The 142,846-nt window shown below is 38.4% G+C and overlaps 18 protein-coding genes across 18 annotated transcripts; 9 read left to right on the top strand and 9 right to left on the bottom strand.

The window, feature by feature from the left end:
- Positions 1-31,943: 31,943 nt before the first annotated feature.
- K441DRAFT_654169 (uncharacterized protein) lies at positions 31,944-33,113 on the top strand. Its single transcript, XM_067647647.1, has one exon. The coding sequence runs from the start codon at positions 32,255-32,257 to the stop codon at positions 32,759-32,761; it is 507 nt and encodes a 168-aa protein (XP_067508293.1). The 5' UTR covers positions 31,944-32,254; the 3' UTR covers positions 32,762-33,113.
- A 15,735-nt stretch (positions 33,114-48,848) lies between these two features.
- Positions 48,849-50,165, top strand: K441DRAFT_684793 (FAD/NAD(P)-binding domain-containing protein; the record flags this gene model as incomplete). Its single annotated transcript, XM_067651819.1, has 3 exons — positions 48,849-49,170; positions 49,295-49,459; positions 49,606-50,165. The coding sequence occupies 3 exons, from the start codon at positions 48,849-48,851 to the stop codon at positions 50,163-50,165; spliced, it is 1,047 nt and encodes a 348-aa protein (XP_067508294.1).
- Positions 50,077-52,273, bottom strand: K441DRAFT_703324 (flavin-containing monooxygenase). Its single transcript, XM_067653465.1, has 2 exons — positions 52,090-52,273; positions 50,077-51,966 (listed from the first exon to the last, which is right to left on the bottom strand). Exons 1-2 carry the CDS (start codon positions 52,097-52,099, stop codon positions 50,195-50,197), a joined length of 1,782 nt encoding a protein of 593 aa, XP_067508295.1. The 5' UTR covers positions 52,100-52,273; the 3' UTR covers positions 50,077-50,194.
- A 3,149-nt stretch (positions 52,274-55,422) lies between these two features.
- K441DRAFT_542429 (cytochrome P450) lies at positions 55,423-57,310 on the top strand (the record flags this gene model as incomplete). The annotated part of the gene is made up of 5 exons (XM_067642691.1): positions 55,423-55,696; positions 55,751-55,786; positions 55,876-56,109; positions 56,159-56,386; positions 56,541-57,310. The coding sequence occupies 5 exons, from the start codon at positions 55,423-55,425 to the stop codon at positions 57,308-57,310; spliced, it is 1,542 nt and encodes a 513-aa protein (XP_067508296.1).
- Positions 57,311-57,978: 668 nt separating this feature from the next.
- K441DRAFT_654172 (S-adenosyl-L-methionine-dependent methyltransferase) lies at positions 57,979-59,335 on the top strand. Its single transcript, XM_067647648.1, has one exon. The coding sequence runs from the start codon at positions 58,101-58,103 to the stop codon at positions 58,839-58,841; it is 741 nt and encodes a 246-aa protein (XP_067508297.1). The 5' UTR covers positions 57,979-58,100; the 3' UTR covers positions 58,842-59,335.
- K441DRAFT_654173 (amidohydrolase 3) lies at positions 58,879-60,781 on the bottom strand. The gene is made up of 3 exons (XM_067647649.1): positions 60,551-60,781; positions 60,026-60,494; positions 58,879-59,977 (listed from the first exon to the last, which is right to left on the bottom strand). Exons 2-3 carry the CDS (start codon positions 60,450-60,452, stop codon positions 59,202-59,204), a joined length of 1,203 nt encoding a protein of 400 aa, XP_067508298.1. The 5' UTR covers positions 60,453-60,494; positions 60,551-60,781; the 3' UTR covers positions 58,879-59,201.
- A 736-nt stretch (positions 60,782-61,517) lies between these two features.
- Positions 61,518-62,187, top strand: K441DRAFT_654176 (uncharacterized protein). Its single transcript, XM_067647650.1, has one exon. The coding sequence runs from the start codon at positions 61,642-61,644 to the stop codon at positions 61,990-61,992; it is 351 nt and encodes a 116-aa protein (XP_067508299.1). The 5' UTR covers positions 61,518-61,641; the 3' UTR covers positions 61,993-62,187.
- Positions 62,188-62,417: 230 nt separating this feature from the next.
- K441DRAFT_603987 (DNA excision repair protein) lies at positions 62,418-65,998 on the bottom strand. The gene is made up of 2 exons (XM_067645328.1): positions 65,735-65,998; positions 62,418-65,570 (listed from the first exon to the last, which is right to left on the bottom strand). Exons 1-2 carry the CDS (start codon positions 65,910-65,912, stop codon positions 62,518-62,520), a joined length of 3,231 nt encoding a protein of 1,076 aa, XP_067508300.1. The 5' UTR covers positions 65,913-65,998; the 3' UTR covers positions 62,418-62,517.
- Positions 65,999-66,328: 330 nt separating this feature from the next.
- K441DRAFT_654179 (ribosomal protein S5 domain 2-like protein) lies at positions 66,329-67,239 on the top strand. The gene is made up of 2 exons (XM_067647651.1): positions 66,329-66,564; positions 66,666-67,239. Exons 1-2 carry the CDS (start codon positions 66,404-66,406, stop codon positions 67,129-67,131), a joined length of 627 nt encoding a protein of 208 aa, XP_067508301.1. The 5' UTR covers positions 66,329-66,403; the 3' UTR covers positions 67,132-67,239.
- A 489-nt stretch (positions 67,240-67,728) lies between these two features.
- On the bottom strand, positions 67,729-70,759 carry K441DRAFT_542523 (cyclic nucleotide-binding domain-containing protein; the record flags this gene model as incomplete). The annotated part of the gene is made up of 2 exons (XM_067642699.1): positions 67,729-68,085; positions 68,207-70,759. 2 exons carry the CDS (start codon positions 70,757-70,759, stop codon positions 67,729-67,731), a joined length of 2,910 nt encoding a protein of 969 aa, XP_067508302.1.
- A 1,184-nt stretch (positions 70,760-71,943) lies between these two features.
- Positions 71,944-73,099, top strand: K441DRAFT_693536 (uncharacterized protein). The gene is made up of 2 exons (XM_067652658.1): positions 71,944-72,713; positions 72,770-73,099. The coding sequence occupies exons 1-2, from the start codon at positions 72,144-72,146 to the stop codon at positions 72,872-72,874; spliced, it is 675 nt and encodes a 224-aa protein (XP_067508303.1). The 5' UTR covers positions 71,944-72,143; the 3' UTR covers positions 72,875-73,099.
- Positions 73,100-74,040: 941 nt separating this feature from the next.
- K441DRAFT_693537 (uncharacterized protein) lies at positions 74,041-75,442 on the bottom strand (the record flags this gene model as incomplete). The annotated part of the gene is made up of 3 exons (XM_067652659.1): positions 75,116-75,442; positions 74,597-75,058; positions 74,041-74,481 (listed from the first exon to the last, which is right to left on the bottom strand). The coding sequence occupies exons 1-3, from the start codon at positions 75,131-75,133 to the stop codon at positions 74,041-74,043; spliced, it is 921 nt and encodes a 306-aa protein (XP_067508304.1). The 5' UTR covers positions 75,134-75,442.
- Positions 75,443-75,508: 66 nt separating this feature from the next.
- Positions 75,509-76,491, bottom strand: K441DRAFT_654183 (uncharacterized protein). The gene is made up of 2 exons (XM_067647652.1): positions 76,097-76,491; positions 75,509-76,039 (listed from the first exon to the last, which is right to left on the bottom strand). The coding sequence occupies exons 1-2, from the start codon at positions 76,283-76,285 to the stop codon at positions 75,806-75,808; spliced, it is 423 nt and encodes a 140-aa protein (XP_067508305.1). The 5' UTR covers positions 76,286-76,491; the 3' UTR covers positions 75,509-75,805.
- A 2,978-nt stretch (positions 76,492-79,469) lies between these two features.
- K441DRAFT_654184 (uncharacterized protein) lies at positions 79,470-80,120 on the top strand. Its single transcript, XM_067647653.1, has 2 exons — positions 79,470-79,566; positions 79,623-80,120. The coding sequence occupies exon 2, from the start codon at positions 79,848-79,850 to the stop codon at positions 80,028-80,030; it is 183 nt and encodes a 60-aa protein (XP_067508306.1). The 5' UTR covers positions 79,470-79,566; positions 79,623-79,847; the 3' UTR covers positions 80,031-80,120.
- Positions 80,121-81,440: 1,320 nt separating this feature from the next.
- Positions 81,441-83,416, top strand: K441DRAFT_674343 (FAD/NAD(P)-binding domain-containing protein; the record flags this gene model as incomplete). The annotated part of the gene is made up of 4 exons (XM_067650745.1): positions 81,441-81,655; positions 81,746-82,144; positions 82,193-82,857; positions 82,926-83,416. The coding sequence occupies 4 exons, from the start codon at positions 81,441-81,443 to the stop codon at positions 83,414-83,416; spliced, it is 1,770 nt and encodes a 589-aa protein (XP_067508307.1).
- On the bottom strand, positions 83,308-85,127 carry K441DRAFT_654187 (oxidoreductase ucpA). Its single transcript, XM_067647654.1, has one exon. The coding sequence runs from the start codon at positions 84,692-84,694 to the stop codon at positions 83,789-83,791; it is 906 nt and encodes a 301-aa protein (XP_067508308.1). The 5' UTR covers positions 84,695-85,127; the 3' UTR covers positions 83,308-83,788.
- A 574-nt stretch (positions 85,128-85,701) lies between these two features.
- Positions 85,702-86,990, bottom strand: K441DRAFT_654189 (uncharacterized protein). The gene is made up of 3 exons (XM_067647655.1): positions 86,852-86,990; positions 86,700-86,793; positions 85,702-86,455 (listed from the first exon to the last, which is right to left on the bottom strand). Exons 1-3 carry the CDS (start codon positions 86,898-86,900, stop codon positions 85,729-85,731), a joined length of 870 nt encoding a protein of 289 aa, XP_067508309.1. The 5' UTR covers positions 86,901-86,990; the 3' UTR covers positions 85,702-85,728.
- Positions 86,991-105,533: 18,543 nt separating this feature from the next.
- Positions 105,534-106,811, bottom strand: K441DRAFT_541948 (salicylate hydroxylase; the record flags this gene model as incomplete). Its single annotated transcript, XM_067642672.1, has 1 exon — positions 105,534-106,811. The coding sequence occupies one exon, from the start codon at positions 106,809-106,811 to the stop codon at positions 105,534-105,536; it is 1,278 nt and encodes a 425-aa protein (XP_067508310.1).
- Positions 106,812-142,846: the final 36,035 nt, after the last annotated feature.

A 142,846-nucleotide genomic window follows, 5' to 3' on the forward strand; every position in this document is an offset into this window, starting at 1 on the left:
AAGGTAAGCTTAAGGACCTATAACGGATAATAACCGATAAAGTAGAGCAGTAGCTTAGTTTAAGAATATACAAATAAGCTTGGGATAGAGATTCCTACAGGTATAAGATTCTTAAGACGAGATAAGTAAGATTTAAGACTCTTAAGATAAGATAAGAACACTAAGTAAGCCTAGTTGGACTAAGGCTGGAGCTAAGCTTAAGTTAGAAGTAAGCTCAGGATTAAAGAATCTAAGGGATTAAGAATTTGGAGTATAAATTAAAACACCTATAAGTAAGAGGTAAGGAGCTTCTTTATAGATTAGAGAATCTGCAGCGTAAATAGTAATTAGACTAGGAGACAAATATATAAACCTAGAGGATTTACTAGTAGAACACGTTATTTAGACTAAAGATTAAAAAGTTAATACCAGAATTAAGAAGCAAGAGAACTTTAAGGATTAGAGCGTAAGGCGTAAACTAAAAGAAACTATAGAAGAATTTAGAGCAAGGATTATTATATGGCAAGAGCAGAAACTAGATAAGAGATCTAGTATATTAGGACGTATAAAGGATAAAGCACTAGTATAAAGAATTACTAATAGGCCTAGGGCAGGCATACTAAGAGCTAAGTAGCTTACTAAACTAGAAGATAAAAAGGATCTAGGGATTCTAACTAGGTTCGAAGAACGACACATAAAGGGCTATTATAACGCAGTAATAAGAAGATACTTCCTTACGGATAGACCGTATATACTTTAGCAGCTATACCAAAAGTAGTATAGGCAAAGGCATAATAATAAGTAGGAAGATTTCTATATATAGTTGGATAAGAAAGTTATTTAGGACCACCTAATTATAGAAAAGGCTATAAATTATATTAAAGGAGCCTTAATTATAACGTTAAAGGATCTAGAGGAGCGTTTAGAGGACTAGAGAAGTAAAAGACGTATCTTAGTACCTATAAATAAAGTTATAACGTTTAGATTAGTATAATAGAGGTTTAAACTTAGGGATAAAGATAAGCTAAGAGTTAACCTAAAGCACCTAGTACACTATATGTTATTATAGATTGCGTATATAGACGATATATGCGAAATGCATAAGAATCCAAAGGAAAAGAATTGGAAATACCCTATAAGGATATACTGGATAATAGATAAGTAATAGTATAGGAATGCTAAATATATGTATAGATAGCATCTAGCAGAGGTCTAAGAGGAAGGAAGTTTAGTACTTTAACTAGGAAGATTCCTTACGGAAGAATACTTAGATGGATAACAGTAGTAGGAATACCTAGAAAATATGTATTTATAGTATATTGAAGATAAAAAGTAAACTAGGCATTAGCTAAAGAGTAAGCTAAGTATAATAAGATTAAGTAGCTAATAGTTAGGAAAAGTAGAGGCCTACGGGACTAGAGGGAGCCAGTAGTAGAGCCTTAGACCCTTAAAGGAATTTAAGGACGGCACCTAAATTTATAAGTTAAATGGTAAGATTAATAGTTTAAAGCGCTAATAGATAGTAGAGCAATAAGAAACTATATCTTACTAGTAGCAGTTAAGAGGATAGAATTACCTTATAAACAAAAGGAGCAACCTTACCTATTAGTTATAATTTTAGGAGATCTAATAACCTATAGAGGAGGGATTATTAATCTTAAAATAGGACCTATTTAGATAACTATTAAAAGAAGATAAATTAAGATATCTTTTAATATCCTACTATTAGGACAGGACAAGGTAGTATTAGGTATGCCTTGGTTATAGGAATATAATCTAAGGATTAATTGGATTATAAGTTAGGTTAATATTAGAGATACTTAATGCTGTAAAATGCGATAATAAGCCAAGTTAGTATAGTACTAAGTAGGAGCAACCTATAAAGAAATAGAAAAAGGATTAAGTTATGTATTAAAGAGATACTACAAGTATGGTAAGAAACTATAGTTACTAGAAAGTAAAAAGCTGTTAGAGTATATAGTATAGGACTATAAAATAGAGTTAGAACTAGGAATAAGTCTAAAGTTCTTTCTAATCTATAAGCTTACTAAANAAGAAGGTAAAGCACTAAAAGAGTTTATCTAAGAAAACCTATAAAAGGGATATATTAGACTATTGCAGTTATTAGCGGGATATCTAGTACTATTTATACTAAAGATAAATAGTAAACTAAGGCTGTGTATTAACTATAGATAGTTAAACAGTATTACTAGGAAGGATAGGTATCCTTTACCCTTAATTAGTAAAATCTAAGATAGGATAGGTAATACGTAAATCTTTATGAAGATAGATCTAAGATAGGCGTACTATTAGATTAGGATTAAGGAAGGTAATAAATAAAAGGCAGCCTTTAGGTTAAAGGAAGGACTATATAAACCATTAGTTATATAATTTAGGCTTATAAACGCACTAGTAACGTTCTAAAAGTGTATTAACAATATATTAGGAGAATACTTAGATAAATTTGTTATAGTATATCTTAATAATATTATTATCTACTTAATAACTAAGGAAGAATACGGGGAACACGTTAAATGGGTTTTAAAGAGACTATAAGAAGAACAGATGCCAGTAGTAATTAAAAATGCAAGTTTTTTACTAGGAAGACTAATTTTATTAGATTTATTATTAAACTAAGCTAACTTAGTATAGATCTAAAGAAGATTAAGGCTATAGTAAATTAGTAAGAACTAGAGAATATTATACAGTTAAGATTATTTCTAGGGTTTTATAATTACTGTAGGAGGTTTATAGTATAGTGGTTAAAGGATATTAAGCTATTTACGTAATTAATAAAGAAAGAAGAACTATGGGTATAGGGAGAGGAATAGAAGGAACTCTTTAAAAAAGTTAAAGAGTTATTTACCTAGGAGCTAGTTCTTAAGATCTATTAACTAGGTCTAGAGACGGTTATAAAAATAGATATATTAGACTATATATTAGGGGTATACTTTATATAAAGATATTAAGATAGATAGTACCTAGTAGTATACTATAGTTGAAAAATAATACTACTAGAGTTAAACTATAACATCTATAATAAAGAGTTATTAGGTATAGTTATAGTATTAAAGGAATAGAGAGCATTCTTATAAGGTATAGAGAAACTATTTATAGTTAAGACGGATTATAAAAACCTAATAAGATTCCTAATAACGAAGGAACTTAACTAAAGATAGGTTAGATGGGTAGAGATGCTTATAGAATACTATTTTAAGATTTAGTATACTAAGGGTATAGATAATATGCGGGTAGACGCTCTAAGCTATAAAGCTAAACTTTAGAATGATGAAAAGCTATTAGAGGCTTTACTGCGAAAAGACATAGACAAACTAATTAGGTACAATTATCCAAAAATTGTAGTAACTTAAAAGAGTAATAAACTAGAGAAAGTCTATAAGATACTAGAGAGCTTTTAGGTATAAAGGATTTTAGAAGTATAACTAGAAGATCTATAAATGGATATATACGAAAATTAAGAAGTGAAGTATATCCTAAGAAGCATAGCAGAGCAGTTTATGGAAGACTTTTATAAGGGATTAACTTAAGGATATAATAGAGCTATGGGCTTAGTGTTAAGACTCTAAGAGGAGTATATTATTAACGGAATCTAAAGAATAGCTAAAAAGGTCACTAAAGAGTATTTAGATTGCTAAAGGAATAAACTAATAAGGTATAAGCTATATAGAGGGCTATAACCTATTAAAACACCAGAGAGACTATGGGAGGTTATATCGTAGGACTTTATTATTAAGTTGCTAAAGTTAAGAGATTTTATTACCAGATAAGATTATAACGCGATTTTAGTAATAGTAGATAAGCTTATAAAGTAGGGATACTTTATAGCATGTATAAAAGAAATCTTAGCGGAAGATATCGCTAGAATCTATGTTAAAGAAGTATTCGTAAAATATAGAGTACTAAGTAAAATTATATTAGATAGAGATTTAAGATTCGTAGCAGTATTCTAGGAGGTATTCTTAGCGGAGTAAGGAGTTTAAGTAGTAACTTCTACTGTATATTATCTGCAGATAGACGGTTAAACGGAAAAATTAAATTAGATACTAAAGCAGTATCTAAGGCATTATGTTAATTATGTATAGAATAATTAGGTATCGCTATTACTAGTTATATAGTTTATATATAATACAACACCTTAAAAAGGAATAGGTATATTACTATTTAAGGAGAATTATGGATATAAGCTAAGGACATTATTATTACTACGGTAAGTAAAGAAAACGAGTAGTACAGCTAAAGAGAGAATAAAGACGTTAATAAATCTTTATGCAGACCTTATAGAATCAGTAAAGAAAGTATAAGAGAGAATAAAAAAGTACTATAATGCTAAGAGATCTAAGGGACTAGATCTTAAGGAGGGAGATAAAGTATAGCTACTATATAAAAATTTCAAGAGTTAACAACTAAGCAAGAAGTTGGACCACGTTAGAATTACGCAGAGGATTTTACCGGTTATATTTAAGTTAAACCTACTGGCCAAAATAAAGATCTACCCTATATAGTATATTGCAATACTAGAGTTAGCATATAGGAATATTAAGCCACCAGTCTACGAAGTAGACACGTACAGAGAATAAGAGGAAGACAAATAGTAAGTTTTGAAGATCGTTAGTTATAAGGACATTAACGATAAAATATAGTATAAGGTTAAGTAGATAGGCTATAACAAGACTACCTAGGAGCTACTAGAAAATTTAAAGAATGCTATCCCTTAACCCGCCGGAATTCGTCCACTCGTTATCGATAAGGATCGGCCAATCAAATCAATGCATCTAAATCATCGTGATCAGAAATACGCTCCGAGCCAGTGGTGTCCAAAGAACCCCAGTAATCCTCAATGGATGATTCCTGTGTAAGGCCCATATAAATAAGCACACCAAAATACGCCCAGAGTTCTTCTTTGCATGTTGGCTTCTATAGACGGGCCCGTAGCTTTTCACCTACATCATTTAACGGGTGTAGCTCTGCGTACTTATTCGTCCACTCTACCAGCTTATCCATAATCTCACTAGTAAAGAATTGACTGAATATAGCGAACGGATCGTTTCGATCAAGCGTAGGAGGTAGATTTGGGGTGCTATGGTCGTTGAGATCGTTAATATGCAAAGGCTCGAAATCGGGCAGCTCTTATGGCTTGGGGGGNGGTTTTTTAGCAACCCGGTTTGGTAGAACTTTATATTAAGTCNGTTGAANAAGATCTATATCATTGGAAGTACGATTAGAAGGCATGGTTGATGGTAATTAATTGATCAAATCTATAGAGGTATACGCGTAGTTTTGATTCTGGTGTTCCGCACGGACCACCTGCTAAGTGGACGTCGGCGGGTTAAGGGATAGGAAAGGTATAGGAGCATTAGAAGAGATTAGGTTAGGCAGTATTAATAAAGAAGAATTACTAAAGAATGAGTTACCTAAGGGGGACCTAAGAAGAGCAGTTGCCGAGCTATTCGGATCTGTTTCCTTCTCTGTTAAAAGAGAATCCGTTTTTTTATTACTAAGTTCCTATAAACCTTATTTTATAAGTTTCTACTCCTTAAAATAAACCTTCTTACAAACCTTCTTAAGATAAAGTAGACGAGTAGACGCCGCGATCTAAGTATCTAGGGCCTTCTATTCCGCATTACGAGAACATTCCAACTTAATAAGGGCTTAAGATAGTTTACCATTTAGCCGCGCAGCAGTAGATTAAACATAAAACTCTAAGATAAATTAATTAGGGAACTAGACGACTATTAAGAGTTATAGGTTGCGTATATTTAGCATTAAAGGTAAAGCAAACGTCGCAGGACGAATAAATATTCGCTTTAGTGTACTCTAAATAAGAGGACGGTTATCACGAAGATAGACTCGCTAACGCAATATAGACTAACCCCTTTTTCGAACAGCGAGAATATAAAGACGGTATAATCTTACTAAGAGATAATATTGCAGCTATAGTGCGAGCACGACGTTAGGCGTATAAAGAAGAAATTACTTTAGGTATAATAAGCAAAAATATTAACCAAATTAATTAAACGGACATTATACCTCTAGTAAATAACTTAGAGATATTTTAAATCTTTAAGGACGAAGATAAAGAGGAGGGAGATAGTGTTACGGACGCTTTAAGTACAATATTATAACTACTTGGAGAAGAGACGGAAGAAGCTAGTTAGTTAATTTAGGCACGGTCTAAGATAGAGCCGGTAGAACCATGTAATGAGGAATAGTAGCTAAGGTTATATAATATGCTANNTATTAAANNNGAGGAANNAGAGNAACTTACGTACCTTATATATAAGACGTATATTACGTATAAGAAGGATTTTATAGGAGTACGGTTGTGTATTTAAGGACCCTTAGTCCCTACCTAGATAGTTCCTTCCTTATAGTAATTCTTAGAATACAATTAGAGTTAATCTATTAGGCAACCACTCCACCAGTTATTATTACGTTGTTAACTTTTATACTTGCATTTCCTACACACTTAGCCCAATAACGAGCCCACCGTAGTTCCTGCTACAAGGTTCCGTTATATAAAGTTTAGGTTTAAATCTAGCTCTAAGGTTAGGCCCGTATAGGGAGGTAGGTATAGTTTTAATTTAAGGTGGTTTTATAATTAGCGGCGCTAATATTTAGTGCTCTTCTCCTTTTCTCTATTAGAGGTGGAGATAGAGCTAATAATTAAATGGCCGTAATACTGCTAGGTCTGTATTACTTTATTAGTCTAAAAGGTAGGTAAGTAGCTAGCATTAAAATAGAATAGGAAAGAGTAGGTAAAAAGCTAGGCTTAAAAGATAAATGTTAAGAAGTAAGTAGGGTTAGGATTAGAGAAGTAGCTAGTTTATAGGAGGATAGGAGTAAAGTAAGAGGCGGCTATTGCTTTAAGTAGACTTTAGTTTTTAGGCAGTGTTATAGGCTATACTATAGTTAGATTAATATTAAGCGCTAGTAAGCATTAAACAATATAGACCGCTCCCCTATAAGGCGATTAAGGGGGGGGCTTATAGGCTAAGTAAGCAAAGCCTCTTTAAAGCGGCAATAAGTTAGGGCCTAAGTGAGGTAGAAACGCCGCCAAAAGTAGCGGCTAAACACCCCTAAAAACGGATGCATTTTTACCACTATATATATTTATAAAGTTATTTATATATATAATCTATGCTAATATATAATATAAAAATGTCTATTTAAAGCGAAGTCACGCCTTCCCTCCGAATAGCAACATCAATATCTATTACAATTAGCTTTTTGGCTTTTTGCTTTAAAATAAGGCTTATTTAATAGAGATTTTGTTATTTATTCGTCTTATAGCCTTAATAATACTATGCCGTACGGCGTTGTGTTGTCGTCGCGATAAAACGTCTTACCCCTAGAGGATCGCGAAGTTTTGCGTCGCGTCTTTCTATAGCAGCTGTTAATAAGTAGTCTTTCCTGACAATTTTTCCCATAGGGTTTTTCAATAGGTTTTAAATTGACGCTTTCTAGCTTTCTCCCTTCCTCCTTCCTATATTGGTTATTGGGCGTAGGCCTTGTACCGCTAGGTTCGTTGTTAACAGCCTTCGATATTACCTAGGTTCTAGGTTACCTAAACGGTCTTTTAACGATACCCTATGGGCGCAAAAAAGACGAGATATATTCCTACTTCTATATTAGTTATAGGGCAGGCCTTATACCGCTAGCTTCTAACGGTACGTATTGTTTGGGGCAATGAGTATATAATTATCTACTACTGCTTAAGATAGTAGGGAACCTACTATGCAATATAGTAGGCTAAGATGATTACCCTCTCCTCAGGCCTACACCCCCAATTAATATATTATTTAGAATATATCTCTATCTCTGCAAGTAAGTAAATAGATAAAAATGTCTATTTAAAGCGAAGTTACGCCTTCCCTCCGAATAGCAATATTAATATCTATTACAATTAGCCTTTCGGCTTTTCGCTTTCCCACCCTCTACCCTATAGATAGATTTTGTAGCCTCTTAGGCTTGCGGTAGGCCCAAGGGGGGCAATGAGTGTGTAATCATCTACTACTGCTTAAGACAGTAGGGAACCTACTATGCAATACAGCAGGCTGAGATAATTACCCTCTCCTCGGGCCTACACCCCCAATTAATACATTATTTAGAATATATCTCTATCTCTGCGAGCAAGTGAATAGATATTAGGTATTTTAAGTTAACTCTTAGCTTATTTTTATCCTTAAGTTTAAACCTTTATTTAACTAATCTAGCTACTAGCTTATTATTAATAAGTACTAAAATTTATTATTCTCGTCTCTAGTTATCTAATTATTCTTTTAGGTCTCTTAATATTATAATTAAGGTCCCTTAAATATAACTTATTTATTATTCTAATATTACTTAGTCTATAATAACTTACTTATTTAGCTATATATAGAAATCTTATAACGAAGCCTTGTAGTAGCAACTATGGTAGACTTGTTAATAGGCTAGGTATATAGGTAAATAAGAAGTTAATAACGTAATAATAACTAGTAGAGTGGTTGCCTAATAGATTAACTCTAATTGTATTCTGAGATTTACTATAAAGGAGAGAACTATCTAGGTAAGGACTGTAGTCCTTTAAATACACAACCGTACTTCTAAGAAATCCCCTTTATATATAAGGTATATATTATATATATTATATATACGTTCCCTTTATACACTACGTATACTACATATAACGTTATATAAACTTAGCTACTATTCCTTATTATATAGCTCTACCGGTTCTATTCTAGACTATACCTAAATTAACTAACTAGCTTCTTCTAACTTCTCTCTAAGTAGTTATAATATTATACTTAAAGCGTCCATAATACTATCTCCCTTCTCTTTATTTTCGTTCTTAAAGATTTAAAATATCTTTAAGTCGTTTACTAGAGGTATAATATCTATCTAATTAATTTAGTTAATATTGTTACTTATTATGCCTAAGGCTCCTTCCTTCTTATAGGCGCAACGTTGTGCTCGTACTATTGCTGCGATATTATCCTTTAGTAAGATTATACCGTCTTTATATTCTTGCTGTTTAAAAGAGGGGTTAGTTTATATTGCGTTAGCGAATCTATCTTTATAATAACTGTCCTCTTACTTAAAGTATACTAAAGCGAATGTTTATTCGTTCTATAACGTTTACTTTATCTTTAATACTAAATATACGCAACCTATTACTTTTAATAGTTGTTTAGTTCCTTAACTAATTTGTTTTAGGGTCTTATATTTAATCTACTGCTACGCGGCTAGATAGTAAACTGTTTTAAGCCCTTGCTAAGTTAAAACGTTTTTATAATGTGGAGCAGAAGGCTCTTAAGGCCCGTATTACGGCGTCCGCTTAGTTACTTTGTCTTAAGAAGGTTCGTAAAAAGGTTTATTTTAAGGAGTGGAAACTTATAGAATAAGGTTTATAGGAACTTAGTAATAAAAGAACGGATTCTCTTCTATTTAAGAAGGAAATAAACTTAAGTAGTTCGGCAACTACTCTTCTTAGGTCCCCCTTAGGTGGTTTGTTTTTTTATAATCCTTTTTTATTAATACTACCTAACCTAATTTCTTCTAATACTCCTATACCTTTTCTATAGCGTTTTTTAGATTCCCTAGTAGTTCCTAGGTAGTCTTATTATAGCCTATCTACTTTACCTTATACTATATTTTATTGTTAATGTCTTTATAACTAATAATCTTTAAAACTTACTATTTGTCTTCCTCTTATCCTCTATATATGTCTGCTTTATAGACTAGTAGCTTAATATTTTTATATACTAGCTCTAGTATTGCGATGTGCTATATAGGGTAAATTTTTATCTTAGTTAGTAGGTTTAACTTAAACGTAACTGGTAAAATCCTTTATATAATTTTAAAAGGCCCTAATCTAATATAGTCCAACTTTTTACTTAGTTATTAACTTTTGAAATTTTTGTATAGTAGCTATACTTTATCTCCCTCCTTAAGATCTGGTTCCTTAGATCTCTTAGTATTATAGTACCTTTTTATCCTTTTTTATACTTTCTTTACTAATTCCATAAGGTCTATATAAANATTNATTAGNGTCTTTATTCTTTCTTTNGCTATNCTACTTATTTTCTTNNCTTANNNTAGTAATAACNATNTTCTNNGCTTATATCNATAATTTGCCTTAAATAGTAATATGCCTATTCCTTTTTGTAGTGTTCTATTGTATATAAACTATATAATTAGTAATAGCGATACCTAATTATTCTGTGCGTAATTAATATAATATTTTAGATACTGTTTTAGCGTCTAATTTAATCTTTTAATTAACCGTCTGTTTACGGGTAATATGCGGTAGAAGTTACTGCTTAAACTCCTTACTCCGCTAAGAATACCTCCTAAAATGCTGTTATAAATCTTAGATCTTTATCTAATATAATTTTACTTAGTACTCTATATCTTGCGAATACTTCTTTAACGTAGATTCTAGCAATATCCTTTACTAAGATTTCTTCTATATATGCTATAAAGTAGCCCTACTTAGTTAACTTATCTATTATTACTAAGATCGCGTTATAATCTTGTCCGGTAATAGGGTCTTTTAACTTTAGTAACTTTATAATAAAGTCTTATAATATAACCTCCTATAGTCTCTCTGGTATTTTAATAGGTTATAGCCCTCTATATAGCTTATACCTTATTAGTTTATTTCTTTAGTAATCTAGATATTCCTTTATACCTTTTTACGCTAAACCCTAGATTTTATTAATAATATACTCTTTTTAGAGTCTCGATACTAAGCCCGTAGCTCTATTATATTCTTAAGTTAATCCCTTATAGAAATCTTCTATAAAATACTCTACTATACTTCTTGGGATATACTTCGCTTCTCTATACTTATATAGTATTTCTTCTTTTAGATGCTTTAGCTATTTCTTTAGCTATGCTTTAAAGATTCTTTGTACCTAAAAGCTTTCTAGTATCTTATAGACTCTTCCTAGTTTATTATCCTCTTAAGTTGCTACTAGTTTAGGGTAATTATATCTAATTAATCTATCCTTATCTCTGTGTAGTATTGCTCCTAATAGTTTCTTATTATTTTATAGTTTAGCTTTTTTACTAAGTACGTCTACTCTTATATTCTTAGTTCCTTTAGTATACTAAATCTCAAAATAGTATTTTGTAAGCATCTCTACCTATCTAACTTATTTTTAATTAAGTTCTTTTATTGTTAGGAACCCCGTTAAGTTTTTATAATCTATTTTAACTATAAATAGTTTCTCTACGCCTTATAAAAATGCTCTCTATTTCTTAAGTGCTATAACTATACCTAATAACTCCTTATTATAGATATTATAGTTTAACTCTAGTAGTGTTATCTTTCTACTATAGTATGCTACTAGGTGCTATGCGTCCTTATATTTCTATAGTAAATATACTCCTAGTATATAGTCTAATACGTCCGTTTTTATAACCGTGTCTAGTCCTAGTTAATAGATTTTAAGAATTGGCTCCTAGGTAAATAACTCCTTAAGTTCCTTAAACAACTTTCTTTATTTATCTTCCTATACTTATAGTTTCTCTTTCTTTATAAGTCTGGTAAATAGTTTAATATTCTTTAACTACTATGCTATAAACCTCTGGTAGTAGTTACAAAACCCTAAGAATAACCTTAACTATGTTATATTCTCTAGTTCTTACTAACTTACTATAGCTTTAATTTTCTTTAGGTCTATACTAATATAATATAATTTAATAATAAATCTAATAAAATCGGTCTTCCTAGTAAAGAACTTGTATTTCTTAATTGCTACTAGTATCTATTCTTCTTATAGTCTCTTTAAAACCTATTTAATATATTCCCTATATTCTTCCTTAGTTATTAAGTAGATAATAATATTATTGAGGTATACTATAATAAACTTATTAAGGTGTTCTCCTAATATACTATTAATTCTTTTCTAAAATGTTATAGGTGTATTTATTAATCTAAATTGCATAACTAATAGCTTATATAGTCCTTCTCTTAACCTAAAGGCTGCTTTTTATTTATCGCCTTCCTTAATCCTAATCTAATAGTATACCTATCTTAGATCTATCTTTGTAAAGATTTACGCATTACCTATCTAATCTTAAATTTCGCTAATTAAGGGTAAAGAATACCTATCTTTCTAAGTAATGCTGTTTAACTACTTATATTAATGCATAACCTAAGCTTTCTATTTTTCTTTAGTATAAACAGTACTAGATAACCTGCTAATAACTGCAATAGTCTAATATATCCCTTTTATAGGTTTTCTTAGATAAACTCTTTAGTGCGCTTGCCTTCTCTTAAGCTTATAAGTTAAGAAGAACCTTAGACTTATTCCTAGTTCTAACTCTATTTTATAGTCCTATACTATATATTTTACCAGCTTTTTACTTTCCGGTAACCATAGCTTCTTACTATACTTATGGTATCTCTTTAGTATATAACTTAAGCCTCGCTTAGTCTCTTTGTATATCACTCTAACTTAATACTATACTAACTTAGTTTACTATTATATTTTACGGCGTTAAATATCTCTAATATTAACCTAACCTATAATTTAATTAATCCTTAGGTTGTATTTCTATAACTAAGGTGTTTCTAATACTACCTTATCCCATCCTAATAGTAGGATATTAAAAGATATTTTAATTTATTTTCCTTTAATAGTTATCTAAATAAGTCCTATTTTAAGATTAATAATCCCTCCTTTATAGGCTATTGGATCTCCTAAAATTATAACTAAAGGGTAAAAAAAAATTTCTGTCTATAAGATAATCCTATTCTCTTAACTATTACTAGTAAGATATAGTTCCGTATTACTCCACTATCTATTAGTACTTTAAACTTTAATCTTACTAATTAATATATAAATTTAGGTATTATCCTTAAATTCCTTTAAGGGTCTAAGGCTTTACTATTAGCTCCCTTTAGTTCTATAGGCCTCTACTTTTCCTAACTATTAGCTACTTAATTTTATTATACTTAGCTTACTCTTTAGCTAATACCTAGTTTGTTTTTTATCTTTAATATACTATAAACACGTATTCTCTAGGTATTTCTACTACTATTATCCGTCTAAGCATTCTTCTGTAAGGAATCTTTTTAGTTAAAGTATTAAGTCTCCTAACTCTTAAACTTCCATTAAATACCAGCCGTATATATACTTAGTATTTTTATACTATTACTCCTCTAGCGCCCAATATATCCTTATAGAGTATTTTTAATTCTTTTCCTTTGGGTTCTTATGCATTTTATATATATTATCTATATATATAATCTATAATAGTGTATAGTATACTAGGTGCTTCGGGTTAACTCTTAACTTATTTTTGTCTTTAAGTTTAAACTTTTACTATGTTAATCTAAACGTTATAACTTTATTCGCGGGTACTAAGATACGCCTTTTACTTCTTTAGTCCTTTAAATATTTTTTTAGATCCTTTAACATTATAATTAAGGCTCCTTTAATATAAGTTATAGCCTTCTCTATAATTAGGTAGTCCTAAATAACTTATTTATCTAACTATATATAGAAATCTTCCTACTTATTATTGTGTTGCTATCTATACCACTTTTAGTATAGCTATTAGAGTATATACGGCTTGTCTATAAGGAAGTATCTTCTTATTACTATGTTATAATAGCCCTTTATATATTATTCTTTAAATTTAGTAGGGATCCTTAGATCCTCTTTATTTTCCAGTTTAGTAAGCTACTTAACTCTTAGTGTGCCTGCCCTAGGCCTATTAGTAATTCTTTATACTAGTATTTTGTCCTTTATACAATTTAGTGCACTAAATCTCTTATCTAGTTTCTATTCTTGCTATACGATAATTCTTTATCTAAATTCCTCTATGGTTTCTTTTAGTTTACGTCTTATACTTAAATCCTTAAAGTTTTCTTACTTCTTAATCTTAGTATTAATACTTCGATCCTATTACTAAGCCTTACTTACAATTTCTTTAATAGTCCTTATTCTATTGCTAAAATCTTAGTCCTATAAGATTTTTAATCCTAAGCTCGCTTCTATTTTAAGCTTTACTCCAGCCTTAGTCTAACTAGGCTTACTTAGTATTCTTATTTCGTCTTAAGAGTTTTAAATCTTACTTATCTTATCTTAAGAGTCTTATATCTTTAGGAAACTTCGTCCTAAGCTTATTTATATATTACTAAACTAAGCCATTACTCTGCTCTATTAGTTATTATCTATTATAGGTCCTTAAGCTTGCCTTATCTTGTCTTAAGAATCTTAATCGTCTTATATCTCGTCTTAAAAGTCTTAAGCCTTTAGCCTTTTGCCTTTATTAAGTGCTAAAGTAGTTTACTATCCTACTTCTTTTACGTCTTATAAAGCAATAGATATTATATTTAGTGGGGTTTTAATCCCTACTAATATTCCCTATTTTATAGTGGAATTATTCTCTACCTCTTATATAATATCTTTAAGGTCTATATACTTCTAGTAAGCTACTTTTATTACTTTATTATTATTAAATGTTTTATCTATATTAAACTTATTATCTTTAATATCCGATCTACGAACTAGTTTATTAATTCCCCTATATTTTATAGGTTTTGGCTCTTATAGTTAATAGCTTACGCTATACTTAGATTCTTTATAAATTTGGTATATATTGTTATAATAAAACGTAAAACTTTTAATTAAATATTCTTTTTATTTGTACCAACTTAATAGTATAAGTGAGTTATATCCCAGGGCACGAAATACGTATAGTATCGTATGCTCTTTGGGATGGTGGTAACTGTCAATTCTATTAAGGTAGATTACGTAGTCTATATACTAACGCGCCTCCCCCCTAATTAGTTAGTATGTAGGTAGTTAGTGCACCAAACGCGTAAATACGCGTTTGTATACTAGGTGCTATAATTATATACTAGCGGTACTTGGAAAATAAAACCACTTATATACAGCCTCCGTAATTGCCTTAATAGAACTATAAAATACCTAAGGAAATATATAGGAAATCCCTCCCAAGGTGCCTTCTGGGCTACCTTCTAAACGGTGCTCTAGGCTAGCCGTAAGTCCTACTTATAGTCCGTAAAATGAACTATACGGCCCTTTAGCGGGCCGTAAATAAACTATACGGCCTTCCGGCGGGCCGTAACTAACCCGTAAATACTCTATTAGTCTCGCTCTACCCATTCTATAACCTTTAGGTTAAGCTTATTTATATTAATTAGGGTTTTAAGGGCTTAATACGGCTTTGCCTTAGTTATAGCGTCTACTAGGTTATCTCCGCTGCTAATCTATTTAACCTCCGTAATTTTACGTCGTTTATAGGCCTAACGTAAGCATATTAGGTTAACTATAAGCCTCTTCTCTTATATTGTACCTAGTTTAACTAGGCAGTTATAGAGGGACTTTAAATTAGTATATAGAACTAGGGGTAACTACTCTAGCTATAGGATCTTTTGGATTATTAATTTGATTGCGGCTACTATATTAAAGCTATAAGCTAATGCGTATAGTTTAGAAGCTAGTATACTACGGGTTACTTATTTATACTTAATTAAAGACTAGTATAGTATATTTGCGTCCTAATTACGGTCCGTAAGTATAATTATAAAGCCGATTTATAATAATAGGTCTTTGTTATTAGTAAAGGATGCGTCCGTAAATACTAGTAGGCTAAGGGAATTTAGGTCTAGTGGTATAAAAGTAAGTCCCCTTACTATATTGTCGATTTGCCACTAAATGCGCTTATTAAGCTGCTTAATATTTTCTTCTTACGGATCTACTGCCTGGGCCGTAAAGGACAAATCGTAGGTAGATTTGGGTTGGCGGACTATAGCAATATAGGCGCCTCTTGTACGCTATATAGTGTATTAGTCCTTTATATTTACGGTCTTATGGGTCTCTTTATAGGAGCTAGTAAGGTCCGCAGGCCTTACTATAATAAGCCTTAGGTTTTAAGCTTAGCGTTCCTAAGTTAGCTTAATTAGGTTACTCTTTTATATAATTAGGCCTCTATTAAACTTAATTAGAGTCTACTTAGTTAACTGCTCTCGCGGCTTTACTAAGAACTTTACCTCCTATAATTTAGTCCCTTTAGCGTCCGCAAAGGTCTAGTCTGCTAGGAAGAGGGTATTATCTATTTAGAGTCTAATAATACTAAGGCCGTTTAATGGGGTGTATAGGAGGCAGGGGTTATAGGTCGACTGTTTTATTTTAAGTTTACTAACGTAATGCTAGTGGTACGTCTTAAACCAATGGTTTTCGGCTTCTGGTACTCCGTATAGGGGTTTTATAACCTATAAAATTATTCCTAGTTATAGGTTAAGCTTATAGGGTAGTCGTATAAAGATGTCTCTACTTAGGTAGGTATTAGACTGTATATAGGCTTACAAGATATCCCGTAAGTAGAGAGCTATGGATTTAGTTTGCTGTAGTCCTGGCGTAAGTATAAGTATAATCCGTTAACTAACTCGTTAAATTATAAGCGATTATATAAGGACTAGGTCCTTTCCCTAGTCATTATAAGCTTATATAATAAGCCTTAATTTCTTAAAGGNTTTATTAGTACTAGGGTGCTTAATCTTATTAATAAAGCGTAAGTTAAATATACGGACGCCTTACAGAACATCTTTTTCTATTATAACCACAAAGACGCCCTTTTTAAGTAGTCCGTTAACCTCTTTACGTTATAAGTCCGTAAAAGGGGTTTCCTATACTAGAACTAATATATCCGTAGGCGGAGATTGCCTTACGGATATACCTGCGGAGGTTAGGTAATTCTCTATTATAGAGTTCTTAGTTATAGGGTGCTTTTAAGGGCGTCCTTAACCACGTTTTATAGCAGGTTTAGTGGGTTTAGTAGGTTTATAGGGGACTTCTATAGTAGGTATAGGTGCTTTTAGTTCGTCTAAAGGCAGAGGTGTTTCTAATTCGTCTAGTTTAACATTATAGGTGTTTTTGGACCGAAAGTAGGGTTTTATAGACGTGCTTCTAAAGCTAGTCGGTCCGCTAGGGAGTTATATATAGCACGTTTTATTTTCTACGGCTAGTAAATAGTAAGGTCCGGTCTAATTGCCGCTTTTACGCTATATAAAGACTTCTGAATTAAGTGGGAGGTTATAAACTAAGGTTATATCTAGTCCGTTACAGTAGTATAGGGCGCTATTAATAGCTTATTTAGCCCGTAGTTTGACTATTTCGGCCATTGCCTTCCATATTATAGCTGTTTGTTCCGTAATAGATAGGGTAGGGAGGCCTAGGTTACTTATCCTTAGGTAAGCTCTGTAAACCAAGAGGGTAGGTACTAGTCCGTTAGGGCTAGCGGTGTTATTAATAGCTTTTATAGCTATCTATAAAGCTAGTTCCTTTTAAATATCCTTATACTTATCCGTAATAATCTAGTAAGCTCTCTATAAAGCTAGGTAAGCTTACTTAATAAGCCTAATAGACTAGTACGCCTTAACTAGAACGGCTTTTATTAAAATAGCTATAACTATAGCGTACTGTTAGAATTCCTTACTAATAAAGTTCCTACTAGTATTATAGGTAATATACTTAGGGGGTCTAACATATATATTAATTTAGCAGGTCCGTAAAATGTCCTAAGTATATTTTGCGGATATATTTTATAACTAACGGGCGGCTTAATAGCGGGTTGCCTCGTTAATTATATATAATACTAGGCTGCCGTTAATATACATAATGTCTACGTATATTAAGTGGTTAAAATTAAGTTCTTTATATAGAGTAAACTTAAATCGGCCTAGGGAACGTCCGTATTTCTAGTAGAAGGAGCAGTATTTAGTTAGGTGGTTAATTGCCTTCCTATTAACATTGTTATGTCTAGAGCGTTTAAGGACTCTATATAGCTTTTCGGCTAATAGGTAGCCAAAACGGCGGTATAGGCGGTGGATTTCCGTACTAGTGAGGTAGCACGGGTTATAGTCGAAAGATTCCTATATGTAGGTCCGTAAAGTCTCTCCCTATATAAGGAACGGGTGTCCGAATTATTATATAATTAGTAGGGTAACGTACTTACTTCCTAGGGCAGTTATAGGGCCAATTACGGTGTCCGTAATATTATTATAGTAAACCTATAACCTATCTATATCCGCAAGGCAAAGTAGGAAAGGGGTATCCGCTTTTACTATATAGAAGTTAACTAGGCTAATTAGGGTCTTAACTGTAACTAATCTAATTAATACAGTTAAGCCAATGCCGAATTAGACGTTTACGGCCCCAGTTTATATAGTATTAATGTCCGTATTGTTATTTACGGTGGTCTTATATATAAGGTATTGTCTGTAACCTATAGTAGACTTCTTAAAGGCACCTATATTAATTATAACGCCATAGAATTCTTTAGGGGTATAGCGTTCCGTAATAATATATGTAAATAGGTCCTATTTGCGGTCCGTAATGTCCGTAACAGGTTTAATAAGTGTGCTTATAGGCTAGTTTTTGGGTATAATTAAGTGTATAAAGGAGCGGCCGGCTAATACGGTTATAGTATTAAAGGCTTAGCTGTCTATAAAAGGTCTAAAAGTAGTTAAGAATATCTCTGCGGTCTCCTATTCCTAGGTATTTAAGTTAAAGTTAATTATAAGGGCTTCTATTAACTTATTAAGAGACTCTTCTACTTCCTTTCCTTTGTGGTCTAAGATAAACTAGTTAATCCGTCTATTAAATCTCTTCTTAGACTTATTATATTCTTTTTAAGTATGCCTTATAAACTACTATCCTTCCTTATTACATATAAAGCACTTTTAGCTAGTTTGTTTATAGGGGTATATTTTTATATAGGAGTTGTTATAGGGGTTGCGGGTAGGACCTAGTCGATGCGGGTACTGCTAGCGGTAGCGGCGGTCCGTAAAGTAGGCATCTAAGTTAGTTTATAGATTTTATAAGTCTGTAATAAAGGCTTAAGTACTACCTAGTGGGTTTAAGGCTTTATACGTTGTAATAGAGGACCGTAAATCGTTAATAAGGCTAGCTATGGTGTCTATAGGCTTATAATAGGCGTATTTATAGGGTTCTATTTCCTAGTAAGCCGTAATAAGTTTATTATATAGGAAGTCGTCCGTTTAAAGCTTAATATTAAGACCGTACTATAGGTGGCGGAGGTCTTTAATAAGGATTTATAGGCACTCTATAGTCGATTTTTTAGCATTCTTATCTATTACGATCTATAACTTAGTTATATTCTATTAGGTAAGGATATTACACTTATATTCCGGTCCTTTAAAGTAGTTATATATAGCTTTATATAGCTTATTAAAGGGAACACTAAGGGGGTTATTCTTAAGGTTAGTATAGTAGTAGTTAAGTACTAGGCCGCGCAGTATGGTAGAGTAGGCTTGGCTAAACTCCTATTTAGGAATATTAGCCTTCTAATAGAGGTCTGTAAAGATAGTTAGTTTAAAGTTAAAGTTGTTATTTTCACCACTATACTTAGATTTGTCGGTATAGAGCTTAGCTAGGTTGGCTAGCTCCTTACTATAGGTCTTTACTTAGGTAGTTTACAGATCTATAACTTAGGTAGGTTGTAGATCTATAGCTTAGGCAACAGGAGGGTTTTGGTCTATATTTTGGTTTATAGGGGTATTACGGTCCGTAACTTAAGTACTAGGTATACTTTAGTCTATAAGATTAATTCTAAAATTGCTTAGGTTTATAGGACAAATTTAGTTAAGTAGGTTAGGTATAAGGTTAGTAATACTATTAAGTTTAGGAGAAGTAAAGAGTTTATTAGTGGCTTTAACCTAGTTTAGGATTTCCTCTTTAGTCTATTCCGTTTGGTTCTCCTCCTATATTATATTATATAAGGACTATATAACAGTAACTCGTTTATCCTTTTTAACCTATATACCTTAGTGACGTAAAAGGGTTTATAGGTTATAGATGGCAATAGGGTTATAAGCCTTAAGAATAGCTTCTATAAAGTCCGCAAAGTCTTCCTTATATTGCTCCTATAGGTTATTATTTAGAAGCTTATAGTGTCCGTATTTAAGGATTTTGAAATTAATATAGTTATTAACGCCGTCCGTAGACGTAAGGTTGACTCCCTAGCTCTACTTCTTTTAACCTTTACTAATTTGCTTAGTTATATCTGCTATATTATATAGAGTAGTATATTTATATAAGCTGTAGTGGGTAGTAGTAGCTTATAGCGGGTGAAGGAGGTCTTATAATAGTCTGTAAAATTAATTAGCAGGTCCGTAACAGTTTAAGAGGTCTTATAGTAGTCCGTAAAGGCGATTAACGGGTCCGTAACGGTTTATAGAAGGGTAAGAGGTTCTGTAAAGGTCTATATTCGCATTTATAAACTTCTAGTAAACTATACTAAGACTTAAATAAGTATATAGAGTTAGTGATAGGTCCGTAATCCCCGACTTCTAACCTTCTAGTAGGTTATACTAGGAGTCTAAATAGGTGGTCGCTGTTGTGTATCGCTTAGTAAGAGGTATTAAATAATTACTAATCTGTGCGCGCTTACTAATTAGTGTTTATACTAACTTAATAGTATAAGTAAGTTATATCCTAGGGCACGAAATACGTATAGTATCGTATGCTCTTTAGGATGGTAGTAACTGTTAATTCTATTAAGGTAAACTACGTAGTCTATATACTAACGCGCCTCCCCCCTAATTAGTTAGTATATAGGTAGTTAGTACACCAAACGCGTAAATACGCGTTTATATACTAGGTGCTATAATTATACACTTTTATTTCTTATAGTATATTATTATTTCTTTATATATATATATTATCTACTAGTCTTATTCCTTTTACTATATAGTAACTCTAACTACTTCTATAGTCTTTAATATAATAACCTGTATAATTACAGCACCTGCTGTACTAACCGCGTGCTTACGCGGTTCAATACACCAAGTACACGTTTACGCGTTCGGTTCGCTTACGCGTCTAGTGCACTCCTAAAACACTAGCTTAGGGGGGAGGTGCGTTAGTATATAGACTACGTAGCCCACCTCAATAGAATCAACAGTCACTACCGTCTAAATAAGCATATAATACTATACGTATTTCGTGCCCCTAGACACGACTCACTTATACCATTAAATTGGTACCGACACTAATTAGTAAGCGCGCACAGATCAGGAGATACGCACTTGCTTAGAAGACGTCTAACACTCCACCTTATAAGCCCCTATTTCAGTTAAAGAGAATCAAAGTACTCTAGATTTGGAAGACGTCTAACGCTCCACCTTATCTAGAACTACCCTAAATCTACCCTAGTTTTAGAAGACGTTTACGCTCCACCTTAATCAGAGATATTAACCACTATACCAGTAGTTAACGCAACCATATCAAGAACGCGATCACACCAAAAACGCGACCACCCCAACTACCTCAATACCCCGACCTCCTCTAAGACCCCTTACGGAGACCTCTTACCCTCCTGCGAACCACTACGGACCTATTAAGACCCTACGGAGACCCCCTTACCCTTCTACGAACCGTTACGGGCCCGTCAACCGATTTTACAGACCCTCACAAGACCTCTTCCACCCGCTACGCACTATACTACACTGCACAGTATAGCAGACATTAGCAAGCAGGTTAATAAAGGTCAAAAGAAGTAGAGACAAGGAGTCGACGTTACGTCTATAGATAACGTCAACAACTATATTAAATTTAAAATCCTTAAGTACGAATACTTTAAGCTTATAAACGTCGACCTATAGGAGCAATACTAGGAAGACTTTGCAGACTTTATAGAAGCCATCTTTAAGGAATACAACCCCACTACTATCCATAACCTACAGACCCTTTTACATAACCAAGGCGTATAGGTTAAAAGGAATAAATGGGTCACTATCGCATAGTCCTTATATAATACAATATATAAGGAGGACCGAACGGAATAGACTAAAGAAGAAATTCTAGACGAGTATAACACTACTAAGGAACTCTTTGCTTCTTCCAAACTTAATATAATCGCTAGCCTTATACCTAACCCTCTTAACTAAATTCGTCCTATAAACCTAAGCAGTTTCGGAATTAATCTTACTAGCCAAAGTATACCTAGTACTTATGTTACAGACCATAATACCCCTATAACCTAAATTATGGACCATAATACCCCCGCGAACCAAAATACGGACTAAACCCCTCCCGTTATTCAAACTACAGATCCGCAACCTATATATCCGCAACCCACAAATCCGCAAGCTATAGACCTGCAAACTACCTAAGTAAAGACCTATAGTAAGGAGCTAGCTAACCTAGCTAAGCTTTACACCAACGAATCCAAGTATAGCAGTAAAAACAATAACTTTAACTTTAAACTAACTATCTTTACAGACCTCTATTAGAAGGCCGATATTCCTAAATAGGAGTTCAGCTAAGCCTACTCTACTATGCTACGCGGCCTAGCACTTAACCACTACTACACCAACCTTAAGAGTAACCCCCTTAGTGTTCCCTTTAATAAGCTATACAAAGCCATACGCAACTACTTTAAAGGACTAAAATATAGGCGTAATATCCTTACCCAATAAAATGCGACCAAGTTACGGACTGTAATGGACAAGAATACTAAAAAATCAACCATAGAGTGCTTACAAATCCTTATTAAAGACCTCCGCCACCTATAGCACGGTCTTAATATTAAGCTTTAAACGGACAACTTCTTGTATAACAAACTAATTACAGCCTGCTAGGAAATGGAACCCTATAAATACGCCTATTATAAGCCCGCAGACACCATAGCTAGCCTTATTAACGATTTATAGTCCTCTATTACAACATATAAAGCCTTAAACCCGCCAGGCAGTACTTAAGCTTTTATTACGGACCTGCAAAATCCGCAACCTAATTCAGATGCCTACTTTACGGACCGCCGATACCACTAGCAGTATCCACATTAACCAGGTTCTACCCGTAACCTCCGCAGCAACTCCTATACGAAAGCATACCCCTATAAACAAACCAGTTAGAAGTGCTTTATATGCGGCAAGGAAGAATATTAGTCTATAAGGCATACCTAGGAAGAACGTAATAAGTCTAGAAAGAGACTTAATAACCAGATTAACTAATTTATTTTAGAATATAAAGGAAAGAAAGTAGAGGAGCCCCCTAACAAGTCAATAGAAGCCCTTATAATTAACTTTAACTCAGACGCTTAGGAACAGGAGACCTTAGAGACATTCCTAACTACTTTTAGACCTTTTACGGACAGTTAAGCCTTCAATACTATAACCATATTAGCCGACCGCTCCTTTATATACTCAATTACACCCAAAAACTAGCCCGTAAGTATACCCGTTAGACCCATTACGGACATTACGGACCGCAAATAGGACCCATTTGCATATATTACTACAGAACACTATACCCCTAAAGAATTCTATAGCGTTATAATCGATACAGGTGCCTCTAAGAAGTCTACTATAGGTTACGGACAATACCTTATATATAAGACTACCGTAAATAATAATACGGACATTAACACTATATAAGCTAGGGCCATAAACGTCTAATTTGGCATTAGTTCAACCGCATTAATTAAATTAGTCACAGTTAAGACCCTAATTAGCCTAGTTAACTTCCACATAGTAAAAGCGGACACCCCTTTTCTACTCTGTCTTATAGATATAGACAGGTTATAGGTCTACTATAACAATATTACGGACACCTTAACTAGCCCTATAACTGCCCCAGGAAGCAAGCATATTACCCTACCAATTACACGACAATTTGGACACCCGTTCCTTATATAGGGAGAGACTTTATAGACCTACATTTAGGAATCTTTTAACTACAACCCGTGCTACCTTACCAGTACTAAAATCCACCGTTTACACCGCCGTTTCGGCCACCTATTAGCCGAAAAGCTATATAGAGTTCTTAAACGCTCTGGATATAACGACGTTAACAGGAAGGCAATTAACCACCTAACTAAATACTGCTCTTTTTGCCAGAAATACAGACGTTCCCCAGGCAGATTCAAGTTCACCCTTCATAAAAACCTTAACTTCAACCACTTAGTATACGTAGATATTATATACATTAACGGCAGTCTAGTATTACATATAGTTAACAAGACAACCCGCTATTAAGCCGCCCATTAGTTACAAAATATATCCACAAAACATACTTAGGACATTTTACAGACCTACTAGATTAACACATACCTTAAACCCCCTAAGTATATCACCCACAACGCTAGTAGGAACTTCATTAGTAAGGAATTCCAACAGTACGCTACGGCTATGGCTATTTCAACAAAAGCCGTTCTAGTTAAGGCGCACTAGTCCGTTAGACTTATTAAGTAAGCTTACCTAGCTTTATAGAGAGCTTATTAGATTATTACGGACAAGTATAAGGACATCTAAAAGGAACTAGCTTTATAGATGGCCGTAAAAGCCGTCAACAACACTACTGGCCCTAACGGACTAGTACCTACCCTCTTAGTTTATGGAGCCTACCCAAGGATAAGTAACCTAGGCCCCCCTGCCCCGTCTATTACAGAACAAGCAGCTACAATACGGAAGGCAATAGCCAAAATAGTTAAATTACGGGCTAAACAAACTATCAATAACGCCCTACACTACCGCAACGGACCTAATACGACCCTAGTACACAACCTCCCGCTTAACTCTAAAGTCCTTATATAGCATAAAAGCGGCAATTAGACTAGACCTTACCGTCTACTAGCTATAGAAGACGAGACCTACTATATACAGCTCCCTAGCGGACCGACAAGCTTTAGAAGCACATCCGTAAAACCCTATTTTCGGTCCAAAAACATCTATAACGTTAAGCTAGACAAACCAGAAGCACCCGCCAAATTAGATAAACTAAAAGCACCCTTACCTACCCTAGAGGTCCCCCAGAAACCTAATAAACCTATAAAACCTGCTATAAAGCGTAGCCAAGGACGCCCCCGTAAGAACCCTATAACAAAGAATCACCTAACCTCCGCAGGCACATCCGCAAAGCAATCTCCGCCTGCGGATATATCAGTTCTAGTACAAGAAACCCCTTTTACGGACTCATAACGTAAAGAGATCAACGGACTACTTAAGAAGGGCGTCTTTGCGGTTATAACGGAGAGAGACGTTCCGTAAGGCGTCCGTATATTTAACTCGCGCTTCGTTAATAAAATTAAGCACCCTAATACTAACAAAGCCTTTAAAAAGTCAAGGCTTGTTGTACAAGCTTATAATAACTAGGGAAAGGACCTCGTCCTTACGCAATCACCTATAATTCAACAGGTCAGTTAATAGATCATACTTACACTTACGCCGGGACTACAGCAAACCAAACCCATAGCCCTCTACTTATAGGATATCTCGCAAGCCTATATACAGTCCAATACCTACCTAAGTAGGGATATCTTTATACGGCTACCGCTTAAGCTTAATCTATAACCAGGAATAATTTTATAGGTTATAAAACCACTTTACGGAGTGCCAGAAGCTGGAAACCACTAGTTTAAAACATACCACCAGCACTACATTAGTAAACTTAAGATAGAGCAGTTAACCTATAACCCTTACCTCCTACATACCCTATTAAACGGCCTTAGCATTGTTGGACTCCAAACAGACAATACCCTCTTTTTAGCGGACTAAACTTTTACGGACGCGGAAGAGACCAAACTATAAGAGGCTAAGTTCCTAGCAAAGCTATAGAAGTAGTTAACTAAGTAAACTCCAATTAAGTTTAACGGAGGCTTAATTATACAAAAGGGCAACTTAATCCAGCTAACTTAGGAACGCTAAGCTTAAAACCTAAAGCCTATTACGGTAAAGCCTATAGACCTTACTAGTTCCCACAAAGAGACCTATAAAACCGTAAATACGAAGGACTAATACGCTGCACAGCGTGTAAAAGGTGCCTATATTGCCACAGTCTGTCAACCTAAATCTACCTACAACTTATCCTTTACGGCCCAGGTAGTAAATCCGCAAGAAAAAAATATTAAGCAGCTTAATAAGCGCATTTAATAGCAGATTAATAACGCGATAAAAGGACTTACTTTTATACCGCTAGACCTAAATTCTATTAGCATAATGGTATTTACGGACACCTCCTTCGCCAATAATAGGGACCTATTATCGCAAATCGGCTTTATAATTATACTTACGGACTATAATTAAGACGCAAATATACTATATTAGTCTTCAATTAAATACAAGTAAGTAACCCGCAGTATACTAGCTTCTAAACTATATATACTAGCCTATAGCTTTAATATAGCAGCCGTAATCAAATTAACAATCCAGAAGATCCTATAACTAAAGCAGCTACCCCTGGTTTTATACACCAATTTAAAGTCCCTCTACAACTGCCTAGTCAAACTAGGTACAACATAAGAGAAGAGGCTCATAGTCGACCTAATGTGCCTACGTCAGGCCTATAAATAACGCGAGATTACGGAGGTCAAATAGATTAGCAGCGGAGATAACCCAGCAGACGCTATAACAAAGGCAAAGCCGTGTTAAGCTCTTAAAACCCTAATTAATATAAATAAGCTTAACCTAAAGGTTATAGAATAGGTAGAGCGAGACTAATAGAGCATTTATGGTTTAGTTACGGCCCGTTCGGAAGGCCGTATAGTGCATTTACGGCCCGTTAAAGGGCGTATAGTTTATTTTACGGACCGTAAGCAGGACTTACGGCCAGCTTAGAGCACCGTTCGGAAGGCAACCCAAAAGGCACCTCGGGAGGGATTTCCTATATATTTTCTTACGTCTTTTATAGTTCTATTAAGGCAATTACAAAGGCTATACGCAAGTGGTTCCATTTTCCAAGTACCGCTAGTATATAATTACAGCACCTACTATACTAACCGCGTGCTTACGCGGTTCGATACACCAAGTACGCGTTTACGCGTTCAGTTCGCTTACGCGTCTAGTACACTCCTAAAACACTAGCTTAGGGGGGAAGTGCGTTAGTATATAGACCACGTAGCCCACCTCAATAGAATCGACAGTCACCACCGTCTAAATAAGCATACGATACTATACGTATTTCGTGCCCCTAGACACGACTCACTTATACCATTAAATTGGTACCAACATAACCCTATTTTCCGCAATTTATATAAGCTCCTTCTTTAAACCATTTTTCTTACTATAAAGTCCGCCTAAACGTCTTCTATTATTAAAATCCTTAGTTTAGACTCTACTCCTTAAACCTTTAATTACTTAATCCTTATCCTCTAGGTTTCTATAATTTCTTATTTTATTTCTTAAATTCTTTAGTACTACTTAGGTCTATTAGCTCTGCGCTATACTATAGTTTTTAACTTTAACTTTATTATTGCGTGCTTTGCGCCTTATATAACTATAGAACTCTATTTTAACCCTTCTTAGTCTACTCTCTTTAGTAGATCCTATTATTAATCTTAATTACTTAATTAATTAAATTCCTAAGAGTATCCATATCTTCTATTAGAATAATTATATCCTAGACTTTTACCTTAAGTCCCTATTTATACTATACTATAAGCGCTTTATTATTCTATTTAATCTATATTACTAACGTTTAAAACTACGTTATATACTTAATTACTAAAGTTCTCTATACTAGGTTTTAAAGCTTTCTTTTTACTATTATAGTTACCTCTAGGTCTTTAAATATTTGCGTTAACTATTCCGTAAACCTATTTTAACTTAAGAATATATACTGGACCTCTTAGTTAATAGTTATTATATTATATTCTTATATTTCCATAAAGTAAGGTTTAAACTACTTAAGTGCTCTTTCTATTAAGAATAATCCTACGTAAGCGACTTAATCTATAGGCGTTCCTAGTTTAACTCCTTCTTATATAACCTTAAAGTATATTTACGTAAGGAATCCTTTAAGTTTTAACTTTTTTCCTAAGAATTGCTTAATTAAGGGTAACTTAACCTTAGCTGCTCCAATTCTATTAATCCTTTCTTTAAGTAATAACTAGCTAAGAGTTAGTATCTTCTGCTATACTAGTATCGTTACCTAATCTTAATATAGTTGCTGCCGTTAACGGCGTCGTGGCTAGTGCTTTTAGTGGTATATTGTTTAACTTTGTTAATACTATAACCTTAGTAGTAAATATATAATAAAGCCTTGTAGCAGAAACTATGGTGGACTTATTAATAGGCTAGGTATAACGTGTTTTACTACCCAGCTGCGCACACTATAACCCTGCGCACCCCACCAAATTCGATGCGTGTCTCCAGCTTCGACGCGCTATGCCTCTATAACCATCTTCTTAATTGCTTTAAAAAGAAGGCAGACTTTCTCTTGCATATGCAGCCTATCAAAATAATCCTTTATAGAGCGTACGCGCCTTAGCTAAGTCCTACGACGTTCCTGAATCGACCTTACGATTACGCATCCGCGGCACCCGTTCTATACACGAGATTTATAGACTAGATCGAAAGCTACAGCTATCTAAGGAGCAGACTCTTGTAAAATGGATCCTAGACCTTAACTGACGTGGATTTCCACCACAGGTTATTAACGTACGACGAATGGCAGACGCTTTGCTTGCCGCGCGCGGTCAAATCCTACCCCCATAGCCCATTGGCCAGAACTGGGCAACTTAATTCATCAACAATCAGCTAGAGCTTTAAATGAAGTAGAATTACAAGTTCTATTCGCAGCGCGCGAGATACGAAGATTTAGTCGTAATTAATGCGTAGTTTAAGCGCGTTAATAAGACGCGTTAGTTATACGGCATACTTAATAAAGACATATATAACTTTAACAAGACTGGGTTTATAATAGGTGTCGCTGTAATATTAAAGGTTGTTATAAGCTTAGATATAGTTAGTTAAGCAATTGCTATATAGCCAGGCAATTAAGAATAGGTTACTGTTATTAAGGCAATTAACGCGTTAGGATAGTTACTTCTACCATTTATTATTCTTGCAGGCAAGGTATATTAGTTAAACTAGTATTAAGGCCTACCTTCTAACTGGATAGTTGCTCTTAGTAATAATAGCTAGATAAATAATAGACTTGGGTATAAATGGATTAAGTACTTTGATAAATATACAAAGACTTATATAAAAGGAGTCTATTATCTATTAATTCTTAATAGTTACGATAGCCACGCTACGCTAGAGTTTAATAAGTATAGTACGGAGAATTATATTATTACGCTCTATATGCCAGCTTATATGTTATATCTACTTCAGCCGCTTAATGTTAGCTACTACGCTCCTCTTAAGCGCGTGTATAGACGTGAGGTCTAAGAGTTTGCTCGATAAAGCGTCTATTATGTTAATAAAGAAGACTTCCTATTAATCTATATTAGGGTACGGGCATTAGTTTTCCACAAAGAGTTAATTAAAAGCGGTTTTTAAGCTGCAGGTTTTGTGCTATATAACCCCTAGCGCGTTTTATTATTACTTATAGTTATTAATAAGACGCCGTCTCCGCTAAGTACGTTAAGTAGAGAGCAATGGACGTTAAGAACGCCGTATATAACTACTTAATTAGAGCAGCAGGCTCGCCTTATAAAGGACCTCCTGTAGCGCCAGTTACAGAGCCCAACTAGCCAGGCAGTTAATTAACTTATTAAGAGTTATTAAATGGCGATGTATTTAGCTATTATACTTACTAGAGAGAATACGGATCTCCGAGTTGTAAATTAGCGCCGGAAATAAAAGTAGTAGCACCGCCGATAATATATTGCTTATGGAGGGACTTTACAAGTCTAGGAGGCGCAGGAGTTAGTTAAGAGGCTAGAAAATGAGGAGCAGGAGACGTCTTAAAGCTGGGCTACTCCTGCGCGCTAGCGCGCACCACCAACGTGTTCTCTCTGCTATATTTAAGGTCATAAGAGGACCCAATATACTAGGGTCCAAAGCAGCTCTACATAGAATTTTAATACAATTTATTTTGTCATTGTGGCGCAATCGTCCAAAAAGGCGCATCAAATTTGGTGGGGTGCGCAGGGTTGTGGTGTGCGCAGCTAGGTGGTAAAACACGTTATAGGTAAATAAGAAGTTAATAACGTAATAATAACTAGTAGAGTGGTTGCCTAATAGATTAACTCTAATTGTATTCTAAGATTTACTATAAAGAAGAGAACTATTTAGGTAGGAACTGTGGTCCTTTAAATACATAACCGTACTCCTAAGAAATCCCCTTTATATATAAGGTACGTGTTATATATATTATACGTACGTTCCCTTTATACACTGCGTATACTACGTATAACGTTATATAACCTTAGCTACTATTCCTCATTATATAGCTCTACCGGTTTTATCCTAGACCGTGCCTAAATTAACTAACTAGCTTCTTCTAACTCCTCTCTAAGTAGTTGTAATATTGTACTTGTCGCAGTACGTGCGGACTGTCAAGGTACGATGTATGAGGTGACTGTATATGATTGACAAACGATGTCGTGTGAGGATCTATATAGGAGGTGAGGTGGTATATATACACGTCGCTCAGGGGTCAGGTCCGTGCTCGTGTTATGACAACACTAAATCATAACAACGTGTCAGGTCAGTGCCGTGACAGTACTTAAAGCGTCCGTAATAAATCTTCCTACTTATTATTATATTGCTATTTATACTACTTTTAATATAGTTCTATAAGTATATATAATCTATCTATAGGAAAGTATCTTTTTATTACTATATTATTATAACCTTTTATATATTGTTCCTTAAACCTAATAAAGATTATAAAATCTTCTTCCTATTTAATTTCTTATAACTACTTCGCCCTTAATATACCTATCTTTAGCCTATAAATAATTCTTCTAATAAGTACTCTATCCCTTAATTAGCTTAGTATTCTTAGCTTATAGTTCTAATTCTATTTTTACTATATATAAATTCTTTTTCTAACCTCCTTTTAGCCTTTTTCTAATCTACATTTAGCTAATAAATTCTTAAAATCCTCCCACTTCTTAATTATAGTATTAACTATTTAACTTTTAGGTTAAATACTTTATTTACCTATTACTCTATAATATTCTATATATAGAGCCTAATCTCTATCCTATTAATCTAACTTAGATTTTTAGGTTTCTAGAAACCTTCGTCTTATACCTATTTATTTATCTTTAAACTAAGCTACTACTCTTTTCTATTAGTTTTTGTCCGTTATAGGTCCTTAAGCTCCTTAGAACGGAACGAGCATTCTGAAACAGCCTACGGTGTCAAGCTTCTGCCAAGGCCAATCAAGCTTTACTCAGATCCTGCAAAGTTTTAGCGAAACCCACAGTGGCTAAAGACCAGGCGAGACGTTTAAGCGCTGTCTCATAAAGCCGTACGAATGCAAGGGGCGAGCATTGAAAGAATCAGAATGCACGCGCCATCTAAAAGTAACCGTTAGGACGGTCGTTTTTTGGTCCCCGAGTCTATGGGAACATCACTCCATCAAGGGTGGGGATGCTGGCTGCCTTGCGGAAACCTTCTCCGTGGCCGAAAGAGGTTGAGAAGCATAAAATTTTATGCATTATCTCATTAAGACGTTTTTCTGATTAGTTAACTACAGACCAATGCACATCGGCGGACCAGAGAACGACAGCGTCGTCCGCGGCCGCCGCCTCGACCGCAATTTCCACTCCCGCTGCAGCTGCAGCTGCACCCGCATGCGCATGTGCGGTTGCCTAGGAGGCCCATTTGGATGATGGCCCCTAGTGTACTACTAATCATTAGGATTCTGAAATTTGGTCCCGGCTTACTAGCCAGGGATACACTTAAATCTATCCTTCACCGGTCAAATATTATCTCTATTGTCCTAGAAACACAGCCCAAACAAGTAAATAAACCGAATATCCAAATCAAATATTCGTCCAGTTGTTTACTTAGCAAAACCAAAATTTTCGTGAGTCAGTCTACATTGATATAGTACCGCAAAAGCTTGACGGCTTCTTTATCATATAACAGTCTTTTAAAAGCCTTTCCATAGAATTACTCAAAATATTCCACACTCGTATGGACACACCGCTTCCCCCCACAAACCCCCCATCGAAGATCATCATGACTAGGTTTCACCGTTTGGTTTGATTAGACCGAGATGTAATGACTCATATCACAGACATGTACGAATGCCGGGGATATTAAACCTTCCATAAAGCTAAGAAATGCAGGTCACCATTTCACCTCGTGGATTCTACTCGTCGAGCCCTTGTTCAGGCGTTCCCGAAAGCGGAGCTATGAATGATCGATTACAAATCTGAGACCGTGCGCCGATCTTGGTGGAATGATCAATGCACCCCAAGCACATTATGAACCGACATTTAAATACTACAGCATTTCCTCTTCTCCTCTTTAACTAAAAGCACCTCACTCCAAGTTACTCTACCTTCTCTATCATCTACAATGCCTGTCTCACTTTACGATCTTAGCATCCCAGTGTTTATTCGTGGCCTCAGCAATCTCGCAGCATTCCTGAAGAAGGCCGAAGACTATGCAAACGAAAAACAGATCCCACATTCCGAGCTCCTTAATGCCAGGCTCGTTGATGATATGGCCGCTCTCCCCTTCCAAATTCAACGCGTCAGCGACACTGCCAAAGGGGTAACAGTTCGCGTCGGCGGAGCTGAAAATGTCGTGATGGAAGACACCGAAACAACTTTTGAGGACCTGCAGACGAGAATCTCGAGGACGATTGATCTTCTGAACAGGGTGGATAAAGGGGCGTTTGAGGGAAAGGAGACGGCGGAGGTGGTGATGAAGTTGAGGGGTGAGGACAGGAAGTTCACCAGCGAAACCTATTTGCTGAAATTTGCGTTGCCAAATTTCTATTTTCACGTTACCACTGCATATGCTATTCTAAGGCATAAAGGCGTGCCTGTTGGGAAAATGGATTTCTTGGGGCCGGCGTAGGACGAGGCGGAATGTTCTGGGTATCATGGCTGAACGACTGTAGTTGAGCTCTTTTAGCACAGTGACGTGGGCTAAAAATCTTACAATTAAATAAACGAGCCATCTTTCGGGCAGAGTTTTAGGGCCAACCGTCTATGAGCGCTTGTCATTTATGTTTTATTATTTCTCAAAGATTGGAGCTGCAGATCGATGGAAGCCAGCCTTTATCATCTCGGACTCGGGATAGCCGAGCTTTGAACCAATCAAGTCTACGCTGACACGGTCCTTGTAGTTTAGGTAAATAGCCAGTAACATTTTAGATATCTTAGGCAGACTTGCACATCTTTATCATTGCCTTATCCGCCCCACGGACTATTCGCTTACGCTCATAGTCCTACGCAGCTCAACGGAACACCGAGCTCAACGGAACACGAGCCCCACCACATGATTTTAAAGCCGTAGATTTCTACGTAGGCTACATATATACAGAAATCCTTGGTGGAGCACCTTAAGCAATAGCCTAGCTACAATCCTGCCAAATATTACGAGTCTAAGGCCTCTGCACGTTGTGTAGCGTCCTCCTTTGCCTACTTCTTTACCGCACGTGTAGCCGCCCTACCTGCCTTCTCTGCTTCCTTTTGAACTCGTTATAATACTTTAAGCCGTCCATCTACTATAGATATTAAGCCTCCCTTTTAAACAACCCGTTGGTTAGTCTTTTAGCGCTTTACGCGGGCGCGTACTACTACCTACATTAAATATAGGTCCTCCTCTACTAATAAGTAAAGTATAGCATTCTTCCTAGCACTTTTATAAAGCATTAATAAAGGATTTCTTACCCTATTAGGCTGCTAAATAATAAAGCTATAAACCTAATTTATTGTTATCTGTAAGCTACGCAGTATATTAGGTATTTATAGCACTATAAGTTATAGCCGCAGTAGCTATAGTATTATAGGTAGTGGCGTAGATAGACGTACTATAGCTGTTTAATATTGTAATTTAGTTAATATAACCTTAGGATTATATGGAATAAGGCTAGTTTTTACCTATCCTAATAGGATAGATAAGGATTTATGTAACGGAACCTTGTAGCAAGAACTACGGTGGGCTCGTTATTGGGCTAGGTGTATAGGAAATGCAAGTATAAAAGTTAACAACGAATAATAACTAGTGGAGTAGTTGCCTAACAGATTAACTCTAATTATATTCTAAGAATTACTATAAGGAAGGAACTATCTAGGTAGGGACTAAGGGTCCTTAAATACACAACCGTACTCCTATAAAATCCTTCTTATACGTAATATACGTCTTATATATAAGGTACGTAAGTTCCTCTTATTCCTCTTATTTAATACGTAGCATATTATATAACCTTGGTTACTATTCCTTGTTATATAGTTCTACCGGTTCTATTTTAAACCATACCTAAATTAACTAACTAGCTTCTTCCGTCTTTTCTTTAAGTAGTTATAATATTGTACTTAAAGCGTCTATAACACCATCTCCCTCCTTTCTATCTTTATCCTTAAAGATTTAAAATATCTCTAAGTTATTTACTAGAGGTGTAATATCCGTCTAATTAATTTGGTTAATATTATTACTTATTATACCTAAAGCAATTTCTTCTTCACACGCCTAACGTTGTGCTCGCACTATTACTGCAATATTATCTCTTAGTAAAATTATACCGTCTCTATATTCTCGCTGTTTAAAAGAGGGGTTAGTTTATATTACGTTAGTAAACCCATCTTTATAATAACCGTTCTCTTACTTAAAGTATACTAAAGCAAATATTCATTTGTCCTGTGACGTTTACTTTACCTTTAATGCTAAATATACGCGACCTATTACTCTTAATAGTTGTCTAGTTCCCTAATTAATTTGCCTTAGGGTCTTATATTTAATCTACTACTACGTGGCTAGATAGTAAACTATTTTAAGCCCTTACTAAGTTAGAATGTTCTTATAATACGGAATAGAAGGCCCTAGATACTTAAATCGCGGCGTCTACTTATCTGCTTCGTCTTAAGAAGGTTTATAAAAAGGTTTATTCTAAGGAGTGGAAACTTATAGAATAAGGTCTATAGGAACTTAGCAATAAAAGAACGGATTCTCTCTTAATAGAGAAGGAAATAGATCTAAGTAGTTCGGCAACTGCTCTTCCTAGGTCCCCCTTAGGTAACTTATTCTTTAGTAATACTTCTTTTTTAATACTTTCTAACCTAATCTCTTCCGATACTCCTATACCTTTCCTATAGCATTCTTTAGATTCTCTAATAGCTCCTAGGTAGTCTTAGTATAGCCTATTTACTTAACCTTGTACTATATTTTATTATTAACGTCCTTATAACTAATGATCTTTAAAACTTATTATTTGTCTTCTTCTTATCCTCTATATATGTCTACTTTGTAAACTAGTAGCTTAATATTCCCGTATGCTAGCTCTAGCATTGCAATATACTATATAAAGTAGATCTTTATTTTAGCTAGTAGGTTTAACTTAAACGTAACTAGTGAAATCCTCTACATAATTTTAAAAGGTCCTAGTCTAACATAGTCTAACTTCTTACTTAGTCGTTAACTCTTAAAATTTTTATATAGTAGCCATACTTTATCTCCCTCCTTAAGATCTAATCCCTTAGATCTCTTTATATTATAGTACTTTTTTATTCTCTTTTATACTTTCTATGCTGATTCTATAAGGTCTATATAAAGATTTATTAATATCTTTATCCTTTCTTTAGCTGTGCTACTCGTTTTCTTTACTTACTATAGTAATAATAATATTCTTAGCTTATATCTGTAATTTACCTTAAATAGTAATATGCCTATTCCTTCTTAAGGTGTTATATTATATATAAACTATATAACTAGTAATAGCGATACCTAATTATTCTATACATAATTAACATAATGCCTTAGATACTGCTTTAGTGTCTAATTTAATTTTTCCGTTTAACCGTCTATCTGCGGATAATATACGGTGGAAGTTACTACTTAAACTCCTTACTCCGCTAAGAATACCTCCTAGAATACTGCTACGAATCTTAAATCTCTATCCAATATAATTTTACTTAGTACTCTATATTTTACGAATACTTCTTTAACATAAATTCTAGCGATATCTTCCGCTAAGATTTCCTTTATGCATACTATAAAGTATCCTTACTTTATAAGCTTATTTACTATTACTAAAATCGCGTTATAATCTTATCCGGTAATAGGATCTTTTAATTTTAGTAACTTAACGATAAAGTCCTATAATATAACCTCCTATAGTCTCTCTAGTATTTTAATAGGTTGTAGCCCTCCGTATAGCTTATGCCTTATTAGTTTATTCCTTTAGCAATCTAGATACTCTCTAGTAACCCTTCTAGCTATCCTTTAAATTTTATTAATAATATACTCCTTTTAGAGTCTTAACACTAAGCCTATAGCTCTATTATGTCCTTAAGTTAGTCCTTTATAGAAGTCCTCTATAAACTACTCTGCTATACTTTTTAGGATGTACTTTACTTCTTAGTTTTTATATATATCTATCTATAGATCTTCTAGCTGTGCTTCTAGAATTCTTTATGCCTAAAAGCTTTCTAGTATCTTGTAAACTTTCTCTAGTTTGTTACTCTCTTAAGTTGCTACAATTTTTGGATAATTATACCTAATTAATCTATCTGTGTCTTTTTGTAATAAAGCCCCTAATGGCTTCTTATTATTCTATAGTTTAGCCTTATAACTTAAAGTATCTGCTCTTATATTATCTATACCCTTAGTATACTAAATCTTAAAATAGTATTCTATAAGCATCTCTGCCTATCTAACCTATCTTTAATTAAGTTCCTTTATTATTAGGAATCTTATTAGGTTCTTATAATCCGTTTTAACTATAAATAGTTTTTTATACCTTATAAGAATGCTCTTTATTCCTTAAATGCTGTAACTATACCTAATAACTCCTTATTGTAGATGTCATAGTTTAACTCTAGTGGTGTTATTTTCCGACTATAGTATACTACTGGGTGCTATCTATTTTAATGCCTTTATATAAAGTATACCCCTAGTATATAGTCTAATATATCTATCTTTATAACTATCTCTAGACCTAGTTAATAGATCTTAAGAACTAGCTCCTAGGTAAACAACTCTTTAACTTTTTTAAAGAGTTCCCTTTATTCCTCTCCCTATGCCTATAGTTCTTCTTTCTTTATTAATCGCGTAAATGGCTTAATATCCTTTAACTATTATGCTATAAACCTTCTGCAGTAATTATAAAACCCTAGAAATAATCTTAACTATATAACGTTCTCTAGTTTTTACCAATTTACTATAGCCTTAATCTTCTTTAAATCTATACTAAGTTAGCCTAGTTTAATAATAAATCTAATAAAATTAATCTTCCTAGTAAAGAACTCGCATTTCTTAATTACTATGGGCATTTGTTTTTCTTATAATCTCCTTAAGACCTATTTAACGTATTCTCCGTATTCTTCCTTAGTTATTAAGTAGATAATAATATTATTAAGATATACCATAATAAATTTATCTAAGTATTCTCCTAATATATTGTTAATACGCTTCTAGAACGTTACTAGTGCGTTTATAAGCCTAAATTGCATAACTAATAGTTTATATAGTCCTTCCTTTAACCTAAAGGCTGCCTTTTATTTATCGCCTTCCTTAATCCTAATCTAATAGTACGCCCATCTTAGATTTATCCTCGTAAAGATTTACGCGTTACCTATCCTGTCTTAGATTTCGCTAATTAAGGGTAAAGGATATTTATCCTTTCTAGTAATGCTGTTTAACTATCTATAGTCGATACATAGCCTTAGTTTGCTATTTTTCTTTAGTACAAATAGTACTAGATAACCTACTAATAACTGCAATGGTTTAATATATCCCTTTTGTAGATTTTCCTAGATAAACTCTTTTAATACTCTACCTTCTTCTTTAGTAAGCTTATAGATTGGAAAGAACCTTAGACTTATTTCTAGTTCTAATTCTATCTTATAGTCCTATGCTATATACTCTAACAGCTTTTTACTTTCTAATAACTATAGTTTTTTACTATACTTATAGTATCTCTTTGGTATATAACTTAGTCCTTTTTCTATTTCTTTATAGGTTGCTCCTACTTAGTACTATACTAACTTGGCTTATTATTACTTCTTATAGCGTTAAGTATCCTTAATATTAACCTAACCTATAATCTAATTAATCCTTAAATTGTATTCCTATAACTAAGGTATACCTAATACTGCCTCGTCCTGTCCTAATAGTAGGATATTAAAAGACACCTTAATTTATCTCCCTTTAATAGTTATTTAAATAGGTCCTATTTTAAGATTAATAATGCCTCCTCTATAGGCTATCGGATCTCCTAAAATTATTACTAATAGGTAAAGTTGCTCCTTTTATCTATAAGGTAGTCCTATTCTCTTAACTACTGCTAGTAAGATATAGTTTCTTATTACTCTACTATCTATTAGCGCTTTAAACTGTTAATCTTACTATTTAACTTATAAATTTAGGTATTGTCCTTAAATTCCTTTAAGGGTCTAAGGCTCTACCACTGGCTCCCTCTGGTTCTGTAGGCCTCTACTTTTCCTAACTATTAGCTGCTTAATTTTTATGTACTTAGCTTACTCTTTAGCTAATACCTAGTTTGCTTTTTATCTTTAATATACCATAAATATATATTCTCTAGGTATTCCCACCACTATTATCCGTCTAAGCATTTTTCTATAAGGAATCTTTCTAGTTAAAGTACTAAACTCTCTTCCTCTTAAACCTCTGCTAGATGCCATCTGTGTATATATTTAGTATTCCTATACTATTACTTATCTATTATCTAGTATATCCTTATAGGGTATTTCTAATTCTTTTCCTTTAAATTCTTATATATCTCGCACATATTATCTATACACGCGATCTATAATAATGTGTAGTATGCCAGGTGCTTTAGGTTAACTCTTAACTTATTTTTATCTTTAAGTTTAAACCTCTATTATGCTAATCTAAATATTATAACTTTGTTTATAGGTACTAAGATATGTCTTTTACTTTTCTAGTCCTCTAATCGTTCTTCTAGATCCTTTAACGTTATAATTAAGGCTCCTTTAATATGTGTTATAGCCTTCTCTATAATTGGGTGGTCTTAGATAACTTTTTTATCTAACTATATATAAAAATCTTCCTACTTGTTATTATGCCTTTGCCTATACTACTTTTAGTACAGCTACTAGAGTATATACGGCTTGTCCGTAAGGAAGTATCTTCTTATTACTGCGTTATAACAGCCCTTAGTATGTCATTCTTTAAACCTAGTAGAAATCCCTAAATCCTCTTTATCTTCCAGTTTAGTAAGCCACTTAGCTCTTAGTATGCCTGCCCTAGGCCTATTAGTAATTCTTTATACTAGCGCTCTATCCTTTATATGTCCTAATATACTAGATCTCTTATCTAGTTTCTATTCTTACTATGCGATAATTCTTTACCTAAACTCTTCTATAGTTTCTTTTAGTTTGCGTCTTGCGCTCTAATCCTTAAAGTCTTTGTACTTCTTAATCTTAGTATTAACTTTTTAATCTTTAGTCCAAATAATGTGTTCTATTAATAAGTCTTCTAGGTCTATATATTCGTCTCCTAGTCTAATTACTATTTATACTATAGATTCCCTAATTTATAAGAAAGCTTCTTGCCTCTTATTTATAGGTGTCTTTATTTATACTCTAAATTCTTAACCCCTTTAGATCCTTAATCCTAAGCTCGCTTCTAACTTAAGCTTAGCTTTAGCCTTAGTCCAACTAGGCTTACTTAGTATTCTTATCTCGTCTTAAAAGTCTTAAATCTCACTTATCTCGTCTTAAGAGTCTTATGCCTATAGGAAACTTTATCCTAAGCTTATTTATATATTACTAAACTAAGCTATTACTCTACTTTATTGGTTATTGTCCGTTATAGGTCCTTAAGCTTACCTTATCTCATCTTAAGAATCTTAGTCATCTTTTATCTCGCTATAAGAATCTTAAGCCTATGGCCTTTTGCCTTTATTAAGTGCCGAAGTAGTTCGCTATCTTACTTCTCTTATATCTCGCGAAGCGATAGATATTATATCTAGTAGTGTCTTAATCCCCACTAATATTCCTTATTCTATAGTAGAATTATCCTCTACCTCTATTATAACATCTCCAATAGCTATATATTCCCAGTAAACCGCTCTTATTACCTTATCGTTATAAAATGCTTCGCCTATATTAAAATTATTGTCCTTAATATCCGATCTGCGAGCTAGTTTATTAGTTCCTTTATATCCTATAGGTGCTGGCTCTTATAGTTAATAGCTTGCGCCATACTTAGTGTCCTTATAAATTTAGTATATATTATTATAACAAAACGTAAAACTTCTAATTAAACATTCCTTTGTTCCTTGCAGCATATTATTATCCCTCTATACATATATATTATCTGCTAGTCTTATACCTTTTACTATATAGTAACTCTGCCCACTTCTATAGTCTCTAATATAATAACCCTGTTTTCCGCAATTTATATAAGCTCCTTCTTTAAACCATTTTTCCTATTATAGAGTCCGCCTAAATATCTTCTACTATTAAGATCCCTAATTCGGCCTCTGCTCCTTAGACCTTTAATTACTTAATCTTTATCCTCTAGGTTTCTATAGTTTACTTTATCTTTTATAGGCTTCTTTAGTACTACTTAGGTCTATTAGCTCTGCGCCATACTATGGTTTCTAACTTAGCTTTTGTTATTGCGTACTCTGCGCCTTATATAACTATAGAACTCTATCCTAGCCTCTTTTAGCCTATTCCCTTTAGTAGATCCAATTATTAATCTTAATCGCCTAATCTATTAGTTCCCTTAGGGTGTCCGCATCTTCTATTAGGATAATTACGTCCTAAACTTTAGCCTTAAGTCCTTGTTTATACTATGCCATAAGCGCCCTATTATTCCACTCTACTTATATTACTAACGTCTAGAACTGCGTTATATACTTAATTGCTAAAGTTTATTGCGTAATATCTTAGAATTTTCTTTCCACCGTGGTTATTGCCTCTGGGTCTCTAAACATTTATATAAGTTATTCTATAAATCTATTCCAGCTTAAGAACATAAACCGTACCTCTTAGTTAGTAGTTATTATGCCGTTCGCTTATATCTCTATAAGGTAAGGCTTAAACCATTTAAGTGCTCTTCCTATTAAGAATAGTCCTATATAGGCTATTTGATCTATAGGTATTACCAGCTTTACTCCTTCCTATACTACCTTAAAGTGCATTTATATTAGGAATCCTTTAAGCTTTAATCTCTCTCCTAAGTACCTTTTAATTAATAATAACTTAACCTTTGCTGCGCCTATCCCGTTAATCCTATTTTCTAATATTATATTATTTTCTATTAACTAGTTAACTATCTCTTATAGTTATCCGACCGTTATAGGTTGCTGTAAGTTAGTATCTACTATACTAGTGTTGTTACCTAACCTTAAAGTAGTTACTGCCGTTGATAGCGTTATAGTGGCTGCTTTTAGTGGCATGTTATTTAACTTCTTATATTAATACTATAACTAGGTAGTGATTGTATAATAGAACCTTATAGCAAGAACTACGGTGGGCTTATTATTAGGCTAGATATATAGGAAATATAAGTATAAAAGTCAACAACAAATAATAACTGGTGGAGTGGTTGCCCAATAGATTAACTCTAATTATATTCTAAGAATTACTATAAGGAAGGAACTATCTAGGTAGGGACTAAGGGTCCTTAAATACACAACCGTACTCCTATAAAATCCTTCTTATACGTAATATACGTCTTATACATAAGGTACGTAAGTTCCTTTTATTCCTTTTGTTTAATACGTAGCATATTATATAACCTTAGTTACTATTCCTCGTCACATAGTTCTACCGGTTCTATCCTAAACTATACCTAAATTAACTAACTAGCTTCTTCCGTCTCTTCTCTAAGTAGTTATAACATCGTACTTAAAGCGTTTATAACAATTTAAATATAGTTATATACTAGCGTCTATATATTGCTTAGCAGTATCTACCTCAGTAACGCATAATGCTAAGACCTCCTATAATATTCGCGAATATTAAACGCAGTCACTACGTAGCTAATTCGCTTTCAATATCGCTAAACCTATTATTATTTATTATATATTTATTATCTATTCGTTTATGAATTATTTTATAACGCTATTACCGCTTATAACTAACTAGGAGATTTATACGCGTGCACAATCCTAATAAGAAAACCTACCTAGACGACCTACCTTAACTACACTATCGTCTATAACCGCTATACCCTCCTTTACTAGTCCTATAATGCCGTCCGAGGCTAATATACGCGCTGCTGCCATAGAAAAGCGCAAAATTGCTAAAGAGTAAAGGGAATAAGCCTGAGATAAAAGGGAGATTTAGAAGTATAAGGAAGAGCGTAAAGCCCGTCTAGCGAAGGAGGCTTACTAGTATAAATACCACCTAGCTTAAATGGCTTAATTATAGTTAGGCTTAGCCGTTTTAGCCTTATAGGCCACTATAATAGCTACTATAGCTAATATTCTTAGTAAGCCTCTCCCTCCTAGTATAAAGTTGCTTAAACTCTGCCTTCCTAGCGTTATAAAAAGGGATTACCTAGATATTTTTAAGGGTACCTTTAATCCAGTAAACCTCGCCTATCTTTAAGTCTATACCGCTTAAATTAAGATTACTAATAAATATAGATTAAAAATGGTACTCTAGTTATAAGGAAGGCAAAAGTAGATAAAAAGCTATTTATAAATAAAGGCGTCTAGTTTAAAGGTTTTACTAACTATATAGTTATTACTAGCACCCTCTATATATGCCCGCTAGACCTTATTACTAATATACTTCTCTAAATAAATATAATTTATACCTTATTAACCTAGTATATTTAAGTAGATTATATACTTGATTTAATACTCGACTATTATACCTTTATAATAACCAATAGATAACTAAAGCCCGCTAATTAGTAAATACTAGCCTAGTATATAGCGCCATACCTTATAATATCTAGTGCTATTAGCTTTACCGCCTTAAAGAGACCTAGGTTAGATACCTCTTATACCTCTAATACCTACCGCAGGTTTAATAGCAGAGGCTATAATAATATAGCTTATAAATACCCGTATAAGTACTTAAAGTATAGTAAAGATTATACTATATTATCTAAAGCTTGCGCCTAGGAATAGTAAGGCGAACCTTATAAAGTAGGGTCTAGCCTAATAATAACACTAACTTTAATTATACGCCTAGGACCTAGGCCTAATATATTACTATTATTCCCTACCTTTATAAAGGTAAAGGCTCTCTACTACTCTCTATCGCCCCTAAGGATCTTAGCGTGGTACTCCTTTTTATTTAACTACTTAGGGAATCTACTAGCTATCTTAGTAGGCATCTTAACCTATAACTATAAGATAGGAGTTAAGTTTATTCCTACCCTAAGATCTTATAGGAACTATAACTCCTTTTAGGATAATGCCGACCTTATCTTTAAGAAGATAATATTAGACCTTAAAAAAGGATATATTAGAATTGCGATAGGGCCTATTATAGTCTTACCTCTTAGCCTAGTACTAAAATCGGATAAAGGATACCGCCGAATTTACAATCTCTCTTTTCCACTAGTATCTTTAGTTAATAACGCAATTCTAGAAGAATATAGAGCACTAGTATATACTATAGTTACCGCTATTTAAGCCTATGTTATTTCTATAGGTTGTAGATATCTATTGCTTAAAAGAGATATTAAAGACGCGTTCTATATAGTCCCCCTATCTTATAGGGCAAGAACATTAATAGGCTTCTCCTAGGAAGGTATTACCTACTAAGAATACTGCCTATCCTTTAGTCTTTAAACTACGCCGCTTATATTTAACCTCTTCGCGAAAGGCCTATACTAGATACTCTATTTATAACTACCTTATAAGGTAGAATACTACCTAGATAACTTTATCTTTATTCTTACCAACCTAAATAACTTAGCAGCTGTTACCTAGACTTATGTCTCTATTACTAACTCCTTAGGTATTCCTTAAAATGGCTCTAAAGATATAGCAGAAACTATTATTAAAGTTCTAGGACATACTATTAACACCATATAAATATAAACGCGATTATTACTATAGAAACAATTATATATTATTAAGAAAGTCATTACCGCACTCTAATACGGCTTATTATTATTTCTTTAAGCTTAATAGCTTACGGGCTACCTTATATAGTACGCCTATATAATTAAACTCGGTTAATCTTACTTTAAATCCCTCTAAATCTTTATTATTACTTAGCTGGAGACTTTAGTAAATAAGTATAAACCTAGGCGATTTAGTACTAAGTTGCGAAGTAACTTATATATTTAGCTTAACCTACTTACTATAAGTAATAGAGTATTATTCTTTAATGACGTTAAGTATACCTATATTTATCTCTTTACTAACGCCTTTACCCGGTTTAGGTTTGGCGGCTTTTACTTTTTTAAAAAATTTAAATATAAGGATAACTGGTAGTAATATATAGCTAACCTCCCTTAATCTTAGGCATTTAGTATATTACCTAAGCCTAGTTAATAAGTAAACTATATTAATCTAAAAGAGATATATACTATTACTTATATATTTAATCTATAGTCTACTAACTAGTAGTATAGCGCGCTATCTATTTATATTAATAGTATAGTAGTTTACTAGGGTATTAAGAAGACTGTTATTTATAGTGTAGTAAATAAATCGCTCCGTAAGATTATGCTAGCTATTATAGCTTATAATATTATAATATCTATAAAGTAAATCCTAGGTGATTTAAATAGCTTAGCTAATATACTATCTTAATTTTAGGCCGTAGCTATTTATTAGTTCTACCTACACTAGGCCCTTAATTTATTACTACTAAAGCTAACGAGTTTTTAATAGGTGCTGTAAACCTAACGGACTACTTATAACCGCCTATAAACTTTAAAGATAATATTAACGCGCTATCTAACCTCTATACGCTCCTTCTTTAGAACAGCCTTATGCTAGTAACCTATAGGAACTATTCCTTAGCAGTTAATAGCTAGGAGTTATACTACGCACTTAAAAAAGTCTCCCCCTACCTAGCTAAGCCGCGTAAACTAGGCGAATAGATTACCTACTGCGCGTTTAGTACCTCCTAGCTATAAATAGGTAGGCTTAAGGCCGAAACCTTATAAGCCTATATCTCCGCAATTTGCTCGCGCTATATAAACTACGGTATCTTAATTGCAGTATTTAAGGATCTTATAGTATACTAATTACTTACTAGAGTAGCCGCTATCTCTCCCTTAGTAAAAAAGGATAAGTAACCTATTACTAGGGATATTCTAGCCTAGGTAGTAATACACGGCCTATTACTACTAGACATTAACACTAATGCCGTATTTACCCTCGCATTTGCTAGATTTCTATAGATAGGTAAGATTATATATATTATAGCGGAGCTTAAGAACCAAACAACCTTCCTAGTAAAAAAGGCTACTTAATATAATATTACCTTTACGCCTAGTAGGATAATATTCCGCCTTAAATAGAGTAAAGCTAATAAGCAATACTAGGGCGTTAACGTCGCTATTGCGGTGGTAGGCGGCCTATTATACCTAGTCGCTACTATAATAAAGCTGTTTAATAGGGACCTTTAACCCCTTAACTCTCCCTTATTTAGTCTTAATAGTAAACCCTTTACCCCTTTAGGGGTTCGTAAGATCCTTTCCTCCTATTTAGTAGCTACTGGGATTAACCTAAGTAGTTACTTAAACTACTTTTTCCGCTAGGGCGCTGCCTAGTTCGCTAAAGATTTAGGGTATTTATATTAGCAAATTTAGCAGCTAAGTTAGTAGTTATTAGAAGCCTTTCGCCTATATATTAGGATTAAGACCACTAACCTCCGTCGCCTTAACTCTTACTTCTAGCGTAATATACCGCTCTTAGCGTAAGGATTACTAGGTAGTAGGTTAGGATATTAAGAGGGCTACTAAGGCGTTAGTAGTAAGTAAGTTAATAGCGATTTTCTATACCGGGCATAGAAAATCCTAATTAGTTAGCTTATAACTTAGGGTTAGCAGAATATAGCAGAATATAATAATATAGCAGAACTTGGCAGAACGCGATAATATAGCAGAATTTGGCAGAATATAATAAGGTGGCAGAATTTAGCAGAATGTGATAAGGTGGCAGAATTTAGCAGAATATAGTAGAATGCGGTAATGTCTTATTGGGCGTAGGACCTTCGCTTAGGGACATCTGGCCGCTTTAGGGCAAATCCTTAGTAGATTTAAGTGCTAGGAACTAGTAAAACTGCTAAGAACTAGCCCTAGAGCGACCTTATAGCCCTATACCTCCCAATTATATAAAAATTAAATATCCCCTTACGTAACTGCGATAGATAGATACTAGCGTCTATATATTGCTTAGTAGTATCTACCTTAACAACGCATAATGCTAAGACCTCCTGTAATATTCGTGAATATTAAACGCAGTTACTACGTAGCTAATTCGCTTTCCCTACCCGCTATCCCTTATACTTAGTATACATTATATATAGATAGCGCTTTAAGGCAATTCTTTAGTAGGTGCTAGGAACTAGCAAAACCACTAAAAGCTAGCCTTAATGCGACCACTATAGTTAGATAGTCTTGTAGCTATAGGCTTGCGGTTAGGGATATCTGGCCGCTTTAGGGCAAATCTTTAGCAGATTTAAGTGCTAGGAACTAGCAAAACTGCTAAGAACTAGCCCTAGAGCGACCTTATAGCCCTACACCTCCCAATTATACAAAAATTAAATATCCCCTTACGTGACTGCGATAGATAGATAAATTTAGTGTAGAGCGTAAAGGAATTTAATAGTATTAAAGTTTATACAGCCTATTTATATAGCTATCTTAACAGCCTATCTATGGTAGTGCTTAAACGGCTAAAAGAGAACAATATCGAGCGGTTATAGAAAGTGGCTTATATAGGGCGGAATAGCTAATAAATAGATATTCTTCTCCTTATAATATTTTATAATTTCCTTTATAAGGTATAAACTATAGCCATCTAGTAATAGCAGCCAATGCGCACCTATCTATTAAGCAGCGCTTTGCCTATTAAAGTACTAAATCTAATTAAACGTAAGGTCGTTATTTAAATAACCTTTAGTTTAAGCGCCTAGCATATAGTTGCTAGGTATACTTATATCATTAAGGTATTAATACATAATTTATTAGCCCTTAATAATAACTGCTAGAGTAAGTATAACTTTATTACTAGATATAGCCTCTAATACTAATGCAAAATCGCGATTTGTTTTACTGGCTAAGTATATCCTCTTAGTGTTTAATACACGCGTAATTATTTACTAGCTGCTACTAATTCTAATATAAAATCCAGACTTGTTAAAGTTTTATTTATTATATAGTAGAATACCCTATTACTCCTTTATATTCCTATATAAAGTATATCATTCCTATATCGCGGTAAGATTGTTTATAATAGCTTAATTAATCTCTATAGGCTTCTACTTAACCTTATATACTATTAGGTTTTATTTAAGAAATCTCTTAGTCTAATCACGTCTAAAAGTAGGTAGTTTGGTATTGTTAGGCGTATAGAGCTTAAGGATACGCTACGCGCAATTATAGACTTAGTAGAACAGCACGCCAACTCTAAAGCGGTCCATTTAATTAATATAGGATAGGAGCATAGCCTTTTAGTATTAATTAAGCATCTTATTACTACCAGGCCTCTGTATCTTGCTTTTAATGCCGTTAACGCGGTTATAGATATGTTTAAACGGCGCGTTATATAGGCGGGCTGCCAATCGAATATTAGGTATTTCTATGCGTAATAACTCACGAAGTGCATCTTACACGCGTATCTCAATAATTTCGGATTCTGTAGGCATGGTTGTGGTGATTCAATTGTATAAGGAAGTAGGTGAGGCTTGATCTTGGATAAACGTTCCGTTGAGCTCGGTGTTCCGTTGATATAAGCGTAAGCGAATAGTCCGTGGGGCGGATAACCTTACTTTCTATCCCTTGCCGTTGAACGCGTCCAATAACTTGTGGTCCGAGCTTGACCAATCAATTAACTGCATTAGCTGGCGGTCAGTGCTCGGGGGTAGTTTTTAGCAACCCCATGCGGTAGTTTAGGATATTGGGCAGGTTGAACAAAGTCTTCGTCATTGGTTTCACGATTTCGAACCATTGTGATAGTTAATTCAATAATTGAAGCTTGGTATTGCTGCTGGTGTTCACGAAATCGATGTTCCTAAGTGTTGCGCACGGGCTACAAACGCTTGGACGCTAACGGTGCAAGGGATAATACAAGGGGGTGACATGAGCGGGCCAACCGCCCTCCCTGCAAGTTTTGGTGGCATTATAGTAGCGTCCCGCTAAAATGCTGCCGATATGGTTATAATGCCACCAAAACTTGCAGGGAGGTCGGTTGGCCCGCTCATGTCACCCCCTTGTAGCGTAAGGTTCCAGCTGTACAGCCTTTTCAATAGCCTAAAACGCATGAACTGTTACTTAAGTTATTGTTAAGATGGTGTTCGATTAATCTAGACTGCTACCACGCTCAGTTATGTTGGTTAATTTTCTACCTGACGACAAGCTCCATTGACATATGAAGATACTCAAAACCACCCATATGATTGAATGGTTCTCGCTGCTTTATCCCTTCGCACTGGATTTGCGTCCATCTGTTATCGATAAGAACTGGCCAATTTAATCAACCAAATCAAATCGTTCGTGCTTAGGAATTGTGGTGTTCCCGCACGGATCAACTTAGAGATGGACGTCACCGTTTGAAGGGATAGGCCAGGATCTAAACAATGTTTCCGCGGTGACCCAATCAAATTCAAATGTATGTATAAGCTGGGTAAAATGACGTTCTTCGTTCGCGTCAGACCGGACGGAACCCTTTCGGCCCCATCGAAATGATAACGGTCAGCAGGGTGGGCCTTATTTGACCAGAATCTACAACCGTAAATTCGGGAGAACGCATAAACACCCTAGCCTCTTCAAAGCAGATATCTTTATATCAAGTTGAACAAGCGTAATGAACGAGATCGAGGACTCCCACTCCCGCAAGCCGTTCCGCATCGCCATTGTAGGCGGAGGACTCGGTGGCTTAGCTCTCGCTATAGGTCTTATCAGGCATGGTATTGGCGTCCATATATACGAAGCTGCAGCTACATTCTCCGAGATTGGCGCGGGTGTTGCTTTTGGTCCTAATTCCGTTCGGGCCCTGGGTCCGACCGACGAGTCCACTCTCCGAGGCTACAAGAAACATGCAACTTTTAACGAGGGTCCAAAACGCCAGCATACTTTCCTCTCCTTGCGATATGGGATGGGCTCTTGCAACGGAAACGGGAAGAGTTGTGGAGATTAATGCACAGGGAGGATGGCCAGGATATGGATAAATGGACCTGGACACGCACGCGGAGCTGTATACATAGGGCCAAGTTTTTGGATGAGCTTATCCAACTGGTCCCGGGGGAATAGTTTCGTTCAGTAAAGCTCTTGTCAGCGTTGGTGAATTTCCGGGCGAGGAATCGGGCGTTAACGACGTTCGGCTCCATTTCATCGACAGATCCACTGCCACAGCTAGTGCCATAGTTGGATGTGATAGCATTAAGAGCAAGACTAGAGAAGCAATCTTGGGGAACAGTATCAATCCAAAATTCACAGGAGAATAGGCCTACGGAGCCTTGATTCCTAGAGATGCAGCACTCAAGCCTCAAGGCGCTTGGAGAGGAATTGGCGTGCAACGACCAGCTCTGCGGATATGGAGGTTACATCATTTACATATCCAGTTGAGCATGGGGAATTCATCAACATTGTAGCCGTTCGGCGCAAGAACGGGGCTACATGGGAAGATGGTCAATGGGTAGTCCCCTCCACGAAGGATGAGATGCTTCGAGACTTCGGGAGCTGGCATCCTGCCGTTACAAATCTTCTTTCACATTCTTTGGCTCAAGAGGAATGGGCTTTATTCGATCTCCAGCATTCGGCAAAATACTATAAAGGCACCGTGTACTTGCTAGGAGATAGCGCTCACGCTAGTACGCCTCACATCGGCGCTAGCGCAGGCATGGCCATGGAAGATGCGTTTTTGTTAAGCAGCTTAGCGGGCGCTATCAGAGATCAAACGGAACTCGAAAAAGCGTTTCGAGCTTTTAATGCTGTCCGAAGGCCAAGAACCCAGACAGTCGTTGAATATAGTATGCTGTCCGGTTTTGCGTACGAATTTATGAAAGACGACGTTGGAGATGACTTTTCAAGATTGCAGGCTGACATTAGTGCTCGATTTGAGTGGCTCTGGCATGAGGACTTAGAAGCACAATTATTGAAAGCGAGGAAGTTAATGGGGTGATTGTTTTAGAAAAAAAAAGAATAACGTTTTCAATAGGACTTGAATGGCTGCCCCTTTAAGCACGCCTTGACCTGCAGAGCGACAAACCTGGAGTAGAATCTTGCCATTGAACAGTCTCCGCCCATGAACCAGAGCCCCGGGTAGCCTAGAGGTTTATACGCGCCTCGTACCTCCCCCTCCATATCAAGCCCCCAAAAATCTTCCAGGTGGTCGGTGGCCTCCCCACCAATCATTTCTGCCGCGATCTCTCGCATATTACCCACGAACCCCGTGCAGAACACAACCACATCCGCATCAATAGCCTCCCCGTCGGAGAAAAGCAGACCGGTTGAGGTAAATGACACTGGTTGAGCATCTGACTTCATTCGCACCTTCCCAGCTGCAATTTCGCGTGACACCCCCTTATCGAGATGGTGACCACCAAGACGAGCATAGAGAACCTCGATTATATCACCATTTCGGTCGAGCTTGAATCCAGCTCGTTCGAGGTCATCATAGCGGTGTGACTCGCGAGCAGCCGCAGCAGCGAGACCGAGATTTGCAAGGGCGGAGGTAATACGCATGGGCATAGTCATACTAAGGCGGTCTCCAAGTTCTATTGGGATCGTGTCGTTGTGAAGCTGTTCGAGTAGGGGCACCAGATGGTCTTGTGGAATAACAATGGTTGGATTCCGCTGCACCATTGTGATGGAAGCGAGACTGGCTGATAACATATCTTCGACTACATCGTGTGCTGTATTGCCAGTACCCAAAACAATAGCATGCTTCCCCTTCCATTTTTCGCTGGATCTATAAGTCACAGAGTGCAAGATTTCCCCTGAGTAAGCTGAACGATCAGGTATTGAAGGTATGCGAGGTACTTGAGATCCGGCTCCGAGAGCGAGGACCAAATGTTGAGTTGTAACGGTCTTCTCTTCTAGGATGTTGTCCACATTATACCAAACTGTAAGAATCCAGGCCTGTAGATGGCTGTCCCAACGCGCTTTCTTCAAGGTGGTAGAAGTTAGCACTCTAATTCCGTACTTCTTAGCCCAATTCTCGTATCCATCTGCCAATTCATCCTTGCTCAACCATTGCGAGTGAGTTCCCGCAGCGAAGGTTCGCTCGAAGGGTAGCTGTGCCATATTTCGGGGCGTGTGCAATCTTGCGGAGTCAAAGCGGTTCCTCCAGTTATCTCCGATGTTGGCGTTACTCTCGAGCAGAATGTAATTTACACCAAGGGCTTCAAGTCTTCCAGCGGTTGAAAGGCCTGCCTGGCCACCTCCCACAACAACGCATTCGAAATAGCCAGCTTTGAGATCAGGCTTCCGGCGCTCCGCCAAAGAGACCCCTGGATGCAACGCATCAACGTTCGTGCAAGCTTGCAAGTTTTCCACCCACGTTCTTAGCATCCAGATCTTCCAGGTGTCTTCATCAGTTGGCACTAATGAGATAATGCCGGTGCAAGATCTAGCAGGCTCGGAGGACACTTCAAACTCGAAAGCGGCTTCTACCCATGCAATTGAGGGTCCAAATCGGGCCACTCGGGCTGTTTCAGGATGGATAATGAAAGTAGATACCCCTTTGCAATGTTGTCTCCAGGCCGATATAATTCGATCGCTGCCATAGAATGTTCGAAAATTGCCTGTGAACGCGAGTATGTCGCGCCATATGGCATCTACTGTGAAGTGGCTTGGTCCCGGTTCTGAAAGGTAGGCCAAACAGTGCTGAGCCACTGCAGCGCAGTTCACAGTATCGGGGATTTTTGCTGAGGGCAGGGAGCCAGGCAAGTCAGCAACCTTTACACTCGGCGACCGGCTAGCTTGAAATAAGTTAGTAAGAGTCAAGTCATCAAACTAGACCAAGAGTTCGCTCGAAGCAGTCCACAATTCCCGCCTCTAATTTTAAAAGCATGGAATGAATTATTTAAGAGTAAGCTGCTTACCTTGATTCATCTTCGTTATTCTCTGTCGGGCTATTTTCTTTGGTAACACTAGAACTGAGTCGTAAAGCCTAGAGTAGTCAGTCCGAGGTTGTATTTATGCAGAGACATGAATCTATTTTAATAGCTTATATATCAAGAAATAGGTCAGCTTCTCCAATTCACAAAGCAACAGTGCAGAGCTGACGATATGTGGCTGAAATAGCTTCGGTAGGCGATTGACCGTTCCGGGATCTGCGGAGCTCATTCGTCCGTAGTGTTCCGACTAATGCCGGTACACGCGATATTCCGGTAAGCGACTATCTCTAAAAGGACACCGCAACCACAATTCAAAAGTTAAAGAACATTTCTGCCTCATTCCAGAACGAATGGCCATTTTTCCAGAATGAGTCGTATATCGCTTTAATCGGCTTCATTTCGGATTAATTAACTCAATCTGGAATAAGGTAGTGCTCTAAAAGTAATATATAGGTTATCGCGGTTGTGTTAGTAATGGGCTTAGATTTGAGTGACGGTCAGCTCAGACCTTTGCGCTCACCTTCCACCTACCGAACATCACCCTCGATACCCCGTACCAGAGATGCATAACTATTCTATTGGTTATATAAGTTATGATTACTATATAATCCAACTAATCATAATCATAATCAATTGTTTAATCACCCATGGTAAAACAAGGTAATGGAATGTAGTGAAAGCTCTGGTGTTGAGAAAGTTCTTTATTGATTTTCCTACTATATGGTCGGCGTTAACCAAAAAGCGCCGAACGGGCTATTTTACATATAAAAAACGTCCGTGCGGGCTTTTAGAAAAAGTTATTGTAAACCTCATCTAATCTCTTTCCTTATCCCTTAACCCGCCGACGTCCACTAGGTATATGGTCCGTGCGAAACACCAGAATCAGAAGTACGCGTATAGCCTAAGTAGATTTAATCAATACAATACTATCAAATATGCCTTCCAATCGTACTTTCCAATGATATAAACTTTGTTCAGCCGACTCGGTACAATGTTCAACCAAATCCAGTCGCTAAAAGCTCACCGCCAGAGCCGTGGCCGCTGCCCGATTTACAACGGCTTCATATTTCTAATCACGATGATTTGATTGCATTGATCTTATTGGTTGGTTCTTATCGATACCGAGTGGACGAATTTCGGCGGGTTAAGGGGTAGCTAATGAGGAAGCATACAAAATACCGGCAACTAGCGCAACATTTACCTCAGTGGACTCATACTAAGAAATCGATTGCGCTGGCGCGCTAAACTCCTTCGGATATTTGATCGATTTCTTGGTCTGAGGGACTTTGGCGAGATTTGTATGGAAGCATAAGCTTTTTTTGTAAGGAAAACTTATAAACCCCAACAAAATTAATTAATCTCCCCACAACGTATTCTAAGGTAAAAATTATATTAAATTACTTAGGAGATCTAGCTCTATAAATTATGAGATTTTAGGCTTTTTATACCTTACGTGGGCCCGTATATAAGGGTACGTAAAGGTGCTTATGCTTTTAATAACGGGAATTTTAACTTTAACGAAATTAATCTCAGATTTAGGAGGGAATATTATAATTCTAAAGCTGTTAGTATATAAAGTAGCCACCTAAGATATATCTATGAACTTTTGAAGACTTTATTTTATTACGTTGTAGAGGAAATCCCCGTACAAAATTGCTAAAACTAAGATTTTTGCTTATGCTTTTAACAAAACTCGCCAAAGCCTCTCAGACGTGATTTTGCAATTCGGAAGACGGCGTAGGTTATTCCGACGCTAGCTAAAAAATCACGTCTGAGCTCGCTGAGGTAAGCGCAACATTGCAGCAAGTCCTGAGGTGACAAAGATCTAGTTCGTCGATCCTATTCGTATTATTGCTAATGCTTGGGTTCCTCCAATACCACACACTGCCAGCATCCCTCTGGTAGTGGAATGACTTCCCAATCCTAGGTGAAGTGCTACTCTGATCTAGTGCGAGCTATGCCTTCTGCCTCTGGAGATATCACTAAATACAGGTTCTGTAGCCTGGTGGGCTGACGTTGGGATTCGCGTCTTGAAGTCATTGTCGTCGCGGCTCGTAGAGGAGAAGAGGAGCATGTGATTGGAAATCGAAACGCTCGAAAAAGAACTGAGTCACCGGTCGTGGAGGTTATACAATGTCAAGATCAGAGGTGTAGTGGTCATGGCAGGCGTGGTCGTGGTAAGCTTGAGGTCTCGAGGTTGCGGGCTGAACACTTCTTAGGGATGTGAGGAATTCTCGCTACGTTTTCAAACAGACGGTCGCTAATTCAACAACATTACATGGGTGATACCTATTTTCTTCAAATCACGGGGCCGAGGGGCAAGAGGGCTCACGACTAAAATTTACGCGACACGGTCGGCTCGCTGAATCACATCATGCTCCGGACTTCATCGCAACTCAAGGTACCAACTCCGCCGTACCAAGGAATTTTCCAAGACGAATTGGGTGCGGCTGCAGTAAAACGGAAGCTGCCCTTCGTCAACATGCCACCCTAGGCTACCCGCCAAGACTGCAACCCCGAAAGTCCGAAAGGTATTTGAGCTGTAGAATAGAAGAAATCCGGTCGCAAAGTCAAAGGTACCTGCCGCATCGGGTGCAGCGAAATCACAACTTTCAGATGGCCTATACTAACCATCTTTTATTTCAGGTAGAGTCTTTGACAGCTCCCTGGGAAGAAATCGGGTAGAAGGCTGTGAAAACGGCTTTCATTGAATAATACGAGATTCCGCATGGCTTTTAATTGGACTGATAATAGAATGGTGCATGGACCGCTTGCAAATCCGCCCCTACCCCCACCTACTCCAAGTCAACCACAAATTCACTTGCTATCTTGCTTTGAGATATGTCTACAGCTGGAGGCAGGTTTGCTTCACACCTTTTATACGTCGGTTGTGGATTCCATCTGCCTAAAGAATGAACATCCAAACCTTACATTGACCAAAGCTGTATACCATAATTGTGAACGGACTATAACTCGTTTTCGTGGCGCACGTCCTGCATGTTGTTTGTATAGGGACAGGTCCGATCGAGCTCTCGTCAGCCGCTAAACAATCGACTCCGTGATGCGACATGATCCGCCTGTTGCACGGAAATCCATCATGGATGGCCTCGACGGTCTGCTTCAGATATCCGATTTTGTCTAAGCCTCTTTTCCGCGCCAAGTTGTCTCCAACGGTGTTCTTCCAGATTTCTCTTAAATTAATAGTTCTCCATTCCTTCCAAATTCCTGGAACACACAATTGTGCGAGAACGAAATCGAGAGCCATTCGTTAGAAATACCTCTTTATCCTTGCCTTGTCCTTATTGAAGCCGCATCAAAATGCTTAGTATAACTTTCTTTTGCACTTCGGTGCCTCTTTCCATTTCCCTCTATTTCCTAGCAATTGTGGTATATCGATATTTCTTCCATCCCTTGTCAAAGGTTCCTGGTCCACGACTTGCTGCTGTTACCCACCTATGGCTTGCCCTAACGCACCGGGACGGTCAAACACACCGCGTCGCTCAATCACTGCACGCCAAGTACGGTCCAGTGGTCCGCGTATCCCCGGAAGAGGTCATTGTTTGTTCAGAAGAAGGCCTGCGGACCATATACAGTATGTTTAGTTCCCACAAGACTTCTTAGACTCACGGTAGTAACACTGATATAGGCGCGGGAAGTCACTACGATAAAGCGCCTTGGCATCGTAAGCAAGCCCCTAGACTTTAGAATGTACAAGGCTCTTATGCGCTCCGGCAAGACAGCCCGCTAATCGTGTTTCCCGCGTTTCAGAAGTAGCCAAGCCTCCGGTGGTCGCCAATGGTGCTGGAGATCTAGACTTTTTCACGGAGACGAATAGAGATAAATATAAAATGCAGCGTCGACTAATTGGTCCCATCTACTCCACTGGATCACTTGAGAAACACGAAGATCGGCTGGATTCCACTGTGTCCCGTTTGGTAGCGAGTTTGAAACGACTCGATGGCAAAGTAATCGATGTTGGAGAGTGGCTACACATGTTCATACTCGGTATACCCTTCCACCACTACTATTTGGCAGTTTTTAACATATTATCAAGATGCCTTATCCGACCTCACAATCTCCAAGAATCAAGGTTTCCTTGAAGCTGGCAATGATGCTGGTAATAAAGATCAAGCCGCAAACATGTGGCGTTACTTCGTCGTTATCGGAGCTCTGCCCTCAGTTTTCAATCTCCAGAAGTACATTCCCAAGGAATATGTAACAAAGGCTGTCTGCCGCATCTTCAGCCTGCGGAATCCCCAAGGCATGTCCATGTTCAGGGTAGGTACAGATTTATAATTATTCGAATCAAGCAACCCGAATTGGTCCATGGTTTCTCTTAATCCATCATTTCCAATCTGGCTAATCTACGTTTCCTATTAACTTGTTTTCATAGTGGGCCTATATGCACATGCAAAAACGTCTCGCCGCTTCAAAAGTCCTGGCTGGAACTGCTCCTAGCTCTCAAAAAATTCCCAACTTTCCAATTGCGAAAGCAGCTGGCATGATGGGAGAGAAAGACCAGGGCAGTAAATTCAGCGATCCCAACAACGATATCCTCGGCGACCTCATGGCGCTCCCCGCCCAACGTCCTGATTTCCTGCAACCGTGGGTTATGAGGATGGCGCTTACAACTTTCGGCGCCGCGCACGATACGATCAACGTCGCCCTGACCGCTAGCGTCTTCTGCATCGCTCGAAATCCTGCAACGCTCGCTCGCGTCCGTGCTGAGCTCGCGACTCTGGGTCCAAATCCACGCTACAGCGAAGCTACCAAGCTACCATACCTGCAAGCCTGTATCAAAGAATCCATACGTCTCTTCCCCGCAATAGCCAATTCCATGAGCCGTGTGGTGCCAGCGGGTGGCGTGAAACTCTCCGGCTTCTATCTACCTGCCGGCACTATTGTGGGCGTGGTTCCAACCGCGTTGCACACCGACACCAGTATTTTTGGGCCAGATGCTGGCGAATTCAACCCTGATCGTTGGTTCGGCCAGACTCAGGGCTTGGATAAAAAGCTACTTATCTTCGGTGGCGCATCAAGGAGCTGTCCAGGCCAGTATCTTGCAATGTTTATTATGGTGAAAACACTAGTGGCAATATTTTCTGGCTTTGACGTGCAGTTGAAAAATGAGGAGGAGGTAAAGCACGTTAGCTATTTCTCTGCTCATCTGGAAGATTGCCAAGCAAGTTTTGCGATTCGTGGGTAAACCGGGAGTCTACAATGGTAGCGCCGTCACGTTCGCACGTTAATGAAGAAGTTTTCTGGTGCAAAATTAGAGGTGCAGACTTAGATAAATCTTCAAGCAAAAATTAAGCCAAATCATCTAAAATAGTGATCACCAGTTTTGGCTCTATTCAGAACGTGGATGTTTCCCCCAAAAGGACGTTTGATGACTCAGGTTGCAGGTCTATTCGAGTTGTATATTTTGAATGTTCCGGGTGTGATCTATCATTCCTAGAATAGTATTGGCTTCTTCTTTGAGTAGCCTTTGTTCCTTATAACATGGATTACTGTTCTTTTTTACGGTGATTTGGGCGGTACTGTTACACAGGAATTACATGCGTACTAAAATTTCACTGAATACGTTTACCTCGTACATATATTAGAGCAAACGAAAACCCTAGGCGCAAGTCTCTCAAGTAAGGAAGCAGCAGCAACAGCTTTACTGATCTATTTTGCTTTGTACGTATTACGAGTGTTAAGCCGCCTTGCTCAGCTCAATGCCCTGCCCCGCGGCGGAAACGAGTACGCTCGGTGCCGAGTTAACGGCCCCGCTGCACACTGACGTCGTGGCATCCGTCCGAACCCTCGGTGGGAATTCGTTGGTTAATAAGGAGCAGTATGCCCGCGCCGTGCGCGTAGTGCACGTACCAACGGTCCACCGAGGGTCTGATTTTAAGGATTTATGAGCCGGGCCTGAATCAGACAACCATAACGAATCACGGTTATACCGAGTGTGTGACCCCATCCCTTCCATACGTCACAAATAAATAGCCATGTCGACCCAATACGATGCCATTGGCACCCGCTACAACAACATGCACAACCTGCCTGCGCTTCATCCGCAGCGTCCATCAGCCATTGCTGCTCTCGGTGACATCTCCGGGAAACGCGCATTTGACCTTGCTTGCGGCACTGGACGCTACTCCCGCCTTTTCATCGAGCTCGGCGCCGTGAGTGTCGTCGGCGTCGACATTTCGCCCGTCATGATAGAGGGTGCGCGGGAAGCTTCAAAGGGAGACAGCCGATTCGAATTCCGAGTCGCCGACTGCAGCAAACCACTTCAAGCGTGGGACGAGAAAGATGGGCCGTTCGACGTAATATTTGCTGGCTACTTCCTGAACTACGCTTCTGGAGAGGAAGAGATGCTCGCTATGTGGCGCAACATCCACGCCAACCTGAAGCCCGGTGGACGTTTTGTAGCTATCACGACAAACGTAATGATGAGCATGGAGAATGATATAATAGATTTTTACGGATTTGAAATGAGGAACATTGGGAAGGTGAAGGAGGGCTGGAAGTGTAGATTGACTGCCGACACGGATCCTCCAGTTGAGTTTGAGTTCTATCATTTGAACAAGGAAATTTATGAGAAGTGCGCGACCTCTGCGGGAATGACAGATGTGACTTGGCTGCGCCATATCGTTCCGGATGACGAGAGAAAGGGCACGGGTTTCTGGGATAGATTCGATAGGACGCCAACTTTCATCATTTGTACCGCTATCCGCGGGGAGTAGGTAATGGGATTAGTTACAGAATTTTCTGATATATTGCGAGCTAGTTCCTAAGTCAGTAGTTCAAGACGTTCATGCTCTCATTTTTTCCGCTGCAAAATCGATACAACATGAATTTCTTCGGAAGGGTTCAGACAGGCACGTGCCCTTCGAGAGGTCATTGGTCTTTTTGGTAATGCAACACCATTGTCAGACAGACAATCAAAAACTTCCTTTAAACATGTGGTTCCTGGCGTTCAGAAGAAGGATACCCTTAGGTTTGCCATGGCTTACTACGATGACCCTAGGAGGCAGAGAAGTTTCACCCGTTGCTGTGCTGTAGAGGAATAGCAAAATAGCACCCTTAACCCCTACCTGTACCCACTACTGTCCATAGACCATTCTACCCGCCACCCACGTCTCCTTGACATGCAATGCTCGCAAGTCATCCACTTCCATGTCCTCCAGCGGCTTATCCAGCACCACCCAGTCAGCATATGCTCCCACTTCAATCATGCCCGCCTTGCCATCAAGGAAAGCTCCATGAGCTGGACCAGCTGTAAAACCGCGTAAAGCTTCCTCCAAGGTTAGAGCTTCATGCATATACCATCCATGGTGTCCACCATCAGCGTCCAGACCAGTCTGCGGACTTCTCCTTGTAATAGCGGCAAAAATGCCTTGGAATGGGTCTGGAGGTTCCACAGGGAAGTCACTACCCAGAACAGGATTTACTGGAAGTAACGAGCGCATACGATAGGCCTCTTCACTTGTTCGCTTCTTCCCAAGACGAACCTCGGCGTAACCCATGTCTGAGGTAGCATGGGTAGGTTGGATTGACGGGATAATGCCCATTTCATGGATCCGTTTCTGGTCATCCTGATGGATTATCTGGGCATGTTCAATGCGGAAACGATGGAGAGTTTGACAGTCGTGCTGACTTAAATTCGGGCAAAGGATATCTAGCGCGGAAGAGATGGAGTCGATGGCAAGGCGATTAGCGAGGTCCCCGATTGCATGTATGTTGACCTGAAATCCTTCTAAGGCCCATGCGAGGGTCAAACCAGACAGAGTTGATGCATTTATGAGCAAAGAGCCGGAAGTCCAGGGGTGGTCGGTGTATGGATCAATAAGAGCACTGCCCCAGCTCCCTAAAGCACCATCTGTCAAGTGAGTAAAGTGTGGCTGAAAGGACAACGCTCAACATATACCTGCGAATAACTTGACACTGCGGACACTCAAGAGACCATCTTCCCTGGATATTTTGACAGCCTGATCAGGGCAGAATGTGTTCCTCTTCTCGCATTCCAGCATGGCGTATACCCTAACGCTCCAGTCCGCACCAGTAGCCAATTCCTCAAATATCTTCAGATCCATTGGCGTGACACCAGCAGCATGCGTGCCGACTAGACCAAATCTGTTCAAGTCTTTCATCGCGCTCTTGACATATTGCGTTTTCTTGTCCTTCCCTGGCTTCGGCCAATGCTCCATTACGAGATCCATTGCATTATCACAGAACACGCCCATCCCGGGGACCGTGACCACTTCTCCACCAGGGGTGTCCGGCAAAGGATCGGGGAGTAATTGAAGAACAGCCTCTGAGACCCATATACAATGCACATCAACTCGATCGAGCATGATATACTTGCCTCTCAACTTCTCCTCGGCTTCAAGGTTTGACTTTTTTACGTTAGCATTTGTCATTCCTCGAGCTAACGGTCTGCTTTGGCGACTACTTTCTTGTATCGCCCGGTCACGCTACAACAATGACCATAGTAGGGATAGGGTTAAGTCTCTCTAGTATGGTTTTAGGATTTTTAAAATGGAATTCGGCCGCATATCCATTAAGTTCCGGTAGAACTAGTAAGCAGTGTGCAAGTGATTGAATTTGACATACAGCTGTTGGCATATTCCCACCAAATGCAGCCTGATCCCACCCAACTCCGCGAACCCACTCTGATCTGGTTCCTAAGGACGGATTACGAGCCAAATGTTCATCCAGTCGATGCAGTACTTCGTTCATTGAATTGCTTCCAAATAAGTTAGCGGAATGCATCAGCTCGCCATACTGAAGCAAATGCCCATGACCATCCCAAAGGCCGGGAATGACGAAGCCCTTACGGGCATTTTTGATAAGAGATGAAGTTGAATCAGCCGTGAAGACACGAGAGAAGGTTCCGGATGAAGAAATGGTAAAGCAATTGGCGTATGGATTTGAAGGTGATAACGTCTTAATAGATGTGTAGCAATATGTTGTTGACCGCCACTCTGGAAGAGCTGAGAGGAAAATTGCCACAATGATAGCTGCTGAAGACGAAGTCAGAAGAGTGTAATTTGAAAAGAAAGTCATTTCACGTAGACCAAGTGCGAGCCTCAGTTGCTAGTCATGAGTTGGCTCTCGTAGCTCTCCGGGCATGAGTTCAAGTGCTTTCAAAGTGCTTTCAAAGTGCTTTCAAAGTGCGGGTATTTTACTCACTTGCACGTGATCACGGCATTTGGCCCCGAACAAGCAATGACCTCACATTCCTATTTTGTCACTAGCAGTTACAAAGCGCCATCCCGACACGCTGTATATATGTATACATACCGTGTTACTACTTTGCTCCGACTATTTGGTGTGCTACTAATTATCCCTGCTTTTCGTAACTAGTCTCGTATTCCTGACGCTGTTTGTCATGAGGACAATGCTCAATCTCACCACCACTACCCTTCCGCTTCCACTAACACCTCATATTCCCACTGCTGCGCTACCATAAAACCAGCTGCATCTAACTTGCCCAATTCTCTTTAGGCAACCGAACATCGCATTGCACTCCCAGAAACAACAATGTCAAAGCGCGAGATTGTATGGAGATCTGCTCCTAACCACCGCAACGCTGTACTACCACTAGGCCCGCAATTCATCTTCTCCTTCCGAAGGGCTACCTTCAGCTCTAGTACAGACAGCAAGACTCAGAAAGTGTCACCTCACAAGCCAGCTTCGAGCACGCAAGCGTCGGGAAACCCGTCCTATCCTACCGTCAGCTTCAAAGATTTAGGCGCAAGTCGCACAGTCAAAATCGCTGTGATCGCAAGCCTGTCGGTAATTGGTACAATCGAATCGATATTCTGGGCCAAGGTCATATGGGCTAAGATATCACCATCACCACAAGAGGAACCGAAATCTGATGGAACCTGAGCAGGCTGTCGGTTAGATAGCTATACCTATGAGAATAGGAGTCACGTTACAGCATATCAGGGGTTGAGGTGGTGTAGCGAGGCTCTAGAGGAGCGGACTTTGAGAGTCCCCGGGAAACAAGATTAAACACTCCACTCACACTAAGCGCACGTTGTCTTTTTTCAAGATGCTAAATTTACAAGATTCCCGACTTCAAATACCCGATTACCTCATGAAACTCTGCTGCAAGCTTCGTGAACCTAGCAGGACTTTGGCTCCGATAGGTTCATATCTCCAGTGCTGAGCCCTGATAAACACCTTACTCTGCTAGGCCGAAACCATTGTTGATACAATTTATAAGTGAGTTTCAGGGCTGCCTCAAAGCTGGAATCTCAGCCAATGGAGAAGTACATAAGTTCATTACTAGCTGTGGAGGATGGCCCATGAACTTTAGGTCTATTCACTTCTCAATTTTGTGTATTCTCTATCGACAGGTGCAAAGCCTGGGGCTTTTAAGCTCGCCGCGAAAAGAACGAAAATTTGCTTTTATCCCTTTTCAGATTCTCCGAAAAGCTTTTCTCTTCGCATCTCATAGAACTTCTCCAAGCAGTTTCGACGTTGCTTTTGAGTCCATCCCTCCACTACGAGTGCGAACTCGGTTACATCCTGGAAACCAAACATCTCCGCCATTGTGCAAAATTGCCTCTTTCTGATCGCTCCGGGAGGTTGGTACCGATACTTAATCTTTCTTTCATCACCTGAACCATCCGATTCGCTTCCTTCTATTTCAGCCCCATCTGCCACCTGACTCTGTGTTGGAGCAAAGACCTTCTTCCTTGCCAGCTCGATATCATTGTGGCGTTCATGGGCCGCTCGCGTTAATTTAGCTTCGATCTTGCTCGACCCGATAACCTCAGAGTTCTCATGAGTATACTGAACACCTGCGCCGGCTAAGATGGCGCTAATGGCATCTGATCTCCTTGGTTTCCTCCGACTCCCTCGTCCATCGTTCCCGTCACTGGGATCCGTAATCATTCTCGTCATCTCCTTGATCTGGCTCATAGCAGCATTTCCATCATCATTGTCTCCCCTGAAATCGTCATCGTCTTCTTCAGCAGCGGCCTCATCAACCTCAATGCCGACAACCTTGACGCCAGCCTTGACCTCTGCCACGTTCGTCTTGTTGACAATATCCCTCAAAACGACTCCTTCGCCTTCAAATCCAAAAAGATTTTTCAGCCCGAAAATCTCGCCCTTCTTTCCTTTCTCGTCCATGACGCCGCGGAAGTACCTTCGCTCCAAGCTCGCAGTATACCCAATATTAGCTTGCTGCTGCTTATATATCTGCCTCGCATACACAATTTCTTCAATTGTACCAGCAGAGATGAGCCGGAAGACTTCTACATCACGTGTCTGGCCAATGCGATAGGCACGATCTTGCGCTTGAAGATCGTATGCGGGATTCCAGTTCGGATCGACCACGACGACTTTGTTCGCGGAAGTAATATTTAAGCCCACCCCTCCTGCTCTTGTACTGATCAAAAAGACAAATTGATTGGGATCGGTATTGAAAGCGGTAACCGTCTGAGCACGATCGCTGTAGGACATGTTGCCGTCAAGATACGATACGTTGTATGATTCTTTTGTGTCGAAAAGTGCCTTTAGCATCTTCAACAGGCGTACAGAATGAGAAAATACGAGAACTTTGTCGCCGTTGGAGTACCAGAACTGAAGAAGACGGCGAAGGATCTTCCATTTACCGCAGAAGGAAGTGTTAGCGTAGTTCATAATGTTATCTTTATTGCGATAGAGATCTTTCCATTCGTTGGGTACCGCAATTTGCAGATTTTCAAGGTCTTTGCCCTGCCTTTCCTGGGACTGATTGCTATCAGGGATCAAAAGCGCCAGATGGTTGGATAGTTTCTGGAGTGTGACAATACATGGAAATACGTAGTTTTGCCATTTATCGTAGCCAGGGATATCGGTATTACAGCACCAGCCACGCTTCTTCCCGGAGTCGCACGGGCAAGGATCGGAGGAGCACCGGATGTAATCAATCTTGTCACTATCAATAAAGTTTTGATAGGCATCCGCCTGAGCTGTAGTGAGCGGACAGAAAACAACCCGGTCACTTTTCTTTGGAAGTTGGTCCGCAATAAGCGTTTTCATACGACGAAGAAAAAATTGAGGAAGAAGGTGTTTAACGAGTGACTCTGCGGTTTTTCTTGCATTGGAAAGTTGTTCATTGGTAGCGTCGTGCGCTTGGCCAACTTTCAGTGGATTGCTGATGCAGTTTTTCCACGTTGACAGAGAACCGAATCGGCCAGGGTTCGTCCAGTTTAAGAGGGTCCATAACTCTTCGTACTTATTCTGAATAGCAGTCCCAGTAAGGCCAATTCGGCAAAGAGCATTGATTTCATTCATTGCTTGCGTGACCTCTGAACTCCGGCTCTTAATCACGTGGCATTCGTCTGCAATAACGCAGTCCCAGTCGACCGTGTTGATAGCACTTTGATTTATCCGATATGTTGTATAAGTCGAGATCATGATTTCGAGCCGACCGCTTCTTGCAGCTTGTAAGGCGGCATCCTTTTCAGCAGGAGATCCGTGGTAAACGTATACTTGCCACCAGCCCCATTTATCCAATTCCTCCTTCCAATTCACCATTAAGCCCCCTGGACAAATGACTAAGACTTTAGGATACCAACTGCCCTCATGCGTCCTTCGTACCTTTCGCATTCTTTTGGCGTCACGTTCATCACCTGTCTTCCCGAACGCCGCAGTGAGAAAGCCGATTACTTGAATTGTCTTTCCAAGACCCATATCATCGCCAAGGATACCACCTCTTTGCCAAACGAATAGCTCATGAAGAAACTCAACGCCCTTAACCTGATAGTCTCGAAGCCATTGTGCAAGTGGAGCTGGTATGATACCAGCCGAACAAGGCATAATAATATCCTTATACGGTCTCTGTGGCTTTATTTCTCTCATCACGGGCTTTTCTTTGAGGTGTTCCAGTTGTTCGTCGTCTGAGAAGTAGATATCATTATAGCACGGTGCCAATTTTAGCCCTGCTTCCCCCAGCTTCTCTCGTGCCCGCTCAAACTTTGTTTTGCGATCCTTGATATAGTCCGGTAAATTCTCATCCATCAGCTCATCCTCGTCAGAAGAGCCGTTTTGTCTCTTTAAAGATGGTTTCCTGCTCTCCTTTGGCACAATTTGTTGCCGCTTTGGCTCCCTTCCCACGATACTCGACTTCGCCGATGCGCGGCTCGTCGCAACTGCTCTTGCTTTTCGACTTTCAGCAGCTATGCGTTTCCTCTTGAGCGACTTGCGATTCTTGAACTGGTTATAGGCGGCCTCACGGTCTTCGTCATCGGACCAGTCCACCTTTTCGCCTTCGTTGTGTACATTGCGAATTTGAGGGCGATTATGTCGTGGCTTTTTCTCTCTATCTTCATTGTTTAACCCTAGCTTCCATCTCTCGTGGTGCGTATCGCTCATCTGAACTTCAGTAGACCGTGATTTGTCTCGCGTGTGGTGATCTTCGTGCTGATCAACAGTGTCTGATTCGATTTCGGAAACATTATGAGTGACCTCTAGAACATATAGACAGCTAAATTAGCTCCAAAAACTAGATATTGGTGAAACTTCTGCCCAATAGGATTCGAGGATATATGAAAATTGCCATGGAAAGTTTTTTAAATGTCAAGATGGAAACCATTAAATGAAGATTAGGTGCTTCACAAGCTCCGCCACTCACCATCTATGTACTGAGAGAGATCCAGTTCTTTCCTAACCACCTTCGTGATATCCAAATCGCTACTGCTCTCCTCCTCCCCCTCCATCCTATTGACCCTCTCCTCTAGTGATAATTTTCTTGCTTTCCTCTTCGGCACCTCGTTAGTTAATTGGGACAGTCGGACAGTGAGAGTAGACATTAGGTCCGGCTCTGCAATGGAAGAATGAAGGTCGAACGAAAGTCAGAGAGTTTAAGAGAGCTGGCGTTTTCGATTTCCCAATGACGACATAGCTTTCGCGACGCGTTCAGCCTGGAGGCGCGAAGTCACAAGGCGGGGTGAACAACGCCAAGCCGCCAGAATGACGATCTCCCGTCAACCAACGTTTTCCTTCCAGCCCTATGAACACTGCCTTCTTGCACTGCTTCGTCCGCAACGATCTATCCCCTCGTTACCGCCCGAAGATCTGCGTCTTTTACTCAGGTGTACTTTCCCTCTTACTCTCTTCTAGTTTTACTAAGCGCTCCAATCGCAATTGCTAGGCCTAAGAAGCTCTCACCGACATGCCGCTTGATACCAGCACCTACGCCTTAGCTCTCTTACGTCTCGATGGCCGGCGGTGGAACGAATTGCGCCGCGTGCATGCGCAAATATCTACTCAAGCTGCCGCAGATGGGTCGAGCTATCTAGAAATGGGCAATACCAAAGTGATCTGCACAGTCGCCGGTCCCTCAGAAGGACGAGGGCCTAACAGGGGAGGCGCGGGCGCGGGTAACGAGGCGAAGGTTGATGTTGAGATTGGATTTGCAGGGTTCAGCGGCGTGGAGAGGAAGAGGAGGGGTAGAGCGGACAAGTACGTTTTAAAGCGCATTTGCAGTATCCATTATTAGCATCACTGAATGACGTTCCGATTAAATCGCAAAGAGGACTGTGCTAATTCAATTGACTATGCAGAAGAACGGCCGAAATGGCGCACACCCTGACTACGTCTTTCTCCTCCCTCCTATTAACTCATATCTACCCCCATTCGACCATCTCCATCTCCTTACACATCCTCTCGCAAGACGGTTCACTCTTGGCCGCATGCATAAATGCCGCCACTCTGGCCCTCATAGATGCTGGCGTACCAATGACCGACTACTTAGTCGCATGTACTGCTGCGTCGTCTCCAGCCACTTCGAGTGATGAAGGGTCCGCTGACCCACTGTTAGACTTAAATGGGCTAGAAGAGCAAGAGTTGCCATTCTTAACAGTTGGTACGGTTGGAGCAAGTGAAAAGGTCAGCGTGCTAATTATGGAAACGAGAATAAAAGTGGACCGGTTAGAAGGAATGCTGGCGGTAGGAGTAGAAGGATGTAAACAGATGAGAGAGTTATTGGATGGTGTTGTCAGAGAGTATGGCAAGAAGAAGGTGATTTAAAGAGAAAGTTGGGTAGAGATAGCACAAATGGCTCAAGCATCCGGTTTCGCGGTGCTTGGTGAAGATGAATGTGGCAAGAATTGAGGGCTGCAACAGGAATACAGGAAGTTGTGATCGAGTGTTTTGAACCGGCGTCAGAGCGCTGGAAAACGATCATACCGTAAGCACGGCTATTCCCCGGCGGTAAAGCCTACTATTGAGCACGGCTATAAATTAGCCAGACGGCCCAATCCCATCAAAAAGTTGCTTAACAGCGGCCCATCTCAGCCTCAGCAAGCCTTAACATACAGGAGAATGTCGCTAATGCACCTCAAATCTTTCAAATAACACTAGCTTCCGCTGCTCTATATGGAGTAACTGAGCTACAAACGGTTGTAAATGTTCTAGATATCATAACAAATCCCATCATAATTGTAAAAGTTCCACACATGGTATCATCAGACAAATCAACATTGAAATCATCCTCGTCACGTCCAGATATTCCCAGATCCCACAACTCCAAAACCAATGCAACCTCTGTCAAGATTCCTAAAACGCCATCCCTGGTCATCTCCACCTCTTACACAATGATCTTCTCGATCAAAGCCATCTATCCCTTTACTTCCCTGTTCTCCACCTCCCATCCGCAACCGTCTCAAAAACTACCCCTCTGCCCCTCCCTCTTACTCCTGCGACCCCACCTCCGTCTAACCACCGTCCTAAATTCTTACACTGACTCACGTCAAACAGTTCAAGATCCCTACAACCCTCAACGACCGCCTCGACCCCAGTGCCAGTAACACGTACACAGCCGCGGACGGAGAGCTGTTTGAGTTCAAGGAGGTGCAGGGAAATACAGCGGAGAGATGAGTCTGACACCGCAGAGCCGCAGAACGCCAGGTTAAGTGCGGTGAGACAGGGGAGGCCGAGGGCGAGGACTTCGGTCGCGGTGTCCGAAAGAGCACAGCAAAAGGACTGATGTCGCATTAGCATCAATACTATCGTAAATCGTTAAGGTTTATGGCATGACCTCCTTTGTAGCTCAAACTGAAGTAAACAAATGCATTAAGGAAGTAAAGGGAAACGTCAAGCTTACCAAATCCAGCTCTTTAAGCCCCTTCGCCGCATTCGTTAGACACACTATAGCATGATCAGTCAGGTAAGTGCAATCAGCCAAGCACAACTTTGTGAGGCGTGGGAAGGCATAAACGCTCCAGTGCCGAAACCCGTCGTCTGAAATTGTGGTGCAACGCGTGAGGTCAATCTGCTCGAGGCGTGAAGCAGCGTGGACAGCGATATGTGCCATTGACCTATCAGTGATGTGTTTACAGTAAGACAATGTCAGACGTTTTAACTTAGGACAGCCGACCACTGTTCCTGGAGGAATCTGAGGAGGTGGATTCTGATTCTGCGCGGGGTACTTTTGCCCAAAGCGATGCCGACCATTTGCTTGCTGCTGTGCTTGCTGCGCTTGCTGTGCGGCTACGGCGGGTGGTACATCTGGCACGACCCACCCAACTACTCGAGCTAGCAAATTATCGCCGACTTTGCGGCAGTTGCTGAGATCTACTTCTTCTAGTCCTTTTGCTCTGTTTACCATTTCCAGGACGGCTTGGCCGGTAATATCCCACACGCTTTTCATACGCCAGATCTTAACATTGGTGCCACAGGTGGAGGCGAGGGCAATGAAGCCTTCGTCTGTTACATGGAAACAGTTGCTAATGTCGATGATTCGTGGACGGTTGCCTACAAAGGGGCAGAGTATTTCAGATAAGATGGTATCGGTGACTTTGCGGTTGTATTTCGTAAGATCAAGGGTATGAAGGATATCTGTAGAAGTTGTGATGACTTTTAACCAGTGCATTGACACAAGCCGTGTCTGCATGAGTTCGAGAACGTCAAGGTATTGGAAAATTGATGTGAGAATCGTGTCTGGTAAGACGCCTTTGCCAAATCGACTTGGCCTACGTATGATTCTGGGGCGTTTGTATGACACCTGAGATTCAGGTGGTGTTGATGAATGTTTGGGCTGTAATGGAGATGGTGATATGACTTGCCCATTCTGTTGAGAGTCGCTTGCATTATTTTGAGATGCGTCTGGTGGAGGTGGTGCGAGAGACCCTCTGCGAGATCTAGATCGCATGTTGTCTAAGTCGACATTGAGAAATGGATCGGGGTCATATGGCTCAATTACCGGCTTTTCTTCTCTTCTACTTGAGAGTGGACTTTCCATTGTACTCTCGGAGAAGGTTACGGTAGGGACGCTTTTCTTTCGCGTTATACGTGGACTGATGTCTGCTATAGCAAGCTCATCGATGGCGGGTGTGTTGTCTCCTACATCAAACATTGATATATCGTCGTCGCGCGCGGCTTCCAATCTCTGTTTTGCAACGTCTTCAACTTGGCGGCGAAGGTTTGGAGAGCATTTCTGCCACAACTCATTGAGCACGTCGCCACTAATCATCAAACACTCTACTGAGGAAATGGATCGAACAGTAGCTGTACGTCGGGGAGCAAGGGATAAGCTCGTCACCTCGCCGAAATATTGCCCTGGCCTCAACCTGGCCTTTACTTGGTGAATGATCTCATCTGGATATTTCCCAGAGTGATCTCCAGTTGACCTCTTTCGACGAGAGTGTGTTCCAAAATCAACATTCTCCTCTGCGGGTCTCTCGTTCACGACTTCGACCTCCCCTCTAACAATGAAATAGACATCTTGTCCCTGAGAGCCTTGCTGAATGATATCGGTGAATGGAGGAAAGGTTCGCGGCTGAGCATTTAACCCAATGAAATGCAATATATCTTGTGGCAGACTTGAGAAAAGCGGTAATTCCTTCAACAAAAGTCTCACGTTTAGGCTTCCACTACCGAGCGCACTCAAAGCTGCTGCTTCGGCAAGACCTGGGCTGGGAGACTTCCTTTTCTTATTCGCACTGATGACCTCTCCGTCTCTCAGAATGCCGGAGTCACCCATCTCAACGTCGCCGTCCATTCGGTCACGAGGGCGTTTACCATTGCGATAGAAGGATTTGGCTAAGTCTTTCGACGTAGCGCTTCCGATCTCCTTCTTTTTCCGTTCTAATATGGAAAGACGCTCCTTTGCCTCTTCCATTATAGCTCTCTCAACTTCCGGGAAGCTTGGCAGCTCCTTCTTCAAGTCCTCCTTATTCAACCGTACTACCAAAGATCTCATATTGGCGATGATTGTAGCTGTCCGTGGTATGTCCATCAGGATGCCAATCTCGCCAAAGAATGCTCCCGGCTTCAGCTCGGCATACGTGCTCTCACCATCTCTCGATGTAACCCGCACAGCCCCACGCACCAGCCAGTACATGGCCTTCGCATCGTCGCCTTCGGTGAGGATATAATCATGTGGGGAGTATAGCTGCGGTCGAAGATGGGCGCCTATCGCGGCTAGGAAGGAGTCTGGGGCGGAGAGAAAGAGCGGGAACGAGCGTAGGCGGTCGAGTAGGTCTAATGGTAGTCCTTGAATAGTTGATGCAGTTAATGGCGACGGACGTATTGGTCGCGTAGGGTTCGTTTCGGAATCGAATGCTCGGATCAAAGACAATGGGTCTGGTATCGGCCCGCCATTCGTCTTATAAACATGAGCGGTCGGACTGCCACTAGTCCGGCTGAAGCGGCGCATTCTGAGCAGTGCCCTTGGAGAGATTGGAACGATGTAGATTACGAGGCGGAGTCCGGAGTAGATAGGCGCAGAGTATTACCAGACTCGTTGAAGGGCAAGAGCGGATAGGAAAAACTTGGTGATCCTCCGCTAAGAATAGAGTAATCCGAATGCCACGATGAGACTTTCAGCTAGATAACATGGTGTCGCCGCGCTCCAGAAGGAATGGGAGATGATTTGGCTAGAGGGAACGTGATATGCTGCAGGAGTCTACTGTAAGCGGCAGTGATCATTGCCAGAACGGATGTTTCGAGCTGATGAGCTGAAGTAGGCGGGATTGCGATGACGGCTGAAGCGCGCACTACGGAGGGCAAGAACTCGAGGGTGGTTAGGGCCGGGCCGTGGGATGATTTCATGCAGAGGCGCGGAAACGGTGACGATGACGGGAGAAGCGCAGGGCAGGGCAAGGCAAGGCAACGTTCGGTGCGATGCAATGCAGTGCACTGCAGTGCGGTGCAGGTGGTTTGATCGAGCGTCGGTCGTCTGTGGACTAGTAGGTAGGACGTAGCATCTAGACAGTGTCGGGCTGTTAGCCTTTGGTGTCTTCTCCCTGATGCGGCAGCGGCGTGGGGCTGCTTGGGCTGCTGAGCGACGGGACTTTCAAACGGGCGAGGGGCCTTAAGGCTCGGCAAAAGCTTCGAGAAGGCAGGAACCCTCCGTGCACAAGCCCACAATAAGCCCGCAACAAGCCCGCAACAAGCCCGTAACAAGCCCGCAACAAAGCCCCTTCCGCGTGCCATTCAGGGGTTCTCTCTGCCTCAAGTCCGCGTCGCCTGCCATTGGACCGGTGTAATGCAGCCAATGTGCCCGCTACTTTTATATCCCTGCAGGTGCAAAAAGTGTCAAGCCACGACGTCAGCCTCTGCGTGACTCAGCCACACTACGGAGAGGTTTCAGTACTCTCATCTCCGACTCTGATCTCAGGAGTTCCTCCAGGCACAATGCCCAATTGGCCTATCTCATGTGCTTCACTTTATACACTGTAGAAGCGACTCGCCAAAAATTCGGCATGTTGTGTATATGCAGTAGCGCAGGCAAGCAACTAGCCTCGCTCCTTAGACCTACACAACTCAAAGAGATGACCTCTGAAGACTCGTCCAAAATATGACCAAGCGCGGAGTCACATCGGCTGTGGCTTATTGCTTCCCAGACAATAAGTGACTCAATCCTTCCTGGAATGGAACTGCCTAGGCTACAAAACTATGTTCTCCCTGCGTTAATGTATATAATAGCATCCAGCACCACGTCAAGCATTTCAACTTTTCCATCATCAACAAAATTTTACATATCTTTCCTTCCGTTCTTTATCTCATCTCATCATCAAAAAGCACAGACTTAATCAGCCATGGCGGAATCTGTCTCACCGCAAGACGTTGCTTCGCAAGAAGGAAGCACGTCAGATATACAGCTCAACTCAATCCCACCTATACCCAAGAAATCCTATCAACAGACCACGGTTGAATTAGATCAGAATGGTTCGCCAAATCCCTCGCTAACGCCGCCCGAACCTAGATATGATGCTCAATCGAACGTCGCGTCCAATCGTAACTCCGATGCTACCAACCCGGGACAGACTCACTCCGATCAGTGCGAATCAAATCCACAGCCCTCCGAGAGCGCATCCCCCATTCCTAGTGACGAAAGCCGTCTTCAGGAGACGTCTGAGGATCCCAATCAGGAGGCTTCGAGCAGTGAGGATATCGATATTGAGGATTTGACAGTGAGTCCGGCTCTGGAGCCTCCTGAGCCTGCAAAGCCTGGAAGAAAACTTCGTACAGCCAAAGATGTCCTGAATCGTCTAAGATGGGATTCGACGTACGATGTCAATGATTTCATTATCGTCTACAAAGACCGGTTCGAAGGGAACAAGGAGATATCAGTTGAGGAGTGGAAAGATGAGATCATAGACGAAGAGGTAATTTAAACTTTTCCCGCTTATTATGCTGTAAAGCTAACGACCCATACTTTCAGTTCATTCCCCAACATCGAATCGTGCAAATTAAGGATTCGGATAATGGGGTCATTTGGGATCGCGAGCGAAGACTGGATCAAGTGTTCTTCAGTGGCAATAGCTGATTCTGTAGCTTTATATCCCAGGACTTGTTCTTAATCCCGTACCGATGTGCCACGAGACCTTCGTGACCTGCCTAAGAACTGCAGTGGATGGGCATTCAGCGTTCTACGTATTCAAATTTGTGCGTATGACTTGTAGGCGTCAGATTGATGTACAAATACACAACCCCGGTGATCCACTCAACAACCCACCCTATTGGAGATCACTGTAGTCCTTAATCAGCCACGATCGTTCTACCCGGTTCCGTTGCGCCGACAGCAGAGTATGGCATCTGGTAATCCTGCTCACACTGCTTGGAATGTTCAGGTCCAGGAAGGTGAGGCAGATTTTATATCACCCCTATATTTCAAAGAATTCTGGCTTCGTGATGGGACTTAGCAAATTTGGCCAACACAGCCACCACTCCTGTTAATAGATGAGATGTTTTTCGGTGACTGCTACCTTAGCACATCTGCCCAAGCATTAGGTTTCCCATACCATAAGAGGAAAACCCATTTGTTCGAAATCAGCGATTTCTATGTCACTTTCGGCTTTTCTCGGAACGGTGCACTGGGAACCCAAATCGGACTGGGATTTTCTCGCGGGGGTGGCGTTGGCCACATGAGCTTTGATGGGCTGGGTGGAGAAAAGTCCCCCCGCCGTTCGGAAATTAGATCCATTTGCTTAATTCCAGTGGCTTAATCGATTTACTTTCGAACTTTCGGCAACGCTCGTTTCTCAACTCACTTGGCGGACTTCATCGGCATGAATACGTCTCCGGGGGGATTTTGAGTCTTTCTCCTAATTGCTATACCAAGGGCTCTCAGGATGCTTTGATGAGTACATTACCCACACTTAAGCTCACCTACTATTTCTCTATGGGTCGTGGCTTGGAGACACTTTAGTCAACTTGACTCTCAACGCCCGACAGTCTTCATGCTCTTTGTTACACCGCATAATATTAAAAGCGATTATAGCACTCTCTTGTTCTGATTTTGAAGTGCATATTCGTGAAATTCAATCTGTTTGGGTATCGTCGTAAAATCATAGTCGTTACCTGGGCCCTGAAATCATCCTGCCGATCACCATTCCCCATATCCCATCGAAATACCAAATGATAGCCCCAGAAAATAATAATATAACGCCCGTGTGTCCCTTTCATCCAGTAGACTCGCATCCCCTCCCCTTTCTATCTTCCCTCCCTCTCCCACCTCCTTTCCCACCTTTCGTTGTCCTCCTTCTCCCTCTCTTTCCGCTTATCCCACTGCTTCTCCGCCTCTCTCACCCCCACAGCTCCTATCACCGCCGCCGCAACAGTCGTCAGCGTATCCCCCTTGTTCAATTCATTCCCGACCAGACCACCTGCCAGCGCGCCCACAACCGAACTAGCGAACCCCTTGCCCGGCGGGGACTTTGATCTGCGACGTCGTCTCGGCGACGCGGCGCGCGGCGCATACAAGCTGCGGGAGTTGCGCGAAGGAGAGTGCGACGGGGAGCGCGGAACTGTACGGAGAGACTGGCGACGGCGCGCCGTTACGAGAGAGTCTTCAAGCGATGGCGGCATTTGCGGGTAAGGGTTTGGACACTGGAGCTGCGCTGGGACCTGTGGGGCAAAAGGCGGCGGCGGGAGCTACCGTTCGCGTCAGTCTGATACCTATGCAAGCTGATCTCTGCGGGATGGAGAGGCTGTGGTGATGACTGCGGTGCTGCAGTAGGGAAAGGGAAGGTCGTGCGAGAGGACTCACCGATGCCTGGTAGGCTGGGGCACCATACCCGTAAGGTGCGTTGTTCTCGCGCCCACGACATTCTGAGCGCATGCTGGGTGTATATATTGTCCGTGGCCGGCCATAGTAGTCGCTTGCTCCACCTGCCGGTCGGGCGTATTCCCGATCTCTGTCCCTGTCGCTGTCTCTCGGTCTGTCATCGCGAAAACTCATGTCACGATCTCTGGGCCCGTCGTCGTGGTACTCGCTCTGACGACGCCCACGAGGCGCATAGTCATAATCCCGGTCGCTGCCATCATCGGAGAAGTCCCCCTCGCGGTCCAGACCAGGCTCAGATTGGGTGCGGGGAGGGGGGAGGTCGGCGGACTGGCTTTGGGTGTTATCTTTCGTTCCCTTGCTCTTGTGAATACGGCGATATATGGTGTCGTGGAATTTGTCGTGGTATTTGTCGGCGAAGCGATCAAGAACTTCGAGCCCGAGTTCCTGTACGGACCATCAGTTCAGCTGAATGTTGGAAAGCGATGGTGGGGCTTTATTAACAACGAAGTCGTCAGCCATGGTTAAGTGCTCTGTCTAGGTGCTATGTGAGCACCCCTTCGTGCTTCAGCAACTAGCACCACATAAGAGGAGCAACGGTGGTATGAACATGGTGAGATGAGAGGAGTGGCAGTCATAAGACTCGCAAAGCTTCAAGCTGATATCTGGGACATGCCAGATGACGAAAAGTCGCGTCTTGGCTGCGTGACGCGTCTTGGCAGGTAAAGATGTCTCCGCATTTCTTTTATCGCCATCGTTCAATCAGCGAAGGCCTTCCAGAAAGGAGAGAAAATGAATTCTACTTTACTCATCCGTATTTTGAAAAAAAAGTTTGGTTCCTCAACGCGTATTACCCCACCATGCAGGCACCTCGTTAAAAATTCAGTTACAAGCAAGTGTGCCCCTGTCGTACCTGTCTGCAGGGGAAGTAGCACAACCGTTAGTACTGTACTACCATTGGTTATAATTAAGTCATTTATTATTATTTACAGCCTGAGGACAGGCGTGGATGGGCCTTTCTATACTCTGATCCTAATCTTGATCCTGTTGCTGGGCTTGATTCCGCTCATGACACTGATCTACCTTTTCTGTGCAGGGAGCCAATAGTGCAATCCGCCTGCTAATCATTACCCCCAATTACTCCGAAGCATAAGTCATTAGCCTTTACCGACTGCAAATTTTCCAGATTTGAGTTCAAGCTTTTGCCTGCTGAAGTAGCATCGAGTGCTGCGCTGGGTGTGTTTTCTCGACATTTCCTTTGGCCATCTTCTTCATCATGAAGTTGCCATCAATCTCAATGTCCTCCCGTAGCGTACCATCCACGACGCGCCACCTTCCGGCGATGGTAAGAACACCAACTGGAGGTCTTGCGTTGACGAGGCTGTTGACCCCATCATACGTGTTTGTGAGAGTAAGCTTATATGTAGTCTATTGGTTTGATTAGACACTGTTGTATGCATTACCGTTTTGGACACAGCTACTTACTTGGCCCCTAGGTTTCCTATCTGTGACCGAGTACACTGCGGACGTAGCTGGATTTCCGGCCTCGAACTCATAGGCAATGAGAGCTGGGCAGAGCGTCTTGATCATCAAGTCATGGTTGTGGAGGGCTGCAAGGACGTTTGTGACAGAAAGACCTGCAGGAATTGGGGTTGCGACGCTTGTGGTAGCCATATTAAATTATTATTGATTATGAATTAAGCAAAGGAAGTGAAATAAAACGATAGTGGCCTGATGAAAAGAGGATGATTGATGTCGAAGTTGAATGCCTTTAGTAGACTTCAAAGGGAGCAACTTCTCTACTGATATATGTGTTTTATGCCCGGTCCAGGCTGTAACCCCAAAATGCTTGACATCTATTTTCAGTTTCCGAGTTGCCGAATCAAACATGTAAATGTGACGTTCGTAAACGGATTAGAGGTCTTCAGCTTCGCCTGGAAGAGACTAAGGGGCTTAGATCTGCTGCCCTTACAGAGCACGACATGACAGTTGCCAAAGGTCGTTAGCGGGCGACTTCACAGCCCTTCCCGTCCGACGGCCGACGGGTCCCCAATACGACTTTACTGTCGTTGGTAAGGAACTGATCGGACGTTGATTCGTGATGCAGGAGATCTTACGGCTCCGCCATCTCCGTTAAGCCAAGTCGACTTCCTCCTTGATCCAAGCTTCTCAATTCGTGCTCTGATCTGTTGCACTTCGGCAGTACATAGTACATACTACCAGTTGTCAACTGCGAAATGCCCCCTCTCTGTCCACAATTTTAATCTAACATTCTTACAGCATTCCATGTTGAACCTCTTCCAAATCCCGGTGCCAATATTTCAGTGCTATCGTCAAATGCAGCTGATCAGAATTATCCCGCCTCCGACAATAGCTGACTCGACTACCAAGAGGCACAGCCGCGATCCAACAAGGCCACCGGCTTCTTACGATCCACCGACAATCAGGCCCAGGGTGCTTCTTTGCTTTCGCTCAAGTCAGGTTTTTAACATGACCGACTATCAAATCATTCAGTGAAAGCCCCACAAATATTCATCGCCTTCCCCGAACCTTTTCACAAAGGCGAGAGTGTCACAATTACGCTAAATTTACCAAATTAGGACAGTAGAATGCCGTATTCGTTGTGTTTTCAGCCAGGGGCTGAAATCGTCAAGCTAGAAACAAACGCTCACGCCTAACACGTTTCAAAATTTGTGAGATGCCTAGCCGACCAGCTGCTGCGGTCAAGTAAGAGCACGAAACAGACGACAGAAGCCTGCGAAAACACACCAAAGGTACAAGAGAAACATAAGCACTAACGAATATCGAACAAAAATAGGAGCCGTTTCAGAGCAGCGGTCAAGCCTAGACTAAGAAAAGTCGCATAGAACATAGTATCGCAGGGTTCATCATATCCAATCTTCTGAGGTAGAAGAATGTTCCTTGGGAATCTGGATTTTTTTTAAGTATGGTTCTACCCACCGATGTCCAATATGATAGATTCATATAGTAGTACCGATTCTAATTCGCACTTCCGGTCCAGCCTTAGAAGCGGATATATTTTCTGACAGTCGGCAGTAGTATGACAAGATCTCAACAAGCGTATTCAACAGTCCACTCACAGAGTCCTACTCAACGCGTAGTGAACTGCATTTGTGGCTAAGATGACTGAACGCCTTGTTTAGTGTTTCAAGGAACCAAACCCAGGAAGAAGGCTCTGGCAGGAATTTCGATAGCCACGCGCGAGTGCATGTCATGATTCATCGTAGAGCTCAAGATAGGTATACTTGCGTGCACTCCACTACTTCTACTACGCTTCAAGCGTACTTTTCAACCTCTTGTCCAAGATATTTTTAATTTAGTCGAATTCACGCCATAGCGTCGCCCACACCGACTTCTACCTACCCAGCCTATACTCTGGTACGGTTTTATACATGAACATTACAGTCGTCTCAGCTGACGTTTTGGTTTATCGAAGGCCCCTTCGTATCGTTATCTTTAGAGTTGTCGCACCGCCCAACGATGCCGCTTGAGGCGGTGTTGCCTTCGATGAGAAACCGCGCCTGGTAGCCTTACATCTCACCATCTCCTGCCCCTAGTCAAGCAAAGCACAAAGCATCAGAGGTTCCGATCCGAAAATAGACAAAACAATCGCCGTCAACTGTTGAAGGGGTGGCTTGCTTTTTCCATTAGTAGCCGAGCACTCTGAGCTAGAGGGATCCAGGCAAAGGAAAGAAACAGCAAGATAGAAATCTATTTAGACTGTTAGACTCTCCTCTAGATTGACCGATAATTTCACCAGAGAATCAATTGTGCCAGACAAAGTGTACATCAAAACTCACCACAAGTAACCTTACGTTAACCTTCCTGCCACAAGCATTCGAAAGAGTTGCCATCACAATCCGGCTACTTCGAATTTCTGGACAGGCATCAGAATGACGGAAAGAGAAACTGTTCAAGTTAAACCATCACATCAAATTACATTGGCCAAGCTGGGAAGCACGATCCCGCCAGTTCTACACCGTGCATGGTCAAACATCTCGAAGGAGAGTGTTCCTTGCGGACTAAACATCAGATGCTAGATTCCCGGGGAGTTTCCAGCGCCCACAAAATCAGAGCCTCTTTTCTAGCTTAATTAGACCTATTTCTAGTTTGTCATACGTTTATAAGTTCCTCTCCTATCGACCGAGCGCTGATCATGATCATTGTTCACCTAGGGTATCTCGGATCGTGTATATAAACCTATCTTCTACCTGGGTCAATCCACACACGAGTCCGTTCAACATCTCCACACTCTAACGGTGCTTTTATGATAAGGAAATTCTCCGTTCCATTTTCTTATTCTCCAATCCTAACCGCTAGACAATTATCAAAGCCAGAAGCTCTCCATGTAGTGACCCAGCTACATTTTCCATAACTCGTATAGTTTCTAACGAATTTTCCAAGCATCATATTGCACCATATCAACTGCACATCCGCAATTTGGATCACTTACTCAAATACCAGAAGACTTCAGGCTTGCCAATCAATCAATTCAATTCAATTGACGCCTCGAATTGATTGAATCGAAAGCTTTGTAAGCAGAGGGCTCAGTTGATTGAATTGATTGAATCAATATTGCAACGGTTGCAATTAAATTCAACTAGTGCAGTAGTAAGTAATTATCACAAGTCTTGACGGGAGGGCCTACCTACCGATACCTAGATAGTTTTCTACCATCGTTCTTTTCGCCCCTGCCCTTAATACAGGCTTGTCGCGAGTCTCGGCATGGTGGTTTCCGTGGCATGTGCATGGCACATGCATGTCCGATATAAACCTTTCCGTCGGGTTTATTTTTGTCTAGGTCCGCATCGAGACATCCAAAATGTCCACAGGATACCAAATACAGCTTGTGGGTAAAGGTGAAGCATTTTTGGAATAAGAAATCGAGTTTCCTGGATATTTCCAGTGCTTTTATCAATATTCAATACCTATCGGTAAGGATCCAGTATTCTTTAACACCATAATAACATATTATTGAATAATAATATAGATGTACCGCGCGGTATTCCGCTCTCCTCTATACCTTAGGGAATAGGGGACCTAGGTTGGGGACCTAGGATAAGGCACCTAGATCTTTTTCTTCATGTCCCGCTGTTCCTTTGGGGTGGAAATCATGCTGCAAGCGGGAGGATCTCAGGCGTATACACACACAAATAGGGCAGTCAAATGGGAGCAAGGGCAGGATAACATCAATTTCACGGTATTCTCAATTTAAATGGAAGCATGGTACGAGCGGCAGACAGGGCAAGATAAGCAATCAGGACACTCCCATACAGGAGTCTCAGAGCAGCGACCTAACGGTATTTTTCCTCCCGTTGATGTAGTACGGGCGTGCTACCTAGAGGGGTACATGCTGTATTACCTCTCACGTTCGCCCTTGGAGGTTTTTTGTACCTAACTCAGCGGAATTCATCTGCATGGACCTTAATTGGGACCGCATCAGACATTAATCAAGATCAAATAATAATAATATAGATATTTAAACGCCCTTTAATTTATATTTAATTCAATAATATGTTATTGTGTTGAAAAATACGGAATCTTTATCGATAAGCATTGAATATTCATAAAAGCACTGGATATTTCAGTTACCGCTAGTTAAATTACAGATTATTAACGTGAGATTTGGATTCGCTAAGATACGCATTGATTTCATAAAGTTTTAAAGACATCCTGCGATATGTTATGGTAACGTATGCAATCTTAGCCCTTGGATAGCTTTAGGAAAGGGGGTGGTCTTAGAGAGTGATCCTTGAGAATCTGAGTGAATGATCCACGGACGGGTTTTGATGGAGAAGCGTGTTTTGATGCCTTAATGAAGAGAAACCGAGATTGGCTTTCCGACTAATTACCATGACAGGAACGGTGTATCCCTTTCAACGTCAAAATGCGTCCTACGGTTATCAATAAGAGCTAGCCAATAGAATCAATGGAATCAAGGCTCCGTGACCATACGCTCGGTGTTCGCGCACGGGCCACCTCTCGTAGGACGCTGACGTTGGAAGGGATAACCACCTATGTTTAGATTCAAGAGCCAGTCTTACGAACGCCTTATACCGTTTACTGATTCGGTTGTCCATGCTACTAGTGGGAATATCACGTATTTGGTTTCGATCATTGACGCAGCAGTCGAACTAAGCTGTGGATCGTATTTAGCATAGCGTCGACTCCGTCGGCATGCGGAAGCAAATAAAATGTTCCGATATCTTGCTCGGCTGAAGGTATGCCGGCAATGTTTTCCGCGTCGAACTGCGAAATAATGAGTGCCGGCAAATGCTAAGGGGTTTGGTTTGAGACCGAGAGCGCGGCCTGGGTTTGAGGGAAGTGAGTAGCCTGAGATTTAAATATTCCCACATCCTTCTTGGATACGAGTATCTTCTGTCCGTAGTTTGTACGGGCAGGTCCGGACAAGTGCGGCTGCAATGCTCGGAGGATAGGGCGGGAGACAGGCTATTAAGAGTTAAAGCCATCATTAAGTGGCAAGTCACCAGTTTGGACGAGCGTACGCGGATACCGGCCATATTGAATGTAGTATTGCCTCGAATATAGGCGGAAATATTTAACCTCGGTCCCTTAGCATGAATAATCTGGACTCCATAATTCGGGAATCTTGAATCATGTATTTCCCGGAAAACATGACGCTAAACAGTCCGCGGCATGACTCGTTGGCTCTACGATGAATGGCCAAGCTCTTCACTTAGATATATAGGCAGGCCTAGATAACGGAACGTCAGTCTTCTACCCTGCTGATACTTCTGCTCTTTGATACACCTTGTTAAGCATACACATATTCCTTTTTGTTTTCATCATGGCCGACTTCATTGTTCCATCGACGGACGCGGGGTGTCGCCTGCAAGGACCGATCCACTCCAAGCGGCATGTTCGAGTTATCTGTATCGGCGCAGGTGCATCAGGGCTGCTGCTCGCATATAAACTGCAGCGATACTTTTCGAATTTCAGCTTGACGGTTTATGAGAAGAATCCAGAGGTGTCTGGGACGTGGTGGGAAAATCGGTATCCGGGGTAAGGTGGTTGGCATTTTGATCCTGTGGTCACGGTTGGCTTGGAGAAGCAGCAAGCTAACTTTGAAAAATATGTCTCTGCGCGGAATAGCTGCGCCTGCGATGTTCCTTCACACAACTACACCTGGTCCTTTGAGCCGAAGCTCGACTGGTCCGCTGTCTATGCTAGCAGCAGGGAGATTTTCCAGTACTTCAATGACTTCGCCCGGAAATACGCCCTCCACAAATATGTCAAGGTCCAGCGCCAAGTCATCGGCGCCTACTGGAACCACCAGAAAGGTGGATACAATGTCACCATCAAAGACTTGCAGAGCAGCCAGGAAATCTCCGATCACTGCGATGTCTTGATCAATGCCTCTGGAGTTCTGAACAATTGGCGGTGGCCAGCCATACCTGACCTGGACAAGTACAAGGGTACTCTTCTCCACACCGCGAATTGGGACGACAATGTCAACCTCGCTGGCAGACATGTTGGCCTCATTGGGAATGGGTAAGCCTTTACTTCTCTCGCTGCGATAAACCTCTCTCACACTAGCAGATCCTCCGGTATCCAAGTCCTCCCCACCATCCAGCCCAAGGTTGACAAAGTAACCACTTTCATCCGCGAGCCCACATGGGTGTCGCCCGTACAAGGTCTCGAGCAGCACGTCTTCTCCGACCAAGAGCGTTTTGAATTCGCAACGAAACCCGGCGTGCTTCTTGAATACCGAAGGAACGTCGAGCGCAGTTTGAACGGCCTATTCGGTATTTTCCTCAAGGGAACCACCACCAACAATGAGACCGAAGCCTACATGAAGTCGCAGATGCAAGAGAAGCTGCATAACCCATACCTCGAGGAGCACCTGATCCCGAGCTGGCACGTCGGCTGTCGACGATTGACACCAGGCGTGGGTTACCTCGAGGCGCTCGGCAAGGAAAATGTCGAGGTCGTCTACGGCGAAATCACCCGCATTACCGAGAGAGGCTGTGTTTGTGACAATGGCAACGAGTACCCCGTCGATATCTTGATCTGCGCCACAGGCTTTGATACCTCGTTCAAGCCCCGCTTCCCTATCGTTGCTCCGAACGGCAAGAACCTTCAGGATGTATGGAAGGAGGAAGCGCAATCCTATCTTGGTGTTGCTGCCGCCGAATTCCCTAACTACCTCATCTTCCTTGGTCCCAACTGTCCCATCGGTAACGGCCCAGTGCTGTCTGCTATCGGTAAGTCGTTCTCTTCCCAGTCCTCATATCTTCCTACTATGCATGCATACTAACATATATCTCCGTAGAATGCCAGGCTGACTATATGCTGAAGTTAATCGACCGCTTCCAAACCCACAATATCTCCCAATTCTCCCCCAAGAAAGAAGCCATCGCCGACTTCATCGCGCATAAAGACCAATTTATGCAAAACACGGTGTGGAACGACCCCTGCCGCTCCTGGTACAAGGGACGTCCTGATGGGCCTGTCACGGCGCTATGGCCCGGGTCAACGCTGCACTACATCGAAGCGATGATGGAGGTGCGCATGGATGACTGGGAGGTCAAGTACAACGGCAACAGGTTCGCCTGGCTGGGTAACGGGCGCAGTCAGACCGAACTGGATCCCACGGCGGACTGGGCCTTCTATATTCGAGAAAAGGACGACGATGAGCCGTTGAGCAGGGGCAGGAAGCTGCAGATCATCAACAGGAGTGGCACTATGTCGCGGAATGTGGGCACCAACTTTATCGGGAAGAGTGACGCGGAAGAGGATCAGTCGATTGGTCCTAGAATATAAGCACTGGATGGCAGTACGGGTCGATTGGAGAGCATGNAAGTGTGATGATAGCTGGAGCTTTTCTTCTTGTTCATACAACTTCATTGGACGGCGCTTTTAAGAAGTCTTTTCCATAGGTTAATTTCCTGTACATTTTCGGAGGCATGGTGGATATGAGCTTAGCAATGTACATGCTAGTGCGCTTTGCCCGAGATGAAAATGGTTCCTGGATTGCTTTAGTGCTACGCGGTGATTGTGATTAGCAAGTTCACTGCTGTTATTCCTCCGAGTAACTTAATTCTATAGTAATAGATCCGTGCTTATCGCGTTGCGCTGCCAAGCGAAGATTCTGGGGTGCTATGGCGGTTCGCAACCCCCCAACCGGGTTCCTAGCTACTGCGACGTAAACCCACCATCCACAACCAAACCGGCGCCCACCATAAAACTGCTCGCCTCCGAGCTCAAGAACGCAATGCAGTCGCCAATCTCCTCCACCAAGGCCAACCGACCCAGCGGCACCTTAGCCAATTCACCCTTCATAATCTCCATCGCGGCCGTTGAGTCCCCAAGCAACGGCGTCGCGACGTAGCCCGGGCAGATAGCATTGATGCGGATACCCTGCGGGGCATAGACGACCGCATCGGCCTTCGTCAAGCCCATGACCGCATGCTTCGACGCCGTGTACGCGGTGGCGGGCGTGGCGGACGACGGCGCCACGACGCCGTACATCGACGCGGTATTGACGATCGTGCCGCGGAACGCGCGCGGCGAGTCGGACGGCGGGCGCTGCGTCAGCATCTGGCGGATCTGCGCGCGCTGGCACAGCCACACGCCTTTGGTGTTGACGGCGAGGACGCGCTCGAAGTTGGCGAGGTCGATGTCCGCTGTGGGCTTGATGGCGCCGCCGATGCCGGCGTTGTTGACGGCGTGGTCGATGCGGCCGAATTCCCTGACGGTCTGCGCGATGCTGTCGTTCACGGCGGGCTCGGAAGTCACGTCGGTTTCGATCGTCTTGATGGCGACGTCCGGGTAGTCTTTTTTCAGCTGCGCGACGGTGGTTGTGAGCGGGTTACGGTCGAGGAGCGCGAAGGAGCGGATGCCTTGGCGGGCGAAAGCGTAGGCGGTGTATTGGCCAATTCCTAGAGCGGTTGTGTTGGTGAGGAGTGCGGGAGGGAAGAGAGAGGTTGGGAAGGGAAGAGGGAAAACTCGAGCTTCCCTCTGAGCTTCATTGTTGCTGTGGGCGAGCTTACCTGACCCGGCCCCGGTGATGTACGCAACTCCTCGCATGAGAGACGCCATTTTCAATTACAGCTCCTGTGCTCCGGCTCCAGATGTTTGAGGGATTGGTTTGAATAAGAAAGAAGCAAGAACTCTTCGATAGGAAATGGCTGGGCCGGAGGAAGCTCCAAGGTCATGCCGCCTTACTCGCATACATTGACGACTAACTACCTGGGCACCTGGGCACAAGGCCTACGATGGACTCCGGAATTATGTTAGCCCCGAGAGCTCCGGACATGGCACGCCTAAAGGAAGACGACGGTGAAATCTCTCTCGGCTGGAGGAGGCCAGTGGATTTCACACCGAGCAAAGCGATGTAGAAGCGAACGTCTAGATGTTCCCAACAAAGCGCGTCTTTTTCCACAAGTGCAGGAGCACGTGGTCTGGTAATCCTCATTATTTTCGCTTCCCCGATCCAATTAGAACTACATGGTCATGATAGGCCTTTAATGCGGGCTTAGTAATAAAGAAATCACTTTGGAGAACTCAGCCAGTTTCATATCTGAAGTTACAGGTTATTGCTCCTGCTAGATTTGCAGAGGTGCTGAATGGAAGGAAATTGAATTAGGGCCATACCCCTCCTTGGCCAGGTCAATGAGAACCATGCCGAGATAGAATTTAAGTTACCTTTTGAAGGCATGAGTAACTAGGAAGCTGATTAGGTATCAAGCTGGAAACAAGAATTAATGTGGAGAAATTCTTGTAAGAGTGAACACAGGGTGACACATAGCAGCAGTAAAAGAGGGCTAGGGCCTGGAATCTGTACGCTTGGACGTCGGGGAAGATGACACACTGAGGATCCAGAAATGAACGAAGACTGTTAGGCACAATATCATATACCCAAAACTGATGAGATTGCTAGACCCAGATCTCACTGGGGGAGGTTTCGGCAAGAGGAATCCAGCTATATGAGCAGGAAGACGTTGCCTCCAAAATATTGATAAACACACTGCTAAACACCATTTCCCAAAATGACCGCTTTCATTGCTTTTGCAATATCCAAACTGGCCTAATCCCTGATAATATCCTGACACTCCCAGAACACCCTTAACAAGCTAGAAGGTATCACTGTCCACATCTGAATGCGGCGTATCAACCGCGGTCCATCTCGGCGACTCATCCCCGGTACTCTTCCAGGGAAACTTTTTCGTCTTGTAACAAGGACCCTGTAGCTTGCCTCCATGCTCATGATACGCACACGTTGATTGATGATGATACGGAGCTATTATACCCACCGGCTTTTCCTTGGACTTCATGAATTGGACCGAGAGGGCATATAAGAAGTCCTCGTGGAGAAACTCCCTCTTCTCCTTACTCAGCCAGGAAGACTTGCCGGCGAAGATGTAGAGGTCGACCAGCAAGCGCCGCGCATGGGATTGCGGTGGCGTGTTCTCGAATATCTCGACCACCGTCTCCGGGTTGAACTCGAACATCGGCTCTCCGTTGATCTTCTCGATCATGGCGTCGATGACCGTGTCCTTGAACTCGGAATCTTGCAGTTTCTCCCCCAGGATGTAGGCGCTGCAGAGGACTCCCCATTCTTCGGTGATCGAAAACCCTCTGGAGGCTAGAAGACCGGAATACAGCCAGGTCCGGTAGATGGCGAAGGTGGAGGGTAAGTCGTCGGGTAGAGGTACGATGCGATCCTCGGACTCTTTCCAGTCATGACGCATGGCGTTTGCGAAGAAGCGAGAGCGGCTGCAGATGAGGTCTTCGTGCACGCTAAAGTCTGTTCTTCCGGACTCGTCTCCCACTCTGACAATGATGGATAGATAGCCGAGTCTGGGCAAATGGTGAGGGTGAGCGAAATGGTAAGCTTCTTACGAAGAGATAGACGAAGGCAACACCATTTTAAAATTTCGGAAGATACCCAATGTGGGAGAATAATGCTCAGAGTCCGTCTGACTAAAAAAAGAAGTAATGCCCGGTGAAGTTTCAAAATATAACGGAGTTGTGAGCATTTTGAAACGGTCACGCTGCCAAGACCATGTCCACTTCAGGCGAGACAGGTGGAGAAACAACTCACTTGGGCCCATCATTGACGGATATGCGAACGCTGCTCCGAGGCTCTCTCTCCACCTCTTGTATGCCTTTCCGTATGCTTGGATCAGGCTTCGATACTAGGCGCTCGGATTAGTTCGCGAAAAGCGCAAGAGGGTAAAGATACGAGGAGCATACTATCAACAAGCGACCTGCGGTGTCTTCTCACAGTTGCACTCGTTGCCATGTTGTGGAAGGTGCAAGGTGTCGCGTGTCTTGGTGATGTTTGTATTTGTATCTTGATGTCCAAAGTCCGTCCGGAGTATGAACGTCAGCCTTCCGGACCGCGCTAAGCTAGGGAGTATGCATTGGCGACTTTATCAAGGTTGAAGGGGTGCAGCCTTAACCTTGCAAGCCCGGACGGGGGCTGTTAAGGTCACGTGCGGCTCAGCCGAGCGGTCAATTCCAAAGTTTAATCGCATCTTATAAATTATCTTCTTAGCTATCTTTACAGCCTCCGTAATAGCTGGTCCGCCTTACCAGCTTTAATACGAATCCTAATTCTATAAACAGCTTTATCTAGGGGGCGGCGGCCCATAATAACTTTAATTGTGGTGGTTAAAATCGAAAGAATTACCCCTCATACAAATTTTGGTGGGAGGCGATGCGTCCTAAGCGAGTTACCGATCTTTTACAGTAGGAGTTACAGTACCTCGTCAAAAGTGTCCGTGCCTAGGTCACGCTAAAAATGACACTTTTTGCTAAAATGCTATATAAAAGTCATATAATTAAGGTCGCCACTATTCATACACCCCCTAAATGATATACGTACACCCTCCAATTGATACGCATACACCCCCTACCTTATTTGGTTTAGATGCTTCCCCATCAAGTTAGATGATTCCTCATTAAGTTAGAATATCACGTGCGTTTGATTTGTTTGCGCCTGCATCACGAAAATCAAAGTGCGAGTCCATAGTATTTCGCTCAAATGCTAAGGGCTCTCTACGAATTAATCTGTCGACGCGATTGGCAATTGTAGAGCTAGTTATAGAGTTAATTGGCCGACCGCCGCGACGCTCTACAATTGCAGGCTCTTGAATGCGAAGCAGAGGTGTTGATTTAGGTCCCACCGGGCGCAGGCGCGGGCGCGGGCGTGGGCGCAGGCGTGGGCGCATGCGTGGGCGCGAAGCAGAGGTAGCAGCACCCAAATCAGTTTGCGCGACGCCTCACAAAGCACTGCGCAATCCAATTAATTGACTCAGGCGCGATCCAAATTTAGACTCTACTACTTATACTATAACTAAAATCAAGACTTGATCGTGAGGTTGCAGTTATAAAACTTACATAGCGCGCACTTTGATTTTCGCGATGCAGACGCAAACAAGTCAAACTCACGTGATATTCTAACTTAATAAGGAAGCGTCTAAACCAAATGAGGTAGGGGGTGTATGCGTATCAATTGGGGGGTGTACGTGTATCATTTAGGGGGTGTATGAATAGTGGCGACCATAATTAATTCTAGAGCTTAAAAAATCATCTAAAGCTACTTATAGATATATAATCTAGTAATCGTGATACTTTTTTAGTATTTAAATTTTATAGTCCTTTGTTAAAAGTCTCTTAGTTTTACTAACTTCCTACTAAACTTACTATATTTAGTATATAATTTCTATTAACGTATTCCACCACCGAGCCGGCAGAACCACCGAGCCGGCAGATTTTTCTTGGCACGACTAACATTAAATATAAAATATATATTTATTTATTACTAGCTAGAGAACATACGTCCGATACACTCGTATTAGATTTAAAAGCTTCTTCTTTATCTATTTTACACGTACAAGCGTTATAGCCAGTCTCTCCACAATTTCTATAGTGCCGTTGAGTTAGTTAGGCTTTTTCTTGACCACCACTACCACGAGCCTTCTTAGATGGCTGAGGTACGATAGATACTTCAGTAGCTACGTACGATGCTGCTATACCATACTCCATCGTACCACCATGCTGGATCCGCTTCCGTTTACGCGCTTTACGCTTAGTTATTTCTATTAATTGCTCTTTAAGCTCTCGTACGCGGGCCTCCATAAGTACATTCTTATGTAGCATCTCTTTAGCTCCTTTTATAAGCTTCAAGAAGCCTTCTTAGGCTGTTATTGGTGATTGTACGAAGGATTGGCCTACTAGCTTTGATTATGATCTAAATTCATACATATTATTTGGAGTCTTTAACTGCCATAGTGTTTCTAGTAGGGGTGCTGGTGGTGGGGTACGTAATCGTATGTTAAGACGATTAATAACAACCTGCGCGTTAATAGGGACTAGTCTAGATACCTTAAAGGCCTTCTTGCAGTTATTGTACGTAAACACGTCAAAAAACGCGTGTTTAAAGGCTGGAAGGAAGCCTTCTTTATTAATATGGTAGACGCGTTTACGTGCCAAGTCTTATACGTGCTATAAGTACTTCATCTTTAACGGCGAGAAGTATACTATATTAAGTGGCTATAGTATATACGATGAATGCGCAGGTATATAGAGGGTAAGGATCTTTCGTACAAGGCAATAATCCTTAAAATCTTGGTTAAGGTGGCTCTCATAGCCATTGAGGATAAGCAGCCTATATAACCCTACTTAACGCGTCTTTATATGCTTATTAAAGTGCTTTAACCACTTAAGACTAAGCGCGTTATTTATCCAGCCATTCTTAGAGACTGAAAGCTTCTAATTATACGGTATATCTGCTTCTTTATACTATATAGAGATATAGACGCGTCCTTTATAGATAATAAATGGTGGGGTTATATACCCAGCAGCGCAGATACTCTAGATTACTATAACCTATTCCCGATCGCCTAGCTATATAAAATTAGGCCTTATACGTCTTTCTAAGCCTGTAACAACTTTTATAGAGCTAATTATACCCATCTAAAAGCCTATCTTATTAAAGTTATAAATATCGTCGTCGTAAATACCGTACTTTGTCTTTGTATCCCATATAAGCTTAAACCACGCGTTAATAACCTTTAGATTTTCCTAGAGTATCCTCTAGCGGTCCTTTACTTAATTAAAAGCTATCTTAAGCTCCTTTATACGAGAAACGAATCGTCTAGGCTATAACGGAATCTTATAGCAGGAACTACGGTGGGCTTATTATTAGGCTAGGTGTGTAGGTAAAGCAAGTTAAAGTTAACAACGAATAATAACTAGTGGAGTGGTTGCCTAATAGATTAACTCTAATTATATTCTAAGAATTACTATAAGGAAGGAACTATCTAGGTAGGGACTAAGGGTCCTTAAATACATAACCGTACTCCTATAAAATCCTTCTTATATATAACGTACGTCTTATATATAAGGTATATAAGTTCCTCTTATTCCTCTTGTTTAATATATAGCATATTATATAACCTTAGTTACTATTCCTCGTTATATAGTTCTATTAGCTCTATCCTAGACCGTACTTAAATTAACTAACTAGCTTCTTCCAACTCCTCTTCTAGTAGTTGTAGTATTGTACTTAAAGCGTCCGTAACACTATCTCCCTCCTCTCTATCTTCGTCCTTAAAGATTCCTAATATCTCCAAGTCGTTTACTAGAGGTGTAATATCCGTTTAATTAATTTAGTTAATATTATTGCTTATTATACCTAAAGCAATTTCTTCTTTATACGCCCAACGTCGTGCTCGCACTGTTGCTATAATATTATCTCTTAGTAAGATTATACTGTCTCCGTATTCTCGCTGTTCGAAAAAGGGGTTGGTTTACGTTATATTAGCGAACCTATCTTCACAACAACCGTCCTCTTGCTTAAAGTACACTAAAGCAAATATTTATTTATCCTATAACGTTCGCTCCACTTTTAATGCTAAATATACGCGACCTATTACTCTTAATAGTCGTCTAGTTCCCTAATTAATTTGTCTTAGGGTCTTATATTTAATCTACTACTACGCGGCTAGATAGTAAACTGTCTTAAGCCCTTACTAAGTTAGAACGTTCTTAGGATACGGAATAGAAGGCCCTAGATACTTAGATCGCGGCGTCTACTTATCTACTCCATCTTAAGAAGGTTCGTAAGAAGGTGCGTTTTAAGGAGTAGAAACTTATAAAACAAGGTTTATAGGAACTTAGTAATAAAAAAATAGATTCTCTTCTAATAGAGAAGGAAATAGATCTAAGTAGTTTAGTAACTGCTCTTCCTAGGTCCCCCTTAGGTGACTTATTCTTTAGCGATACTTTTTTTTAATACTTCCTAACCTAATCTCTTCTAATACTCCTGTACCTTTCTTATAGCATTCTTTAAATTTTTTAATAGCTCCTAGGTAGTCTTAGTGTAGCCTATTTACTTAACCTTGTACTATATCTTATTATTAATATCCTTATAACTAATAATCTTTAAAACTTACTACTTATCTTCTTCCTATCCTTTATATATGTCTACTTTATAAACTAGTGGCTTAATATTCCCATATACTGGCTTTAGTATTGCGATATGCTATATAGGGTAAATCTTTATTTTGGCTAGTAGGTTTAACTTAAACGTAATTAGTAAAATCCTTTATATAATTTTAAAAGGTCCTAGTCTAATATAGTCTAACTTCTTATTTAGTCGTTAACTCTTAAAATTTTTGTATAGTAGCCACACTTTATCTCCCTCCTTAAGATCTAGTCCCTTAGATCTCTTAGCATTATAGTACTTTTTTATTTTCTCTTATACTTTCTTTACTGATTCTATAAGGTCTATATAAAGATTTATTAACGTCTTTATTCTTTCTTTAGCTATACTACTCGTTTTCTTTACTTGCTATAGTAATAATAATATCCTTAACTTATATCNATAATTCGCCTTAAATGGTAATATGCCTATTCCTTCTTAAGGTGTTATATTATATATAAACTATATAACTGGTAATAGCGATACCTAATTATTCTACGCATAATTAATATAATGCCTTAGATACTGCTCTAGTGTCTAATTTAATCTTTCCGTTTAACCGTCTGTCTGTAAATAATATATAGTAGAAGTTACTACCCTAACTCCTTACTCCGCTAAGAATACCTCCTAAAATACTACTATAAATCTTAGATCCCTATCTAATATAATTTTACTTAATACTCCGTATCTTATAAACACTTCTTTAATATAGATTTTAGCGACATCTTCCGCTAAGATTTCTTCCGTGTACGCTATAAAGTATCCCCACTTTATAAGCTTATCTACTATTACTAAAATTACGTTATAATCTTGTCCGGTAATAGGATCTCTTAATTTTAGCAACTTAATAATAAAGTCCTATAATATAACCTCCTATAGTCTCTCTGGTATTTTAATAGGTTGTAGCCCTCTATATAGCTTATGCCTTATTAGTTTATTTCTCTGGCAATCTAGATACTCTTTAGTAACCCTTCTAGCTATTCTCTAAATTCCGTTAATAATATACTCCTCTTAAAGTCTTAACACTAAGCCCATAGCTCCATTATGTCCTTAAGTTAGTCCTTTATAGAAGTCTTCTACAAACTGCTCTACTATACTTCTTAGGATATACTTTACTTCTCAATTTTCATATATATCTATCTATAGATCTTCTAGCTGTGCTTCTAGAATTCTTTATACCTAAAAGCTTTCTAGTATCTTATGGACTTTTTCTAATTCGTTATTTTCTTAAGTCGCTGCAATTTTTAGATAATTATATCTAATTAATCCGTCTGTATCTTTTTATAGTAAAGCCCCTAATAGCTTCTTATTGTTTTATAGTTCAGCCTTTTAACTTAGAGCATCTGCTTATATATTATCTATACCCTTAGTATACTAAATCTTAAAATAGTATTCCGTAAGCATCTCTACCCATCTAACCTATCTTTAGTTAAGTTCCTTTATTATTAGAAATCCTGTTAGGTTCTTATAATCCATCTTAACTATAAATAGTTTCTCTATACCTTGCAAGAATGCTCTCTATTTTTTTAATGCTGCTACTATATCTAATAACTCCTTATTATAGATGTTATAGTTTAACTCTAGTAGTGTTATCTTTTAACTATAGTATGCCACTAGGTGCCATCTATCTTAATACCGTTATATAAAGCATACCCCTAGTATATAGTCTAATATATCCGTTTCTATAACTATTTCTAGTCCTAGTTAATAGATCTTAAAAACTGGCTCTTAGGTAAACAACTTTTTGACTTTCTTAAAGAGTTCTCTCTATTCCTCTCCCTATGCCCATAGTTCTTCTTTCTTCATTAACTGCGTAAATGGCTTAATATCCTTTAACTATTGCGCTATAAACCTTCTGCAGTAATTATAAAACCCTAGAAACAATCTTAACTGCGTAATGTTCTCTAGTTCTTACCAATTTACTATAGCCTTAATCTTCTTTAGATCTATACTAAGTTAGCCTAGTTTAATAATAAATCTAATAAAATCGGTCTTCCTAGTAAAGAACTCGCATTTCTCAATTGCTACTAGCATCTATTCTTTTTATAGTCTCCTTAAGACCCATTTAACGTGTTCTCTGTGTTCTCCCTTAGTTATTAAGTAGATAATAATATTATTAAGATATACCATAACAAATTTATCTAAGTATTCTCCTAATACATTGTTAATATACTTCTAGAACGTTGCTAGTATATTTATAAGCCTAAATTATATAACTAATGGTTTATATAGTCCTTTCTTTAACCTAAAGGCTGCCTTCCATTTATCGCCTTCCTTAATTCTAATCTAATGGTATACCTATCTTAAATCTATCTTTATAAAGATTTGCGTATTACCTATTCTATCTTAGATTTCGCTAATTAAGGGTAAAAGATACCTATTCTTTCTGGTAATGCTATTTAACTATCTATAGTCAATACACAGCCTTAGTTTACTATTCTTCTTTAGTATAAACAGTACTAGATAACCTACTGATAATTGCAATGGTCTAATATATCCCTTTATAGATTTTCTTAAACAAACTCTTTTAATGCTCTACCTTCTTCTTTAGTAAGCTTGTAGATTGGAAAGAACCTTAAACTTATTCCTAGTTCTAATTCTATCTTATAGTCCTATGCTATATACTCTAATAGCTTTTTACTTTCTGGCGACTATAGTTTCTTGCCATACTTATGGTATCTTTTTAGTATATAACTTAATCCTTTTTCTGTTTCTTTATAGGTTGCTCCTACTTAGTACTATACTAACTTAGCTTATTATCGTATCTTATAGCGTTAAGTATTTCTAATATTGACTTAACCTATAATCTAATCAATCCTTAGATTATATTCCTATAACTAAGGCATCCCTAATACTGCCTTGTCCCGTCCCAATAGTAGAATATTAAAAGATATCTCAATTTGTCTTCCTTTAATAGTTATCTAAATAGGTCCTATTTTAAGATTAATAATCCCTCCTCCGTAGGCTATTAGATCTCCTAAAATCGTAACTAATAGGTAAAGTTGCTCCTTCTATCTATAAGGTAATCCCATTCTCTTAACTACTACTAATAAGATATAGTTTTATATTACTCCACTATCTATTAGCGCTTTAAACTACTAATCTTACCAATTAACTTATAAATTTAGGTGTTATCCTTAAATTCCTTTAAGGGTCTAAGGCTCTACTACTAGCTCCCTCTAGTCCTATAGGCCTCTACTTTTCCTAACTATTAGCTGCTTAATCCTTATGTACTTAGCTCACTCTTTAGCTAATACCTAGTTCGCTTTTTATCTTCGATATACTATAAATACGTATTCTCTAGGCATTCCTACTACTATTATCCGTCTAAGCATTCTTCCATAAGGAATCTTCCTAGTTAAAGTACTAAACTTCCTTTCTTCTAAACCTCTACTGGATGCTATCTATATATATATTTGGCATTCCTATACTATCGCTTATCTATTATCTAGTATATCCTTATAGGGTATTTCTAATTCTTTTCCTTCGGATTCTTATATATATCGCATATATCGTCTACGCACGCGATCTATAATAACGTGTAGTGTGCCGGGTGCTTTAAGTTAACTCTTAACTTATCTTCATCTTTAAGTTTAAACCTTTGTTGTGCTAATTTAAACGTTATAACTTTGTTTGCAGGTATTAAGATATATCTCTTGCTTCTCTAGTCCTCTAATTGTTCCTCTAAATCCTTTAATATTATAATTAAGGCTCCTTTAATATGCGTTATAGCCTTTTCTATAATTGGGTGGTCCTAGATAACTTTTTTATCCAACTATATATAGAAATCTTCCTACTTATTATTATGCCTCTGCCTATACTACTTTTAGTATAGCTACTAGAGTGTATACGGTTTATCCGTAAGGAAGTATCTTCTTATTACTACATTATAATAGCCCTTTATATATTGTTCTTTAAACCTAGTTAGGATCCCTAGATCCTCTTTATCTTCTAGTTTAATAAGCTACTTAGCTCTTAATATACCTGCCCTAAGCCTATTAGTAATTCTTTATACTAGTACCCTATCCTTTATACGTCCTAATATGCTAGATCTCTTATCTAGTTTCTGTTCTTATTATGCGATAATTCTTTACCTAAACTCCTCTATAGTTTCTTTTAGTTTACGTCTCGCGCTCTAATCCTTAAAGTTCTCTTATGTCACGGAACGGGGGCAGTGGCTACAGAGCGTATGTATTCGAGGAGTCTATAAGACGTTGCGCGATCGATCGTAAGGGTCGAGGGCGTAAGGAGGTGATATACCTACGCGTAGCTGACATAAGCTGTACGCGAGGTGTGCGCGAGAGCACGGGGCTCTCCTATAGAGGCCCCTACGGTGGGGTTCCGTGACACTACCCCCCCTCCTATAGAGGCGGAGCTCCGGCAACGCTGTGGTTACTATATACATTATAGAAGGGACACTTAAGGTATAGAAAAGAAAGGGGGGTATCGCTAAAGGTTTAAAACAACGTTATGTGATAAGGCTTGGCATCTAAGAATCCGACTAATTAAATAACTTCGACCGCCGGTTGAAGTTCCTGGACATCTTAACAATATTCCGGTCACGTGATCGCACTTTACCGCAATCTAACGGCAATTTGCCCTTACGTGGCAATGTATAACGGTTTAANTCTATAAGGGCTCCTATAGAGGATTAGGTATAAAATCTCTGCTTAGGCCCAGTTTTTGTAGGTTCGCGTAGTAAAAGTCGCTAATTAGATCCTTTGCATTTTCGAAGTCTTCCTATAGTTACTATTCTGGCTAATCTATATCAAATCCTATGTATATAGCTCTGTAGTAGAGCTGTTGTTCTCTACCTTTACCAAAGTATTTAGAGTTGATAATTCGTTTAACGGTCCACTCCTTATGGTTCTCGTCTTCGTTCTTATCTCGGATTAGTACTAGTAGGGGTTTAGGCTATATCTACCCCGGTAAGGGGTTAGGCTAATAGAGGTGTAGTAGCTATAGGTAAAATATAGGCTATATCCCGCGGGTGGCTAGGGTAGGCGGGAGTTCTAGCTTATATGCGGCTTCCCTATTAATAACTCGTTTAATTGGATAGGGGCTGAGGTTCTTATAATTAAGTGACTTTATAGGCCTCTGCGTAGAGATATTGCGTATATTTAGCTATACCTAGTCACCAACACGCATCTCCGGTGGTGGCGTTCTATAGCGGTCGGCGAAGTAGGCCTACTTTGCTTAAGCCTAGGCCATTTCTCCCTTACAGTAGTTGAGTAGATTTTTTATATAGTCTGCATACTGGTCGGCAAGTAGCATCTTAAGGCGTTTTCTATATAGCAGTTTCTTATTAATAGGTTCTAGTGGCTCTATGCCAGATTAGGGGTAATAACCCTTATTCGCGAAGAACGGGGTAAGTTCTATAGTGGTTAAGACGTAGTTATTCGCTACGAATTTACCTAGTAGGAGGTAATCTACCCAGTTATCTTAACTATAGGTAACTACCTGTTATAGGTACGCTTTTATACTGGCATTAGCGTTTTCCGGTTACCCAGTAGTTTTATAGTAGAAAGATGTAGATATCTTAACGGAGATGCCAAGGCGTTAGCAGATTCGTCTCCATATATTGGAGTTAAATTATATGCCTTAGTTAGACGTAATTAAGTTAGGTAGCCTATATAGTTAATAGACTTCGCGGAGAAAGGCGTCAGTAACGTTGCTAACGGCTACGCCTTTAGTTGGAACGTAGTGGCGCTCTTTTATAAGTCAGTATATTATTATAAGGATGTTCTTATAGGTACGGCCGTGTCGTTTATAGGGTAGTAGGTCAATAATAAAATCTATGGCGATATCTGCCTATCGTTATATAGGTACTAGTAGAGGGTGTAGTAGTCCTTAGTACTTTATATTAAAGGCCTTAGCGCGCTTATAACCGTGGCAGGCGCCTATAAAGCGTTTAACTAAGTCTATTATTTTTGGCCAGAAGTAGTATCGGCTAAGAAGCTTATAGGTTCCTCCTCTATCTAGGTAGCCGCTTAATTAGAGGTCATAGACCATTTAGATTAGTTGCCGTTGTAGATTTTCTAAGTTAGGGATAAATAGGCGACCTCTATAATAGAGCCTGTTCTCTTTTACTTCTAAGGCTGCTATATTAATCTAGCCTAAGCTTTAGAGGTTAATAGGTAGCGTATAGGCGCTGGCGGTCTTTGCGGTAATAAGTTAATATAGTAATAGGTTAACAGAGGTGTTATATACTGTGGTAATAAGCTTATTAATTTCGAGAGGTAACTCTAGTTCTATGGTATAAAGCTAAGGTATAGTTGGCTCTATTGTAGGTAGTATGCCTAGGGCCAAATTTCGTGCTTTTAGGATTATCTATTATTGGAACTAATTATAGGGGTCATCTTTAGACTAAGGAAGGTCTTATAAGCGGCGTGTTAGGCTATTAGGCTTAGTACCTTATACTCCTAATCTATATACAATTTTAAAGTTAAAACTAGAGAGAAACTTATTCTAATATGCTTGGCGTTAGTTTAGCTGCTTTATAGTTATAAAGTACTTAAGGTTACAATAGTTCGTGAGGACTTTAGTTGGCTAGTTGGGCTCTGCTAAGGAGAGTTCTGGTTAAAATTCTTTAAACACTTATATAATTATAAGGAGTTCTTTATTATAGATCTTATAGTTACACTCTTATAGTATAAGCTTAGATGAGTAAAATATAACTAGGTAAAGGAAACCGTCGTCACCTATTTGGGAAAGGACGCCTACGTTAACGTGGTCTAAGGAGTTGGTTTTAAGATAGAGTTATCATCCTAGTGTAAAGTGGGCTAGGATAGGTGCTTTAGTAAAGGCATTTTTAAGGTCTTAGAACGCCTTCTTATATTCGGGCATCTAGGTAAAGCGTAAGTGCGTTTTTCTTCCTTTTACAGAAAGGCCCTTCGTTTACATTATTGCTATAAGTAGTGCTACTACGCCTAAGAAGTTGTATATAAATTTCTGATAGAAGTTAGCGAAACCGAGGAAGGCTTATACGTCCTTAATGCAGTTAGGGGCTTACTATTTAGTAATTATGCGTACCTTCTTGGGGTTTATACGGACACCCTTAGTGGTAACAATTAGTTTAAGGTATTTTACTTCTATGACTAAGAATTCGCATTTCTTTAAGTTAATATAAAGTCCTACGTCCCTAAGGCGCTGTAGGACCTTTTAAACGTGTTCGGTATACTTAAAAGGGTTATTATTATAAATAAGTATATTGTCTAGGTACGCGGAGCAGAAGTTATTAAGGTAGTCCTATAAGGCGTTATTAATATAGCTTTAGAAGGTGCCTAGGCCGTTATATACGCTAAAGGGCATAACGGTATATTTAAATTGGCCAAAGCGTAATACGAATGCAGTTTTCCATTCGTTACCTTCCCGTATTTAAAGATAGTTAAAGGCGGCGATAATATTAAGCTTAGTATAGATTTTGGCTTGGCTAAGCCGCTTAAGGGTCTCCCGTATAAGCGGTACTAGGTATTAGTTTTTAATCGTAATAGTGTTAAGTCCTCTATAGTTAACGTAGAATTAAATACCTCCTCTTAGCTTCTTAGTAAGAAGGATAGGGGCAGCTGCTAGTAATATACTGGGATAAATAAACCCTTTATTAAGGTGCTTGTTGATATACTTTCTTATAACTAAAAGTTCGTCTTTTAACATTAGGTAGGGTCTCTTATAAGGTAGTATTTTTCCTTATTTAATATTAATGGCATAGTCATCAGGTTAATATAGGGGGAGTATATCTGCGCCCTTTTATAAGCATATGTCGATAAAGTCGTAGTACCTCTTAGGGAGGAGCTTGCGGAGTTCTTCGTTGGTAAGTCCTTTTTTAAGTTTTATAAACTTCTTAAAGTCTAAAGGTGAAAGTCTGTGGAGTTCCACAGGGGCGTTATCTTCTAAAAGGTCAACTATGTCTATCCTATTACTATAGAGGACGTAGTTTTATTCTTTATTAAGCTTATATAGTTATAATTAGGAAGCTACAGTAACGGTCTAGCCTTTCCTACGTGCTATACGGTAGAAGGCCGCGGCACTTATATAGTGGCAGTTGGTTATAGGTGGGGTAATAAGGGGTTTCTTAGGTTAATATCCTGGTAAGTAAATAGAGGCGGCTAAGCCATATCCTAGGCAAGTCTCTCTATAGTATTTAGAGTTAAAGGTTGCTTCTCTCTTTTCCTAGTTAATGGCGGGGTTGTATTATTTGAGCTAGCTTATTCTAAGGATAATAGGGTAGTTAGTAAGTAGTGTAATATAGGCCCAGAGCTCTTCCTAGTGCCCGTTTATATCTAAGTAGAGTTATACTACGTAGGTAATCTTCTATACGGTATAACTACCGTTAGTAAGTTATAGGGCGTGGGCTTTAGTAAGGGGTAAGGTAGGTAGGTTATAAGTACGCATAAGTTAGGTATCTATAAATTAGTTAGTAGCTCCGCAGTTAATTATAGAACGGCTTTTATATTATTTTATAGCAGTAGTTCCTATTATAGGTAAAACTATCTATTTCCGTTTATTTATTTTTACTAAGTTATCTATTAAGCAAGCCGATATATAGATCCCTCCATTATTAGGGCGTCCCAACCCGCGACTTAGGGCTAGGACTTAGTGTTTTCCGTTTCTATATCCGATTCTACTACTATTACTACATCTTCGTTTTGTACGGTAGTAGCATATAATAACGTATTTGGTGTTTAGGGCATTAGGTTAGGTATTAGGCGGCAGGTACTAAACCTAGCCATTAGGCAGTTTAGGTTATCGCGATAATAGCCTTCTTAACGGCATCTATAGCAACGTCCTAATTTCTAGAGTAGCTCGCGCTCTCCGTCTAGGAGTTTTTACAGAAAGGTTGGTATAAAGAGGTTAATGTTAGCTCCAGTGGCACCTAAGGTAGTAGGCGTTAGTGGCTTAGTATATGTAGGTTTAGTAGGCCTAGAGGGCTTCTATAGAGAGGTCTTTAAGTAAAGGTTAGCAGTAGTAATCTAATTTAGTCGTTATTTAATCTTCTATAGGGCTGCTACTATCTCATAAACATCGTTGTAGTTATGGCTAGCGGCTACGTAACTAAGGCGATAAGTAACTTTTTTAAGGAGATCCTCTTAGTCTTTAGTATCGTCTTAAGCGAGGGCTTTAGTGTATTCCTTGAATTTAATATAAAACTCATTAAATAATTCGGTAGGGCTTATCTTTAGAGCACGTAGTTTAGCTTGGTTAGTAGCCAGTAGGTTATAGTCGCGGTATATTAGGTTAAGATTGTTAAAAACTTCTTAGTAAAACTGCCACTTCTAGGGGCCACTAGTCTCCTATTAGGCAAAGAGTCTATTAAATAGTATACCCTTTATTCGCCCAATAATATAGCTAATCTTAGTATCTTCTATAAGAAAAAGGCAGGCGCTCTAAGTTAGTTTCTCGCGGATTTACATCTTCTAGTAGCTATATTCCTTACAATCTCCTTAAAAGACTAGGGGATTAAGGTAGCGTATATTAAATCCTACGGTAGCAGTTTAGGTCCAATTATTATAGCTTTTATCGTTGCTGCTTTAGTAGGGGTTCCTATTAGGTAAAGCTGCTTAGCGCTAACCCTCCGTTAAGCGTTAAGTAGGTAAAGTTACTAGGGGCGTAAAGACTTAGGTGGCGTTATATATAGTAGAGAGGTATCTAGTATTATTACAAATATGCTTATTAAGCTAAGATTATAGGTATTTAATTATACCTTCTTTTTCAGTAACCGTAGTAATTAGTGCAATCTTATTCTTCTTTAACTGTTAAACGTCACGTTTAGACACGCGGAGGTCGTCTTTGGTTTCTTAACGTATATTATCAGTGAGCGCTTCACAAGCTTATAGGTCTTGGATAATATCGCGATCTTAGGTAGTATGCATTTTAGCTCGTATAAGCTTTAGGTAGTAGTTCTATAAAAGGCGGTAGTATTTATTAGGGTCTTATACTACCATTTTTACAAACGTCTTGGCGTCTTATATTTCGATTTTAATGGGTAGTAGCTCTTCTATTTACTTGTCCGTAGTTATATAGTCAATAAAAGATAAAACATTATCGGTATTTATCTCCTTAGGGGTTAGGGCTAATAAATCAAATTCTCTTGGGATTGATTGGCGTTGTAGGTTAAGTATAGGTATTAGATTGTTCTTTAGGTTTAATATAATAGCTAGTAAGAAATATTGTCTTACTATTATAGGTTCCTTAGAAGTATAAAGTGAGGTAATTTATAGACACGCTGCTTCTAGCAGCACCTGCAGTATTACAGAGACGTGGAATTGGTCATAGGCTAAGCGTCGGTGGTAAAAAGGCGCAACGTAATGTCATGGAACGGGGGCAGTGGCTACAGAGCGTATGTATTNGAGGAGTCTANAAGACGTTGCGCGATCGATCGTAAGGGTCGAGGGCGTAAGGAGGTGATATACCTACGCGTAGCTGACATAAGCTGTACGCGAGGTGTGCGCGAGAGCACGGGGCTCTCCTATGGAGGCCCCTGCGGTGGGGTTCCGTGACATCTTGCTTCTTAATCTTAGTATTAACTTTTCAATCTTTAGTCCGAACACTATATTCTACTAGTAAGTCTTTTAGGTCTATATATTTGTCTTCTAGTCTAATTACTATTTATACCGCAAATTCTCTAATCTATAAAGAAGCTCCTTACCTCTTACTTATAGGTGTTTTAATTTGTACCCCAAATTCCTAACCCCTTTAAATTCTCAATCCTAAGCTTACTTCTATCTTAAGTTTTACTCTAGCCTTAGTCTAACTAGGCTTACTTAGTATTCTTATCTTGTCTTAAGAATCTTAAATCTTACTTATCTCGTCTTAAGAGTCTTATGCCTTTAGGAAACTTCGTCCTAAGCTTATTTATATATTACTAAACTAAGCCGTTACTCTACTCTATCGGTTATCGTCTATTATAGGTCCTTAAGCTTACCTCATCTCTTCTTAAGAATCTTAGTCGTCTCGCATCTTATCTTAAGAATCTTAAGCCTTTAGCCTTTTGCCTTTATTAAGTGCCGAAGTAGTTTACTATCCTACTTCTCTTATGTCTTATAAAGCGATAGATATTATATCTAGTGGGGTCTTAATCCCTACTAATATTCCCTATTCTATAGTGGAATTATCTTCTACCTCTAGTATAACATCTCTAAGGTCTACTTGTTTCCAGTAAACGGCCCTTATTGCCTTATTGTTATAGAATGCTTCGCCTACGTTAAAATCATCGTCCTTAATATCTAATCTGCGAGCTAGTTCGTTGGTTCCTCTATATCCTATAGGTGCTAGCTCTTATAGCTAATAGCTTACGCTATACTTAGCGTCTTTATAAATTCGGTATACGTTATTATAATAAAACGCAAAACTTTTAATTAAATATTCTTTTGTTCCTCGTAGTATATTATCGTCCCTCTATACGTATATATCGTCTGCTAGTCTTATACCTTTTACTATATAGTAACTCTGCCTACTTCTATAGTCTCTAACGTAATAACCCTATTTTCCGCAATTTATATAAGCTCCTTCTTTAAACCATTTTTCTTGCTATAGAGTCCGCCTAAACGTCTTCTACTGCTAAAATCCCTGGTTTAGCCTCTGCTCCTTAAACCTTTAATTACTTAATTCTTATCCTCTAGGTTTTTACGGTTTACTCTATCTCTTATAGGCTTCTTTAATACTACTTAGGTCTATTAGCTCTGCGCCATACCATAGTTTTTAACTTAGCTTTTATTATTATATACTCTGCGCCTTATATAACTATAGAACTCTATCCTAACCTCTCTTAGCCTGTTCCCTTTAGTAGATCTAATTATTAATCTTAATCGCCTAATCTATTAGTTCCCTTAGGGTATCCACATCTTCTATTAGGATAATTACGTCCTAAACTTTAGCCTTAAGTCCTTATTTATACTGTGCCATAAGCGCCCTATTATTCTACTTTACTTATATTACTAACGTCTAGAACTGCGTTATATACTTAATTGCTAAGGTTCGTTATATAATATTTTAGAGTTTTCTTTCCACCGTGGTTACTGCCTCTGGGTCTCTAAATATTTATATAAGTCGTTCTACGAATCCATTCTAGCTTAAGAACATAAACTATACCTCTTAGTTAGTGGTTATTATGCTATTCGCTTATATCTCTATAAGGTAAAGCTTAAACTATTTAAGTGCCCTTTCTGTTAAGAATAGTCCTATATAGGCTATTTGATCTATAGGTGTTGCCAGCTTTACTCCTTCCTATACTACCTTAAAGTACATTTATATAAGGAATCCTTTAAGCTTTAATCTCTCTCCTAAGTACCTTTTAATCAATAGTAACTTAACCTTTACTGCGCCTATTCCATTAATCCTATTTTCTAACGCCGCATTATTTTCTGTTAACTGGTTAACTATCTCTTATAATTGTCCAACCGTTATAGGTTACTGTAAGTTAGTGTTTACTATACTAGTATCGTTACCTAACCTTAAAGTAGTTGCCGCCGTTAATAGCGTCGTAGTGGCTGCTTTTAGTGGTATGTTGTTTAACTTTCTATACTTATTACCGTAACTAGGTAGTAATTATATAATAGAACCTTATAGCAGGAACTACGGTGGGCTCGTTATTGGGCTAGGTATATAGGTAAAGTAAGTTAAAGTTAATAACGAATAATAACTAGTAGAGTGGTTGCCTAATAGATTAACTCTAATTATATTCTGAGAATTACTACAAGGAAGGAACTATCTAGGTAGGGATTAAGGGTCCTTAAATACACAACTATACTCCTATAAAATCCTTCTTATACGTAACGTACGTCTTATACGTAAGGTACGTAAGTTCCTCTTATTCCTCTCGTTTAATACGTAGCACATTATGTGACCTCGGTTACTATTTCTCGTCATATAGTTCTATCGGCTCCATCCTAGACCGTGCTTGAATTAACCAACTAGCTTCTTCCGACTCCTCTCCTAGTAGTCGTAGTATCGTACTTAAAGCGTCCGTAATATAGGCCAGTTCTTACCTACTAGTATCCCACTACGCGTAGTTAACAGTTTATCTGCCATATCTGCTACCTTATACAGCCAGGGTGCAAACCCTCGCGAATCTAGGTTGAGTATATATTATACGATCGTCTGCTCTTCAGTCGCCGTAAGCTTTAGGCAGTTTAGCCGTATTTGTGGTTGTGATGTAATTCCGTGAAGCCGATTATAGAGTCGCTAATATCGTACGTTAAAAGCATCTGCAGCGCGTGGTATGCTCCGAAAATAGCCTAAGGTATAGGCCTAAAGTGCTAGATCAATCCTGCCTTCTTGCTGAGATAGATTAGTATTATTTTGTTAATGCATTGCCTTTTGTATATAGTGTTGGTCGTGCTAAGAAAAATCTGCCGGCTCGGTGGTTCTGCCGGCTCGGTGGTGGAATACGTTACTAGATATTAAAAATATTTCTTAAAAATCTAATATCTTATAGAAATTTGCTTTTACCTAAACTCTCTCTACTTTAATTTTTATTTAAAAAGTATAAAAAATTATTATAAGGTTATAACCTTAAAAAAGAGTTAAAAAAAATGCAATTTCCTATATAAATTTGAAAAAATAAGGGTTTAAAGGGATATAATAAACTTTCACACTTTTAAAATAAATGTTTAAATAAAAAAAGGTATAGTAAATGCAAATATCTATAAGATGTTAAATTTTTAAAAAATAATTTTAATATTTAGTAGTAGAAAATTGTAAGAGGCCAGCCTGACCGGAACGTATAATTATCTAATCGACAGTGTCACCGGTAAGTAGAAGGTAAGTCGAAGGTAAGTAGAAGGTAGAATGAGTTTTCACGTATTGAAGGACAAATGCTTCTGACCACTTCTATTCAGAGACTAATCGCTGGTTCTTCTCTAGAGGGGAACCAGCTTCCTATATGTTCCTTCCGAGACGCTAGTAAAACCCTTCGCCCCTAACCTGTCTGACTGTGTCTTTTGGAACATAGACGGGACATAGATGAAACCTCCTACCGTCTCATCGGATATGTACCTCCCGGGGGATTCCGTTACAAAAATATATATTATATATTTTAGATTTTAGTAAAGAATTAATAGGATTTCTAAAAGAGTTATAGGTTTTCAATTTTAAAAAAGGGTATAATAGCTGGATTTTGCATATAATACGGGCTTAAAGTAATTTTTATAGCTTTAGAATTAATTATGTGGTTATTATATAGTAATTTAGCAAGGCGAGTTGTCTGAAAAAGGCGCTCGCACGGAGACTTTTGACGAGGGACTGTAGGATCGGCATCGCAAAGCGCCGACCCGACTTCAGAGATCACAACCGAAAGCAGAAAACCCCGTTTTGTCGAGCAACTTACATGACTTATTAGTGATTCTATTCTAGTTTTTAAACGCTAACATCATGGAGCCACAAATCATTCAGAGCCCAGTTCGTTTTATGCCAGACCCCATCTGGTCAAACCTGACTTAATCTCTGATATCAAGAAACCGTTTCCATTTTACTGCCCTTGTGGCCAGCAGCCGCTATGTCCTCATACATCTTGAAGAAGTCCGCCATCGCCTGTGCACCGTTCTCGCTCAAAAACATGTCCTTGTTCCTGACCGTCTCCTCTGCCTTGACTTGCGCCCGCGCTAGCATGGCCTCCTCAAACTCGCGCATCCGCGGCTCCAGCGCGGCCTGCCACGCCGCGGCGTCCGCGGCCTCGGGCACTGCCGCCAGCACGTGTGCCAGATCCAGCGAGTCCCAGAGCGCCAGGTTGACGCCCTCACCGGCCCACGGCGTCATCAGGTGGGCCGCGTCGCCGATCAGCGTCGCGCCCGTTCGGTGCTCCCAGCGGTGGCCGACGGGGAGCATGTAGTACGGCTTGATGTCAGCCTCGCAGCCGGGGTTGTCCTTGGTCTCCTCGTCGCACGCCGTGGCGAGCAGGTCCTGGAGCGCGGGCGCCCACTTGCGGAACAGCTTGTCGTCGCCCAAGAGCGTCGTCTTAACCTCGGCGGCCGTCTTGCCCTTCAGCCCGGCGGCCGCGGCCCAGTGCTCGTGCGGCGTGCTCACAGCCGCGTACACTTGGATCGAATCCTGCGGGCCACGCTGGGTCATGATTGCGTTGCCGCCGCCGAGAGCGCAGAGCGTGCCCGAGCCGCTGAGCTCGACTAGGTGCGGGTACTTGGTCGAGACGTGCCTCACCGTCGCCGTCACGTACTGCGCGCCGCTGTAGAAGGGCTGAGCGTCCGATAGCAGCTTGCGGATCCGGGACCACGCGCCGTCGGCGCCGACGACGAAGTCATACGCCGCGGCACCGTTTACGCCGAGGTCAAATGTGATCTCGGTCGCTCCTGTGGTCGCGTTGTGGTCGCTCCGGACGGTCGTGATCTTGTGGTTCCACTTGATAGTGTCTGAGGGAACGTTCTGGATAAGCAAATTGGTGAGTGCGTTTCGCGCAATTTCTGGGCGGGACGCGAGCTCGCCCTCGTCGGTGTGCAACACAACGCCATCGGGGTTGATGACGCGCATCGACTCAGAGCAATCTCCCACGGCCGCCTGGAAGCCGTTCCACAAGCCGCATTCACGCATCGCCGTCAGCCCGGACTCCTCGTGTAGGTCTAGCATGCCGGACGGTTTGGCGAGCTCCTCCTGCGTGGATTTGGCTCGCAACTCGTAAATGGTGGCGCGGATGCCGCGCTGATGTAGCAGCTGGCCAAGCGCCAGGCCCGAGGGGCCGCCGCCGACGATGGCAATTCGAGGTTGGAAGATAGGCATATTGCGCGTGGGAGGAAGGTTTATTTTTTGACCTCTATGTGAAAGGGCGCGGGTCGTGAGTGGGGGTGTGGTTTTTGTGTCTGGTGCTTGTTGGTTCTATGTCTGAAAATGGCTTGCTTTGAAAGGTTGTGATGGACGCCATTGATTGTCGACGGTAAGAGGCATCGCGACATTATAAACTCATAGCGACTCGGGTTGTAGTAAACCCCGACCGGACCCTAAATTCGGCGGCAAGCCTACCGGATTCACACTGGCCGCCCGCCGCCGATCGGGGTTTCGGGCGTTCGAAGCACTCTTTTCTGCTTTCGGTCCCGAGCCTGCGCATTCTAATTAAAGCTGATGGACGCGGCCAGAAATGGGATTAAAACAGGCGGCAGTCAACATGTAGACATTATCATACCAACCGATGTCCTGGAGCGAGTCGAATTCGTCGGTGATGCGTGGAATGGCCGCTGTAATAATATTTCGATCCTACTGGCGTGTAAGCTCGACATGTAAGTCTGGAGTTATACGGCGAAACTTACCAATGCGATAAGAAAAATCGACAGATACATGCCAATGATAACCGCCCACTTGAGGGACTTTGGCTGGAAATTCTTTTCGGCATCTTCATATTCGTCGACTGTCTCGACTGGCAGAGCCCGCTCGGCTGGGGCACCTCTTTGGCAGAGTGGACAGAAGCCGTGGAAGACATTATCAATCCAGGAAGAACGAGTGCTGTTTCAGATTGAGGTTTGTCTTACCACGTAGTGTTGAGCAGCTGCGAATTCAATCTCATAAATATACCCTGATTCAGGAGAGATATGAAGTTTAAGTTCGCCAAATGCTCCCGGGATCTCGATATCGGCATGGTCTAAAATTTACCTTAGAAGCTTACCTCAGCAAGCTCAGACGTGATTCTGTTGGTGCGGATTTTCAATCGGTCCGCAAGCTGACTAACTACGTTTGTGCGAAACCACCAGAATCACGTCTGAGCCACATTCACAACGTTTATTACGTTTTCCGACAATATCCGCATTGCGGAGGTTGCGGATATTAAAATAACTCAACACTAGTATTTTATATCCTTTTCTAAAGTTTATTAATTATATAACAGAACCTAGGCTTTTAGGCTATATAATTTTTATTACTTAGGTATTCTTAGGTCTCGTGCTTATTTTCCCTAAAAAAAACGCATTATTAAGGATTGTAGAACTCTATATAATTTTATTAAACGCTAGCTAATATATATAAAACCTATATAGATCTATAATAGCTACCCTAAAGAACCTATTATAGCCTAGCGGATATATAGGGTCCGCGTTATTGTATAATATACCTACTAAAACCTTATTATATGCCAACTACTAAATTCTATTATATAGAGAGGTAGAAGCTATATAAGATTAATAAGGCTATTTTGTTTATATATCTGTATTACGGATATATGGAGTACCTTAGGTAGTTATTGTTTAGGTAGGCTGTATAGAGGCTCCGCGTATAAAAGCTCCGCACGAAGCTTTGTACGAAGCTCTGCACGAAGCTTTGCACGAAACTCCGCACAAAGCTCTGCGTACGGGCGCTCGGTACGAAGCTCTGCACGAAGCTCTGCACGAAGCTCTGCGTACGGAGACTCTGCACGAAGTTCTGCACGAAGCCCTACACGAAGCTTTGCACGAAGCTCTGCACAAAGCTTTCATATAGAACCTCCGTAGTAGAGCCGTCGTACGCAGAACCGTCGTACGCAGAACCGCCGTACGCAGAACCGTCGTACGCAGAGCCGTCGTGCAGAGCCTCCGTATACGGATTCGTGCAGAGCCTCCGTACGCAGAGCTTTGTGCGGAGCTTTGTGCGGAGCTTCGTGCAGAGCTTCGTGCAGAGCTTCGTGCAGAGCTTCGTGCAGAGCTTCGTGCAGAGCTTCGTGCAGAGCTTCGTGCAGAGCTTCGTGCAGAGCTTAGTGGAGAGCTTAGTGCAGAGCTTCGAGCAGAGCTTCGAGCAGAGCTTCGAGCAGAGCTTCGAGCAGAGCTTCGAGTAGAGCTTCGAGCAGAGCTTCGTGCAAAGCTTCGTGCAGAGCCCCGTGCAGAGCCTCGTGCAGAGCCTAAGTCGGCGAATCGCCCGTTCGGCGGCGCTTTCTGCTTGATATCGCGGGGGCTAATAGGGTAGATATATTCATCAATTATAGAGCTGCTTCTGCGGATTAATTTAACGGTATTTCTAAGATAATAGCTGTTGTGGGGGTGTAGATTAATTTCGTTAAAAAGGGTGACTGCTCTATATATAAAACAAGTCGCGTCGCTTAATAAAGTCTGTAAAAGTCTCTCAGACCATACGGAGGTCGCTAATATCTAAATTTGCACCTTCCTAATTAGGAAAATTGACTTACCGCCCTCTGACCGCCCCAAAATAGAACCAGCAGAATTCATCTGTACCCTTAACTCCTTTATTACACCGACACTAGCGCCACTAAAATCGCATAATCATATAAATAATAACCTATAACTCTTCCTAAGCTTTAAGATTATTAAACTAACTATAGTCTTCTATGAGATTATAACTAGGGCCCAGGCCCTGGCTATAAAGGCTATAGAAGCTACCTTAAATTAAATTAAAAATATTACAAAAATTAAGCGTCGATCCCTTTAGTATTTAATTAAAAAAGCCCTTAATCGCAGCTAGAATCCTACTGTAAATCCCCTTATAATTAACGGCTATATTATTAACACTCCTTATCCTAGCAGAAAAACTAAATGTATACGCGAATTTAAGCAGCGAATCCTTAAGAAGGTTACCTCCGATTAATATAGTAGAGAGAAGTCCTACGCCTATATTGCTGCCAAATGCAGCTACTCCACCTAAATAATCTGGCGAGTCCTTTAACGTTATAAATATTGTAAGACTAAGCCTATATAAAAGCCTAGCATTATATAAGCCATAAAGGAAGCTTACTATTAGTTCGCTTTATAGTATTAAAATTAGATAATTAAGGATTAGAAGGCTGTAATTTGGAGCAATAAAACGGGTGTTATTTTAGGCTATAAAAGAGGTGGATATAAGCTCTAGCGTTTAGCTAAAGAAAAAGTTAATAAATAGTCTATCTAACCTCGCTAGTAAAAGGCCTCTAAGTTTATATTCTAGGGCTGCTTTTTATATAATTAGAAAGGTCCTTACTATATTTAGAAGGAGACTAAAGTAAAAAAGAAGGCTGTTACGAACCTTATATCGGCAGTAGTAGAACTACTAAGGAGAGAGATAAACGGACTAGTGGTAGAAGTACGGGAGGTACTGGAACTAGTCGAAATATAAGACGAGGGGTAGCTAAGTTATGTGGTTAATTACATTATAAGTTCGGAACGTGGGAACGTAGGAATATGGGAACGCGATATACTGACGTACTAATATACTAACGTACTTAGTACATTTCTTAGGCGCAGTATTATATATTTAAAGGACTACAGTCCCTACCTAGATAGTTCTCTTCTTTATAGTAAATCTTAGAATATAATTAGAGTTAATCTATTAGGTAACTACTCTACTAGTTATTATTACGTTATTAACTTCTTATTTACTTATATATCTAGCCTATTAATAAGTCTACTGTAGTATTTCCTACCAGGCTTTGTTATATATTCACTACTAAGGTTATAGTATTAATAAAGTTAAATAATATACTACTAAAAGCAGCAGTTATAATAGCGTTAACGGCAGCAACTATATTGGGATTAGGTAATAACACTAGTATAATAAATACTAACTCTTAGCTAGTTACTATTAGATAGCTATAGAAATAGTTAATTAATTAATAGATAATAATAGAATACTTAAAGAAAGGATTAATGGGATTAGAGTAGCTAAGATTAAGTTACTATTTATTAAGTAATTTTTAGGGAAGAAGTTAAAGCTTAAAGGATTCCTTATATAAATACACTTTAAGGTTATATAGGAAGGAGTAAAGCTAGCAATACCTATAGATTAAGTCGCTTACGCAGGATTATTCTTAATAGGAAGGGCACTTAAGTGGTTAAAACCTTACCTAATAGAGGTATAGGAAAATAGCATAGCAACTATTAACTAAGAGGTATAATATATATTTATAAGTTAGAACGGGTTCGCGGAATACCTAACGTAAATATTTAGAGACCTAGAGGTAACTACTATAGTAAAGAGAAAGCTTTAAAACCTAATATAGAGAACTTTAGTAATTAAATATATAATATAGTTTTAAATATTAGCTATATAGGTTAAATGGAATAATAAGGCGCTTATAGCACAGTATAAGTAAGGACTTAAAGTAAAAGTATAAGGTAAGGATGTGGATAGGGAGTCCAATAATAGAATAATAGGTATATTATATAGACAGAGACGAATCCTTAAGGGAAAAGGAGGAGTCTGTATATAAGGTAGGAAGGGTTTTCTCTAAGTATGTATAGAGCACGTGCCTTACGGGCGAGTCACCCCTAGGTTGCCCTAGGGTCGCCTATACCTTACGGCTATATAACTATCTACTTAGGTTTTACCTACTAAATATATTATATAATTAGGGAGTATAGAACTAGGTTTAAGGAAACGGATAACTTTTATAGCACTATTATTAGTAGTTAGTATATATCTAGTATTTTACTACCTATTATTATTCTCTAACCTATTATAGAAGCCTACTCCAACCTCTTAGGCGGCTAGAACCAGATATCTAGAAAATAGCAATTTAAAATCTAGCTGCGGCTTTAGCCTATAGTTATTAAATATACTATAGGCCTAATGCTAAATTAATTAACTATAGAAATTATTAAGGACCTATATAAAGATGACCTTAATAACCTTATAGCGTATCTAAGCAATAATATAAGAGAGAGGTTCCTTATAAGCCTTAGCGATAACGAAACTAACGTAATTGTTGGCTTAGGCTATTTATTAGTAAGCTGGGCTATACTATTTAATCTACTAAGTCTGTCTTAAAGGGAGAGCTTTAGAGTAGGCTAGACTAGTTTACTAAGTCTGTCCTAAATAGAGAGCTTTAAAGTAGGCTAGACTAGTCCGCTAAGTCTGTCTTAAAGGGAAAGCTCTAGAGTAAGCTAGAAAATCTAGGGCCCTACTACTACTATAATATTTGCTAATTTAACTTTTGGAACTAGCTAAGTTTATTAGATTTAGTAAAATATATATCCTCTACCCTAGTATATTACTTTATCCTAAATATAGGAACTAGCGAGCCTAGGCCAGAAGATTTAAATCTAATAAGTTATTTATATAATTTAAGTAGTACTATAGCCTTATAGAGGATAGCTATGGCTAGTATAGTAATGGGAAAGCAATATTAAATTTAATTAAGAATAAGGAGTAGTATATAAAGTTTATAATATATACTTTAGACTCTAGTATAGAGGAGCTAGTAAAGTTTTTAGTAGGAGATTAGGTATAGAACTTTCTATACTCTCCTATAGGATAACTACGGCTTCTTTATTATATATGTTAGCTCTTAATTTACCTTTCTTTCGGCCTATATCTGCTACTCTTAGTAGCTACTTTTTAACTATATATATATGCTATGCTAGTAAAGCTAAATACTTATAGTATATTATTGTCGTAGGGAGAGTAGAAAAGGTCTTATGCTTTTAGAATATATTATAACATAGTTGGGATATTATATTAAATTATCTAAAATATATATAATAGATTATATAAGGAAGTGTATATAATTTGCCTTACTAGCCTTATAAATAGCTTTAAAGTAGCCTTTATTTATTATCTAAAATATACTATTTGTATAAAAGAGGTAGATAGCTCTAAATATAATTATAGTTGCAGGTTGCGTATAGGTTGCGCGTAGGTTATACGTAGGTTGCGCGCAGGCTACGTGTTAAAAAAACACAATATAGGCTAGTCGGTTAAGTTGCCAAATGCCTTAACTGCGCGCCAATTGGGTCAACCACTAACCATTAAGGCCATTGGTAGGGTACTATATTTTGCCGATAGATAGAAGATAACCTTTAGGTATAGTATAAAATTTTAGTATACTAAGAAATATTGCGATATTATCCGAATATCGGCAATATTAGCAATACCGATATTTTATTAGTTTGTATTGGATAAGATTTTATCGGTGCTAGCACTAGGATACCTCCCTACTGTATGTACGGCCCTACTTAATGCATATTAAAATCTAAAATTACTAAAAATTTAACTCTATTATATACAATTAAAATAGACCCAATTGACGCCGCTTTTACTACATTGGAACTACAAGATCCTCCTAATTACACTTAGACAGCTAAAGAATTTAATATTATTTATTCTATGCTTTCGCGAGGTTATTGGCAGATTACTTGCGCTAGAGAGGATGCGACGGAAATAAAATCTCTTCCATTAATATAGCAGGAGAGGGCTCTTCTTAGGTATATTAATCTTCTTACTAAACATAGCCTACCTCCTACTACTTAAATAGTGCAAAATTTTGCCTTTAAGATCTTAAGAATAACGCCTAGAAAGAACTAGGTTTTATAGTTTATTAAGTGCTATAAGAATAAGATAAAATTAAGCTATTTAGCCCTGACTAATATAGCCCGTAAAAGAGCTGATAATCTATATTAATATAAGCTCTTTTATAAGTTATTAAAGGAGAAAATTAAGAAGTATAAGATTAAGGTATATAATATGTACAATATAGATAAAAAGGGCTTTCTTATTAGCGTACTTAATAAGGGCAAGAGAATCTATACTAAGTTGGAAGTAGTTTAAGGTAAACTTCTTAGCGCTAGTTAAGATAGTAATAGAGAGTGGATTATAGTAATTAGAAGTATTTACGCTAACGGAATAAGCCTCCCTTTAGGCCTAATTTATTAAGCTATTTTTAGCAACCTCTAGGACCTCTAGCTTTAAGATATTAACCCTAAACAACACTAAGTTTTCTTTTTATTTACTATAATAGGCCGTCGAAAACGGACTCTGCACCTATACGTGGTGACGGCTACGAACCTAGGTCTTTGAAGTTCAGACTCAGAGCCAACGCAGAGACGTTATATAGCGTGCAATAGGACCTAGTGGTCGTGGTTGTGAGCGTTATAGGCGGTAGTAAAAAATTTTTAGATAGTGAGATCTCGAAAACCACTACTGTGGCCCTCTACAATTTAGCTACGCTATTCTCCTATTAAGGCACCTATACAATCCAACGTGGATATACGGCATTTAATAGCATCCCCCGACCCCTAATAGAAAGCATTAATAACCTCTTATATTAACGAACAAGCGATTGCGAGCGAATAAGCAGACGAATAAGCAAATATACGGCCCCTTCTAACCCCTAGGGCAATCGCCCACGGAGCATGCGGTTATTTGCCGTTTTTTTTCTACTAAATACTACCTAGCAGCCTGGATTGCGACCCACGGTTTTCCCTATCTTCTTTTAACGGAGTAGTAACCCTTAGAAAGGGCCTAGCTGGGGCCTAAGTATAAAAGATACCCAAATACATAATATCCCGCTCGCTTATTAGTATTATAGTAGTTAGAACGGATAAATCCCCCTTACGCCTTTAATAGGCCCTAGGGGGGGGAAGGCATAGCGTATATAGTAATAGTTAGATAAGAAATAGCATATAGGGGATGGCTAAGATACGGGAAATAGCAGTACAGCAATTAATTAGCAAGGCCTAGCTGGGACGTAGTAAACCCTAGCTAGGGTAAGCTAGAGAAGGAAGTAGTGGTTTCTAAGGAGTTCGAACATCCAAGGAGGACAGGACGTAGCCGTAGACCCGTAGGGCCGCCGCTACGGACAGATATGGCAAATCAGGGTTTTTCATCCTACTGAGGTGGCTCATAGGGTTTTTCCTCCCCCCCAGCAGCAAGGGTTTTTTCCCGTCAATATTACTTTTCCCTTATATACGGAGTAGTCTGCGTGGGGCTAGATAGCATCCGTATCAGACGTTAATTAAAGAAGAATTATTATTATTTACTATAATAGGTTAAATAAATAAAAAATGGAATTCTTATAGCTACTACCCTCTTTAATATAGAAATAAAGAAGAAGCTAAAAATAGAAGATTCTAGAAGCTCTTAATATTAGATGGCTATAGATCTTATATTAATATATACTTCCTTAATTAGTGTTATAAGTATAGGATATTAGTAGCTGCATTTCCGCCTTATTTAACCTACTAACTATAACCTCTTAATATTAGTATCTTCTCCCCTCTTAGTATATATTACAGCTAAGAACTTAATAATCTTATCTATAAGAGCTAGGGCCTCTCGTCTATTATAAAACGCGATTTCTTCTATTTATTTTAGGCTGTTTATAATAGGGCTTTTACTAAGAATAATATACTTAGTAGGTAGATAAATACTGGGCTTAATCCGCTTAATCTAGAGGTTATTTTTAGCGCTATTAAGACCTAACAAAAGTAAGATAAAATAGCCTCTTGGCCTTTATTAAAAGACTTAAACACTTTAGCCCTTTTAGTAAGCGACTAGAGAAAGGTACGCAGGCTTCTATAAGACGTATTTAATAAGGTTATAGAGCTATAGGCCAAAAGACTGGAAAATACGGTTCTCAAGCTTACCGCTAATATTGCTCTCCTTTATTTAGAAAATAAGGGCCTCTAAAAGGTATTTAGCAATAAGAAGAAGAAGAGAACTTATAGCAAGCCTCTATTTAATAAACTACGTGCAGAAACTAACTGCAAGGCTATATTCTTTTATCGATTAGTAGTCCGTACACTAATTATAAGAAAAGAATAAGAACTTTATATTAAAATAAGGTTATAGGGCTAAAACTCTATATATTGCTTATCTTCTATATAGGTAGTTAAAGAGATTTTAAGGAACTTTAACTGACGGTTAAAGTGATTTAATTGGTTAGATTCCTGCCAAGAGATTTCTCCCACAAGTCTTATCACGTAATATTATTGCAGGCTTATTTTCCAATACCCTCCCTTAAGCTTAATTAATGATACTGCTATATACACTGTATATAGGGGTATATAGTTGCTTAATAAGGGTTACTAAAGCTTCTCTATAGTAGAATAAGTGTCTAATAAGGAGTTACGCCCTCCCAAATATCTAGAGACAGCGCCTACTCTGTAAAATATCTCTTAAAATTTTTAGCAGTACCTCCCTATAGGTTTTTTACATTGCCTATAGAGCTCTAAAGGCCCTATAGCCTTACCCTATATCTTTCCTAAAGTATATCTATCCTTCTTACTAGTATAAGCCCTCCTTAATGTCGTGGCCGTTAGATTTAGGTGGTAGGTTTAAGTAGTAGGTTAGTAGATTAAGGTTAAGTTCTATCGCTTATTTTAAGGCCTTAAGGCCTTATTTAGCGCACTCTAAGGATCTACTAATTATACACTGATTTCCTATTAAGGCCTAGTGTAGTTAATTAAGTTTCTGTACCATTTAAAGGTATTTAAGGAAGGCGTAGAACTAAGGACCCGCAAAAGGCTTAGTAAGGCTATTAGCCGCCATATTAATTAAAGTAACGTATATAAGGTTAATCCTATTACCGTTTATCTTATCTCTTATATAGTAAAACTAGATATTAATGTGCTTTATTTAATTATGCTAAACTAGATTTTTAGCCAACACTTTTACAGCTTAGTTATTGGTTTTAATTAAGATCCTAGCAAACTATTTACTCTAGTCTAGTATACCTAGTTTAGTAAGTAAAAGTTAAATCCATATAGCCTCTTTTACTGCAGCCATTAGAGCCGTGTACTTTAATTAATATATTAATAGTAAAACAGTAGCCTATAGCTTTAATTTCTATAAAATTGGTCCTCTATTTAATATAAATATAAAGTCCAATATAGAGCGTCTTGTAGTTTTATCTTATCCCTAGTAGGCATTACTAAAGCTAATTAGTATAAGGTCTAGGTTGTTATCACCTCCGTAAATAATTTCTCTATTAAGTAAACCGGCCAGGTATTAAAGAATAAGTCTTACGGCCGTTATATAGGTAGAGGTAAAATTATAAGCGAAACGGCTTACTGTTAATACCGCAACGGCAATATCTAGCCTTGTTTCTGTTATAGAAAACATAACTAAATTAACTATACTCTAGTATCTTCTAACATTATCCTTACTAGTAATTTCTTAATTAGCTATAAGCTTAATTAAGTACTTAATAGGTACTAGTAAGGCATTAGCCTTTTATAATCTAAAATATTTAAGAGCTTTAATAAGGTAGGCTTGCTATAAGAGTGTAATCTTATTCTTTATTTAATCTTTTATAACTATTATATCTAAGTAAAAGCTTATTGGCCTAAGATCTATTATTTAAATGGCTACTTTAAGCTCTAATTTTACCTAATTAACTACCGCTATATCTTTATAGATAATCTTAGTATTATTAATACAGGTAGAAATAATTAAATCTTTTTATCCTTTACTAGTAGTGAATATACTATAATCCGCGTATAGATGGTAAAGTCTAAGTTTTTCTAGTAGAAACTTTAAGAGCGTTTTATACTAGATTTAAGGTAGCTATTTTAATTTATAGAGGCCCTTCTTAAGGCGGCAGACTTTACTGGCTTCTTTATAGCCTTTTAGCATAATAATATAGAGTTCTTAATCAATTGGTCTATAGAGAAAGGTAGTTTTAATATCTATCTATTTAATTTTAAGGTTGTAGTAGGCAGTAATTACAAATAGAGCTCTAAAAGCTATAGGTTTTACTACTATAGTAAAGGTCTAGTCATAATCAACACCATACTGCTATAAATATCCCTTAATAACCCATCTAGCTTTATAGCAGAGGACCTCGCCATTTTTTCCCTTTTTAACTTTAAATATCTATTTACTAGCGAGAGGCTTATAAGAAGGTTTAAGGGGGGTAAGGTTAATAAGTTCCTACATTTAGTTCTTAATTAGAGACCCTACTTCCTATTACGGCACTAGCCTAGCGCGTTGCTATAACACGCGTTATTGTGGCTCGGCTAAGCATAGGACAAGAGCACAGACCTAACCCCTAAGCGACACGTATATATATCTTGCCTTACCTCCTATATAAATCTTTACACGACATCAATTATACATAGTTACCTCGTACCTCGTACCTTAACAATCGGCACGTACTATCACACTTCCTCTATTATTACTTTTATCCATTCTTCGCTATTTAGGCCGTTAATTACTTAGTTATACATATAAGGCTTATCTTTTTTAATTAAGGTAGTAGATATATAAGAGTATGCTTAAAAAAAACTGCATAGTAGAGCAAACGCAACATCAAATTTTCTAAGTCCTTTATATAAATATTTTAGTATATACTTAGTAGTTTACATTATAGAGTCAAGTTTACACGAATATTATAATTATTTAAGGCATTAAGTGTAATTCTTGTGAATTTACGTACCTAATATTATGTCTAGTAGTACGTGTTGAAATATTTACGTAAAGGACTTAGAAATTTTAATATTGCATTTGCCCCACTATACAGTTTTTTTAAGCATACTCTTATGTTTTAAAATTAAGTAAGCCAGTATAGTAAATATGGCCAGCTAGTAGAGCTATAGGATTAACCGCGTCGCGGTTATTTAAATAAGGGTTTCAAAGTATAGATTGTAAAGGAAAGATAGATAGAAGGGCTATTATTTTATCGCCTATTTCGTCATCCTAGTTACTTGGTAGCTTATTAATATTATTAGCCTAACGTGTCTTACCAGTCAGTGGGACACCCCAGTTAGTGGGACACCCCACCAACACCAACACACGTTTTTGTACGATTACTCAACCACAATAAAATTAATTCGATTGAAATCTAGTCTATAGATTCTCTAATTTATAGTACATTAACGCCTGTTATGGCCTTATATATAGCATTTTGAACACATTAGTGGTGCTCGCTGTCGCACTTAGCTAGCATAGTTCTGATTAGCCTCCTACTCAGCACTTTCCAAGCTTTGAACTAGAAGCTGGCCTTGCTTAGCCTATAGAACACCTCCTTGCGTAATATACCTTTGGCGTTGCTACTACTTCTGCTTTTGACGTTAATTTGCTATACAAAGCTCTAAATTCTCCTTTGTAAGCATAATTGCTAAATGCATAGCTATCTGGCATCCTTTAATGAGTTAATTAACTGCTTAACTGGTAGGGCTCTGTAACTGGCGCTAAAGGAGGTTTTATATAAGCCTTACCTGCTGCTCTAGCTAAGTAGTAGTATGGGGCGTTTCTAATATCCATAGAGGTGCTGCTCCGTTGGCTGTGCCTAGCGGAGAAGGCGTCTTAGTAACTATAAGCGATAATAGGACGCGCTTAGAATTGTACGGTACTAGGCCTATAGTAAGAAATCCACTTTTAATGTTCTAATCTGTAAAGATGGATAGCCGTACCTTTGTATATATTGCGAGGAAGTCTTCTTTATTAATATGGTAGATTCCTTAGCAGGTAAGTTCTTAAACCTCCTGCCTATATAAGCGCTTTAGAGGGGAGAAGCAGCCTACGTCAAGCGGTTAGAGAAGATGCGATGTATACGCAGGCATATAGAGCGTAATAATCTTATTTACTATATAATACTAATTAAATTCTAGCGTCGCGTGGCTGTTATGGCTGTTAAGGATAAGTAGATGGTAGACTCCCTTTGTACGAGACTTTGTATATATATTAAAGTGCTTAATCTATTTATACCCTAGCTTATCTGTTGTCTAGCTATTATTACTAACGGCGAGTACCTAGTTAGGAGGTAGGCCCTAATACTAGCCTAATTAGTGGACCTTTCCTGCAAGGATAATAAAGGGCGGAATTGTCTAGCCAAAAGCGTTAATTCCCTTAATTACCGTTACCTATTCGCGATTACCTAGTTATATAACAACTACTCGGCTAATAGTGTTAGAGCTTGTGACTACTTTTAACGTTGTAGCTACACCCATTATAAATCCAGTCTCGTTAAAGTTGTAGGTATCTTTATTAAGTATACCGTATAACTAACGCGTCTTATTAACGCGGTTAAACCACGCGTTAATCGTGACCGGATTCTTATATTTCGCCCGCTATAAATAGAACTTCTAATTCCACTTTATCTATAACTTTAGCTAGGCGTTAATAAAGCGGGATACCCAGTTTTTGCCGACTAGTTAGGGGGGAGGATTTTAGCCGCGCGCCGCAAGTAAAGCGTCTGCTATTTGTCGTACGTTAATAATCTAGGGGGGAAATCCTCGTTGGTTAAGGTCTAGGATCCACTGAATAAGCGTATGCTCTTCAGAGGGCTGCAGCTTGCGTTTCTGTAGATTAGATGCGCTCTAAGGTATTGCACCGTTAAGGCGACGATAGAGGGTAGATTTTGGGACGTCGTATAAGCCTGCAGTCTTGCGAAGACCTAAATTTTGGTTTTTCTGAAGCGCATTAGCAGCGAGAAGAAGTCTACCTTCTTGCTGGAGTTTTAGAAGCTTCTGTGTTGATGTTATAATTAATTTAGTTGGTGACGCGTGTTGGTGTTGGTGGGGTGTCCCACTGACTGGGGTGTCCCACTGACTGGTAAGACACGTTATTAGTTAACGTGTTCCACCACCGAGCGCATCACACCACCGGGCGCATCACTTCAAAGAATACCAAAAAGCCTAAATTTCAATCTTAAATATCTTAACCACTACTTAATAATATTTTCTAAAAATTTAAATATAGGCTCTAATATGCCTATTTTAGTGCCTATTATAATATAAAAATATATAGTCTAGTAGTTGTTAAGATATTTCAAAATATCTCTATTTTTAGCCCCTAGACTCTATATTATAATAACAATTAAGTTATATACTTTAATATTATAATATACACTTTAATATATATATAAAAGCCTATATTTAAAATTTTAGAAAATATTATTAAGTAGTGGTTGAGATATTTAAGATTGAAATTTAGGCTTTTTGGTGTTCTTTGAAGTGATGCGCCCGGTGGTGTGATGCGCTCGGTGGTGGAACACGTTAAGGCTTTAGTCTATACCTATAAGACTTATAAGGAAGGCAGTAAGGTTACTTAGTAGGTCAATTCTTAACGTCTAGCGGCCTAATTAAGTAGTAGTAGTAAGGTTTTTAGGCAGAGACTTAAGTCTATAGGGTAAGCTATCGTGACCTTCCTTTTAATTAATTCTTTGTTATCTTTTTTTAATAGAGGCTTTAGCTAAGGAGTAGTAGTGTCTTCCCTCCCTTACTTATTAGACGAGTTAATAGATTCTTCTGTAAATATAGTAGTAGTCTTTAAACTAATATCACCTTTATAAATTTTAATATCTTTAAGCCGCTTAATCTTCTATTTATCTAGTAGCCAAACATAATATATTATCTTGCCGTTATAGCTAATTAGAATACCCTTCTTTGCTTATAGAGCAAATCTAGCTAATTTTACGCGATCTTTTTTGGCTATAAGGGAGTAGATAGTAGATCTTAAAGCCCTTAGGTAATATACTAAAGGAGGTTTGCCCTTAAGCCTTTTATAAGGTAATATACTATTAAAAGCTCTTATAGAGCGTCTATTTTTAATATATATAGCTATAAGGAGTATATCGGGCCATATAAAATCTAGTATATTACCAGTAAGGATTATTAAGCAGGTAATCTTAGTAGAGGTTCGCTGCAAGCGCTCTACTACTTTGTTCTCTTCCTAAGCGTATAAGGCGGCAGGTTTAAATTCTATACCTAAATTATCTATTTAAGTGGTTGCTTTCTTACTATAAAGCTCTACTTTATAATTAGTACGAATTCTAGTAATTTTAAGGTTGAATTTGGTATAGATTTAATTATAGTATCTCTATAAAGTACTAAGCCACTTATCCTTTATATAGATAGTATAAACGGTAGTAAACCTTATATAGTCGTTAGTAAAAGATATATAGTATCTTTTGCCTTTAAAGCCAATAGGGGTAATAGGTCCCACTAGATCTATATAAATAAATTAAAATAGTTATATAGCTTATTCCTAAGGCGTTCTATTATACCTCTTTCTGGCTTTAAACTAAGTGTAGGGATTATAGTATTTATTACTAACATTATTAAACTTAATACTAAGTTTACTTAGGTAGCGTTTAAGGTTACTATAGTTAAGGTAGCCAAATCAGTAATGCCAAATAGGTAGACTTTTATTATTTTTAATTATTTAGAGGATTAATTTTAATAAGTAGTTGTGCTGCCAAATTAGATAGAGTTATTAAACTTTAGGTCCGTATCCTATTACCTTATTATTATATTTAAGTTTATAAGTCTTATTATTAAAGAAAACGCCTATTTCCTTAAGTCGGCTTTTAAATAGTAGGTTTACTAATAAATATAGCATATAGAGAACATTATATATGTAACGGAACCTTATAGCAAGTACTACAATAGGCTCGTTATTAGGCTAGGTATGTAGGTAATGCAAATTAAAGTTAATAATGTAATAATAACTAGGGGAGTAGTCGCCTAATAGATTAACTCTAATTATATTCTAAGAATTACTATAAGGAAAGAACTATTTAGGTAGGGACTAAGGGTCCTTAAATATATAACCGTACTCCTATAAAATCCTTCTTATACGTAATATACGTGTGCTTTATCTGCTTTATTGCAGATTATATAGATTATATAGATTATATAAATTATATTATATAACCTTAGTTACTATTCCTCGTCACATAGTTCTATTGGCTCTATCCTAAACTATACCTAAATTAACCAACTAGCTTCTTCCGACTCCTCTCTAAGTAGTTATAATATTATACTTAAAGCGTCCATAACACTATCTCCCTCCTCTTTATTTTTATTCTTAAAGATTTTAAATATCTCTAAGTCGTTTACTAAAGGTATAATATCCGTCTAATTAATTTAGTTAATATTATTACTTATTATACCTAAAGCAATTTCTTCTTCCTTAACTGTTTATTATACTCGCACTATTACTATAATATTATCTCTTAGTGAGATTATACTATCTCTATATTCTTACTGTTTTTTAAAAGAGGGGTTAGTTTATATTACGTTGGCGAACCTATCTTTATAATAACCGTCCTCTTATTTAAAATGCACTAAAGCGAATATTTATTCGTCCTGTAATATTTACTTTATTTTTAATACTAAATATACGCGATTTATTACTCTTAATAGTTATCTAGTTCCCTAATTAATTTATCTTAGAGTTTTATATTTAATCTACTATTACGCGGCTAGATAATAAACTATTTATTACTCTAGCGGAACTGCGCTAATCCTAGGACGCTAAATGGGAGGCTGCTAATGCTTAGCAACGGGCCCTTAAGTCTTATCTTGCGGCGTCCACTTAGTTAATCCATCTTAAGAAGGTTCGTAAGAAGGTTCGTTTTAAGGAGTAAAAGCTAGTAGAATAGGGTTTATAGGAACTTAGCAATAAAAGAATAGATTCTCCTCTAACTAAGAAGGAAATAGATTTAAGTAGCTTAGCAACTGCTCTTCCTAGGTCCCTCTTAGGTGACTTATTTTTTAGTAATCCTTTTTTATTAATACTACCTAACCTAATCTCTTCTAATACTCCTATACCTTTCCTATAGCGTTTTTTAGATTCTCTAGTAGTTTCTAGGTAGTCTTAGTATAGCCTATTTACTTAACCTTGTACTATATTTTATTATTAATGTCCTTATAACTAATAATCTTTAAAACTTACTATTTATCTTCCTCTTATCCTCTATACGTGTTTGCTTTATAAATTAGTAGCTTAATATTCCCGTATACTAGCTCTAGCATTATAATATACTATATAGGGTAGATCTTTATTTTAGCTAATAGGTTTAACTTAAACGTAACTAGTAAAATTCTTTACTTAATTTTAAAAGGTCCTAGTTTAACATAGTCTAACTTCTTACTTAGTTATTAACTCTTAAAATTTTTATATAGTAGCTATACTTTATTTTCCTCCTTAAGATCTAGTCCCTTAGATCTCTTAGCGTTATAGTACTTTTTTATTCTTTATTATACCGTCTTTACCGTTTCCGTAAGGTTATTATAAAGATTTATTAGTATCTCTATTCTTTACTTAGCTATATTACTTATCTTCTTTACTTAATATAGCGATAATAATATTCTTAGCTTATATCCGTAATTCGCCTTAAATAGTAATATACCTATTTCTTCTTATGGTGTTACATTATATATAAACTATATAACTAGTAATAATAATACCCAATTGTTCTGTATATAATTAATATAGTGTTTTAGATACTACTCTAGTATCTAATTTAGTCTCTTTATTTAACTATCTGTCTGCGGATAATATATAGTAGAAGTTACTGCTCTAACTCCTTATTCCGCTAAAAATACCTCCTAGAATACTGCTATAAATCTTAGATCTCTATCTAATATAATTTTACTTAGTGCTCTATGTCTTATAAATACTTCTTTAATATAAATTCTAGCGACATCTTCTACTAATATTTCTTCTATATATGCTATAAAGTATCCCCACTTTATAAGCTTATCCACTATTACTAAGATTGTATTATAATCTTATCCGGTAATAGGATCTCTTAACTTTAGTAATTTAATAATAAAGTCCTATAATATAACCTCCCATGGTCTTTCTGGTATTTTAATAGGTTATAGCCCTTTATACGGCTTATGCCTTATTAGTTTATTTCTTTAGTAATCTAGATATTCTTTTATAACTTTTCGCGCTAAGCTTTAGATTTCGTTAATAATATACTCCTTTTAGAGTCTTAATACTAAGCCCGTGGCCCTATTATGTCCTTAAGTTATTTCCTTATAGAAATTTTCTATAAATTGCTTTGCTATGCTTCTTAGGATATATGTTACTTCTTAACTCTTATATATATCCATCTGTAGATCTTCTAGTTATACTTTTAGAATTCTTTATACCTAAAAGCTCTTTAGTAATTTGTAAACTCTATCTAGTTCTTCTTAAGTTACTATAATTTTTAGATAATTGTACCTAATTAGTCCGTCTATATCTTTTTATAGTAAAGCCCCTAATAGCTTCTTATTGCTTTATAGTTTAGCTTTTTAACTTAGGGCGTCTGCTCGTATATTATCTATATCCTTAGTATACTAAATCTTAAAATAGTATTCTATAAGTATCTCTGCCCATTTAACCTATCTTTAGTTAAGTTCCTTTATTATTAGAAATCTTATTAGGTTCTTATAATCTATCTTAACTATAAATAGTTTCTCTATACCTTATAAGAATGCTCTTTATTTCTTTAGTGCTGTAACTATACCTAATAACTCCTTATTATAGATGTTATAGTTTAACTCTAGTAGTGTTATCTTTTAACTATAATATACCACTAGGTGCTATCTATCTTAATATTTCTGCATAAAGTATACTCCTAGTATATAGTCTAATATATCTATTTTTATAACCGTCTTTAGTCCTAGTTAATAGATCTTAAAAACTAGCTCTTAGGTAAATAACTTTTTAACTTTTCTAAAGAGTTCTTACTATTCCTTTCCCTATACCTATAGTTCTTTTTTCTTTATTAACCGCGTAAATAGTTTAATATCCTTTAACTATTATGCTATAAACCTTCTATAGTAATTGCAAAACCCTAAAAATAATTTTAACTGCGTAACGTTCTCTAATTCCTACTAATTTACTATAGCCTTAATTTTCTTTAGATCTATGCTAAGTTGGCTTAGTTTAATAATAAATTTAATAAAATCTGTCTTCCTAGTAAAGAACTCGCATTTTTTAATTACTACTAGCATCTGTTCTTCTTATAGTCTCCTTAAAACCTATTTAATATATTCCCTGTATTCTTCCTTAGTTATTAAGTAGATAATAATATTATTAAGGTATACTATAANAAANTNATNNANNTNNTCNNNTAATATATTNTTAATNCNNTTNNANAANNTTNCTNGTNNNTTNNTNANNCNNAANTNNATNACTAATAGTTTATATAGTCCTTNCTTTAACCTAAAGGNTGCCTTCTATTTATTGCTTTCCTTAATCCTAATCTAATAGTACGCCTATCTTAGATCTATCTTTGTAAAGATTTGCGCGTTACCTATCCTATTTTAGATTTTATTAATTAAGGGTAAAGGATACCTATCCTTCCTAGTAATGCTGTTTAACTATCTATAGTTAATATATAGCCTTAGTTTGCCATTCTTCTTTAGTATAAATAGTACCGGATAACCTACTAATAACTGCAATAGTCTAATATATCCTTTTTATAAGTTTTTTTAGACAAACTCTTTTAATACTCTACCTTTTTCTTTGGTAAGCTTATAGATTGGAAAGAACCTTAGACTTATTTCTAGTTTTAATTTTATCTTATAGTCCTATACTATATACTCTAACAGCTTTTTACTTTCCGGTAACTATAGTTTTTTTACTATACTTATGGTATCTCTTTAGTATATAGCTTAGTCCTTTTTCCGTTTCCTTATAAGTCGCCCTTACTTAGTACTATACTATCTTAGCTTATTATCGCATTTTATATTATTAAGTATTTCTAATATTAACTTAACCTATAACCCAATTAATCTTTAGGTTATATTCCTATAACTAAAGCATTCCTAATACTGCCTTATTATTTCCTAATAGTAATATATTAAAAGACATCTCAATCTATCTCCCTTTAATAGTTATCTAAATAGGTCCTATTTTAAGGTTAATAATGCCTCCTCTATAGGCTATTAGATCTCCTAAAATTGTCACTAATAGGTAAGGGTGCTCCTTTTTCCTGTATAGTAAACCTATTCTTTTAACTGCTACTAGTAAAATATAGTTCCTTATTACTCCACTATCTATTAATGCCTTAAACTGTTAATTTTTACTATTTAACTCGTAAATTTAGGTATCGTCCTTAAATTCCTTTAAGGGTCTAAGGCTCTACTACTAGTTCCCTTTAGTCCTATAGGCCTCTACTTTTCCTAACTATTAGCTACTTAATCCTATTTATACTTAGTCCATCTTTAGCTAATACTTAGTTTACTTTTTATCTTTAATATACTATAGATACGTATTCTCTAGGTATTCCCACCACTATTATTTATTTAGGCATTCTTCTATAAGGAATTTTTCTAGCTAAAGTATTAAGTCTCCTAACTCCTAAACTTCTACTAGATACTAACTATATATATACTTAGCATTTCTATACTTCTATTTTTCTACTAACTAATATATTCTTATAGGGTATTTCTAATACTTATCTTTTAGTGCTTTATGCATATTATATGTATTATCTATATATATAATCCATAATAACGTATAATATGCTTAGTATCTTAGGTTAACTCTTAACTTATTTTCGTCTTTAAGTTTAAACCTCTGTTGTGTTAATCTAAGCGTTATAACTTTATTCGCAGGTACTAAGATATACCTCTTACTTTTCTAGTCCTCTAAGCGCTCCTTTAGATCCTTTAATATTATAATTAAGGCTCCTTTAATATAACTTATAGCCTTCTCCGTAATTAGGTGGTTTTAGATAACTTTTTTATCCAACTATATATAAAAATCTTCCCACTTATTATTATGCCTTTGCCTATACTACTTTTAGTATAGCTACTAGAGTATATATAGTTTATTTATAAGGAAGTATCTTCTTATTACTGTATTATAACAGCCCTTTATATATCGTTTTTTAAACCTAGTTAGAATCCCTAAATCCTCTTTATTTTCCAGTTTAGTAAGTCACTTAGCTCTTAATATGCCTACTCTAGGCCTATTAGTAATTCTTTATATAGGTACTTAATCCCTTATACGGCCTAGTGTACTAGATCTCTTATCTAGTTTCTGTTCTTACTATAAGGTAATTCTTACTCTAAACTCCTCTATGGTTTCTTTCTTTTCGCGTTTTATAAGTAGATCCTTAAAGTCTTCTTGCTTCTTAATCTTTATATTAACTTTTTAATCCTTAGGCTAAATACTGCGTTCTCCTAATAAGTCTTCTAAGTTTATATATCTGTCTCCTAGTCTAATTACTATTTATACCGCAGATTCTCTAATCTTATTAATAGTCCTTATTTATATATTAAAGTCTTAGTTCTATAGGATTCTTAATCCTAAACTCGCTTCTAACTTAAGCTTAGCTCCTGCCTTAGTCTAACTAGGCTTAGGTATTCTCATCTCGTCTTAAGAGTCTTAAATCTCACTTATTTTATCTTAAGAGTCTTATGCCTGTAGGAAACTCTATCCCAAGCTTATTCGTATATCTTTAAACTAAGCTGCTGCTCTACTCTATCGGTTATTGTCCGTTATAGGTCCTTAAGCTTGCCTTATCTTATCTTAAGAATCTTAGTCGTCTTTTATCTTATCTTAAAAATCTTAAGCCTTTGGCCTTTGGCCTTTATTAAGTGCCAAAGTAGTTTACTATCCTACTTCTCTTACGTCTTATAAAATAATAGATATTATATCTAACGGGGTCTTAATCCCTACTAATATTCCCTATTCTATAGTGGAATTATCCTTTATCTCTTTTATAATATCTTTAAGGTCTATATACTCTTAGTAAGCTGCCCTTATTACCTTATCGTTATGGAATATTTCGCCTATATTAAATTTATCGTCTTTAATGTCTAATCTACGAACTGGTTTATTAGTTCCTCTACACTCTATAGATTCTAGCTCTTATGGCTAATAGCTTACGCTATACTTAGCGTTTTTATAAATTTGGTATACGTTATTATAACAAAACGCGAAACTTCTAATTAAACATTCTTTTGTTTCTCGTAGTATACTATTATCCCTCTATATGTATATATCTTCTGCCGCTAATCTAGTTCCCTTTATTATATAGTAACTCTAACTATCTTTATAATCCCTTACAAAATAATCTTATTTCCCGCAATTTATATAAGCTCTATTTTTAAACTACTAACTTTACTATAGAGTCCGCCTAAATATCTTTTGCTGCTAAGATCCCTAGTTTAGCCTCTGTTTTTTAGTCCTATAATTACTAGATCCTTAACCTCTAGGTTTTTATAGTTTCTTACTCTATCTCTTATAGGCTTTTTTAGTACTACTTAGGTCCATTAGCTCTACGCCATACTACAGTTTCTAATTTAGCTTTTATTGTTATGTACTTTACGTCTTATATAACTATAGAACTCTATCCTAACCTCTTTTAGCCTGTTCCCTTTAGTAGATCTAATTGTTAATCTTAATTACTTAATCTATTAAATCCCGTAGGGTGTCCGTATCTTCTATTAGAATAATTACGTTCTGAACTTTAGCCTTAAGTCCTTGCTTATACTGTGTTATAAGCGCCCTATTATTCCACTTAACTTATATTACTAGCGTTTGGAACTGTGTTATATACTTAATTACTAAAGTTTATTACGTAATATCTTAGAGTTTTCTTTCCGCTGTGGTTACTGCCTTTAGGTCTCCAAACATTTATATAAGTCGCTCTATAAACCCTTCCTAGCTTAAGAATATAAACCGCACCTTTTAATTAGTAGTTGTTATTCCGTTTGCCTGTATTTCTATAAGGTAAGGCTTAAACTATTTAAGTGCTCTTCCTAATAGGAATAGTCCTGCATAGGCTATTCGATCCATAGGTATTAGTAGCTTTACCCCTTCCTATATAACTTTAAAGTGCATTTACATAAGGAATCCTTTAAGCTTTAATCTTTCTCCTAAGTACCTCTTAATCGATAATAGCTTAATCCTCGCTGCTCCTATCCCATTAACCCTTTCTTCCATTACTACATTATTAGCTGTTAGCTAGTTAACTATCTTTTATAGCTATCCGACCGTTATAAGTTGCTATAAGTTAGTATCTGCTATACTGGTGTCACCTAACCTTAAAGTAGTTGCCGCCGTCAATGGCGTTATAGTAGCTACTTTTGATGGTATATTGTTCAACTTTTTATATTTAATACTATAACTAGGTAGTGATTATATAACGGAACCTTATAGCAAGTACTACGATAGGCTTATTATTAGGCTAGGTGTATAGGTAATGCAAATTAAAGTTAACAATATAATAACAACTGGGGGAGTAGTTGCCTAATAGATTAACTCTAATTATATTCTAAGAATTACTATAAGAAAGGAACTATCTAGGTAGGGACTAAGGGTCCTTAAATACACAACCGTACTCCTATAAAATCCTTCTTATACGTAATATACGTGTACTCTATCTGCTCTATCGCAGATTATATAGATTGTACAAATTACACAGATCACATTATATAACCTTAGTTACTATTCCTCGTTATATGGTTCTATCGGCTCTATTCTAAACCGTGCCTAAATTAACCAACTAGCTTCTTCCAACTCCTCTCCAAGTAGTCGTAACATTGTACTTAAAGCGTCTGTAACAATATAGAGAACATTATATAGAGTAAGCGTACTTCTATAACTTTTAGTAGGTAGTACGGTTTATATAGAGATAGGTCCTTTACCTACTAATTAAGCTCTATAGGGACCAACTATATCTAATAAGGTGTCGTTATTAACATAGTTAAAGAGAAGTTTATAATTCTTACAGCAGTAAACGGTAGCGGCGGTATTATAGATAAAGTTATACCTACTTAGTTAGGCTTATACTACTGCTGCTATAAGCTCGCGTTATAGATTTACTTTATTTTTAACTTAATTAAGGTGTTTATTTAAGCTAAATAGATGACCTAGCCCTTTACTTTTTCCTTACACAGATTCTATTACCAATTCTCTATAGTGCATTTTCTAGGTTTCTCTTCTAGTAGTCTTTTTTAGAATATATAGTTCTCTTACATTTTACACAGTTAGGGTACTTGTATATTTCTATTAGTGCAATCTTTCTCTTTATAGATGTTCTTTATTTAAACGTACTATAAGGATAGTAAAAGCTTCTTAATTAAGCTCGCTATTAAAGATAATAAGTTCCTTGCCTAAGGCTTATAGGTTAGTATTTTTCTACATCTAATTTATTCGTTAAGTTATTTTAAACTAAGTATAGTTAGTAAAGCTAACTCCGTATAGAAGGGCCGTTTAGGTAAAGATCTTATAGGTAATAGGTTAGTCCATTTTAATAAGGCAATTAAGGTTTAATGTAATATAGGAAACAAATTACTCTATATTCTTAAAATCTTAAACGCGTTTAATAAAGAAGGTAGCTATAATATTAGTAACAGCTGCCGGATTAAGATCCTTAAAGCGTTTTTTTAGGGCTTTCCATTTCTTAAGCGCCTATTTAGCATTTAATATAAACGGCTTATAGATACTACTAACGTTCTAGTTAATAAAACTAGCTATATAAGCTAGCTATTCCTTATATTTCTCTCGTTCTTTTACTAAGTCAGCTAGCTTAATTTTTAGCTATTTAATAATAAAGCCTAAGTCTACCTATTTCTCTTTAATTAACTTAATTATAGGAAGGGACCGTGGTAGGTTATTAAGAACCTACTTAATATTTTTAGATCGGAGGTGGTTTTATATATTAATACTAAATATTAGCCAGTCTTCCTATCTGACGAGCTTTTAGATAAAGGCTTAGGCAGTATATTTATCGCTTATATTGGCGAGACTTATAGGTAGTTTATAGTAGGCAGTCTGTAGGCCTTATTAAGATAATATTATTAGATTTATTTCTTTTATAAGGAGTATTTATATAGTATAGGTTTTAACTTAATATATTTCTTAGCTAGTATAGGTAGTTTTAATAAGCTTCTTCTAATCTGCTACTAATACGGTTATTATAAGGCTTTATTCTTAAAAACTCTATCGTTCTATTTATTAATAATAGTAAGGTTATCTACTAAATAAGAGGTCCTCCTAAGCCTCTAGTGCCGCTATTTAATCATAGACTATGCTAAGCTCGTCCTCAGTAGGATCCTCTTGCTACATTTAGCGTAGAGTCCACCATTAGCAGCTACGTAGCCGCTTATTATAGGTTTTTGCAGTTATAAGTTAGTTAAACATTTAACAACTTTTTAACGCCCGTGTGATAATATTGTAATAGCAATTATTGTTAATAATAAAGCAATTAGATTTAGCTCGTTAGGCGCGAACCTAGGCTTATAACTTGTTAAAATAAAGTTATAGGGCTAAAACTCTGTGTATTACTTATCTTCTATATAGGTGGTTAAAGAGATTTTAAGGAACTTTAACCGACGGTCAAAGTTATCTAATTGGTCAGATTCCTGCCAAGAGATTTCTCCACAAGTCTCATTACGTAATATCGTTGCGGGCTTGTTTTCCAACACTCTGTCTATTAAATATGTGGCTCTAGGGCCTCTATATATATATAAGGTAGGTATAGGCAACTAAGACAGGTAGTAAGACTTATAAGGGTAAGCAGCTGAAGTGTACAATATACGAAAGTAAGCAGCTAAAATAGTAAGCAAGTCCGATTCAAAACCCGATCTAAATCGATATCTTTAGCCCCTTAAAGATCGAGCGAGCAAAAGACCTTCAAGAGGAGCGCAAACAACTACAACACCAAGAGGAGGTACGCCGACAAGATAAGAAGATTCAGAAGCGACTTATAAAAGAAGAACGACAGCTTGCGATACTATAGAGGAAGCAGGCTAGAATACAAGCCAAGGTTTAACAAGAAAAGGAAGCAGCTGAAAAACGCCGCCAGAGAGAGGAGGCTGTATATACTCGCGCAGCAAATCTACAGCTTTAAAACGACCTAACGCTAACGAGAGGAGGTAGACGGAAGAAACAAGCTTCTAGGTAATCTCTTATTGTTATTTTAAAGGTCGCAATTAAGGTAATAAATGGAATGGTTATATCTAGGGATACTCGCGCTTAACACTAAATTTAACGACTTGCTACGGTCGGAAAATCTCGTACAGTAGCTCATTTGAATAAGAAAACTTAGTAGATTACTACATTAAAAATCTAAACGATTTTATTAATTATATGTAATTCTACGCCCTTAAATCAAGGGTTGCCAATATTTAATTTTAGTATGCATTAAGTGGGACCGTGCACAAAGGGGGGAGAACTTCTTAGACCTGCGGAGGATAGATTATCCTATCCGGTCGGGCGGATAATAATCCTATCCGAGGATAGCCCGGATATTGGATAATATCCAGATAACATCTAAATATCCGCAAAATTTTAACTATAAAACTAAACCTTTACCCCCTATTATATGACGCTATAAATATAGCTAGTACTAGTAAAATTTACCCTAAAAACTAACGATAATAATTCCTTTAAAGTTAATACACTTTCCGCCCTTTTAAGCGGCGTTAAGATTAAAGCTAATACTAGTTTAATTTTAACTACTTATACGACACAGATCTTAAAATAAGTCTCCTTAATTTATAAATATACTTATACGGTAATAAAGGAAGAAAAGGCTTATATAAAGAAACGTTACTTTTGTAAATACTATCCTCCTTAAGACCTAAAAGGACACTATTCCTTAACTATTGGATTATAAGGCTATTTTAAAAAACATAATATTAAATAGAATTTAGTAGAGAACTAGGAGTGTACGATAGTAAAAGATTAGGGGGAGAGATCTCTTTTAGAACTATATTAAAAGCTTTTAGTAAAAGGAGAAGTTTAAGGTCTTAAGGGTAAGGTTTTAAAGCGTATAGTATATTAAAATACTATAAAGTAAGCACTTTTAGATCTAATTATCGTATAATAGCTTCCCTTCTTATATATAGAATGGCTAGAGTTTTATACTTTTATAAAAGTATTAAATTAAAAAGCACCCTTAATTATCCCTATATACTACTTAACAATTATAGCCTAGATTCTTAAATACTTTACTAAGAGTTAAGATATTATACGAAAAGTACTTTAATTTATAAAAATAAATATTTACCTTATTGTGGATATCTGGACTTCTTTAAGTTATTCCCTTTTTCTTAAAATCTATACTAGCTTTATTAATATCTAGGATAAATACTGGAACCCCTTAATTGCCCTTTATATAGTATCTAGTTAGAGTAATATAGATTAATAGAAGGCGCTTTATTTAGTTCCTATTAAGTATAGTATTAAAATAAAGATTAGAGCTCTTATTAGCGATAATACCGGATTAAATAATGTTCTCTATTATATAATTGGCTAATAGCTTAGCCTTAAGTATAAAATTAACTGAATTATAACGTATTAAAGGATTTGCTGTTAGGGGCACGTTATTAATATTATTATTTAAGCCTTTCTATTTAGTTTAAAAAAGGATAAGAAGCTTATAAACTTATATAATAAAGAGGATAAAGAACATAATAAAGAAGAAGAGGAGAAAGAAGAAGTTATACGATAAGTACTACCGCTAGTTAAAAAAAAGAAAAAAAGGATAAAGAATTAGAGCTAGTATTAGATAAAAAGCGTAAAAGAGGTAAAAATATTTGAAATATTATAGGGCTAATAGGAAAGCTTTATCACTATATTGTTTATATTTACAGCTTAGCTAACCGTATAATATAGAATACTTAGTTTCTTATACTATATATAGCTCTAAAGAATATAGTAAAGGCTAGGCTTTAACTTTATATAGAGCACTATAAGGATAACTTAAAAAACAATATCCTCTTAATAAGTGAATAGATATATCTTTATATAATTTATAATTTCCTTTAGTCTTTCTATAAAGCAACTCTATTTCTTTAAGGAGATTATATAACACTAGAGAGGGTTCTAGAATTAGTTAATATTCTTAAGGATATAATATAGACCGCATTAGTATATTATACAATATTCTTAATATTTCTTTAGCTAACTTTCCTATAGGTAATAGCTACTAAGGCTAAGGATAAGTTTATAACTCCTTAACTTTAATATACTAAGAAAAAGCTTATAAAGTATATTAAAAAGCTAAATAATTCTCCCTACTATCTAGCAGCACGAGTTCTTAACCTAGAGTATTATACGGCTTTCTTTTAAAAAAAAATAGAACGATTATATTACCGTTAAAGAAGAAAAGAAGCTTTTTAGCGTATAAAAGCTCTAGAAGAGATTCCGTAAGAAAGTAATACTTTTAGGTTTAACTATATTATACGCAACTAAGAAAACTTAAAAGTCGCCTTTAGAGCCTAAAGAAAACCTTTTTGCCTTCTATAAGGCTTATCTTTAGTATTATTTAAAATATACTTGTCTTCAGAGTCTAGATAAGTTTAATAACTATATTAATAAGAATCTAATTCCGCTTAATAGCCATAAAACAGCTATTTAATAGTAGAACCAGCCTCTTTAGTATATAAGATTTCTATAACTCTTATAGCTTATAATTAAAGTTCTTTTAATACCTAGAATAAGCAATAAGCTAAAGAGAGTATTTTTAGGTTCTTAACGTCGCGTTCCATGGGATCGTATAAGTACTACTCTATAAATACTTAAGGCATTAGAATGCGCGAAGGACTAGGCAGCTTATAAGATTCTAAGTATTCTCTTATAGTTATATAAGGGAAAGTATATAAGGGTATATTGTATAGCACTAAAGGGGGGTAGGGGGGTATATAAATAAAATAATTTTAGGTAAAAGGTAACTACTAAAGGCGTGTAGGTGGTATAGGTAAATATATACTAACTTTAAACTTAATAGATTCTAAGTTTAAATCCCACCAATGTTGTCCTTTATTAAGAATTAGGAAATATAATTATCTAGTATACTTCTTGTCCTACTGTATAACAAATTCTCTGGCAATATTACTATACTAGAAGTAAACTCTTCTCTCTGTATAATATACTTATATAACTAACTACTCTTAGAATAAGTAGGAGAGGGTAGAAGCTTTACTAGTAATTAATATAGAGGCCCTTATATATAAATGTAATTCTAATTTAAAGCCGTAGGTCTCTAAATATAACTATAAGTAACCTATATTACTTATATAAGGCAGAGAGCTAATTAATACTAGCCTTGCGAGGCTTATATGGCGACTCTACGTTATCTAGTAGGCCCTTACCCCTTTACTAAATGTTAGAGTCTCCTAGGGTTTTATAGTAGGTGCTATAGAAATTATAAGTAGCGGGATTATAGAGCTTAATGTTCGTTATATAATATAAATTCTTAGCCTATAGTAGCGGTAGCGGGAGCATTAGAGGGTAAGGATCGGATTGTAAAATTAAGGGATGATAAGGAGTAGAAAAAATTTACTAGATTTAAACTGCTAGGTCTCCTCTCTTTTTTCCTATTTTTATTTTATTTTATAGTATTTTATATAAAGAGAAGTATAAATAAAAAGGTAGAAAGAAGATATCTAATTAATAGGAAAGCTAAAGGTATTTGTTAAAGCTCTATACGAAGCTCTACACAAAGCTCTATACGAAGCTCTACGGAGGCTCTACACAACGGCTCTGCGTACGACGGTTCTACGTACGACAGCTCTACTACGGGGCTTTATATAAAAGCTTTGTGCAGAGCTTTGTGTAGAGCTTCGTGCAGAGCTTTATGCGGAGCCTCCGCAGAGCTTTAAGCGGAGCCTCCGCAGAGCTTCGAGCGGGGCCTCCGCAGAGCTTCGTGCGGAGCTTTTGCTGAGTTTTGGTAGAGCTCCGTGCGGGGCTCTCCCTAAGCCTTATATCTATATAATATTACTTATCCTTAGAATATTTAGATAAAAGTGGTACTATTTTAAAGCGCTTTATAAGCTCTATAAATCTATACTAATAGAAAAATTATTTATTTAATATTAGGGGGTGCATTACAAGTATAAGTATATTAGGGGTTTTTGCTAAGACTATCCGGAGACTATCCGGATAGTCTCCGGATACTATTAGCTAATAGGTCTATTATCTAAGAGGCCTATCCAGCCTATCCTCCGCAGGTCTGGAACTTCTATCGTATATAGCTTAGTGTTAAAGCCTCTAGTCTGTACAGCTACTCAGCGGCAGGAGTGCTAGCGCCTTATTAACGTCTTTAACGCTTAAATATTGTGGTAATGTAAGCTTTGTGGTGTAGTGGAATTAAACAAGCGACTTAATTCTAAATCTATGGAAATTAAGTAGAATAAATATATAAATGTAGAGTCGTGACTACAGGGTTTATAACTCGATCTTTAATATATACAAGGCTATCTTAGAGCCTTTCAGGCTGCAATCTTATGTCTTAGCATAATGCTAGTAGTCGGTTATAGGTAAATACCAGCGATATAGCTAGAAAGCCTATATAATATTTAGTGTAGTTAATTAAAAAGCTTCAATATTGTCGCCGTCTGTTTATTTAATCCTTAAATTGTTAGCAAAATAGTCCTTATCCCTTGCATATATGGATATACTATTGCTATATTTTATAGCCCGCGCGGAAGAACATTAAAACTTTTAAAACTTTTGGTTTAGTAATGCGGCAAAACAACTTACTATATACCTCTTTAATTAGTACGTACGGGCCGCATTTTATAGAGCGTTATTATCTATACAAGGGATACCGCCTAAAAAATATTATACGTCTTTTGGCTCTAAAGCCTCTAAGGCCTTTAAAGCCTCCAAGGCCTCCAAAGCCTCCAAAAGCACCTTAAGCTTAAAAGTCCTATTTATAATCCTTTTTAGCGACGCAGTATATATATAATAGCTTATCAGCAGTAGTCAGACAGCCTCTAAAGGCTTTAGTAGCTTTAGTAGCTACGTAGCGGGCGGCTAGTTAACGGAGGAAGGGCAGAAACCTATAGAAATGGCGTTATATATCACGACTTTTTACTTAACTTCTTAAAAAAAATTATATTAGTGTTTTTAGTAGTGGCCTTCTGCAATATCGAGGTTACCTTAGAAGCTTAGACTAAGAAATCGATTGCGGATATAGAAATATCCGTACCATCCGCTAAGCTAATTTAGGATGGTAATCGTATTCTTAATCTAAGGCGCTTTGGCGAGATTTATAGAAAACCTAAATATGGTTTGTATAAGAAGACCTTACCAACTTTAATAAAATTAATCTACCCTCCCACAATACCTGTTAATATAAAAATTACACCAAATTATAGAGAAAAGCCTACTATATAAGTTATGAGATCTTCAGCTCCTTATACGCGCGCAACGTTAAGAGGAATTCGTCGCCGTAGAGGCCCTAATTCTACCTCTGCACCGCCAAGCCGCGCAGTAAACACCGACGCTAAACGCTTACGCCCACGCCGCCAGCCCTCTGCGTAGAGCTGTAGAGCTTTATAAGAGCTATACGGAACAAAGCTTAGGGGGAGACCTATATAGAGCTCTACACGAAGCTCTGTATAAAGCTCTATACAAAGCTCTACTAAGGCTTTATATAAGGCTCTACACAGGCTCTGCACAAGGCTCTGCCCCCTAGTAGTAATAGAGGCACTCTGGGCCAAGGGGGGATATTTTTAAGTAGTAGATATCTATATATCTGTATAGTTTTATCTATATTAGCAGACTATTTAATAAGATATAATATATGCTTACGGTTTTAATAATATGTTTTTTAACTTTAATAAAATTAATATTAGGACTGAGCAATAGCTATATTATAAAATTTATACTAATTAAAAGCCCTAAGTCTTAAAAGTAATATATAAACTTTTAGTAATAATAACGCGTTATATAAATAAATAAATTAGATATCCGTAATATCCGTTTTACGGTTTTCACTTACGGTTTTAACAAATCTCGCCAAACGGCCTTAGACGTAATTTTGCAATTCGGAAGACGGCATAGGTTATTTTAACACTAGCTAAAAAATCAGGTAAATATCGAGGTGTTTTAGTAGGGCTTATTAATAAAATTGTGGTAACGTGCTTTACTAATAAGCTGCGTACCTTAGTAAGCTGCGCATCTAAAAACGTACTAAAAATAAGAAAAACCACACCTTAATATCTTAATAACGGCTAAGTAATAAGTTCTAAATTTTTAAAATTAGGCTTTTTTACTTATTTTAAGACCGCTGTTAGAGTTTTAAAGTAATTAGTTTAGCTATTTTTAAAATATTAAGTTTTAGCCTCTAAATTTAAGCCTACTTGCTATATTTTAAAAACTACTTTTTAAATCGCTTTTAAACTTTAATAAACATTATAAACTATAAAGGAAAGTCTAACTTTAAAATTTTAGAATTTATTACTTAGCCGTTGTTAAGATATTAAGGTGTGATTTTTCTTATTTTTGGTAGGTTTTTAGGTACGCAGCTTACTGGTAAAGCACGTTAGCTAAGGTGCCTACAGTATACTGTCAACTAAAAGCGCCAAAAGCGCCTAATACAAAAAGTGTCAATTACTACACGAAGGGATGTTAAGGCGAGGTCCCCTTTAAATTATTATTTTAATTAATATATAATACATTTAAGTATTTAATAATAATTCATTGCTTAACGTCCAATTTAAATCCCTATTGGGCCCACGCGGACTACTCCTTATTTACATATGGGGAGAAAACTCTATTTAAGAAAAATAAGAAAACCCCGTGATCCATCTCCCCGCCTTTTAGGACTTGCCTACTTAGCGCCTACGAGTTGCCTATAGTGCTCTACTACCTTACTATTTAACCTCCTTAGGAACCACTACTGCCGTAACAAGCCTACGGACGCGCTAGTATTATAAACTATTACTCTACTACTGTAGAGTTACTAGGGGGCACCTGCTACTCGCCCCCTTACCTTTTATTACTATTTCCCTTATAACCCGGAACTGATTTAATATATTTTAACTAATAAGCCACTAGGTAACCGCCTTAAGGCCTTTTTGTGTTGAGAGCAGTGTATTATAGTTCTCTATACCAGCTGCTAAGAGCATTATTTCTTAATTGGTGCGTAGGGGGTATAGCAGTATTACGTGTTTTGGTGTCTGTCTTGGCTAGCCACATTTACATCTTGGGCTACCTACTAGGATACCCACCTAGTAAAGCCAATCTTTTAGTCCTATTATTCCTGTTCTTAAAAGTGTTGCTATTGTGTTTTCTGCCTTTGTTAGGCCTTCTTGGAGCCCTTAGGTATTTACCCCCTATGGCGTTAACCATACTATAGCTTGGGTTTGTCTTGCCTGAGTTAGCCTCTATACCTTTAACTCCCATTCGCCTCTCTAGCGTTAGTCCAACTAGTATTATATTGCGGTAAATGGTTTCCTAGCATTCTTGCGTATTCTACTTTAGCTCCTTTCTCTGTCTTACTGTTGTCTTTACTGACCTCTTACGCGTCTCCCTTCCTCTTCTATATGGGCCTAGGCCCTAAAGCGGCACCATTCTTCTTTTGCTTTCTTTACCTGTTTCTCTAATATCTCTTCCCTACTTTAGAGTTATTGGTTTGTTCTCCTATAGGGCACCCTAGGGTCCCTTTATAGTTTACTTAGGCGTATCTTAATATACTTTATAATATTAGAGTTGCGTTTATTTTACGTCCTTTATATTGTAGCGGCTTTAATATATAACTATAGGGGGGGAATATTGGATTCCTTCTTAAGCAGTACTGTGGCCGTTTACTTATACCCGCCTATAATACTCTAAAGGCAGGCTATCTAGACCTTTTAAAGTGGTTTAAGGAGTGATTTAGGGGGGCCCTTCTTAGTTTCTCTAATGGCCCAAATACTGGATCCATATGTTATAGTTGGCCGGACGACTGCTGTATATAGTAGGCGTAACCTCTGGAAGTATAGACCCTATATAGAGTTGACAATCCTAAATAAAGCGATAAATTGTACTTGGCCTTTACGGGCCGCTTATACCGCATATACGCTCCACCAAAGCTTACTATCTACCTATACTCCTAATACCCTTAGGCCCTGAACTGGTTAACCCCTAAAGCCTTAAATACGAATTATATACTAGAGATCTGTAGATTAGTTACGTTTTCTTATAAAATAGATTAGCTAGTATTTCTCTAGTAAGAATTGGACTTTATAATATTTTGCCTATTCTATATAAGTGTTATAAGCTTTCTCTAGTGTTCTACAATTCTCTACAGCTGTTAGCCCGTATATGATTAGGTTTGTGTTATTAACAAAGCCTATCCCCTAGGTCGCCCCTTTCTTAAAGAAGTCGAGTAGGTTACTTATAAAGAAAAGGAAGAGTATAGGTAAGAGGGGTAATCCTTATAGTATTTCTGTTATAACTGCAATAGGGGGGCTCTAGTATCCGCTAAAGACCAGTGATGTTTTTTTCTGGCCTATAAACCTTTAGATAAATTATATAATCTATTCTAAAAAGCCCTTTGCCCTAAGGATATATAAAAGACGTTTGTAGGGTATATTATTGTAGGCACCACTAATGTCTAGGCTAAGCATTAATACTATAAAGTCCTTTCGCATCGCCCATACAGATTTAATAGTGGTAGCGAGTAGCGTAAGTGCTAATAGTGTTGAGTGGTTCTTTCTTGCCCCTATTTAGCTTTATAGTAGTAAGGCGTGTTCCTCTGCCATATCTACTATACGTTCCGCTATTACCCTTTCTAAGATCTTACTAAGGGTGTTTTCTAAGGCAATAGGGCGGTAGCTTCCTAAGATTAAGTAATCTGCTTTACCTTCTTTTTATAGGACAACCGTTATTATAGATCTTCTAAGTCGCGGGTAGTAGCCTATAGCAAAGTATACTCTAGCTACATCTATAAGCTAAGGTGCTATAAGTGGCCCATATATTTTTAGGGCCTTATTTGGAATCCTATCTGGTCCTAGTACTATATTATTTAAAAGGCGGCTAATAGTTCTAGCCATTTCCTCTGTTGTTATGTCGCTGTCAACCCGCAGGCAAGTCACTAGTATTTCGCCCGTGATATTACTAAGGTCTGCTAGAGCCAGTTAGGGGAAGAACCTTTCTATAAGGATCTTTACCTTCTTATCATTGTTATTTATAGCCTATGATTCTCCTACTCTTCATAGGGGTAGTAGGTATAGGTCTTCTGCTAGGCGCCCTACCTTTTTCTTTACCCATTTCGCCATAGCCCAAAGGCCCTTATTATAGGGGAGGCTCAGGTTAGAAGTATACTCGTTTATAAACTATCTCCAGTTATTCCTTACTTCTTTTTTTAGGGTATTCTTTAGCTGGTTTCTTATGTCTTTATATCATCTCTTGTCTTTAGGGTCGTAGCTGCTTATATATTTCCTTCTTACTTATCATTAGCTGGCAACTAGAACTGCGCATTATGTAGACCATATATATCGCGCGTAGGGGCCCAGTTTTAAGATCGGGCAGTGCTCTTCTAGCCCATTTTTAATCGCTGCCTAGATCCTTTTTAGTCTTCGGTTAATTTCCTTAGGGGTAGCCAATAAGCCTTACTCGTTTAGTATTAGGTGGATTTCTTCTAGGTTTTAAAGTTATTATTTAACTGCATTAAGGAAACTATTTATCTTAAGCTTCCTTATTATATATCTTTTTCTATTTAGTTACGCTTTAGTATTTAGGTCTAGCTATATTTGGATAGGGATATAGTCTAGGGTAAGTGCCCATTCTTCTTTAGGGTTACACCTTTTAAGTCTCTAGTATAGGCCTTCGTCTATAAATATAAGGTCAATTATACTTCTAGCGGTGCCTTATTACTATATAATTGCTTTTAGGGGGGTGGCTAGCTTAAGGCCCCAGATATCCATAGCTCTTAGTAGGCACTCTAACTATTAATCTACAGCAATATAGATACCCCCCTACCGCGGGTAGTGGAGGTTCATGTCTCCTAGTAGGATAGACTCTATACCTTTGGTTTCTAGTAAGCTTATTACTAATATAATATTCTCTATTTATAGGACCCCTTTGACCCTAGAGTTATACACATTAATAATTTATACCGGTCCCCTATATATTTAGATTGTTATAACTACAATATCTAGGTTAACTACCTGCTATGACCATAAGGATAGGCTGATAGCCTTACTAATTATAAAGCACACACATATAGCTGCTTTTAGTTCGTATAGGAGCTGGAATCCTCGGGGGTAGTATGTCAATTATATAAAGGTATTGTAATACGGTTCTTATATAGTAAGGATATAGTGTTTTTTTAGGTCTAGACTATCTAGTAGGGGCCTTATAAGGCGGTGGTTTATATTGCCGCAGTTATACTATATAATGAATAGGTGGCAGACCTCTAGCGAGGGTCCTTTGACTCTCCTTCGTTCCTTACTTCTTCTATTTCTACTTTCTCTAGGATATTTAGAGCTTCTATCTCTTATATCTACACCCTAGTTACTACTTATTTTATATAAAGCTTTCTATTCCCGTATTTTATGTTCCTATTAGCGCTTCTATATCTAAATCTATTATTATTACTGGTTCTTCCCCTATTCTTACTAGTCGGCTATATGCCCTTTATAGGTCAGCTATAAATGTTATATTTACCGCATTAAGTCTAATTCTTGATT

Source organism: Cenococcum geophilum, assembly GCF_001692895.1.
Source record: "Cenococcum geophilum 1.58 unplaced genomic scaffold K441scaffold_6, whole genome shotgun sequence".
NCBI classification, from domain to species: Eukaryota; Fungi; Ascomycota; class Dothideomycetes; order Gloniales; family Gloniaceae; genus Cenococcum; species Cenococcum geophilum.

Coding starts and splice junctions, on each gene's coding strand:
- K441DRAFT_654169 (XM_067647647.1), top strand. CDS start 32,255: ATGCCTGTCTCACTTTACGATCTTAGCATCCCAGTGTTTATTCGTGGC.
- K441DRAFT_654172 (XM_067647648.1), top strand. CDS start 58,101: ATGTCGACCCAATACGATGCCATTGGCACCCGCTACAACAACATGCAC.
- K441DRAFT_654173 (XM_067647649.1), bottom strand. CDS start 60,452: ATGCTCGATCGAGTTGATGTGCATTGTATATGGGTCTCAGAGGCTGTT. Junction 59,978..60,025: donor CAGTGTCAAGTTATTCGCAG/GTATATGTTGAG, acceptor CTCACTTGACAG/ATGGTGCTTTAGGGAGCTGG.
- K441DRAFT_654176 (XM_067647650.1), top strand. CDS start 61,642: ATGTCAAAGCGCGAGATTGTATGGAGATCTGCTCCTAACCACCGCAAC.
- K441DRAFT_603987 (XM_067645328.1), bottom strand. CDS start 65,912: ATGTCTACTCTCACTGTCCGACTGTCCCAATTAACTAACGAGGTGCCG. Junction 65,571..65,734: donor TCTCTCTCAGTACATAGATG/GTGAGTGGCGGA, acceptor TATATGTTCTAG/AGGTCACTCATAATGTTTCC.
- K441DRAFT_654179 (XM_067647651.1), top strand. CDS start 66,404: ATGGGCAATACCAAAGTGATCTGCACAGTCGCCGGTCCCTCAGAAGGA. Junction 66,565..66,665: donor AGGAGGGGTAGAGCGGACAA/GTACGTTTTAAA, acceptor TTGACTATGCAG/AAGAACGGCCGAAATGGCGC.
- K441DRAFT_693536 (XM_067652658.1), top strand. CDS start 72,144: ATGGCGGAATCTGTCTCACCGCAAGACGTTGCTTCGCAAGAAGGAAGC. Junction 72,714..72,769: donor ATGAGATCATAGACGAAGAG/GTAATTTAAACT, acceptor CCATACTTTCAG/TTCATTCCCCAACATCGAAT.
- K441DRAFT_654183 (XM_067647652.1), bottom strand. CDS start 76,285: ATGGCTACCACAAGCGTCGCAACCCCAATTCCTGCAGGTCTTTCTGTC. Junction 76,040..76,096: donor ATAGGAAACCTAGGGGCCAA/GTAAGTAGCTGT, acceptor TCAAACCAATAG/ACTACATATAAGCTTACTCT.
- K441DRAFT_654184 (XM_067647653.1), top strand. CDS start 79,848: ATGGAAGCATGGTACGAGCGGCAGACAGGGCAAGATAAGCAATCAGGA.
- K441DRAFT_654187 (XM_067647654.1), bottom strand. CDS start 84,694: ATGGCGTCTCTCATGCGAGGAGTTGCGTACATCACCGGGGCCGGGTCA.
- K441DRAFT_654189 (XM_067647655.1), bottom strand. CDS start 86,900: ATGGCAACGAGTGCAACTGTGAGAAGACACCGCAGGTCGCTTGTTGAT. Junction 86,794..86,851: donor CCGCAGGTCGCTTGTTGATA/GTATGCTCCTCG, acceptor CCGAGCGCCTAG/TATCGAAGCCTGATCCAAGC. Junction 86,456..86,699: donor TCCGTCAATGATGGGCCCAA/GTGAGTTGTTTC, acceptor CCATTTGCCCAG/ACTCGGCTATCTATCCATCA.